The sequence below is a fragment of the Lampetra fluviatilis genome, chromosome 15 (assembly GCF_964198595.1).
Source record: "Lampetra fluviatilis chromosome 15, kcLamFluv1.1, whole genome shotgun sequence".
NCBI classification, from domain to species: Eukaryota; Metazoa; Chordata; class Hyperoartia; order Petromyzontiformes; family Petromyzontidae; genus Lampetra; species Lampetra fluviatilis.
Window position 1 is genome coordinate 1,344,846 of NC_136289.1, and position 135,563 is coordinate 1,480,408.

At 45.2% G+C, this 135,563-nt stretch overlaps 2 protein-coding genes, 3 long non-coding RNA genes and 2 other non-coding genes across 9 annotated transcripts; 5 read left to right on the top strand and 2 right to left on the bottom strand.

Annotated features, from left to right (window-relative positions):
* Positions 1–50,070: 50,070 nt before the first annotated feature.
* On the top strand, positions 50,071–54,314 carry LOC144936097 (uncharacterized). Its single transcript, XR_013637380.1, has 5 exons — positions 50,071–50,145; positions 50,575–50,646; positions 51,250–51,354; positions 52,503–52,571; positions 54,174–54,314. It is a non-coding gene; the product is annotated as an uncharacterized LOC144936097 (long non-coding RNA).
* A 4,741-nt stretch (positions 54,315–59,055) lies between these two features.
* Positions 59,056–68,361, top strand: LOC144936096 (uncharacterized). The gene is made up of 5 exons (XR_013637379.1): positions 59,056–59,178; positions 61,816–61,941; positions 62,945–63,079; positions 64,829–64,951; positions 68,248–68,361. It is a non-coding gene; the product is annotated as an uncharacterized LOC144936096 (long non-coding RNA).
* A 1,133-nt stretch (positions 68,362–69,494) lies between these two features.
* Positions 69,495–72,006, top strand: LOC144936098 (uncharacterized). Its single transcript, XR_013637381.1, has 3 exons — positions 69,495–69,554; positions 71,039–71,184; positions 71,813–72,006. It is a non-coding gene; the product is annotated as an uncharacterized LOC144936098 (long non-coding RNA).
* A 5,443-nt stretch (positions 72,007–77,449) lies between these two features.
* On the bottom strand, positions 77,450–77,521 carry TRNAA-CGC (transfer RNA alanine (anticodon CGC)). The gene has a single exon. It is a non-coding gene; the product is annotated as a tRNA-Ala (tRNA).
* A 499-nt stretch (positions 77,522–78,020) lies between these two features.
* On the bottom strand, positions 78,021–78,092 carry TRNAA-UGC (transfer RNA alanine (anticodon UGC)). The gene has a single exon. It is a non-coding gene; the product is annotated as a tRNA-Ala (tRNA).
* A 20,179-nt stretch (positions 78,093–98,271) lies between these two features.
* Positions 98,272–107,659, top strand: LOC144936095 (leukocyte cell-derived chemotaxin-2-like). 3 transcript variants are annotated; one of them, XM_078862942.1, is made up of 5 exons: positions 98,272–98,409; positions 98,668–98,814; positions 101,280–101,388; positions 102,272–102,417; positions 105,963–107,659. In XM_078862942.1, exons 1-5 carry the CDS (start codon positions 98,373–98,375, stop codon positions 106,133–106,135), a joined length of 612 nt encoding a protein of 203 aa, XP_078719068.1. In that variant the 5' UTR covers positions 98,272–98,372; the 3' UTR covers positions 106,136–107,659. The 3 variants fall into 3 exon arrangements, with proteins under 3 accessions (XP_078719068.1, XP_078719069.1, XP_078719070.1); XM_078862943.1 differs by having other exon boundaries at positions 101,283–101,388; XM_078862944.1 differs by having other exon boundaries at positions 98,677–98,814.
* Positions 107,660–112,183: 4,524 nt separating this feature from the next.
* VMA21 (vacuolar ATPase assembly factor VMA21) lies at positions 112,184–115,915 on the top strand. Its single transcript, XM_078862945.1, has 3 exons — positions 112,184–112,374; positions 113,419–113,528; positions 114,974–115,915. The coding sequence occupies exons 1-3, from the start codon at positions 112,328–112,330 to the stop codon at positions 115,114–115,116; spliced, it is 300 nt and encodes a 99-aa protein (XP_078719071.1). The 5' UTR covers positions 112,184–112,327; the 3' UTR covers positions 115,117–115,915.
* The last annotated feature ends 19,648 nt before the right edge of the window (positions 115,916–135,563 follow it).

The following is a 135,563-nucleotide window of genomic DNA, read 5'->3' on the forward strand; positions in this document are numbered from 1 at the left end:
TGAAAGCCAACACACAAAAAATGTGCCTAAAGAACAAAGTTTTCAATCAGTGCCCATGACCTGCTGTGACATGGCTCAGAAACGTGGACTTAACAAAGGGCGAGGATGTTACGTGTTCACCTCCTGCGGTTAATGCGGGCAACTGTGTTGGTTATTCACCTGCGAAGCTAAGCATTGTTGAGCCTGGATAGTGCTCGAATGGGTGAGCACCATGCATGGTGGAGCTATTGATTGACTGGTAAAGAGCATTGCAGCAAAGTCGGTTGCTATACTGCACTTCTATGCTGCCTGCCTTCACCGACCCGAAATGATCAGTGCGGTGAAGCATGGTCAAGTACGCAGGTGTTGGGGAGGCTGTCATCCAGTCGTCGATTGGCTAAGATGCTGCACGTGTAGATAAGTGATGACGATCTATTTCAGCCGCTCAAACAACGTATCATGACATCAACAGCTGAAAAACGATTAGTGTAATGACAAATGACAACCATGTGGGCTCTGAAGCTTAAATAAACGGTAAGTCATGGCCAACGGTATATCAATGCATCAATTAGCTGCAATCACCTCGACTATCTACAATGGGTCAAGACTTTTAGGTGACTTTTTTATGTTTTGTCAATATATTAATCTCGAACTAAATATTAAGCTAAGCCTGTATTTAATGTTAGCATATTGTGAATGGAATTTTAATGTTTATAATTCAAGACTTTGACAAACCTGCCTCTGATGCACTATATTGTTCGTTGTACATCAATCTAAATGGTTTAAACCGAGATAGAAATGCCAAGAAACGTGCCGCAAAAATCTCTCCCTTGTCTCTGCCAATATTTTAAAGCCCCAAAAATGTAGATGGATCGGTTTCTCATGTATCACATTGATACACATTTAGGATTTCTACCCATGAATGATTATATTCATTGCGTTGGGTATAATTTTTGGACTTGCAGTGTAAGCATCATTGTATCTTGTTTGCTTGCTGTCGTATTTTTGTTAACAATGGCTAATCAAATAACAAACCTGATCAAATGTTAAATGAAAGGTGACTCGCCTTTAGGCGGAATTTAGAATGCTGTGTATTTCGTAATTAAACATTCAAAACCAGACTTGTCTATCCTATTCAATCATTGACAAGAAGGCTGCACGCGACATCAAGAGCTGGACAACGATAAGTGTAATGACACGTTCAAAGATAGTGGGCACTACAGCTTAAATAATAGGTAATCCACGGCATCCGTCTAAAAATGGCCAATAATATTAATGCTGAACCGAAGCAGACGTGTCACCTAATGCATCAATTAGCCGCAATTGGCTCCATTACCCACAATGGGTCAAGTCTTTTGAAATATGTTATTCAGTTGTTTTGTCATGATATTAATGAGAATCAGAATATTTAGCTGTGGGTCTTCCAATATTGATATGGACAATGACGAGACCCAGTCTGTTGTTTTAAATATAATCTGGCCCTAAATACAGCGACTGTAATCACTAACACGAGACGGCTAATCCTGTAATATTTAATGTCAGCTTATTGAAAAATAACATCGAATACGCATCGTGACCTTCAAGCCTAATGCACAATTTGCATAAATGTTGCTATATAATACGAGGCGTAAGAGTCAGGAAAGCAGAGGGCAGTGCTTCTGAAGCCTCTACAACATTTCATCGGTCTTGTTAAGGGAGAAGAACAGGAGGACAATGAATATTCTCATTCTACTTGTCCTTTTGGGACCTGGTAGGTTCTTTTATAAAAAAAATAAATGTGTAATAAAGTAAACTGGCAAATATTAAGATGCCAGAAATGCAGTGTAGTTATGTAGTTTGAATGAGTGTGGAGTATCCTAAGCACTTCCACAAATCTTCTCATTGATAACATGTACATGCGAGGTACATTTAAAATAAAATAAAATTCATTACCCGTTTAAAATATCATTGATATCAGTAAATATATACGACAGTAGAATTTCTCAAACGTCAGTTATTTCGCTGACAGTAATTTGTTTGTCTCAAAATTAGTTTTACTGTACTCTATATTGAAACAAATGCAAAAATAATGCAGTGATTTTAAATATCCACAGGTCGATGTTTCGTTTATGTGATAGACAATCATGTTACCTAACATTTTGAACATTTGAATATAGCATACACGCTTATCGAATATAGATTTATACAGCGCCTTATTCTGAGGACACTTTACAGCAATTATAAAATTATACAAAAGATGATAGTGGTTGAAATAAAGAGTGGGGTGATTACAAGTGGTGGTGTAGTCATGGTGACAGCAGAACACGCGGGAGTGGTCAAGGTGGGGTTGGGGGTAGTGATAGGGGTAGTGATAGGGGTTAGAGTAGTGATAGGGGTAGGGGTAGTGATAGGGGTTGGGGTAGTGATAGGGGTTGGGGTAGTGATAGGGGTTGGGGTAGTGATAGGGGTTGGGGTAGTGATAGGAGTTGGGGTAGTGGTTGAGGTAGTGATAGGGGTTGGGGTAGTGATAGGAGTAGTGAAAGGGGTAGTTAAAGGGGATGGGGTAGTCATAGGGGATGGGGGTAGTGATAGTGGTAGTGATAGGGGTAGTCAAAGGGGGTGGGATAGTGATGGAGTAGGCCTGGATGTAGCTGGATGACATTGGTGGGGAGTAGCAGTAGGAAGAGATGGGTTCTAAGGGAGTAATGTAACCAAGTGATTATAAATATTAATAACGCACGCTTTTACTGCTAAAATTAAGTCAGTTAGTTTCTGCACTACTCACCACAGGGATGTATTCGTACATCATTAAAGTCAATTGGTAAGTGTGAAGGAGACAGACCCTCCGGCCTCTCCTGGGATATATCTCTCATTTTCAAATGTACCTCAAATTTGACACGTTCAGTAAATGATACTGTGCGGTCTACACTGAGGGGAGAATTTGAATAAAATTGGGAAATGTTAAGTCACTTCTATTATAGAATTTGCCAACAACATTATTTGTAACGAGAGGTAAACATGGGTTGATGGCTTGAAGAACGTTTATGCTTTGATATTAGACGTGTTCTTCACTCAAAAAGTGACCACAGTTTTGTTTATTTTGCACCAGGACTATAATATGTTTTATACAATTGAATGCCTATTTGCAGGATGAGAGATGTAAACCCATACTTTTTAATATTACCAATCTTTGAAAATATGAATTGATAATAAGTACAAGACGTCCCAGGATAGACTTTTCTTCTAGGTGTCGCTGTTCATCACTAACACGCGCTATGCATTCCAGGCTTGGCTGTGGCTCAGTACGAGGAAGACGTTCAGTGTGAGAGCGAAGAGGGAGTGTGTCAGTACAATAATGAGACGTGCAATGGCACGTACGAGTTGGGTAAATGCGGTGGACCAATCAACCGGCAGTGCTGTCTCGGTGAGTATCTGCAAGTCTACATTCAATGTGTAAGGGTGGTGTTGTGACACATTGAGGTTAGGGTGAGGATATGGAGACACAGACCCTGAATTGATAAAAGAGGTGGGAATGCAGCCGGGAAGAAGGCGGAAGGGGATTGACTGAGGAGTTGAAGGAGAGAGATTTTGGCAGCAAGGAAGGAAGGAGGAGGAGTTAGAGCAGTGGCTCTTAACCTTTACGCCATCCTGCACCCCTTTGATTCTCAGAAGGGGCATCTCGCACCTTGGGGGTGCGTGCACCCCAGGTTAAAAACCACTGCGTTAAATGGACCTTCTGGAAAGTTCTGGAGAGATCTGCGGGCAGTGGCTATATAAGGGGTATAGGACGCGTGCCCGGGGCTCTAGAAGAGAAGGCTTCCTGTCAGTGCCTATGTGTTGTAGTTTGAGGAACTTCAATAAATTCCTTACCCGAAGATTGCCTCGTGTGGATTCCCTTTCACATCTCTTAAACATAACATTTCCTGAAATGAGTAGCTGGCAGTTTGGTCTGAAGTGCATGGAATAAAAGTTATGCAAGGTATTTTAATGCATTAAATTTAAAACAAAATCTGCTTTGATGTACGAGAGTTGTATTTAATAACGGCAGAATTCAGGGTAGGCTGGAAAGGCAACTCGAGGATAGTTCATTAATTAAACATAAAAATACAGTGTATATATGTTGAACTTCTTTCGCACCGTACGTAACCTACCGTGATAATTGGAGGTGCGGGAAAAGGCAATCAACACAAAAAGTAGTTCTAAAGAAATTCGTTTTCATTTTAGATTTAAAAGTGCATAGCTCTAGTAGCTTCGTAATATCGGAAGGAAGAGCGTTCCAGACGGCCACAGACGCGTACATTTAAAAGCTGCTGCTGCGCCGATGACCAGAGTTTTGCGTGATGATTTATGCTCCTTGAGATTAGCGAGGTACAGTATGTCATCGCCACGGTAGACTGATGCAATGGGATGCCGGTCACCCGCATGCTCTAATCCTCGTGTTTATTTACCCTCAGAAAACGACAATCCGCTCAGATACAGCCTCCAACTACCGCCTTATGGCCATGGTAAGTGACTGGGATTTTTTTTTAAACGACTCAATGGTACTGTATTTATTACATTCGTCTTCTTGATTGTTCACAATAATCTGCATTTTCTTCTTTCCCGACTGGGAGAACTGCTTCCTGTTCGCATTTTTTCCGTGGACAGAGTCGCGTGGCAAATTCTCTTTTTTATATCCGTGGGATAGATGAGATTTTCCAAACATAGCACGAAAATCTACGTTCACTGAATCGATACGGTGTCTATTCATGAAAAAAAAACCTTGCAAGTGTTTGTTCTAATTCTAATATATTGGCATTTAATCCTTCATCTACTGATAACATGTGCACCAATAACATCTATGGCCAGGGAGCTGTGCATATGCAAAGTGTACGCATCACACGTGCAGGTCACACGCCGTTGCCATCGTCACCGTGCGTGCGCTATGCGTGATGCCACCAATGTGCACACACGGACTGCACATGAATCGCACATCCTGCGTAACACAAAATTCCCGTTGCTGTTCAAAACCTCCATATAGATGTCAATTCCACTCCAACACATCGCCAAAGCAACGTGGCGCTTCAGTAGCCACTGGAATCCATTTTCGTTTCGGTTTTTATTTGCAAAAGTAGTCATATTGTTTTCAAGTTACGAGTGGGCCTTCACCGACTCATTTACCCAGCGTTCACTTTGGGGAAATTTGTCATGACACTTATCTGTGAATTTAACCGAAAAAAAGTTTTTCACGAAAAACAATAAACTTGATTTTCATTATTGTTTTCTATCTACGTGACTTTACCGAAAGAAGCAAAGAATATCATCCTATATACCTGTCAACCCCTTATCAGTGCCTACCTTATTACAGACCAATTTAGACCTTATTGGTCACCCCGTGCACTTTAAATATCAACGTTCATCTTACAAAGTCCCATCACAAGGGAGAAACACAAATAGACATTTTTTGTTGCCCGTATTGAGACGCAGTATGCCGTATGGAGATGAAAACTCAATTTCCCTGTACAAGAATGCATCCTATTTGCATGTATTTGCAAATGTTTCATGGATAAGTGGGTAAAATCCACGGATAGCTCGGATAATAGGATCTGCGATGTCCATCCCTCCACATTATAGCAAATGAGAGGAGTTCTGCATGATCTCAATTTAAATCATGACATACCATATACGCAGTAATATCATACGTATTTTTAATTGAAAATGTATGCAAATGTTGACAAGTGTTGAGATTTATTATTTTTACAGGGTCATAGTTTAAGAATCCTTGGTTTGTCAACAGTTATTAAAATAACATTATTCCACTACATTATATTGCATTGCCATACGAATTTCTTATACGTATTTGCCACTGAAAGTCGTCCATCCAATTATGACATTTTACCAAAGGGCAGCAGACATTTAACAGGCTGCTGAGATTTGGTGATGTCGAAACTGGCCCAGTAATTTGGCTTGTTCAAACAAATGGTAATTTGGACACATTGATTCAGAAGGCCAACTGGGTATCGTGTCCCTACTTAGGAGCAATTCCGTTTTTTTTGCTTTGTAAACCCTTCTTAATATACGATAGAAAGTATTAAATCAAATAAAAATGCACACGTCACATTTTCTGTTGAAAACTTAACACTTACTAAGTGGTATGCATGATAGAATTAAGCAACTCCATTCTTTACAATGAAAGCCATAATGTGGGTTAAGAAATGTAAGAAAAAGTGTGGCTTGAGATAAGATGTGTCTGTTGCTGGGAAAATTATTTCAGTGTTGCATCTTTTACACCAAAAATAAATATACCACACGATATAATAATGTTTGCTAGCATGCAGTATTTAATGTTATTCTGTCTTAATATTCTCATTTTACAGTGATTACTCAATGCAAACAGGGTGACTTTTGCCAGTCCCTTGGTGAAAAGTGTCAGGACATTTGGAACCCTAATTTGAAATGCAATGGCAAATACAGACCGAAAATGTGCCCCGAACCAGGACATTGCCAGTGTTGCCTACGTAAGTATCCGCAAGTCTGAATTCGTGCATTAGACACAACTAATGCACGTGGGAAGATACATTGAAACAATCACTCTGTAGTCCACACACTTCGCGGTACATATATAGCACAAATTATAAGTTACGTATGCATTCTCTTCCACTGGGCAAACTAACGGCAGTATAATGCAATTTGATTTGTGTAAACATTCGTTAGAAGTAAATGTTTAAAGTGATCGAAGGATCACATTGTATTGTATTACTTCTGACGGGATTGACTTATTTATTTAAAGTAAAACCCGAACCGGTGGGATGCAAGTTACACTTCAATGTAGCCAAAGCAGAGGGTTAAGCCAATTGTAGGTTAAACCAAGAGAGTCAACGTTCAAAATAAATATGAGCAGGCATTTGATATTAAGTTAATTCTAGTTAACAAATTCAAATAGCCGGAAGAGCACATAAATAGTTGTCACCACTTCAGACAAATAATTAACCAGATTAGCTATCATCATCATCAGCCATGGTAAATTCACTGCTGGACGAAGGCCTCCCCAAGCCACCGCCACCTCTCAGGATGCTCTTGATGTGACAGTCCACCCAGCACCTGCACATGAACTGATTTAATGATGAAGCGACATCCAGAGGAGGGAACACGCCAGGGAAGATTTCCACCAAAGGGATGTAACGATGAAATCAGCTTGTGTTCAGACAGAAGCTACGTGATAGGCATTTTATCCTCGAACTATAATAGACGGCGACGCCTTCAGCAGACCATCTCGGAGTAGATTGAGCGTAGCTGATGATGATGATGACAATGACTTAGGTTTCACACAAGCAAAGAACGCATCTTGGAACGTCTGCCTCGGTTTTATTTGTTACAAAGCCCGGAGCCTAAAGGGCGTTTCCAATAAGCCATTTTTGTACGTTTTAAAAAAACAATTAGTGCAGTGTTCTAACAATAAAGCGTGTTATGAATAAAGCAATGTTTTTGCATAAAAAAATGATATCTCTCCATAATATAGGTTTTGTTAGTTACATCGCATAAAATATAAATGCGTCGTTAAACACGCCACCACCCGACACAGCCAATTAGTAAGGGTTGTCACATAGCCAGAACATGCCAATTCGTCACTAGTACAGCACACCAGTGTGTTGGAGAGCCAAGCCACAACATTTACAATCTCCAGTTTTCGATTGAACTCCTGTTTCAATTTATTTTGAGTTGATTATGCAGTATCGACGACACTGGAGGTAGAATTGTAAACAATTTGGAAAATGGAAGTCGCCTGCATTCTAGAAGTTCACAACACCATTCTATTCAATGAAAGGCATGGATTGAGGACTTATACTTTGATATTACGTGTCCACTGGCAAACATCTAATGTTGTACTTTTCTTGCATCGGTGCTAATCAGATTGTTTACAAAGTAGAGTTATGTTTATTAGTATGGAGGATTGAAAGGCATTCTACTTTAATATGTCTGCTGTTGCTGGGTGCAAACAGGGTGCCAAGCAGATGAAAGGTGTAAAAAGGTTGGTGGATCGTGTCAGTACAATAATTACAAATGCCATGGCATAAACATGCTGAACATGTGCCCTGGAGGAAAAAACTGTCAGTGCTGCGTCCGTGAGTATCCACACGCCTTCAGTCCTAAAACTCTTGAAAACTCATGAACCCTCATTTTTAAAATGTTTAGTTATAGTAACAAAAATCCCGGGCTTGCCGGATTTTGCACTTATCCGGACCACGGCAGACGACCCCAGTAAGATAACCGAGTTCCGACTCGAGCTGATGGCTTACAGTGCAGGCACACGCACAGCAGGTGGCGCACGCCCGGCAGCTGCGTGCAGTAAGCACCGTTCACTCGTCTTAAGCTCTCGTCCAGACCTCTTCAATTCTTCTTTATCTTCGTCTCTCGTGCTGGCTCTTGTTTCCACTGTTGTGTGAAGGCCTGGCAACATGCAAACGCTGTGTATCAAGTTCTTACTCTTTCTGATGTCAAAGTTGACGTAACACTTTCTCGGAAGCGAATCGTGATTTTTCTTTAGTTTGTCCTTTCATTAGAAATGTAGAATTTCCAATACTGGTTTAGGACTGCCATTCTATAGGGAAGCACTACCGAGTGCTCATGTTGAATACGGAGACACTTATGACCTTATTATAACAATGTCAAAAATATATAGCAACTAATGCAGCCAACATGCAAAAAGTGTAGAATGTGTTCTGAATGTGCACATCGATATACATAATTATGTACTTTGTGTTCTATAATTCCGTACAGCAAAATGGAAACCCTTCTGTCACGGCCAAGTGGTGAACGTCGTGAGAGGATGCGAGGGTAAATATGGGTGCGGTCACTACAAGGCACATCGGTAAGAGTCTTCACTCGCTCAAAGGCTACGTGCGGCACACCCATTACTTCTGGCGATTAAAATGGTCCAGCCCCACCTTTTACAAATTTACCATATTATGTGTTCGTTCTGTGCAATTGAAAAGAGTGGTTGTCAATGTCTGTAATTGACAACGTTATTCAGTCTTCCAAGTAAGTCCAAACACTCTTGTTATACAGTAGTTATAACTTTATATGTCATTTGTGATTACGAAACTGTTCGTAATACTTATCAGAGACAGTTTTCAGCTATTATAGCAGTTTATTAGTTTGCTTATACATTTTATAGTAAGTTATCTTCAGACGATACACGTTCTATCTTTGAGAATACAATCAAACCATCCTTGTGCAATGTGTAAGCAGACAGGACATTACGCTAAATTGATCTGATGATAGAATCTGATTTATTTTTCTGTAAGACAATTGCATTTGGTGCTGAGTGGAGCGAGGCACATCGCTTATATTGAATTTCATGGCTCAGAGTAAAGTTCTTCCAGTAATAGAAAACATGATATTACTGTTACATCAATTGTATATACCGTAGTACAATAACGTCTTACACTTCAGAAGTCCATCTCGAATTACCCACGCAAGATGTGCATATTTTGCTTAAAAATGAAATCCTAACGTGCAGTTGAAAAAGCAGCGGGAGTTTTTGAGGCGTTCAATATTTATTTATTTTAGTGTCCTTTCTGGCTTACCCCGAATTTAGGCTTCATGAGGTTTTATTGTATTAATTTTACGGGACATTTTACATTGCAGCACACACTTAGCCAAAGATCATTTACCATCGCATAGGTAAATGTCTCACCTTTATGAATATGAAGCAAACAGGTTTCATTTATAAATCAGTGAACAACAGTTGAGGAAACACCCACTGCCGTTATTTTCAATGGCTTTGTAATTGATAACAATAAATAAATCCACGTGAGTTTGGATCCAATCACTGAACCAAGCGATGGAAGGCCAGATTATAACTCTTGTGGTTATGTGATGAACCTAATTAAGATATGATTTGCTTAGCCGACATTGTTAGCATAGCACTTGACATAAGTCCTTATTGAGGGTTGACTAAGCCCATAAACCATGTAGGGTTAATAAAATAACCACGACCTTGTAGGAAGTCGAGAGTGGTTGTTCCTTGGAGACACTGACCTCCACCCAATTGACATCAGGGATTCAGTGCCTCCACAGAGATGAGCATCGTAACAATATTGAGACATTGGGCATATTTTATTTTATTGAGATGCACACTCATGTTTACATGAACAACTACGATATGAACAACATGTGTACTGTACAGTATATGTATTTTAATGTGAAAATAACCTCTTTTTTATTGAATACAGTCCACATGGCATGCACATGGGAGTGGATATAATTTGCCCAGATGGTTCGAAAGTGAATGCACCATTCAAAGGAGAACTGAAGGGTTGGGCCAGGGCCTACAAGAAAAATAATGCCGTCAATGATGGAGTGATCCTTTCTAACTCTGGTAATGTTACACACTTGTTATAAATAATCCCATTTTGCATAACGCTATTCAATTATTGTATATGTTTATACTACTTGTTCTTGCAGTTCATAGGCTAAGCTTCTTATGATGAATGTGAAGACTAATACACCTCTTTAATGCATTCAGTAAACATAATTAAAATGTGATTCTCCTATACACATATATATGCAGTGCTATGAACAAACACATGAGTTTGAGTGAATAAACAGAGAGAATATAGCACCACAACCTGACAATCATTACGGGCCTAGAAAGATGTTTCTGGGTCTGTGAAGTATAATCCATGCGGGATTTATGGATCAGCAGTGGTGGAAGAATGATTAATATAAAAAACAAGACATTTAATCAATGTGGACCAACCAATAAATGCTTGTCAAGTTGTAACTGAACAAAAACATAGATAAGTAATAGCTTTGCAGCTTGAAACATTAAAAAAAATCTATTGTGTGGAAATGTGTGGCTTTATCCACGATAATACACAGTGCATTATTGTCTGACATTGAGTATTTTACAATGACATTTAAATTCCAATACTAACATGTTCGGTGTTTGTCTCTTTGATTGTGTGTGTGCAGTCTTCTGCATTAAGATTTTCCATGTCCACGCTTACCACTATAAAGGCGCAGTTGACAGTGATCAGGCAATTGGGTATCTGCTGAACGTGCAGAAAGTTTACCCTGGAGTCACCTCCCATATCCACGTCGAGATGTGTGATAAATCCAGAAATCCAACATTTTACTTAAATTAACAACGGCATGAATTGCTGAAGACGGGGTCTTTCTACGTTTCATTCTGGGACTAGTTTAAGGTTTTGCTAATATTAATCACAATAGATTACAAATTTTGTGCAATGAAATATGAGTGATATTACAGGACTTCCTCAGTATCCATAGCTATATCTATTTTCCAGAACCACTAGACCACAACCTCTAAGCTGCGCTCTTAATTTGCACGGAATTATCTCAAGTGAGAGCCCAATATTTGATAGGAGACTCTTAAAGCTACAATGGCTTCAATTCCATTATTTTGATAAGATTCTAGTCATATCTTCATTACTTTACGCAACATTCTGAATCCCAAAAGCTTTTGAAGGATCCTAATTGAGATGTTTTGTAAAATGAGAGCATTTGTTGCGTTTGAGGAAAAACAAAGTCCTGAGAAACTCCCACGAATAACGTGTTTAGAACACTAAAACAGTGTGCAATTAAAGTAAATCGGAACTTCCCTAATTAGAAACCCACTAGCAGTACGCTGCTGTTCCTCAAGGTGAGTGCTACACGCTGATAATCGTGTTATAATTGTATGGTTTTACACTTGGCCAAGTTTACCCCAATTTGCTTTCGTCCTGGTACATAGAAAAGCATTACAATTTAAATGAACGCTTCTGGAGCGCACTGAGTGTGGTTAATTTCACTCCTACCTTTGAATAAATTCAGAAGAGTGTTTTTTTATTGAACTGGTCATCTTGTATAATAACTGTAATCCCGTGCTTTAGGAGGCAAGGATTGGGTGAGTGAATAGATAACTGAAAATTCCAAGGAGACGACATTACAGCCAATGGCTTTGTGAACCATCAAGTGGGAAATTTCTAAATTACCCCCTTCTATGTGTGGATTTTCTCTGAGCACATTTTTCTTCCCACATGCAAAAAACATTCTTTAAATACATATTAACAGACTTTGCTGGGACAAATACATGACAAAGTCACCATCAACAATGCTCAATCCACTGCTGGATGAAGGAAACTGCCACGATCAATAGTATCCATATACATATTTATTTTTAATTTAAAGTGTAGATAGTCACCCACAGTAAAATCTGGTCGAGTGGTAGCATAACATGACATGTTCAGGGTGACGAGTGTAGATCTAAAGCATTCATGTCATGCATCCTGTGTATTAGGCATATTTGATATGATGCAAACATCTGTAATATCATAAAGTATTCATGCATATTAAATGGTACTTTATTCTATGGGAACCTCATTTGCCAGTACAAAATATGATAATTGGTTCTTTACCCTTCTATCTGGCAACAAAACTGACACCTTTTTACAAGGAGTCATGTTTGCATAGACCGCAATACCTGCAGTCATAATAGAAACAAAAGAACATAACTCTGATAATGTGCACTGTCCTTAAAGTTGATTGATCCACACCCGAGACAGCTTTCCTTAGAGCCTAGTCTCATATGGGTTGGACCAGATGACGCCAAAAGGCGCACAACTCAAAGACAATGCACCATCAGAGTATGAGAGCTCGGGGCAAGCATCTACACTATGGGAACCTCATTTGCCAGTACAAAATATGATAATTGGTTCTTTACCCTTCTATCTGGCAACAAAACTGACACCTTTTTACAAGGAGTCATGTTTGCATAGACCGCAATACCTGCAGTCATAATACAAACAAAAGAACATAACTCTGATATTGTGCACTGTCCTTAAAGTTGATTGATCCACACCCGAGACAGCTTTCCTTAGAGCCTAGTCTCATATGGGTTGGACCAGATGACGCCAAAAGGCGCACAACTCAAAGACAATGCACCATCAGAGTATGAGAGCTCGGGGCAAGCATCTACACTATGGGAACCTCATTTGCCAGTACAATGACTCCTTGTAAAAAGGTGTCAGTTTTGTTGCCAGATAGAAGGGTAAAGAACCAATTATCATATTTTGTACCCCGCCCAAACTGGTCATCTTCATTAATGTATTTTCAGTATTCTTTGGGTCTTTCGGTAAAGTCACGTAGATACGTTCAAATTAATAAAAATAAAATAAACAAAAAACTACGACGTTTCGAACACAACACCAGCGATCGTCAGGAGGAAAATGGGGAAAGCTGCTAAGAGCAGACTGCTTTAAAGGTTTAAAATGGGTGTAGACCAGGGGTGGGCAAACTCTTTAACTCGCTGGCCACAATGGGTTCTAAAATTTGACAGAGGGGCGGGGCCAGGAACAGATGGATGGAGTGTTTGTGTGAACTAATATAAATGACACGTAAAAATCATTACGTGAAAGGATTTGGCCTTTAACAGGTAGCAAAGCATTTATTTGCAAGGCAATTTAACAAATTGCACGAATATGAAGGTTAGAGCAGCCATACAGGCTGTGTGTTGGATATTTGGCTCCAACCTCGCTGCAGCAACACATCATCACTTTCAGTTTCAGTGGGAACAGTGTTGTTGATCTCCCATTTTTGCCAGTGCATCCAAGTCTGGAGTTATTTTGGTTGTGGCAATGCTCAGGATAGATCTGAGTTGCTGATCCGTTATCTTTGATCTGTGACGGGCTTTGTTGGCGTTCATGACGCTGAATGTCTGCTCACACACATAAGTCAAGCCAAACAAAGTCAGTATCTTCTGTGCAGTCCTCCGGAGGTTTGGAAACGTGGCTCTGTTAAGTGAAGCATAAAAGCCATTCAGTTTAGGACGGAGTCAGACTGAAGATCTATCAGTTCCAACTGCAGCTCCTGTGGTGCTGTTTCAGGGCCTTGTCACAGGGGACAGGACACCAGCTGAAGTGACTGTTCAATGTTTTCGAAATCAGAGAACCTACGTCAGAATTCTCCGTGCAGGTCCTCAAGTTATTTGCTGTATTTTTTTGCGTTTCGCGGTGCCTCTTCCTGCATGGCAAGTGTGGGGAAATGAGCGAAAGATTTGTTCGCAATTTTTCTAGAGAACAAAGTGAGCTTGGATTTGAAGGCTTTCACATGTTTGTACATGTCGTGAACAAACTGATATTTCCCCTGCAGTTTCACATTCAGTTCATTCATGTGTGAAAATATGTCCACAGCAAACGCAAAGTCACTAAGCCAGTTCTTGTCGCTTAGCTCAGGGAATTCGTCAGATTTCCCCATCAACTCCAAAAATGTGATGATGTCCTCTTTCAGCTCCCACACTCGTTGTGAAACTTTCCCCAAACTTAACCAGCGGACACGAAAGTGGTACAGCAAGTCCTGATGATTCGCATCAGTTTCCTCCAGGAACGTAATAAACTGACGGTGCTGAAGTCCTCTTGCTCGTATAAAGTTCACAAGTTTTACGACTGGATTCACGGCATGATTAAGCTGCAATACAGACTTACACAGGGATTCCTGATGAATGATGCAGTGAAGGAAAATAAGATCCTGGACAGGGTTTTCCTCTTTCACTTTATCCTGGATTCTTTTCAGTAGCCCAACATTTCTTCCAGTTAAATTTGGCGATCCATCCGTTGTGACATTGACAAGTTTACTCCAAGGTAGCTTCATTCTTTCGATGACAGCAGATACCTGGTTATACAAGTCCTCTCCCCGCGTTGTTCCTTTCAGGTACTCCATGGTCAAAAACTCCTCTGTTATCGCAAAACTGTCGTCAATGCCTCGGATAAAAATGAGGAGCTGAGCAGTGTCTTTTACGTCCGTACTTTCATCCAGTGCTAGTGAATATAATTCAAAGGAATCAGACTTTTTGTTTAATTGACTGGCTATATTTTCATCAATCAGTTCCACATGGTGAGTCACAGTCCTGCGTGATAAACTGACTTTTTAAAATTTGCTTTTGATCTCCGGACACAAGATGTCTGCTGTCTGTACCATGCATTCTTTTACAAACTCACCTTCGGAGAAAGGTTGCTAGCCTTTGCTATTTCGAATGCCACCAAAAAACTTGCCTTGGTAGTTGACTCTTGAATCGCAGTTTGTCGGTGAAAAAAATGTTGCTGAGTCTGTAAATTAGCCGCCAACCTCTGAGCCGTAGCCGCCCGTTCTTGCGTTGACTGCTTGCTAGCGTAGTTAGCATGCTTCGTAGCAAAGTGACGGCTGATGTTGTACTCCTTGAAAACTGCGACAGTTTCTCGGCATATCAGGCATACAGCCTTCGATTGGACTTCAGTGAAAAAGTATTTTGTTGTCCACTCCGTGTTAAACACTCGGCATTCATTGTCCACTTTTCGTTTCCTTGATCCGCTCATTTTACAGAAGGGCTCACAGGGCAAAGCGAAAAAGTGAAGGGAGCACCTTATCTAACTCAGCAATGTAAACAAACCCTGAAAATGGCGCTGACGGCCCACAATGCATTGCGAGATCATGTGCCCTTTCGAGCCCTATACAGTAGAGCCTCTGGTCACGAACGCTTTTGACCACGACCAAATCGGGTTCCGACCAAAAAATGCACAATTTTTTTTAATCTGGTCACGAACACAAACTCGGGTGGTGATCAAACACGGCGGCGGCCGATTTCCCCTTCCTCGCCATTTTTTTTTGTAAGCACCAAATTACCTGTTGTTTGTTTACAAACAACACAAAGCGTGACAGTTATGTATATAACTTTTGTTATATAAAATTCCTAGTAAGATATTAATTTTGTGAGTGTAGTCATACCCCTCCCCCCTCATTCAAGCCGTAATTTAGAGAGCGAAAGCGCTGAGTACGTAAATCGCTAACATAAGAACCCGTTAATCTCTTCTCGCATCATTCATACGATGATGCGGTGAAGTAAACATTCATACGATATTACGGTGAATGCTTCCAAAAACAATACTGTACCCAAATATTACTGTTAACTTACTTTCAATAGAAACATGAATTGCTCATACGAATATTATCTTTCTCTCCCAGAATCGACCGACTGATGTAGCAGATGAAACAATCATCTTGTTGAACGATTCTAAACTTTGACGCAGCAATGTTAGTTTTCTCTGTTGTTCAAGGTTTTCTCAGTGTTATTCAATGATTTTACATTTAGTTTACTATTATACTATGAATTCTACGGCATAATTAGCTATTTTTAAATCCTTTATATTAGGTTCACTTGCTTGCTTGCGTGCTTACGACTGTGCAAATCTTTCGGTCGTTTTTTAACCCACTTCCCGTGATCCTATCGAGCTGACATTTTGCACACAGACTCGTTGTGCGTGACAATCTATTTTCGTGAAAAAATTTTTCCATAACTTTACACTTTTTAGGATTTTTTTTTTATATTTAATTACCAATTGCTTAATGGTGGCAGGCAATCATCTGACCCATAGGTGGCAACCATCTCAAGCTAGAGGACGAGAGGACTCTAGCCGCCACGCATATAAAGGATTTATAGTGAAAAACTTTGTTTTTACGGGTTAATTTTTTGTGCATAAAAATCTTTAAAAAACAATTTTTACATACAGTTCGTAGGAGTCTGGAACGGATTCATCGTATTTAAATACAATCCAAAGGGGAAATTAGGTTCGAGTCACGACCAAATCGGGTTGCGACCAAAGTTATGGAACGAATTATGGTCGTGACCAGAGGTTCTACTGTACACCACACTCCCGGTCAAAGTGCGCCATCTATTGGGGAAATGGGGCATTACAGGAGGAAGGTAAAATTTACTTGAATAATAATAATATTTGGAAAAGTTCGGCGGGCCGGATTAAAAAGCCTAACGGGCCGTATACGGCCCGGGGGCCGTACTTTGCCCATATCTGGTGTAGACCCTTGGACTGTTGGATGAAGGAAACTGCCACCATCAATAGTATCCATATAAATCTTTATTTTTAATTCTAGTCGGGATAAAAGACCCTTGGGCTACACCCATTTTAAACATTTTAAACAGTCTGCTCTTAGCAGCTTTCCCCCTCTGTTTTTCTCCTGATGACGATCACTTGTGTTGTGATCGAAACGTTGTCGTTTTTTGTTTATTTTATTTGTATTAATTTGAACCAAAAGACCCAAATAATATTAATTCCTGCAGTCACGAAAGCTTTCAATCTAGATTTATTTTCAGTAGATTACAATAAAAAATAAATGTATTATATGCACCCGCAATTCCAAATGTGAGGGACAAAGCGAACCCCTGTCCCCCTCCAAATATAGAAGTCAAACTCCGCCTATGGGCCAATCCATGTCTAATGAGCCTACCAGACGAAGTATTGAGATGACACACCCTTCTTTATTTTCCGCACGAGTTCACGTCGCACGCATCCACTCCACTCCAAATCTCTCTAGGAAGCGCCCCGATGACCCCACCTCATCTGGTGATGTCAACACTCTCTCCCTGGGCGTTCTCTCTCTCACCCCACCTTGTTTTTTCCTTTTCCACATGATGGATCACGTAAGTATTAGCACTACATCACCCCCCCCCCCCCCCCAAAAAAAAAGTCATCCTTGACTCAACACAACTCGTGCGAATCAAAGGGATTCAGCGTAATTCCGATAGTAGCGGAGTAGGGAGATATGAAGGGGGGGGGATACAAATTTGCATAAACAAGCAATTACAAACTCAACCAGAGTCTTGTCATTTTGTGTGTGTAGGTGTGGGGTGTATGTATACAGGGCAGAATTTAAGATAGTAATAAATGAGTAATCGTAAGAGAAGATAGTACACACAAGGTTCAACTGGACCTTCCAACCGTAACAAGCGAACAACCGACGACAACCTCCGGTGTAAAGGCATGACAATATCCTTTTCCTCAGTGGTTCTGTGGTCTTGCATGCGGTGGTTGTTCATGACCGTGGGAGCATCACTCGAGCCCATGCCCGAGTAACGAGGACATGTAGCCATGGCTCCGTTGGATGTTGCCACACCTCCTTGGTCACGGGCGGTCCTGGGGAAGGTAGGCAACCTTCTTGAGCTTGGTTCGCCGCGGCAAGTGGCTTCCCCGACCTCAGCAGTGATGATGGTGAATGAAGGGATGAAGGTGTAGGTGTTCGCGGTAACCTGGTTTTTGGTGAGTGTATTGGGTGCACTCTTACTCTCTCTTACAATCACACTTTAAATTAACAGAAAAAATGTCCACTTCTGATTGGGACCATGTAGATAACATGACAGTCTCTTCAGCTACTTCAATGTCAACCAAATGTAAAGTTAATTCAACCTCCTGTCAAAAAAGAAGCCAGAGCAACACGTTAAAAAGTTAGATGTTAACAAGATTATCATCAATCAGAGTAACATCCCAATTTCCGACAGCCTAAAATCGGTACTAGCTAAAGGGTTGAATTTAGCTTTAACCCCTAAACATATCCCAGTAGATGATATAATTTCCCAGGTTGATGTAGCCCTCAAAGGCTTGGGACACATCCCGGTAGACATTGCTAGATCTGAAATCGCTGCTATCCTCAAAAACGCTAAGAATCCCATTAGCAACATTAGCAAGAACGAGCATTTCGAACTCTCTAAATAAAAAAAACAGAGATGACATTGTCATCCTCTCAGCCGACAAGGGCAATGCCACTGTCATCATGGATAAAAACGACTTACAACAACAAAATTCAGGACCTTCTTAATGATGGCGGCTATACCAAAATCAACAGAGATCCTACCAACTGCCTAGCTACTAAAACCAACAATATCATCACTAAATCGACTTCTCTAATCGATCAGACCAAGCAGAGCTCCCTAAAACCTTCGGCTGCTAGACCACCCAGATGTTATGGCCTTCCAAAAATTTACAAAGTAGGTACCCCGCTCCGTCCTATCATCTCCACGATTAACTCACCCACCTACAAACTGGCCCGATTTCTGTCTGAGACTCTGCTTCCTTTCACTGGCAAGTCCACATCAGCTGTACTTAACTCAATTAACTTGGTTTCTCTAATCAAGGACATCTCACTGTCTTCGGATGATTTTCTTGTCAGTTTCGATGTAGTCTCTCTGTTCACCAATGTACCTGTAATTGACACCATTGCAATCACTGAATCCAGATGTACCAACTTTGGTAAGGATTGTCTTACCAACACATACTTAACCTGGAATGGTACATTCTACAGACAAAATGAGGGTTAACCCAAGGGGTTCTCTCTTATCGCCAGTGGTAGCAAATGTTTACATGGAAAGTTTTGAGACAGATGCCATTCAGACATCCATCCTACGTCCTTCCTTGTGGAAGAGATACGTAGATGACACGTTTGTCATCTGGCCACATGGCCTGCCAGCACTAAACCAATTTCTCAACCATATCAATTCAATGCACCCGTCTCTCAAATTCACCATGGAAGTGGAAAAGGATGGCAAGCTCCATTCCTGGATGTTTTGATCGAGAAGAAACCTGATGGCTCGTTGGGACCTTCGGTCTACAGGAAGGCCACCCACATGGATGCCTATCTAAAGCCTGACTCCCACCACCATCCAGCCCAGAAGAATTCCATCATCAAAACACTACACAATAGGGCCCGTTGCATCTCCGAAAAGCACCACCTAGCCAGTGAGTTGGAGCACGTACACCAAGCCCTCAGGATGAACGGATACTTTGACCGTACAATCCACAAAGCTGTCTCCCCAACCATGTGGAGACAACCTTCTGAGGATCAAACCAAGACCATCACTTTACCGTACAGAGCAGGGGTTACCAAAAAGATTTCCAAAATCTTAAACAAAACAAGATCCATGTTTGTTTCAATACAGTACACAAAATCCGTGATTTAATCCCATCTGTAATAGATATGATTCCTGGCATGCAATATCCTGGTGTCTACAAACTGAGCTGTGGTTGCGGCAGCAGTTACATTGGGGAAACGAAACGACATGTGTCAGACCGCGTCCGTGAACACAAGGCGGATCTGCAACACGGTAGGACCAATACCTCTGCCGTTGCCGATAATTGTTTTAAAGCTGTGGGCTCACACGAAATAACATTTTCCAAGACGGAGGTACTCTGCAAACCCATTGGCTAAGTTCAGAGATTTGTTCATGAAGCCATCCAGATATATAAACACAGACACAACTTCAACCCAGAGGATAGGTACAAACTGAGCAATCATTAGAAGAACGTTATTAACTAGGTAAAGTCTTAACTGACTGTGATGTTTCCATCCAACCTGCATATGTCAGCTGTTATTTCGTCTCTCTGTGTCTCTCTCTCTATGCCTCTCTCTTAGATCTCTCATGCTCACATGTCCGTTGCATTGCACTCTCATACTCACAGGCCCTTCTGATTACATCCGTTGGGTTGCACTCCCTCGTTGAGGAGGCCGCTCTTCTTCTCCTTCTTTTCTACAGTTACATGCTAATTTCTCACATTAACATCATGCTAATCCCTCACATTAACATAGCCACTTCCATGCCCTCGTCTCGGAGGCCGCTCTCCTAGCTTACTTTTACATGCTAATTTATCACATTAACATAGCCACTTCCATGCCCTCGTCGAGGAGGCCGCTCTCCTATCTTACAGTTACATGCTAATTTCTCAAATTAACCTTAATTTGGAGCTTTCGTGACTGCAGGAATTACTCTTTGGATCTTTCGGTAAAGTCACGTATAAAGATAAAATAATAAATTAAATAATAGCATACGACGTTTCGATTGCAACACAAGCAATCATCATGCTAATTTTTCTCTAACCCCTCCCTCTCTCCGCCCCCACCCCCTCTCTCTATTTAAGGCCTCGTCACAGAGACGTTCTCTCTCTGTGTGCCGATGTGTGTTCTCTCTCTATGTATCTTTGTGATATCTGTCTGCTTATATGTCTGTCTATAGTTTTCTGGTTAGATTTTTGTTGCTATTTATTTTATACCTGATGATGATTGCTTGTGTTGCAATCGAAACGTCGTATGCTATTATTTAATTTATTATTTTATCTTTATACGTGACTTTACCGAAAGAACCAAAGAGTAAAATTTCGATTTAAAGCTTTCGTGATTTCAGGGATTCATCTTCTTGGTTCTTTCGGTAAAGTCACGTAGAAGGGAAGTAATCAAATAATAAAAATAAAACATAATAAAATAATTCTCACGACGTTTCGGCCACAACGCAAGCAGCCGTTCTCAGGTTAAACCAGGTCTGTCGAGGCGACAGCGTCTGAATGAAACAGCACACGTGCTTGGAGCATATATATAAGCTGGGTTGGAAGGGGGGGGGGAAAGGGCGCCTTGACAAAATAATTTGCATATCAAGAGGAATTTAGCATATTTATGGGAAATGCAGGTATGTGATTAGTACTACTTATGTCCGTGCATTATGCAGGATTAGCAGCATCCAAGGGAGGGGATATGGGAAATGCAGGTATGTGATTAGTACTACTTATGCCCGTGCATTATGCAGGATTAGCAGCATCCAAGGGAGGGGATATGGGAAATGCAGGTATGTGATTAGTACTACTTATGTCCGTGCATTATGCAGGATTAGCAGCATCCAAGGGAGGGGATATGGGAAATGCAAGGTATGTGATTAGTGCTACTTTGCCCGTGCATTATGCAGGATTAGCAGCATCACAGGGAGGGGATAGGGGTAGCATTAATAAAGGGAAGAAGTGTTAATAGTATGTAGCTGCAGTAACTAAAACCACCACGTAAACAACTAAAGTATAAACTGCATAGTATCATCATTATACTAAATATACTCTACAATAACCTGAGTTACTAACAGTAAGTAATACATTACAATTCTACGTCGTAAAAAATATAATATGCTTCCATCTAAACTTGCAGTCACGAAAGCTTTAAATCGAAATTAAACCACCTCTACGGGGAGGGATTCCACATAACTTTGAGATCCTTCAACAAAGCTCCGTGATAAGAAGGCTCAGCTAATATAGTCTCTCACCTTTCTAAAGAGATGCCGCGACTCTAAGGTAATACCAAACGCATTTACACTAACATTTGCTGCTGTAACTTCTTCTAATGCTAAACGAATTATTTCTAGAACTAGCTTAGCTCTTATCTCAGAGAAAATCAGACTTACACGCACCGATCTAGATCAGTTAGACAAGACACTCTACAAATCACACTTATCTTTGAGTGCAACAATGTCCACATCGGATTGGGAACATGTAGACAAAATGACTGCCTCTTCAGCTGCCGCTATGTCGACCAAATGTAAGGACAACTTGATTTCAAAATTCAACCGCCTCTCAAACAAGAAACCGGACCCACAAATTGAAAAGCTAGACGTTAACAAAGTCGTAATTAATCGCAGTAACAGTTCTATTTCTGAAGGTCTGAAATCCGTTTTAGCTAAAGGACTAAACTTTGCAGTCACACCTAGACACATACCAGTTAATGATATAATTGCCCGAGTAGATGTAGCTCTCAAGGGCCTAAGTCACATCGCTGCAGACGTAGCAAGATCTGAAATCTCTGCAACCCTCAAAAACGCTAAGATGCCTGCTAGCAACATCAGCAAAGATGAGCGTTTTGAATTAGCTCAAATGAAAAAGAGGGATGACATTAAATTTCGATTTAAAGCTTTCGTGACTGCAGGGATTCATCTTCTTGGTTCTTTCGGTAAAGTCACGTAAAAGGGAAGTAATACAATAATAAAAATAAAACATAATAAAATTATTCTCACGACGTTTCGGCCACAACGCAAACAGCCGTCCTCAGGTGAAAACCAGGTCCATCGAGGCGACAGAGTCTGAATGAAACAGCACACGAGCTTGGAGCATATATATAAGCTGGGCGCCTTGACAAAGGAATTTGCATATCAAGAGGAATTTAGCATATTTATCGGAAATCAAGGCGCCCAGCTTATATATATGCTCCAAGCTCGTGTGCTGTTTCATTCAGACTCTGTCGCCTCGACGGACCTGGTTTTCACCTGAGGACGGCTGCTTGCGTTGTGGCCGAAACGTCGTGAGAATAATTTTATTATGTTTTATTTTTATTATTTTATTACTTCCCTTCTACGTGACTTTACCGAAAGAACCAAGAAGATGAAGGGATGCCATTGTTATCCTCTCAGCCGACAAAGGCAATGCCACTGTCATCATGGACAAAATTGAATACAACAACAAAATTCAAGAACTACTCAACGATCTTCTTAGGTTTTTTCGGTAAAGTCACGTAGGTAAAACATCAAAATGAATGAAAATAAAATAAAATAAAAAATCACGACGTTTCGGAGGCAACACAAGTCTCCGTCATCAGGTGGGACCGTCACAGCCAGATTAGCTGCATCAAGTGAGGCAATGATTCAAGATGTAATCCCTTAAAAGCGAGTTGAGGGGGGGAGGAGAGGGAGGGGGGAGCTCATCAGACTATGGTAGCCAATGAATGGAACGTATCGGGAGGGAGGGGGGGCGAGGCCAAAAGGGTGGGCGACGGCGTGCAAGCGATTGTGCGCAAGCGGCTAATTACTGCACACGCCAACACAATGGAGCGATTATGCGCAAGCGGCCAACTGCCGCACACGCCAACACAATGGGCAGAGAGGGGGAGGGAAGCTCTAATACACATGATAGACAAAAGAACGAAAATGCCCATGTTAATACCAATGCTGGCTGAACAATGAAGAGAGTACTGTTAAAAAATAACTGGGGATGTTAACACTCGGTAAAGTAAAGTAAAATAGTGCCTGTCAGATAAGATGGTCCAAAAAATTGTAATTAAGTCTTTTTTTTGCGTGGTTGATAACATCTTTCCAATGATTACTAAGTTTGTACCCATCATCACGGTTGAAATTATGTCTGTGTTTGTATATTTGTATGGCTTCGTGTACAAACCTTTGATGGTAGCCGGGAGGTTTGCAGAGAACCTTGGTCTCGGAAAAGACAATTTCATGAGAGCCCACCGAGTTGTAGCAATGATCGGCAACGGCAGAAGAATCAGTTCTGCCGTGTTTCAGATCTGACTTGTGCTCGCGGACACGATCAGAAACATGACGTTTCGTTTCTCCAATGTAGCAATCACCACAAATGCAACTCAATTTGTAGACTCCAGGATACTGTAAGTCAGGAACGACATCCTTCACAGATGGAATCAGATCACGGATTTTATGCACTGTACTGAATCGGACTTGGATCTTATGTTTGTTTAGAATTTTGGAGATATTTTTGGTCACGCCAGCTATGTATGGTAACGTGATGGTTTTGGTCGGAGTTTCATGTGGCTGTTTCTGTGTGGTGGGAGAGACAGCTTGGCTGATAGTACGGTCAGAGTATCCGTTCATCCTGAGGGCCCGATGTACATGTCTTAATTCACCAGTCAGGTGGTGTTTGTCAGAAATGCCATGGGCTCTGTGGTATAGCGTTTTGATGAGAGAATTCTTTTGAGATGGGTGGTGGTGGGAATCCGGTTTCAAGTAGGAATCTGTGTGGGTGGCTTTTCTGTAGACAGAATGTCCCAAGGATCCGTCAGGCCTCCTCTCAAACAGAATATCCAAGAATGGTAGTTTACCGTCTTTCTCCACTTCCATGGTGAATCTGATGGATGGGTGTCTGGAATTGATGTGGTCCAAGAAGTGGTTCAATGCTGGGAGGCCATGTGGCCAGATGACGAAAGTGTCATCCACATACCTCTTCCACAGGGAAGGACGTAGGGTGGATGTCTGGATGGCGTCTGATTCAAACTTTTCCATGAACATGTTGGCTATACCTGGTGACAAAGGGGAGCCCATAGGGGTACCCTCATTCTGTTTGTAGAAGGTGCCATTCCAGGTAAAATAGGTGTTGGTGAGGCAATGCCTAACCAGCGCAGGTGCATCAGAATTCAATCCATGTTGGACTAAGTCCTCAATTATTGTTAGGGTGTCCGGTACTGGGACTTTGGTAAACAAAGATACTACATCAAAGCTGACGAGGATGTCATCAGGAGATAGTACCATGTCCTTAACCATAGAGACTAATTGGGTTGAGTTGAGTACTGCCGAAGAGGTCTTGCCTGTGAAAGGGAGCAGAGTATCTGATAGAAAACGGGCTAGTTTGTACGTAGGAGATCCCACCAACAGCCTCGTCACTAAAACCAACAACATCATTTCTGCTTCAACCGCATTAATTGATCAGACCAAACAGTTCTCGTTTAAACCTTCTGCAGCCAGGCCACCAAGATTAAACGGCTTACCAAAGATGCATAAAGAAGATACACCTCTTCGTCCCATTGTCTCTACTATCAACTCCCCCACCTACAAACTGGCTAGTTTTTTGTCTGAAATCCTACGGCCTTTCACTGGAAAAACCACCTCTGCGGTACTAAACTCTACCGACCTGGTATCGACAATCAATGGGATTTCCCTGTCCCCAGACGACCTGCTTGTCAGTTTTGATGTGGTTTCCTTATTCACCAAAGTTCCTGTACCTGACACCATCGCAATCATTGAAGACTTGGTTCATCAAGGACTGAATACTGGGGTACCCCCCCTGGTGAGACACTGCTTAACCAATACATACTTCACCTGGAATGGAACTTTCTACAAGCAAACTGAAGGCACCCCAACGGGCTCCCCCCTATCTCCGGTTGTAGCCAACATTTTCATGGAGAAATTTGAGACTGACGCGATCCAGACTGCCACTCTACGCCCAACCTTATGGAAGAGGTACGTAGATAACACTTTTGTCATCTGGCCACATGGCCGACCTGCTCTAGACCAATTTCTCAACCACATCAATTCCATACACCCAGCCATCAGATTCACCATGGAAGTCGAAAAAGATGGCAAGCTACCCTTTTTGGATGTCCTAATTAAAAGGAGACCTGATGGTTCAATGAGCCACTCTGTCTACAGGAAAGCCACCCATACGGATGCTTACCTAAAACCGGATTCCCACCACCATCCATCCCAGAAGAATTCCCTCATCAAGACTCTATACCAGGGGTCGGCAACCAAAATAACAAGAAGAGCCATTTCTTTCCAATTCGGTACAAAATTCAGTATTTCAAGAGCCGCAATGCATCTGAGTACATACTGTACATACGTACATATTGTCAAGAAGCAGCCCGTAAAGAGCCGCATGCGGCTCCGGAGCCGTAGGTTGCCGACCCCTGCTCTATACCATAGAGCCCAATGCATATCCGACCAGAAACACATTGCCAGTGAACTCAAACACGTACGCCAAGCTCTTAAGGCTAATGGTTACTCTGACTACACAATCCGCAAAGCCATCACTCCAACCATCAAGAAGGATCCCGTTGAGGAGCCTTTCAAGACCATCACCTTACTCTACATTGCTGGGGTCACAAAGAAGATCTCCAAAATCCTGATAAAACACAAGATCCATAAAATCCGTGATCTGGTCCCGTCTGTAAAAGATGTGGTTCCAGACATACAGTACCCTGGCGTCTACAAACTAAGTTGCCTCTGTGGTAGCAGTTACATTGGGGAAACCAAACGACATGTCTCGGACCGCATCCGTGAACATAAAGCAGACCTGAAACACGGTAGGACAAACACCTCAGCCGTGGCAGATCACTGTTACAACTCAGTGGGCTCACATGACATTGACTTCTCCAAGACAGAGGTTCTCTGCAAGCCATCTGGCTACCATGAGAGATTTGTTCATGAGGCGATCCACATATACAAACACAGAGACAATTTTAACCGAGAAGATGGATTCTGGCTTAGCAATCATTGGAAGGACGTAATAAACCATTTCGGATCTTAACTGATTGTGTTCACGTTTACGGTGACTTTCAGACCGCGTTCCACTCACTGGCATTGTATTCTCCGCAGGGAATGGATTCTTTGCTACGCTGCAAGTTTTTTCCCACCACGACTCACCCATTGACACGACGGTTAATGGTACAGTGTATAATAACAAATAGTATAACATTTATATGCTTAATACAATGTACAAAGAAATATATAGTATCGTAATTGTTTAGTAAACATATAGCAGTGTGATATACATTAGGGTGGGTAGAATAATACATAGTGTAATATTACAATGTATAAGGTGGTGTATAGCAATACAGTATATCATTTAATGTTGGGTTTGTCTATGGCAGTATATAGTACGGTGTATACTCGTGTGATGTAAGAGAATAAAGTTTAGATAGAAGCATATATTATAATTTTTTCGACGTAGAATTGTAATGTATTACTTGCTGTTAGTAACTCAGCTTATTGTAGAGTATAGTAAGTATACTGATGGTGCTATGCAGTTTATACTTTAGTTTTTTATGTAGTTTATACTTTAGTTTTCTACGTGGTTGTTTAGTAACTGCAGCTACATACTATTAACATTTCTTTCCTTTGTTAATGCTACTCCCTGCACCCTCCCTTGGTGCTGCTGATCCTGCATAATGCATGGGCATAATATGACTTTGAAACCCCCCCCCGCCCACCTCCTACGCATTTCCCATGAATATGCTAAATTCCTCTTCATATGCACATTCTTTTTGTTAAGGCGCTCTTCCACCTCCAACCCAGCTTATATATAAGTTCCTAGCTTGGTAGTGTCTCATTCTTCACCTGAAGACGGCTGCTTGCGTTGTAGCCGAAACGTCGTGAGAATTATTTTATTTTATTATGTTTTCTTTTTTATTATTTTATTACTTCCCTTCTACGTGACTTTACCGAAAGAACCAAGAAGATGAATCCTTGAGTAATTTGGAGGAGAAGTTACGTCCCTGATCCGTGAGCAGTCTCTCGGGTGCTCCTTTATCCATGACATAACCATTCACGAAAGCATCGGTGATGGACGCGGCCGTCTGGTCAGGCAGAGGCCAGGCAATAGGCCATCGAGAAAAATATTCTACCCCGACCAGAAGGTATTTGTTGCCCCTAGCGGATGGAGGGAACGGCCCAAGGATGTCCAGAGCAACTAATTCGTTTATACGGGATACCTCAATGGAACGCAATGGCGGCACATAATGTTTCCGAGGCGGTTTCCTCTTCGCACAATCATGGCATGACCGGACAAAGTCGTTGACGTCTGCCGTCATGCCGGGCCAAAAGAAATCTTTCTGCATTGTGGCCAAAGTCTTTGGCACGCCGAGGTGCATTAATTTGTCAGCGTGCAGAGCGCGAAGCAGATCATGGCGAAGGGATGTAGGTACGACCAGGCGTGGTCGGTCAGACAATCCATCGGTACACATTAATAGTCCCGCCTGGCCCCGGAACATCCGCCACTTCCATCCCGCCAAATGAGCTCTCGGTTTCCCGATCAATTTCCGCAGCGGAGCCAGAGAGGCATCGGCCTCCTGCTCGCATAGCCAAACCGAGTGCAGCAGCCGCAGGGTATCATCAGTATCCACTGGCACATCCTGGCCATCCTCGTTCGACATCGCTCCCATAACTGGACAGGGCGAGGTAAGCGGCGCCCCGCAGCGGTGCATACCCGTCAGACAAGTACACGGGGAATGGGTGGTAACCTGGAGAGCGCGTCCGCGTTGGCGTGGCGAGCACCCTTGCGATATGTGATATCGAAGGAAAATTCCTGTAACGATTCCAACCACCGTGCCAATTGGCCTGATGGTTGGTCCAATTTCAACGAGTATTGCAAAGCCGCGTGATCAGTGTGAATGAGGAATTTCCTTCCATACAAATGTAATAACAGCCATAGAGGGTTCACGTGGGGATTGGCTTGCCGGTCCTGCTTGTAGCCAATAAGGGTTAAGATAGGGACCATGGCCCAGGCGTGATCACGACATGGCATCAGGAGTGATTGGCCTAGCCATTCGGGGCCCCAGCTAATGGGGAGCTGGATGAGGGGCGTGGTCCCGGGATTGACAGGGAACCATCGAGAATGGTCGAAGCTGTCCATGGACGATTGGCTGGGGGGACCACGTGACGAAGGTATTAAGAGAGAGTGAGGGAGAACGATCGAGAGCAGACTGGAAACTGACAAGAGCAGGGTCACGCGCGGACGAGGCTCTGGGTGCCACGTGCGCGGTGGGGACTTGGTGCGAAGTCTGTCCTCTCTCCGTTGTCTGCCAGCAACGGAGAGTGAGTGAGCAAAGTGTATTGTGGAGTGGAAATAAAAGGACTGATCCCGAAGCCGTCTCAAGAAAGATTATTACACAGGTACGGCCGGTACAGGCGAACAAAATGCACGATCACCAAAAGTTCCCGCATTGTCATGCAATATCGTGTTTCTGCCGGGGACAAAACCCTACTGCCGTATGCAACCACTCGTTCAACTCCGTTTTTACATTGCGATAAAATGGCCCCGATGCCGATATCGCTAGCATCCGTGTCAAGGATGAACGGCTGGGAAAAGTCTGGGTAGTCGAGCGTAGGCACCGTGGCGAGGTGATCTCGGAGCGAGTGAAAAGAGCGTTCCTCCTCCGGACCCCATTTAAACCTTTGATTTTTGCCCGTCAGAATAGGCAGTGGTTTAGCCAGCGTGGCAAAGTTCTTAACAAACCGGCGATAGTAGGATGCAAAGCCTATAAAGGGCCGAACGTCGCCCACCAAAGTGGGTGTAGGCCACTCTCGGACACATCGTGTTTTCTGAGGGTCAGTGGACACGCCGTCCGAACTGACAATATGACCTAAGTAACGGACGGAGTGTTGAAAAAGGTGGCATTTCTTTGGTTTAAACTTTAGGTCAGCCGAGCGCATCCTCTGAAAGACAGTCTCCAGGCGTTGGAGGTGTTCCTCGAACGTGCGGCTAAAAACGATAATATCGTCTAAATATATGAGGCATGTCTCCCACTGTAGTCCCACCAGTACCAGTTCCATCAGGCGTTGGAACGTCGCTGGAGCCGCATTTAAGCCCATGGGTAAACGGTTAAACTCAAAGAGGCCTTGTGGCGTGCGGAATGCCATCTTGGGTTTCGACGCGTCATCGAGGGGGAGCTGCCAAAAGCCCAAGGACAGATCGAGGGTGGAGAAGAATTTTGCCCCTGACAAAGCGTCCAATGAGTCATCCATCCGTGGTAAAGGGTATGCGTCCGCCACGGATATCTTATTCAACCGGCGGAAATCGACGCAAAATCTCGTCCCACCATCCTTTTTCTTAACCAGTACCACCGGCGCACTCCACGGACTGTTGGACGGCGAAATAATATCAACCGCCAACATTTCGTCTACCGCGCCGCGCACGTGTTCCCTTTCTGCAGGGCTCATGCGATGCGGATGCATACAAATCGGAGGTGTCGCACCGGTGTCAATATGATGCGACAAAAGCGACGTGCGGCCGAGATCCAAATCATTTTTACTGAAAACGTCAGCATACTGTAGTAACAACGAATGCAAAGCAGACCTCTGCGCGTTTGATAAAGATGAATTTTCTCCGCACAAGTCTGCGATCCATCGTTCCTGTGAACGATCGCGTGGCGGTCTATCGGTGTGTGTTTTAATATGTGGCTTTCCGTCAAAAGTAGCGAAATCGGTAGTGGCATGAGCCAATACCGATCCAGCCGGGACAACGACCCGGTCTGGCCCCCCATTCAACACCTGTATAAACGGGGCCTGACCCGGCCGTACGATCGTTTGGGCCGCCACCAAGGAAAAAGATTTAGACACCGAATTCGATGGGGATAATAACACACCCATTGTACCATCCTTAACCTGAAGGGGTTTATGGTAACGCAGCGGGATAAGCATTTGTGAGCCCGATGGAACTTCTACTGTGGCAGCGACCATGGCGTTAACAGCGTTACCCGGCGGCGAACGGGCCAGCAGGGAAGGCAGGAACGACATCCTATGACCCCCCGGCATTTCTAAACAATCCTGGTCGACCAGTATCTTAAGTGGCATGCGGCACAAGAAATCGGTGCGTAATAGGCATGGGACGGCCAGTGAGCGCGAGATTAACACCGATCCTTCTGTGGTAATATTACCGATAGCAATTCGCACATCAACTTGACCAAAAATACCAAGGCTACCCCCATTCGCGGCTACACACGCGTCATTAACCCTGCGGATTCGTGACGTGGGAATAGACAAAAGATGAAAAATAACATCTGAAATGATGGTGGCAGACGCACCAGTGTCCACCAAAATCCGGACATCGATGCCGTCGATGGTACCCCGTACCGTCGACGAACCCGACGCCGCAGCCACAACCCTACGAGCCAATGTTTTCCATTGTGTAGTAGAGCGTGCTAATGACACCGAAGAATCACAATTATCATTGGAAGTGCAACTATGTGTGTGAGTGGATGAATGATGTGACACGACCTGCCGGGTGTCCGATTTGCGCCGACTCGCCCGAGGGTGTCGCGGCTCCGTGCCCGGTGGAGGAGATGGAGGCCCACTCGTCGGAAGCGGCGAAGGCAGAGGTCGGCAGCGGCCGTCGCAGGCAAAATGGCCTCGTCGGCCACACTTGAAGCACGTGGCCATCGTCGGCCAGCGGTCAGTCGACCCGGCCCCCGCACGTGGTTTGCTTGCGTAGTCACCACTCCGGTCGTTCAGCCACCGTTTCGGGATCCAGTGTGGAACAGCAGCCACCATCTCGTCGTCGCCAGAGTCGTCGGAGCAGTGGACAACCCGTCGTGGAGACCACCCTAAAGGTGGGCCGTCGATTTCGGGTTTCCTGGTCCATTCCGCCATTTGATCCCAGCGCTTGATGTTAAATTTAGCGTCCAAGCAGCCCGCCACCCATCGCGATGTAAGCGGTTCATGGCCGCATACCGGCAGCGAGATGTTGAGTTCCTGGGACAGCTCCAGCATATGGGAAAGGATGAGAGGATCGAGGTGATCCGCCGTCGCGTCGGGGTAAGCGGCCATGGCCAACTCCACCAGCGCCCCCCGGTAAGCCAAGGTCGACTGCTCCGATCCTCGACGACGTGACATAAATTTCCTCGTGGCCGCCGTCGGCGGGTCGTAAAACATTTCTGCGAAAGCATCACGAAGCGTCTTCTTCTTGGATCGGAAGACCGCCAGAGAAACATCGTCCAGCAGCGTGGGCAGCGCTTCCAGCGCCTCCGCCTCCGTCCATCGCACGGATCTGAAGGCCGACTCAAAGCGCCACGTAAAAGCACTCCAATCGCCCCCGGCGATAAATTCCTTAATCTATGGAAGACGATGTCCACGGTGGCAGGCAGACGCCGCGGGCATCTCCACTTGCGCTTCCCGCGTTCTGCGCGTCTCCGACAAAATGGCGTCCGGCGGCCGCGTGGTAGCAGCCTCGCGCAAGATGGCATCGAAAGGCTCCGTCGCCGCCACCCCGCCCAAGATGGAAGCCTCCCCCGGCGTGGCAGAAGCAATGGCGGACATCGTTTCCCGCCGAAGATCCTGGTCCTCGGCATCGAGCTGAACCACAGGCGGCCGACCCAGGCCCGTAGAGGACGCGACCGCCATCACCAGAATGAGCAGAATCGCGCGGAGTGACTCGATCTGCTCCGCCATCAACCGCCATCCTTCGTTTGCCCTTGAGGTGGTTGCCTCTTCCTCCCTTCGGCGATGAGCGGCGTCGAGGAGAGCGGCCGTCGGAGGTAGAGGAGCCGTAGCTCCTAGCAGATCGTCGTCGTCCGTCTCCGCAACTTCCTCCGATGGAGGGTCGGGTGGGTTCTTCTTCTTGAGGTGCTTGGACATATTGAAGATCGTCCAAACGGTCCCAGAAGAACTTCTGACACCAATGTAATAACACGCTGGAGACGGCTTGTAGAATCGGTCCTTTTATTTCACTTCCTTTGCAGTTCACAAACACTCCCCGTTGCTGGCAGGCAACGGGAAGCGGGCAGACAGTCACCAGAGATCCACCACCACGTGGCACCCGGAGCCCCACTCGCGCGTGGCCTCTCCCTCTCTTAGTTCCGTGTCTGACCCCGTGTCTCTCCTCTCTCCCCTTATTTAATGCCTGGGTCACGTGGTACATTCCAGCCAATCCTCAATAGCCTGTGCCGAATGTTCCAGATCCCCCATCAACTCCCGGGACCACGCCCCCGACTTGTCTTCCCATTGGCTGAGGCCAAGACCAACGAAACCAATCACCTAGCTGACATCCCGTGATCACGCCGGGGCCATGCTCCCAGGCTCTCCCCCCATTGGCTGTAAAGCGGGACCGGCAAAGCCGATCACCACGTGAATCTGACATAGGCTCTTATTACAGGTGTAGTGACATCAGGGATGTCACTGTATGGTGCCGGCCCAGAAGGGCTGTGCTGTTCAATTTTCTTACATCGTGGACAGTGCCGTGTGGGTGGCTGTATGTAATACCAGCCCTAGCGGGGCTTCGTGAGCACTGGGATAGTGTGGGAATCACGCACAGCATGTGATGGGGGCTCCCACGAGAGGGAGCAGGAGAGTGTCAGCCCAGGGACAGGGTTGCCCCGGGCCACGGCACTCTGGTTGACCCCGTAGACACGTGATCCGGAGTGTCCACACAGGGGACCCCAGGTGGGGGGGGGGGGGGCTAGTGGGTGATCACGTGTCCAGGGAGAGCTCTGGAGAAGGATCGAGAGGGAACGAGAATGTTTGAGAAGGCGGGCGGGGCCGAGGGCGGAGCGGCCCTGACCGTAGGGGGATATCAGACGGGTCCCTGAGAGGGACCGGGGTCCCTGCAATCTACAAGCTGGAAGCTCAACACCTACAAGCGGTAAGCAATATGTCTCAAGCTGGAAGCTGTTCGTCTTACGAGGCAACCACGTGGTCAGAGACCTGAGTGAGGGTCCGACCCTTCATAGCAGTAACCCCACTGTATAGTGTAGTTAGCTGGGTGGTCACCACCCTAGGCTGTATTGGGTAAAGGGGCCGTTACCCCTTTGTTTCACGGTATTACAATAAATGTGTTGCCTCTAAAAGGAACAATGTATGTGACTCAGTTGGACTCACTACATAGGTATGGCTGAAATTGCCGCACAAAATGCACAACAGCCAGGAGTTCTCACCTGGTTATGCAGTAGCGTTGTTTGCCCGATGGCAATACCTGGTTGCCATATGCTATTACCACCTCTCTTCCCGACTGCACCTGAGTAAAGATAGCCCCAATCTCCACATTGCTTGCATCTGTATCCAGCGTGAAGGGCAATTAATAATCTTGGCATGCCAATGGTGGTGCCTCCGTGAAGAGCGTCCACAGATTTCTAAAAGCTGTCCTCTTCTGTACCCCATTGGAACTTCTCCCCCTTAGCTGTGAGTGTGTGTAGGGGTTTTGCAATGGCCACAAAATCTTGTACGAACCGACAGTAATAAGAAACAAAGCCTATACATATTCTAACATCTGGTACAGATACGGGGGTTGGCCATTCTCTAACACACTGTGTCTTCTCGTGATTAGTTTCTACCCACGCTGTGCTAACTATGTGCCCCAGGTATCTGACAGAAGGCTGTGCGAGATAGCATTTAAAAGGCTTGAGTTGAAGATGTGCTTCCCTAATACATGAGAAAACCAGCCTCAGCCAGTCTAAGTGTTCTTGGAAGGATCGTCCAAACAAAATTATATCGTCCGAATATATCAGGCAAACGTCCCATTGGAGACCTGTTAGTACTAGTTCCATGAGCTGTTGGAATGTGGCTGGGGCCGTTTGTAATCCCATGGGGAGACAGTTAAAATGAAATAACCACTCCGGTGTCCTAAAGGCAGCCTTGTTTTTCGAATCCTCATCCATTGGTAACTGCCAAAACCCAGATAATAGGTCCAATGTATCAACGTATTTGGCAACCGCTAAGCATCCAATGAATCGACAATCTACGGTAGTGGATAAGCGACTGCGATCTTGACCTTATTCAGTCGACGGAAGTGGATGAAATACCGCAATGAACCATCTAGTTTTTTACCAGGATGATAGGGGCCCCCCATGAGCTCGTGGATGGCAAAATAATATCAGCTTTTAATATCTCGTTGATCACGTTTTGTACGTGAGCTTTCTCGCACGGCCCCATGCCATATTAATTTTGGCGGAAGGGCGGCGGGTTTCCCATCTTTATGTGGTGTGACATTAAATTAGTATGCCATAAATCATACGGTCTCTTACTAAATATATCCTCAAAATCCTGTAACAATGTCCGAAGGGCCTGACCCTGTGGCTCGGACAAATTAGCATCCTGCACTGTCATAGCTTCCAGCCAGGGCATAGCCTCCTCACACGCAGGATCAGTTTCATCTTCCATTATTACTGCCTGCACTTATCCGCCCCATGCTGGCATGGGCCGGACATGCGCCAAAACCGTTCCCCCATGTTTCGTGATAGGTGTATCTGCCGAGTTAAAAACTTAGATAAATAGTTTCTGGTGGCGACACAAGATGGTGTCCGCACCTACCAGGGCGTGTCGGTCCATGATCGCCATCGCTGGTGATACTAATATAGGTGTTTCTAGTCGAGCCGTCAACAGCAGAGTGCGATATCAAAAGATTTATGATGCTGGGGATACCATGAGCATTTCCTTGATGACTGCCTGCACCTGAGCCGACGTCCGGGTGCCATTGTCCGGGCGTAAAAATTATAGCATTTCGATCCACCCCTGGTTCATAACAATTTTGATAGGGAGTTGATTTAGATAGTCTATCCCCAGCAAACAGGGAACCATTAATGTGTTGGAGACAAGTACGGGTCTCGAAATGACCAGTTCTCCCACGCAGATTTTGGTCTCCAACTGTCCTACAATTCCCATGCATCCCCCATTTGCCGTTACGCAGGATAATTGTATGGGTCGCAACCGCTGGGCCCTGTGGGGAAACACATCAAAAACATACAAGGATATAATAGTCGCTGAAGCTCCTGTATCGACCAGCATCCGAACCTCAATTCCCTCACTGAGCCTACCACCACCGACATTCCAGCTGCGGCTACTACCCTCTTTGCCAATTTGCACCATTGTGTACCCGAATCTGGCCATCGTTGTAGTGAAAAGTCGTGTATATACGATGATGGCTGTGATCATCGGAATGTGGTGGGTGTATCGACTGATGGTGTGTATGAGAAGTCTGTGATGGGGACTGTCGAGGTGTTCGGGGTGCCGCGACTCGCCTGCTGGTTGTACGTAGGGGTAGAGAACGGCTGTTGGCGCGAAGGCAGCCCTAATGGAGCAGCATCGATATGTTACCTGTGGGATATGTGGCCCGTATGGCCACATGACAGGTCGCTGGGTTCCGAGTCCGGCTGGATGCCCCAAGTCCCTGGGGCGTCCAGCGACGGTTCCCCTGGGTAGGGCCCTGAAATGTCCCTCTCACAGCCGCCAACATCTCCCCCCCCAGGTGGCCCGACATCCCCCTCTACTTTTGCGTCCTTTTCTTGGTCCAATATTGACCGGACACCCTCCAATTCCTTGACGTTGTGGCCTCATAAACCTCCTCATCAGCTCTTGTGATCTTCGCGATCCACAATGAGGTCTGCTCGTCCTCATGAGTGACCGCCAAGATTATTGTTAAATCCTGTGCCAGCGCTAGCATCAAGGTGGGCCACCATAAAGTCCAGGGCCCTCGCGTCCAAGCCCAGGAAAGCAGCTTGTGCTAAGGCTATGAGAGCACTCCTGGAGGCCAAGGCTGACTCCCTCTCTACCCGCCGACGGTTCTGAAATCGTCTCTTTGTGCTGGATGGTGGGTCAAAAATATCTGAAATCTCTGCCACATCACAATAAGCAGCTTGCAGGGTTTTCTTTTTCTCTGCGGGGATGGAGGAAAATATAAGCAGAGCGTCTTCACTAAGGGTCATGGGGAGAGCCTTCAGTTCCTCAGACTCCGTCCACTCGAGGTATGTATATGCTGCCTCGAATAAATTAACAAATGCTCCCCAAGTCCCCTCCTTTAACTACAAACGTTTCTACGTTGCCTAACCGACATGGTCGATCAACGCCCTTTCCTCGTCGCTGCTCTGAAATTAATTCCTGCGGCCGGGGCGGCGGCTGTTTCACGCGCTTTGGACCGTTGTCCGTAAGCTTCCCTATGTGGCTCCAATGCTCTGCCGCAGAGGCTCGGAGTGGCCATTTCCGCTGAGCCTCGCACGTTTAATGCCAATTCCGCTCCGATGGTGGCTATCGTTGTCGACCCCATCAAAGTTAATTCTACTCCCTCCGGAGGTTGTCCTTCTCTGTCTCTTTGCATTCTGGACTCTATCGGTGGCAATTTCGAAGCCTCTGATGGGCTCGCCAGCCTGGTGAGGGTGGATCTCGCTGGTCGTGGTGCTACGCTCTCATCCGTCAGCAGCGCTGGCTCCTCAATCCCCAGCGCCAATGTCTCCAGCACTCCATCGTGGGCGATGACCATCTCGGCCGTTGCTGTTGCCCATGGAATCCCCACTATGGGGCTTCCAGCTCAAACTATTGCAGGAGTAGCGTTACCGTCTCGGTGAGTTGATCGACTCAGTCTCTCCAGAGCCTACTTCTCTCGCGGGGTCGACGGCTCTCTGACGAGTTGCTCCTCACCTTTCGTCGTCTTCTTATGTTTCGGGAGCCATCCCGACCCTGTCTGTAGACCGTGCTGTCTCCAGATAACGGCCGTGTGGGGCACTAGGAGTGGAAGAGGAACATGTTCTTCCTCTTTATTGGGGTCTTGGTCAGGGTCCTTCAATTACTCTGTCGAGGCATCTTCACGATCCCACCACTGCCACCAGTTGTAATGAGTCCACCAGATGGAAATTGAGATGACACACTCTTCTTTATTTTCAGCGCAAACTCACGCCGCACGCGTCCACTCCACTCTGAATCTCTCCAGGAAGCGCCCCGATCGCCCCGCCTCATCCAGTGGCATCCCCAGTCTCTCCCTGGGCGTTCCCTCTCTCTCGCCATGCCTTCTCTTTCCTGTCCCTCATGACGTCATCTTAACTGTAACCTGGGATGCCGTGAGTATTTCTACCCCCAGATCACGTAGGTATTAGCACTAACATGCTATAACAGACCCCCATAATGGTCCCCACTACATCAGCATTCCCTACCCCCCTGCAAGCTGATGTTAATCACTGCACTGAGTTGACAGGGAGAAACTCTCGAGGTATGAAGAGAAGCGATTGGTGGTTGGAGATGAGGAGAATATGGTCCAAGGTGTGAATAAAGGGAGATTTGTGGCTGGGAGTGAGGAGCCAGGAATTAGGGGAGGAAGCCGTGGGTTTCTTTTTACTTATTTAACAAATGCTTTTACACAAAGCACCAGATACACAAGAAAAATAAAATGATAATTGGTTTTTTATCCTTCTATCTGGCAACAAAAAAAAACAATTATCATATTTTTACTGGCAAATGAGGTTCCCATAGTGAAGAAAAATAAATATATATGTTGATATGATGTGAGTGGATGTCAGCCCACGTAGCTATAGAGCCATGTGACAGCCTCCTCTAGCACGTGTAGGGCAACAAATCTGCCCGGCACGCCCTGACGGACTTCATAGTCAGAGATGATGTGTGCTACAGTCTCCTACACTGCAGGCTGTTACCTAGTACGCCCCATCGGTCACTCCGCAAGCGGTTCAATTGAACCTACTAGCACCTTGGGAAGTCGAAGTCAGGCATCTGGACAGACGGATCACTGATGAGGTCGTTGTTAGGCACATCCACGCATCTCCATTCCTCGCCCCAGGCAGTTTGGGTATATCGCATACTCGGAGTCTTTGGGCTGTGGTAATGCCCACACTGGGTCTCGGGACTTCAGGCGCATTGCTGGAGGCTTGAAGATACCGACATGAGGGGGCAACTCCAGTCCCACATGTTGCACCTTGTCCAGCATCTTGGCCACTGTAGCTTGATGTGAGCTGATTGAGTTCATAGGGGTGTACAGCATTCAGCTACAGATTTCAGGACAAAACCCTATCAGGTCACATCATAGATCAGAGCTCCTGATTTATGACAATGCCATCCGTCAATGCTGGAAATAGCATTACAAAAGATATTGAGCAGGAAATCCACCATGACAGATGAGACCCTCCACGCCATACGGCAACACCCCATGGAGCACCACCTCAGCGAGCCACCAACCAATGGTGAGCTGAGGCGTGCAATCAAGCTGATAAAGTCAAACAAAGCCTGTGGTCAGGATGGCATTCCAGCTGAAGTCTTTCAAGCTGGCAGCCACCAGCTCACTTCAAGGCTCCACAAGTTGATCCTCCATATCTGCGAGGAAGAAGACCTTCCCAATGACCTCAAAAATGTGACTATTGTAACAATCTTCAAGAAGGGGGGCAAGTCTTACTGTGAAAGCTACAGGGGGATCTCCCGCTTCTTTAAAGCAGGAAATATCCTGGTCTGCATCCTGCTCCGTGGTCTGGATACCGTTGCTTAGGAGGTCCTGCCGGAGATACATTGCAGATTCTGACCATCCTCGGGCACTGCAGATATGGTATTCGCTGCCCGACAGATTCAATAACTCTTATTGGCATTTATCGACCTAGCCAAGGCATTTGACTCCATTCTGCGGTTCCTGCACGACAACATGATCGCCACCGTGCTAAGTGGGGGATATGAAACAGATGCCTTTCAGATGCGAATGGGTGTCAAACAGGGCTGCGTGATTGTCCACACATTATTCACCATCTATCTGGTCATGTTCACGCTACTTGTCTGCGATCGCCTTCCATCTGGCATCAGTAACCAAGACCGTCCGGATGGGAAGCTCTCCACCCTCTACCTGCAGTTTGTGGACGACTGCCGTGCGGGGACTGACACCACACAGGACATCCAGATGCATTTACGAGATGTGCCTTAACCGTGAACATCACCAAAACCAAGGTCCTCCACCAACTGCTATCGGACCAACCAAACATCCCCTCGACTATCTATGTCGATGGAGAGGCCCTTGCAGGAACAACCTGGGAAACCACAGCTGTAGTGCTGCGAACTGCCGCCCGCTCACTGATCTACTTAGTAGCATAGTATTGTACTCAGGCCTGGACCGGGAAGTCGTACACAAAACTGCTAGATGCACAATTGAATAATGCAAAAATAATAACTAGAATACTGAAACCGACATTAATCACCTGGCTCCCTGTTATGGCGATCATTCTGTCACCAAAATATCTACAGACATTCCAACTGCAAGAGAGTTGACACGTTTTCTTACCAAGGACAACAACATATCCATCAACCAAGACCTCAACAACGTACCTCGACGATGACTCAAGTCCCGATCCCCCTTCTGGGATCACACTCTCACCATCCTAGAATCTCACTCCGAGCCAGAAGAATGTTGGTGAACAGAGTGGAACAACGCGGATATCCAGAATAAGCACCTTATTCGAAACCCAAACATCGCACCTCCTGGTTTTGGCATTCCTCGAAGACACGGGTGGAACCATCAATCACATCATAATATCAGCAGGCCGATGTGCACATCTCCGTCATGTATGGCAAATTTAACATATGCCACAGTATTACTGTGGCCTTAGAACGCAAACTATCATCATATTTCAATCTAATGGAGTCTGTGCTCCTTCAACGAAGACATAGCAAAACTACACAAACTCTCTCCTGAAGCCTTCTCGTCACTAGCAAACCCCGACATATGATTTTAGCTCCTGAACATATTTCCATACACACGAGTAGAATAGGAGTATTCACAACGACCAATACACAACTAATGGTATTGGTTATTCCCCTCAGAAGCTAAGCAGAGTTGAGCCTGAATGGGTGAGCATCAGACACAAAAACGTTTTCAGGCCTTACGGAGCTTCGTAGTGGCTAGTAAAGAGCATTGTAGCGAAGTCTATTGCTGTACTGTACTTATATTGCAACTGCCTTCAACCCGCAATGATCAGTGTAGTGAAGAATGGTCAAGTAACGCAACCCCACACAGGTGTGGGGAGGCTGTCAACCAGCTGTCGATTGACAAAGAGGTTGTACGTGTAGATAAGTTATTAATGTTCATTTTAGCTGTCGAAACAACGTATCGATTGTCTCCATTAGCTACAAAGTGGCAAAGTATTGTTTATATATACTTTTTTGTTTGGCGCCGTTGTCGAGTCAACATATTCATCTGGCTCTATATATAGCGATTAAAAGCACTGCAGTGATAAGGATAAGCCTGTATTTAATGTCAACATACTATTTTGTGAGAGGAATTTGATTCTGTATAATGCATGACTTGAACATGCATTACACTCCATTATTGGTTGGACATCCATCAGTTTAAACCGACGTGAAAATGCCAGCGAACGTGCCATACAAATCTGCCCCCTCCCCTCCCCCGTTTCTGCTGGAATTAAAAAGGCTTAAAATCGAGATGATTTGGTTTCTGATTTGTCACATTCACACACAATTCCTACCTGTGAATGGTCATTTTCATCATGTTTGGTATAATGTATTCAGTATTTACAACGCAAGCATGTTGCAAATACTGAATACGCAAGTATGTTATTTTGATGTTATACTTCCTTGCTTTACCGTGACCCCTGCAGCCACTGCTGTAGTTTTTTTTTCTACAATCTACTTCTTCTTTCATATATATCAATAGCAGCAGATAAAACATGTAATTGTAGATTTGTTATCCACTCAATTGTCTGTTCAGACGCAAAATGGATATTGTTCATTCCTCCTTTAAAGGAGTGAAGATAACAACAGCAGCAGCGGAGTGTTTGTGATGCGGTCAATGGTTTGGGATTGGTGCCGCACTCGCAGGCCGCCGAATCTTTGATGCGCCATTTGTGCATCAGGTGGCCGCATCGGCCATGCACGGTCCTGATTCGGTTGATGGTCAACCATTGGTGGCGTGCAAGGTTGAAACCTGGAGGTTCGAGGTTAGGGTCCTGTATGAGATGTTTATTTTTTACGTCGGCCGCAGTCCAGTCTGGCTTCCATCTCTCACCTTTTCACCGTGTTAAACAGGAATCAATTCTTGAATCAAACCCAATCTTAAATTAAATGAGATACAGGTGGATCCTCAGTGGTGCATTACTTTAAAACAAATGTATTGAAGGGTGACTCCCCATTTTGGCATAATTTAGAATGCTTTATATTTCGTATCTGAACATTCAGCACAAGACTAATGCGTCCTAATCAACTATTGACAAAAAGGCTGTACATGTACATTCGCTAGAACTAAATCACTATTTCAGCTGTATAAACAACATAATGATATCAAGAGCTGGGAAACTATTATTGGAATGACAAATTAAAATAATGTGGGTACTAAAGCTTAAATAAAAGGTGAGTCATGGCATGTCTAAAAATGGCCAATACTGAACCGAAGCAGAAATGTCACCTCATGCATCAATTAGGCGCGGTTATATACAATAGGTCAAGTTTTTTGGACGATGTGTTTCAGTTGTCTACTCAAGATATTAATCGGGCCCTCAATACAGCGAGTGCAATAACTACAATGAGAAGGATAATCCTTTAATATTTAATGTCAAAGGAATTCAAATATTTTTAATGCAATACAAGCATGACTGGCAATTTGCATGTTGCTATATAATGTTTGGCATAAGAGTCGGGAAATCAGAGGGCAGTGCTTCTGAAACTTCTCCAATATTGCATTGGTCTTGTTGAAGGAGAACAGGAGGACAATGAATATTCTCATTCTACTTGTCCTTTTGGGACCTGGTACGGTCTGTTTAGTTCTCTATATTCAAACAAATGCTAAAATAATAGTGATTGGAAACATCCAATGATCGAAGGATCGTTTTTCTGATAGTCAATCACGTTACTTCACATTTTAAAATAGTAAACATGCGAATTTAAATGTGTTAATAATGCACGCTTTTTCTGCGAACATTAAGTCAATTGGCTTTTACACCGCTCGCAGTGATTTGTTCATAGAAGTTTTAAGTCCACTGCTTTCCAGTTTGTCTAAGTGTGAAGGAGACAAACCCTCCTGCCTCTCCTGGGATCTCTTATTTTTAGATGGATTTCAAATTTGACATATTCAGTAAATGATTGTATGGTCTACACTGAGGGCAGAATTGGAAACAATTTGTAAAACGTAAAGTCACTTGCATTATAGAATTTGGTAATACCATTCTTTTCAATTCGAAGGAAACGTGTTGGGAACTTGAAGACAGTGTGTGGTTTTATATTCTACGTGTTCTTCACTCAAAATGTGATCACAGTTTTTATTTTTGTTTTGCACCAGGACTAAAATACGTTATATACAATAAAATAACGTTTTTCAACATGGGAGATGTGAAACCATATTTGTTTGTATTAATAATATTTGAAAATATGAATTGATAAGAAGCACAAGACATGCTAGGATACACTTTGCTTTTCGGGATTGCTGTTCATCACCAATATGTGTTAATGCTGTGCATTCGCAGGCTTGGCTGTGGCTCAGAACGAGGAAGACGTTCAGTGTGCGAGTGAAGGTGGAGTGTGTCAGTACAATGATGATACGTGCGATGGCACGTACGTCGTGGGCAAGTGCGGTGGACCAGTCAACCGGCAGTGCTGCGTCCGTGAGTATCCACAAGTCAGCATGCATGTTTAGAGCAGAGCCAACACGATGTTTGGGGGGCTGCGTCCTTTATTCGCCTCCAGCCCACACTTTCCCACAGCCCTCTCCCAATCCGTTCCCTGCCAGAATGCCCCAGCCCCTTGATGCCCCCTCCTATATCTCCTCGCCTGCTTCTCCCCCTCTCCCCTGTTCCCGCCCCCCTATCTCCCTCATTTCGGCAGGAACCTTCTCCATGCCCCTTAACTCACTGTCTATCTCCATTCCAACTCGTGACATCCCTTACACATGCATTAGACGCAACACCAATTATTATAATGGATTGCTCGGTAAGGACAGGTGCAGACTTGTGCCTATATTCCAACACTGCATAGAGGAGGTTTGGCGGATCACACAAATGTTGCAAAACTCCCTTTCCGTGGTGCTATATCCAAGCTTGCCTGGATAATGCAGTATAGCAAAGTGCAGAATAATCTCCATTTATCCCTTCTGTATGGGATAAAAAGTTGTTTTTTTATTGGTGTTTTTGTTTCCTCCCACGTGTATAAACACTCATTAATTGGCTGAGAACATCTTAAACTATGTGCCTCAGTGTTTTCCAGATTGTGCGGTGTTGTGAGATGCAGTTTGTTTGAATTACTGTACATGATATAAAAATGGTCCTAAAATTATCACTTTAAAGTTTAACATTTTAGCTGTGCACGTAGCATGGATTAAGAGTTACGTAGAATATTCTCTTACACATTGCATTTCACAAGTCTACTCTGATGTATGAGGTTAATGGTAAACGGCTGCATAATGTTATTTCGTTTCTGTTTAAACATTTAGTCAACGCATCCACTAAATTTGTTCCAACAATGAACCTCTCCTGTTCAGGTTCCCATTTTTTCCATTCTGCAACATTTAAGGTTTATGTCATCGAGTGTAACGTTGGATATTTACTCCATCTGAATAATGATCTAATTGCTGGCATATATGATTTTTTTTGTATATTAATCTGCATAACATTTCCCACAAATTTTACTATTCAGTCTATATTATGTTTTAGGGTTCCACATTTATCGCCAAGGTTATGCTCTGTCAGCTGTACCCCAATACCAATACCCGTCAGTCGCCACCAAGTGGCGGTGACGTCACCAAGGCGCTTGCACCACAACGCTTGCACCAGGCTAGGTGCACTTTAAGGCTACGTGAAGGCCCGCTGGCAGGAGATCACGGGACAGACCGAGGTGCCATGGATTGACTGACAGATGCATCACCTGTGCCCTCTACTGTGCCAACTTGCTGTGTTTTAGTCGCACAGCACTCAATGACGTGCTAGTGGGAACCAAGTAACCTAAAATTAGAGTAAATTAAACACATGTTATGAAATACTACCTAACTCAATTCATAATGACAGCAACCATCTTTAGGCAATTAGACTAAAGCAATCGATCAATTAGTATAATAATGTTACTACAACAATCTCTTCCATCAACCGGTATCACTTAAATCCTCATTTTGCACATTTCCACAATGCTAATTTCACTAAGCCTATTGACCAATTAAGGCTTAAGTCGAATCACCACTGCATAACTGCAGCTTAATTATGAACACATTCCACCTTCATGTAACTCGTGAAAGCCTATGTTCACGAAACCGTAAAATGGAGTCTCTATATTAATCAGACTCACCAGCACGCTGTGCTGATGATATTATAGCACCTACTTAAGAATTCGGATCTGGAAGCTCTTTCAAGCGAGAGCTGAGCTTGTGTTAACTGATAGTGCTGGATGTAATCTCAAGGTAAACGTTGTACACATTTTTCAACATTTTGCTCGCTTTTCTACATTGTGTTTTTTCTGATAAACCAAACCAGCATATTTGGCCACGTGACAACTTGATTAGATTGACTGTCAGGTGGAGGGTAAAAGTTAGAAATGAACATACCTATGCAAGCTAACCCTAAAAAGATACGAATTAAAAAAATTTTCGCAAAGGGCTACCATTTCTGAATGAACAATAATACACCTCATTTATTTATTTCAGCCTCCCATTTGATGGGATGTACCCTATCAAAATCAGTTATTGTGCTTACGAATAGGATACCTTCATTGTTAAGAATACAGTACTCTACAGATAAACCTCTCAACGCCAGACATGAATCCAGACATTTGGTTGGAATTGAGGCATGTTAGAGAGGCTACCTGAATAATTCACACTTCGTGGCCAGACCGCTGGTCGTGTACTCATGAGCTGTGCTCGGCACCACATCATGCTGAACAAGCCTACCTCGTGATCTGATGATGATGATGATGATATGCACTCTTTTATTCATATTTTTATTCTGAGTGAATTATATACATACATTGTGTTTATGTGCACATGTTTAACAAATAAATGTGTTAAATATATTTAGAAATCGAAAATAAAAACTGTAGAGTGCGAGTTAACACCACGCCGTGAGGTAATCGGATGCTGTTGGATGTCTGAGACAACCACGTACTGTCTCTCCCTCTTCACAGTTTCTTTAGAGGTTGATTCTTCAGGCACAACAACACATCCCTTCGACCCTCCAGATCAAGAGACTCCACATGGATTGAAATTTGATAGTAAGTAACTTTGATTCAACTGTACAGTTTTGATATTTAAATTGTAAAATCTTTCATTATAAACATTGAGTCGTTATTTAACGATTAAGTGTTAGGTGATAGTTAGGTGTAAGTATAATAATGCAGTAATGTTAAACTTATTTAATAATTTTTGGGATGCAAGACAACCCGTTCCTAGAAAGCGGTTACCCACAATTAGTCTTCCTTCAAAAATATTTCTGTATTATGCAATTATAACAATCCAATTTCACCATTGTAAATGTATGATCATGTAAATGTTGATAAGTGCTGAGGTTTAAGAATTTTACAGTACCATAGTAAAAAAATCCATGATTTCCATTTGAAAATAAACTAGTATATGCTCAAGTGAAATGAACACATACTCGTTTGGTGTGAAAGGATAAGGGGAAATGATCACTTTGAAGTTTACACATTTAGCAGTGCATTCGTAGAGTATTCTGTTTCACTAATTGATTTTCCCAAATCTGCTCTGATGCATCAGGGCTGTTTAGCATAATTGAAGCTGTGTATATGTAATTGAATATTGGCAGGGTTTGAGTTTCTTGTGGTTGAGCTGTATAAATTACTAGATCATTGCGGCAATGTGGACTTTGTTGTTGTGCTGTATATTCTGTCGCAGAACTCGGTGATTGTATTGCGGGACAGTAGATATTTTATCGTTGTGTGGCCATTGACCAGACCTCATGCACGCGTGTTGAGGAAAAATGTTTTAGATAAAAGGGGAATGGGAGAAAGATTGACTCGAACTCAACGCAAATGAGCGGTGGAAGCTTTTGTTCACGCCAAGAGAGAAATGCTACATGAATGCAAGAACACGAAGCCAAAGCATCACAACTGGTTCCAATTCTTTTATAGTTGATTCTGTTATTGCATCTAGTGCAGGTTATACTATTTCATAATGTGAAGGCAGTGCGTACTTCAAATGTAATATCATATATATATTCCTCTGCTTGATCTGAGTAATGCTTTGATTGCTGAAATTCGTAATTTTTTCCTCAAGAAATATCCGCAAATTTCATCCATTAGTTTTAATATTCTGTCTCTGTAATGTGATATGGTTTCACCTTTCATGTATGAGCTCAGACTAGCAAGGCGGAATATGGCGTATACTGCAAATGCTACCTGGGAACCAATGTAAAACCTCAGGGCAAAACACTGTTCGCATGCTCCACAGCTGTGCCTGGCACCATATGCTGTACCACAGTCAAGCCATATGCATTAGTCTATCACCTAATGTGATGGTAATGCTGCAATGCTCTCTGTTCAGAATATTTATTCCTTCGAGTTCATTAATTACCTTTCATTTATTTTACGTGCATACGGTTTACGAATTAAAATCTTACGCGTATTTAGCAATCTAAAATAAAACAAACAGGAGGATGCAAGTTGACATCACACCCGTGAGGTAGTCCGATGCTGTCGTCGAAGCCGTACTCGTGGGTGTACTCTGCCCGTACTCTCTCTCTCTTCACAGTTACTACAAGAGCAACACCTCCCTTCGACCCTCCAGATCAAGAGACTCCACATGGATTGAAATTTTTAAGTAACTTTGATTCAACTGTACAGTTTTTATATTTAAATAGAAAATCTGGCAGTTATAAACATTGAGTCGTTATTTAGCTATTAAGTGTTGAATGTTAGGTGCTAGTTAGGTGTAAGTGTAATTTAAATGCAGTAATGTTAACTTATTCCATTATTTGTGGGATGCAAGAAAACCCCGTGCCAAGAAAGCTGTTAGTCCACCTTCAAAAATATGTATGTATTATAACAATATAATTTCACCCATGTGTTCATTTATAAACATGTAAATGTTGAAAAGTACTGAGGTTTAAGAATTTTACAGCACCATAGTTCAAAAATGCCTGATTTCCATTGGTATGTAGTGAGTCCAACTGAGTCGCAGACATTATTCTTTAGAGGCAACACGTTTATTTAACATCAACACCTTAACACAAAGGGGTAACTGCCCCTTTACCAGATACAGCCTAGGGTAGTGACCACCCAGCTAACTACACTATACATAGGAGTTACAGCTACAAAGGGTCGGACCCTCACTCGGGTCCTCGACCACGTGTTGATGCCTCGTAGGTCGTAGAGCTTCCAGCTTGTAGACGTAGAGCTTCCAGCTTGTCGAATGCAGCGACCCCGGTCCCGCCCGACTTCTCGAGCATTCTAGTTCTCTCTCGATCCCCCTCGAGAGCTCTCCCTGGATACGTGATCACCCCCTAGCCCCCCCACCTGGGGCCTTCTCTCCAGATCCCGTGTCTACGGGGTCAACCAGAGTGCCATGGCCCGGGGCAACCCTGTCCCTGGGCTGACACTCTCCCTCTCCCCCCTTGTCGGAGCCCGCACTGCACGCTATGCGTGGTGCCCGCGCTATTCTAGCACTCACCAAGCCCCGCTAGGGCTGGTACTACACCCGGATCACGAAAAATGAGTCTTTGAGCGAGTCCGTGATGCCGGGCCCAAGGGGAGATGGGCTCGCTCACCCTGGAGGTCCCGGGGGGAATTTGCAAATGTTCCGCCGAACCCGGCTCCTCACGGAGAGCAGTAGGCCGGGTTGACGGATCCTCCGGGCTCGAAGCCTGTGGAGACGGCATGCGTGGCCGCTCGGGAGTTTTACTATTCTGTCTCTGTAATGTGTTATGGTTTCATCTTTCATGTATGAGCTAAGACTAGCAAGGCGGAATATGGAGTATGCTGCAAATGCCACCTGGGAACCAATATAAATACAGTGATACCTCGGTTCACGAACTTAATTCGTGAACTGACTCTGGTCGTGAACCGAATTGGTCGTGAACCGAGGCACATTTTCCCATAGGGTTCAATGTAAATCCGGTTAATCCGTTCTGACCTTTTTTTTTGGTTTTTGAAGCACAAAAATATGAAACAAATTACAACACACATTAGTACTGTACAGTATAGTAATGTATAAAGAGAGAACACTAACCTTGCTTGAGATGACTTCAGTAAGCACTCAAACGGGTGAACTGTACAATACAGTAAGTACAGTATTGTACAGTACAGTAGTACAGTACAGTACTGTATGTGCTAAAAAGCACACCAAAAAGCAAAAAGTCACTGAAAGTGTCTTCACAGTACTCACAGTACTTCTTTCTGTGTCTCTTCTTCTCTCCACGATCTTCCTACAGGAAGTCATGACCATGTGACAGCCTGGAAATAGCATTAAAATGGCTACGGGTCCTGTTCGTGAACTGAAGCGGAGTTCGTGAACCGGAGCATATTTTTATGAACTTTTCTGTTTGTGAACCGAGTTGTTCGTGAACAGAAGCGTTCGTGAACCGAGGTATCACTGTATATTATTTGGTTCTTTCGGTAAAGTCACGTAGAATTTTTTGTTAAAACAAAACTCAAGACGTTTTGATCGCAACACAAGCAGCCGTCATCAGGCGGAGAGAAAAGGGGAGCAAGCCTCCAACTGCAACTGTTTATAAAGGCTTTAAATGGGCGTAGCCCAAGTGTCAGAAGGAGTGGGGGACAAGAGCTGTGGAGCAGCATGAATGGACGAGCCAAAGCTGTGAGTGGGCGGGGCACAAGAGCCGTGGAGCCAGCGCTGAGCAGCGCAGTCCAAGTGTGTCAGCGGCATGGGCGGGGCAGGCAATGCTAATGTAGGAGCAGACAAAGGGGGAGAGAGAGGGAGCAGGGCTAGGGGGAGAGAGAGGGCAGAGATATGGGGAGAGAGAGGGGTAGTGATAGGGGGAGAGAGGGGGGGAGAGATAGGGGAGGAGAGAGATAGGGGAGAGAGGGAGGGTAGTGATAGGGCAAGAGAGAGGTGGTAGAGATACTTGGGCTGCGTTCTTTTTTATTTTTTTTACGATCAGTGGAAACAAGAAGATGCTCGGTGTATTCGGCACTTTGCTTCGTTCATCATTTCGTAAATGTTTTAATTAAATTTACATTTTTAAACTCTGCTTTATGTAAAGCCCCACCTCTCGCTCACTCTCTCGTTCACTCTCTCGCTCACTCACTCGCTCTCTCGCTCTCTCTCGTTCTGCACGCAGCTTTCTCGCAGGCCAAACACCCTCCGACAGGTAGCTTATATCTCCATGCAGAGCTCTCCATCATCTGCCACCGAGCACACGGTCTCCTCCATCGCCCACTGCTCCTTGAAGGCCGGCACGGCGTGGGTCAGCCGCGTATGGCGAAACTCCAGCCACACCCTGGCTCCGACCAGAGCGCGGAAGATACCCAGGCTGCTGGCCGGACGTTTCCCCTCCAGGGCCACCTTCCTCGCTCTGTAAATGGCGAGCTTGGCGTAGCCGACGAGCACGTTGACCAGCCCCTGTAGATGTTGGGGTCCGTCTCCCTTTTGGTATCCAAAGATCATTTCAAGCCTTTATAAACAGTTGCGCTTGTGTTGCGATAGAAACGTCGTGAGTTTTTATTTTTTTATTTTCTATCTACGTGAATTTACCGAAAGAACCAAAGAACATGAATTCCTGCAGTCACGAAAGTTTTAAGTCAAAATGTAACCAATATAAAACCTCAGGCCAGAACACTGTTCGTATACTCATCAGCTGTGCCTGGCACCATATGCCGTACCACAGTCAATCCACATGCATTAGTCTATTATTATTATGACCTGATCTAACGGTAATGCTGCACTGCTCTCTGTTAAGAATATGTATTCCTCCGAGTGAATGAATTGCCTTTCATGTATTTTATATGCATACGGTTTACGATATAACGTCTTACACGTATTGAGAAATCTAAAATAAAAACAGGAAAGTGTAAGTTAACATCACACCCGTAAAGTAGTCCGATAATGTCACGTCCTCTGCCCGTGCTCTCTCTCTTCACAGTTACTTCAAGAGTAACAAAACATCTCTTAGACCCTTCAGATCAAGACACCACCCCGCCAAAAACATCTAGTTGTAAGTGTCAAGGATATAACTGTACAGTTGTGATTTTTTATTGCAAATATTTAAGAATAAAATGTAGCTATTACTCAGCTCTCGTGTCAAATGTTACGCGCTAATTCAGCGTGAGTGTAATTTAAATGCAGAAATGTTAATGATTTCATTGTTAGTCAGATGGAAGACATCCCCTATGCCTAGAAAGCTATTACCTCCAACTAGTCCGCCTTCGAAAATATTGCTGTATCTGCAATGATATGAATCTATAGCGTAATTCCATCAATAGGTCAGTTGATAAATATGCACGTGTTGAGGTTGAAGAATTTTACAGCAGCATAGTTTACAAAAATGCCTCATTTCCATTTGAAAATGGACTCGAATTATGTACTCAAGTGAAATTCTAGTTTCGTGCGAATGGAAACATTAAAATGATCACTTTGCAGTTCACACATTAATCGGTGCATTTGCTTTCACTATTTGAATTTGACGAATCTGCTCGGACGCACCGAAGTTGTTCAACATAATTGAAGCCGTGCATATACAAATATTTAATCATCGAGCATTTAAGTGTGTTGGATGTCACCCGCGTACTCTGCCCATGCTCTCTGTCTCTCTTTACAGTTTTTATCGAGATTTATCCATTGACGACAAGTCGCCACGTGGACCATGAAGAATCAACAACCAAAGAACCAACAACCAAACATCATCGATGGCCTACTATTAATGGTGAGTGACTCAGATGAAGCTGTGGAGTCACGATGTTTAAAAAGCAAATATGTAATACTTCCTATTATTATATTAAGCGTTAAATAGTACGTGTTAATTAAGTGTAATTTAAATGTAGTGATAGTTTATTTACTTAATTATTTGATGGATGCTAGAAAAGGGTTGGGCCAAACTTGTACGACGTTGAGAAACTGTGTTATATTATGTAAAACATTATGCAAATGCATCTATGTTCAGTTTGCAGTGATGTAATTCACGTTAACTGGTAAATGTGCAAATGTTGACCACTGCTCAAATTTTTTACAATTCCTTTGTTTAAGAATCACTGATCTCCACTCGTAAATGGAATTAGTACGTGCTCAAGTGCACATACCAGTTTCGTGTGAAAGGAAAAATGTAAATAATCACTTTGCATTTCGCACATTTAACACTGCATTTGTACGGTATTCTGTTTCACCCGTTGAATTTCACAAATCTACTCTGATGCATCAGTTCTTTAGCACAATTCAGCATACCACCGTTTAATTTCCATGTAAAAATTAGTTGGAACAAAAACTGTGTTACAACTGGCTGCACTTCTAAGATAGTCTTGTTATTTTATCTACTGCAGGAAGTTTGACTCTTTCATAATGCAAAGATATTCGTTTACTTCATCTGTTTAATGGTTTGATTTCTCAAATGTATTATTTTGTTCTCATAAAAATATGCACAAAATGAATCCACTAACTGTAAGATTCTGTCTCTGTAATGTGTTATGGTTTCATCTGTCATGTATAAGCTCAGACTAGTAATCCGAAATTGGAGGTATGCTGAAAATGTTACCTGGGAAAACATAGAAAATCTCAGGCCAGAACACCGTTCGTGTGTTCATCAACTGTGCCCGGTAGATAATGCAGTCAATCCACATGGAATAATCAATCACGTGATTTGATGGTGGTGATTCTGTGCTGTATTTTTTCATGTACATATATGTTTAACGAGTTAAAAATGTGTTCAATAAATGTAGAAATCGAATTTAAAACAAGGACAGCACAAGGTCAGTGCCACACAGTGCGGTGGTCTGATGTAATCGGTGACCCCGTGCCCTCGGATGTCTCGGTCAACTGTGTACTCTGCTCATGCTGTCTCTCTTCGAACGTTTATTTTAGATGTTCTTACTCCAAGCGCAACAGATGGTCCCACACCGAGCAAACCGCCAATTAAGTACACTAGTGATTGTAAGTAACTTAGTTTAAACTGTAGAGTAAATGTTTAATATTTTGTTCATTGTTATGATTTTATTCGTTGTTAAATGTTCCATGCTAACTAAGTGTAAGTGTAATTTAAATACAGTAATATTAAACTGATTTAATTATTTGTGCGATGCAAGAAATACCCCATGCTGAGAAAAGGTCCGGCTTTGTTATTTTGTTCCTATGTGCTAAGGTGTAAACATTTTACGGCATCATAGTTTAACGATCCCTGCTCTCAATTAGTCAATGGACTAGTATGTGCTCAAGTGAACTGATCACATACTAGTTTGGTGTCAAAGGGTACATTCAAATGATCACTTTGCAGTTCACACATTTAGCAGTGCATTTGGAAGTAGTCTGTTCCACTCATTGAATTTCACAAATCTATCAGAATTGGAAGGCAATCGCCCCATAATGGAAATGCTTAATTTCATGCATATTTTTATTGGTAAATATTTAAAGGTTGAAAAGTCCTGATGGTTATTTTTTTAGATCTACATTCGTGACTGAATGGTTTATGGTTAGAAAAATAAAGGTATCACTGTATTGTTTTGCATTCTGTCGAATTTACCAGATTTTATTCCACCATGTATGATGTGTCAGGCCATTCATTAGCACTCATTATCAGTTGGCTGAGATGTAATGAAATATAAACTTGTCCATTACTTGAATTATTAAAACAATCGTTTACAGGATGCACTAATCCAGAAGATCCTTTGATTGTTGGATCGACTGCATAGTTTAGGCGATTAAACGAGCTTATTACTGGTTAGATCTTTTTTTTATCAGTGGTCCTCCCATACGGAGCTTAAACCCCACCATGGAAATGTGAAATTTCCACCACTGGCTCAGAGCCATCTAAAGAGATGAGTTCTGCACCCATTGTTCATTTAAGCAAGGACAGCATAAGAACCTTGATTGTTAAGTTGTGATGCAAAGTCTGTAAGGTGGTTTTCTTTCCCACCAGTTTTTTCCTGGTGTGAATCAGACCAAAGACACCTGCGTACACTCCATTGTCTCTAGGCGTGTTCAATGGCGTTAGGATTAGGGTCACCATTTGAGGGAGATAACTGGCTTTACGAAAGGGACATTGGGGATTATAGGGGGTGGATTAGAGATGACACCCCAGCTGTTAGTTAAGTAAAACAAATTCGTATCTGCTCTGCGGAGGTGATGTAATTATGGGGATAAAACACGAGACAACTTAGCTGAACACACGAATAATCCGCTTAGAAATCCTCACGTTTGTTTTATTTTTGTTTACCCACCCTATGGATAACATTTAATAGTATAGTGTGTAACTAATAATGCACGATGTGACTGTTAAAATTAAGTCACTTGGCTTGGGGAAAAAAATAAGCCACCTGCTGCATTCTAGAGGTATGCTAAAGCATGACAGGCATAACATGGGTTGTGGACTTGAGGAAACTTTGTTTTTTGATATTAGATGTGTCAGTCACCGGTAAAATCATCTCAGTTCTGCGTCTATTCCACCATTAATATACAGTATATACTTTACACAACAGAATGCTGATTAGTAGTATGGAGGATAATGTGTCATTCTGTTTTCATATTTCCAAAATTCAGTATCTACTCATGGCAAATGCGATCAAGGTGGACATTGTCATGCTATTGGTGAAAAGTGTATGGACAAGAACAACCCTGAGATGTATTGTAAGGGCAAATACTACCCCGGCAAGTGCCCTGGATCAGAAAACTGTCAGTGCTGCATCTGTGAGTATCCCTAAGTCTGAATTCATGCATTAGACACAACACTAAGGGAAATGAGCTGAGAATAGTTTCGTGTTAGAGGATACATTGAAATTATCACTTTGTAGTTCACAAATGTAATAGTACATGTAGTATGGATTAGTGGTACATATAAGATTCTCTTCCAATCCACGAATGTAACAAATCAGCTCCAATGCATCAGAGTGGGATAGCCTAACAACAGCAAAATGAGACTTAAGATGTTGTCTTCTTCGCCTGGTATGCATTGCATGGGTTCGATCCTGACCCTGACGCCTGTATATTTGGAATTTGCATGTATTTTTCTCGGAGTCCTCCACTTTCACTCTACACATTAAAAATTATGCGTTTAGAGTATTTGGCTGCTATAAATTGCCACTTCATTGAGCTATCATTTGTGGCTGCGTCACTTCTGAAAAAGAGCTATGTAGCTCAGTAGGCCTTACCTGGTAATATAAAAATTATTTACTTTAGTTATAACTCAATAAGCAGGTTGAGAAAAACATTAAAGCCTCTCCATTCGCAGATTTTCTTTTGCGAAATTTTATTATTCGCGATTTTATGTGGATACCAGTTTAACTTTCGTCCTTTTACCCCTTCAACTGTGGCAACTTCACATCGTATCGGAGGTTGTTTTCGACTTGCGCGGTACAGTTGTCGATTGTGGCTCATGTGCCGCCATCCACAACGCTGAAGTTTTTACTCTTCTTTATGCGCCATTTGCCTTTTGCGCTATTTTTTACCTTACTTGTGTTTTTTTTTCCATTCGATCATGGGTCTCTAAAGGTCAAGTGAGTGGATTGAGTGTAAAATGCAGAAAAAAGTGATGAGTGTAGCTCAAAAAGTAGAGTTGTTGGCTAGACTTGCTCGTGGTGATCAGACTCAGCATCTTTATTTAGATTGCAGGAGGAATCCGATGAGCTATGAAGTTATTTTTCACAGATGTCCAGTATGGGCTGGTCAGCAAATTACGACAGCAAACAATACAAAAACACGAAAGGAGTGTAAAATAGAGAAAACTAGCAGGAAGTACCCAGCTTTGCCTGGGGGAAAATATATATTTAAAAACTTGTCTTGTCTTAACATATACATCCACAAATACTAAGCTACTGTATTGTGAAAGCTCGGCGTTCCGTTTGTCTGTCCATTTGTTCGTCAACAAAATTATAAGAGCCTTTCAAAAGTCATGAATAAAAAAGTTAAAGAAAGTGGGGGGTAAATAGTTGATCTAAAAGGTTTCCAAAAAATGTCCACACCCCCCCCCCCTCCAAAGACCTTATTTTGTAGGCATATATACCTACACACCCTACATACAAGTCAGTAGTATCTAGTGACTCTATAGTAGTACCTCCTGACTTTAAAGTAGCATCTAGTGACTCTATAGCAGTATCTACTGACTCTATAGAAGTAACTGCACAAATAGGGGTGGGGGAGAAGAGGACATCACACTGTTCAGGATTTACCTAAGCGTGTGGTTGTGCAACAGTAACTGATTTTTTTTATTTTTGGCATTTTTAACACGAAGGAGAACCTCCCTCCTGTCGCCGCTCAGCAAGCTAGTTTGCGTTTTCTACTTTTGCGCAGATGTTTGAGATAATAACCGTTGTAAGTGCCTTGCCATACAAGTGTCACTCCGTACTGTATTGCATCAAACAGATTTTACTTATTTCTTTAAAGTAAAACCCAGACTGTCGCCATGCAACTTAGGGGGTGCAACGTAGCCAAGGAAAAACCAAGGTCGATTGTTTTACCTACAATTGCCAAACACAAAAAAACACGTAAAAATATATATACATCTGCATATAGCTGATGCGAGTCGAACTTTAAGCAACAGATTAAAATGCTTGGATGGGTAAATTGACTCGTGGATGTCAACACTTTAAATAATGAATTAATCAGCATATCAATGAATAATGCATTGAAAAGTAGGGGGAAAGGTGAAACAGCATCTTGAGGAAGATAACTCTTATAAAAAAATACATATGGGGGTGCTATACTGAAGACTAAATTTACAGAACTACATCAAACAATTATAAATTTAAAAGCATTATTAAAGCTCGTATCCTTTTCATTGTGTTTGGTGGAAACCAACCAGTGAAAATGCTCACTCTGTGTTCCACCTGGTTAACGTTAGAGAGTTACAAGGTAGGTGTGGTAACCAACTCCACGAAAGGAGGGCAGACTGGTGGCCTGCAGTTTGGACCGAGGTGACATTGCAGATATTTGTGTGGAGTAGAGGCCGACCAAAACTGAATTTCTGGTTTCGGCCAAAAACGAAACCAGACCGAAAGTAAAAAATTGACTTTCGGCCGAAACCGAAAGTAAACCAAAAGTAAAAAAATTCCTTTCGACCGAAACCGAAAGTAAACCAAAAGTTAACTTTTTGGCTTCGGCCGAAACCGAAAGTATGTCGAAAGAGGCCATTTGCCAACTTTCGGCGCCGAATCCGAAACCAAATTTCGATCGACCTCTAGTGTGGAGGTGCTTTGTTGGAGGTCCTGTAGCTGAATGAATAGGACATTAGATGGTCATCTAAGATTTGTTTTATATCCCATTGGTTATAGTGTGTTTCCAATTAGCTATCCCATTGTTTACTGGTTATTTTTTTGTAATAGTGGACAATAGATGGTATTTTAATCGTTTTAATTATGCTTTTATTACTTTCAAATTAACTGTTCGTCAGTTTTACATTCTATACTGATGGCTGGTTTGGGAACAATTGGGAAAATACAAGTTGCCTGCATTCTAGAACTATGCAACTTAATAATTTTAAATAAAAGGCATGAAATTGGTTGGGAACTATGATAAAGATTTTCTTTTGGTATGACGGCGTTCTTTCCTTGCAAAATTATCTCAGGTTAGCTTTTTGTTTTCACCAGGATTAATAATAACTGTATACAAAATAGAATGCTGTTTAGTAGCATGAACGATAGAATGTCATTCTCTTTAAATATTTGATGTTGGTGGCGGGTTTTAACAGCGTGCAATCAGAATCAAACGTGTTCCGCCATTGGTGGAGAATGTCAGTACGCTGGTGAGGAGTGCAAAGGAATGTACATCAGCAGGAAGTGCCATGGAAAAAAACACTGTCGGTGCTGCGCCCTTGAGTATCTCCAAGTCTGCTTTCATGGCGATAGATATAAAAGTGGAGCCCATAGCCTCAGTGACATGTTGTATGTGTCTTGCTTTCTGGTGGGAATGAGACCAGAAAAGGACAGAAAGGCAGCCTTCCTATTCAAACTGAATACCGTTCAGCCGGTTGGACTGAATGAAAGCCTGACCTTCATTTAACACGTGGTATTATTATCGAGTGCGAGATTAATTATATCCCTCTATGTAATCCAACGTGTGCTTCAATTGGTGAAACCTCAGATTGAAGCACACATTTGTTTACATTACAATTAATTTACCAGTGAAAGTGGACAGCAAAAGCTAAAAAGATAACCGTTTTTAACTTGTCTCCCATAAATTCCTCTACCGCGATCCATATTTGGGTTTGGATTAGTTTATGAAAACATACATTAAACCGAATGAAACTAATGATAAGAATTTGGCATGAAACTACACATATGTGTCATTGTATTCGCTATGAAAACTGACGTTTTTATTATTACACGCTTTTATTTTACTCACTCCGTCTGTTGTATCCTCAAAAAAGAAATAATGTAACTCAATTTTTACCCACTTCCCAATGTGCTATCGACGGCAAACTTGAAATACCTATCATACTGATGACAATACTATTTTCTATCATAAAAATCCAAAACATATTTTTAAACATTTTACACGCTTTTATTTAACTTACTCTGTGTGTTGTCGTATCTTAAAATCTTGTAACTCAATATCAACCGTATTCCCAATGTCGTATCGACTGCAAACTTGGTATAGGTATGTCAAACTGATGACAATAATATATTCTATAATTGAAAATGTAAAATATATATCTTTAAACAATCTTTTTTACGGCTCTAATTGTCGACGCTCAACTCACGTTGGCTGTAAATCACCATGGTCCCTCACGTCACGGCAAGCCACGGGGAGCCACGCCGAGGGGCGGGGGATGTGGAAGGAGGGGCGATGGGCGAAGGGGGCAGGAGGAGGGGCAGCTCGGACAGTACATTTCATTAAAGCGTGTTAAAAAAAAAAAGTATTTTAAAATAATGTATTAGTTCCTTCAACCTGCTTACAAGGTTCAGGAATTTGTAACCTTTAAAAGTGCCTTTGATCCTAACATTTATTGAGAGGGACTGTAATCATAATGAAATAAAAATTTTGCTCAGGAATGCAACATTCAGAGCTTTATGCTAAATGTTGTATTGACCTTAATGCAATATAGTTACTCACAATGCAATGTTTCATTACCATTTTTATTGTACTCTGAATGCAAATTAGTTTAATTAGTAATACACGTTTGGTATTGAAGGTTTTGACTGTTACTCAGTAGCTGCTAATAGGTTACTATACGTATGCAAAATTACAAACTGTTCAGGATTTTATTTAGTCTCATCAGACCCCATATATAAAAGACAGTCTCCAACTTTTATCGACTCTATCTCTCTAGTCTATCTGCTATGCAGAATGATCATTGCCCAAAACGGTGCCTATTGTGTTTGTTTTCCTTTAAGGCAGTGTGAGAAGGCAATAGACCAACATAGAAAGCTGTTTCGTAGCATGTAAGATCGCACGTCATTCTGTTTTAATACTTTTACTGTGCTAACAGCATGCCAACAAAGTATCAACTGTACAGAAAGTAATGGAAGGTGTCAGTACACTGGCGAGGAATGCAGAGGCACATACGTCGAGAAGCAGTGCCCTGGCCCAGGTCACTGTCAGTGCTGCAGACGTGAGTATCAAAAAAAAAATCTGTATTCATTTAGACACCACACTAAATGAAATGAGCAGCTAATAGTTTGGTCTGAAATGATAAGAGTGAATAATCAATTGTATGTCACACATTTATCAATATATGCAATGTAAATTAGAAAACAGGTACAGTATAAGATGTCTTTCACACCAGGGTAATGCCGAGCACCGAGTGTCACACAGACCACCGCCTTGTCCGCTGAAAACTCAAACTCAGCTTCCACTTTAAGCCCAAACCAAAGAAAGGTAGCGCCCCGAGGAAGAAGCTCAAAGTCTGCAGCCTTCAGTCTGCCGCGTTGAAAGCAGTTTTCCAAAAAGCCTACGATCTAGGCTAGAGGAACCGAGCTGCCTAGCAGACTCGCCTCCGGTTCCTGAAGTGCTGTGGGACCGCATAACAACTGTTGTTCTGCAAACATCTGAAGATACCCTCGGATTCTCCACGAAGAAAAACAGAGATTGGTTCGATGAGAACAACTTAGAAGTCCAGGAGCTGCGGTCAAAGAAGAGATCAGCACACCAGGCCCACCTGGCCCAACCATCCTGCCCGCATAAAAAAGCAGCCTTCCGCCTGGAATGCAGCACCCTCTAGCGCAAGCTTCGAGAGATTCAGAACGAGTGGTGGACCATCCTCGCAAGTAAGAACTCGGGTTTACGCTGATACTGGCGACTACAGGGGATTCTACGAAGCTCTAAAAGCGGTATATGGCTCATCATACCAAATCCTGAGCCCCCTGCGGAGTGCAGACGGGAAAGAACTGCTCACTGAAAAGGACTCAATCCTGAACCGCTGGTCTGAGCACTTCTACACGCTATTCGATGCTAGCCGCTCAGTCCAAGAACCAGCGATTGACCGCATCCCACAACAACCAGTGAAAACTAGATGTGGCACCAACATTACAAGAGACTAAGGAAGCCATTAAACAGCTGAAGAGTGGTAAAGCTGCAGGAGTTGATGGCTTACCTCCTGAAGTATGAAAGAACGGAGGCTCAACACTGCACACCAAACTCCATGAATTCTTCATCCGCTGCTGGGAGCAGGGTAAACTCCCTCAAGCCCTCAAAAATGCAGTCATCATCACCCTGTACAAGAACAAAGGGGAGAAATCAGACTGTTCCAATTATCGTGTCCGTCGCTAGCAAAATCATCGCAAGAGTACTGCTGAATAGACTGGTACCCGCAATAGCTGAAGATCACCTCCCAGAGACCCAGTGTGGCTTCAGAGCCAACTGGGGAACCACAGACATGGTGTTTGTCCTGAGGCAGATTCAGGAGAAGTGCCGGGAGCAAAACAAACATTTCAGAAGGCCATTTTGGTACAATGCATCTCTTTGTTCAAGTTTCACTTATTTGCTATTGTGAAAGACATTGCTTCTTCAAGTGTGACATACGGCACTTCCTCCTTTATCTGAATAATGGTTTGAGTCATCGGACGTAATTTTTTCTACGCTATAAAAATACTCAGTAGAATTTTTCCACTAACTTAAAAAAAATTATCCAACCACAATCAAATTCAACCACCACTGACAGCTGTCTCAAGGCAAATTAATCTTGCCACAACTTGACAATTTGCAAAAACTGGTCCAATCCGAGTATTTTCCACAGGCACTGAGAGACCACTTGATATCTTGACTGAACCTGAGCCGGGCCATTGCATCTCTGCGATCCAGTCGTTCAAAGTACTGTATTCTGACCACCACCTTATTATTTCGCTACAATGACCCGGGCCTATCGCAATCAAAACTACCCTGTATTCACACATTCTAAGCAGCATCAATTTTCCAACCGTTGAGCATCTACTCGCCAAATCCCTCTCCATCTTATCCCCTTCACCCAACTCATCAGCTTGAAGCTGATCACCGTTGGACAAACTGGCCCCGCTCAAATCTCGATCTTCATCAAGTAAAATGAAAACTCTCAACGGTTGCGATAAAATCTTGCCCACGTAATCCTTGGCGTATGTCATCCTCGGATAGATTCCCTCGCTTCCCTTCACTCCCTCCACTGACTTGTTTTCACCAGCAAGGTCAGCTACAAGATTTCTTACCTCTACCACCGTACATTTACTTTCAGTAATCCACTGTATATTTCTTCACTCTTGTCACCCTGTACTACAGCGTGTGGTAGAACACTGCAGTGTGAATCACAACCTCCTAAATATGCCAAGGACTAGGACCATCACTGCTAGGTGTTGTTTCTCTGTGGCAGCCGCCTTACTCTGGAAAGCAATCCTGTTGGATATTCGAAGCAGCGTTCAATCTACACATGTTTTTTTTAAGAGACTTAAAGGCTTTCCCTTTTTTGCCTGGCTTTTGAGTAACACCGCTCTTGGCTCTTTGCCTCAGAGTCACGATTAATTATGTCTGTGAAATGTTGTGTGCACAATGTTGCATTATTATTACGGATGCATTGGAAATAATTGGGAAAATGTAAGTCGCCAACTTGAAGAAAGTTAATTGTTTATAGTGTTCTTATCTGGAAAATTGTCTACATTTTGCTCTTTTTTTTACACCAAAACTAAAAAAGGCATGATGCAAAATAGAATGAGTTTAATAGCACGGAGGATTGTATGTCATTGTTTTAATATTTGAGTTGCTGCTTGGGGGGGGGGGTTAACAGGATGCAAACAGTATAGTAAACAGTGCTCCAGCCGTGGTGGAAAGTGTCAGTACGCTGGCGGCACATGCAATGGCGGATATGTCAAGGATAAATGCCTTGAAAGAGACAACTGTCAGTGCTGCCTCCGTGAGTATCCACAAGCCTGCATTCATGCATGGCACACAACACTAAATGAATGAGCAGATAATAGATTGGTCTTAATGGGACAGATTGAAATGAAACAGCTCCCACTAATTCAGAATACTTTCATCTTCCCATTTATCAGAGGTGTGGACTCGAGTCATGTGACTTGGACTCGAGTCAGACTCGAGTCATGAATTTGATGACTTGCGACTCGACTTGGACTTGCATAACAATGACTTTGTCCCACCTATGAGATGTGGACTCGAGTCATGTGACTTGGACTCGAGTCAGACTCGAGTCATGAATTTGATGACTTGCGACTCGACTTGGACTTGCATAACAATGACTTTGTCCCACCTCTGCCATTTATTGTTATGATGTATTTTAAGTACCGTATTGAGTTGTGTTGCTTGATTTCAAGTTTATTTGTTTAACCAGGTGAGAATTCATCTCTTGATTCTGCAGAGAAGCTTTCTTCTGCTGCCTCATATATTTGAAAGCTAAATAAAGGGACCAAGGGCCCTGACCACCCCTACGTTATCACGGAGTTTACGCAAATTATCTTGCTTATATCCCATATGGAATCGGAGATTGGACAAGTTTTGACCTATGCAAGTTATAGAATGGCATAGGCCGTTTGGTACTCAGGCTCCAGGTCTCTACATTTCTTGAGCTCAGCAGTCTCCAGAATGTTATAATTGAAAAGTTTTTATGGAACAGATGTGCCTTGGGTGGTGTAATTGAGAAATATTTGTAGATTCAGAGCAAATGAGATGTTGTAATTTTGCTGTAATTTAGGATGCGTGGATGTAGCAAGTGTGATATTAATAGTATATGAATTCAACCAATTGCTATGCTTTAAGGGTGAACTAATGAGGGATTAAAAGTGACATTATGGGTATATGTTCTGCTTGCCAACATATTGGAGGTTGGGCAATGCTCCTCTCACGCCGAGTGACTGTGGCTGACCGATTTCTCCCCTTTCACGTGATGGGACTGCATGTAGCCTGTAAGCAGGGTGGAAAGTGTCAGGCGCTTGGTGAGATTTGTCAGGAAAAGAACAACCCGAACGTGACATGCAATGGAAAATACTACCCGGACATGTGCTCCCTGGATGCAGAAAACTGTCAGTGCTGCATTGGTGAGTTATAAATAAGTCTGAATTATTACATTAAACACAGCACTAAGTCATATGACCTGAGGATACTCTGGTCTATTCTTAAAATGTACTGATAGTCAATTTAGCATTCTATACTGAGGGCTGAATTGGAAACAATTGGCATAATTTAATGTACATGTATTCTAGACTCATGCAACACCATCATTTTAAATAAAAGAAATAGAATGAGTTGTGGACTGAAAAATGAATGTTAGTCTGATATGGCAGATATTCTTTCCAAGCAAAGTGATATATTTTTTATTTTTTATATCGGGACTAAAATAACTGTATGCAAAATATAACCAAAATGTGGAATTAGTGTGTATTGTATCTGTACTTGCCACATAGCTATGGTTATGTATGCATCTGTGCTTTAAGCAAAAGGGGCATTTTTGTGTGATTCATAATGTGAAGGACAAAACATTTATCTCGAATAAATTTGGCAGCTTGTTTGTCTCTCAAGATGAGGCCCTCCACTAATTTTGATTACATTTGTTTGGGTAGTTATTGCCACAGACTATTTAAAAAAGCGATGATATTGATTCCATTGAAAATCACGACGTTTATATGCGCATGCCTAGTGCCAAAATTGCAAAATATTAATCATCAAAAATTGCCAAGTTTGTAGAGCAGACTTCAAAGATTAAACGTTTTGTTTCAATATTTCTAAGTTCTACCATTTGTTTAACAAATAAACTTTTATATTCTTCCGCACACATGCAGCACATACATACATACAGTATATTTGCACGTGCTGAGTGGGTGCAAGAGCGCGGTTGCGTCTCAATAGCAATGGTGTGGTTAGCACCAATGTGCAGGAGTATCAACAACAACCGCTATTCACCACGAAGTGGCGGTGGACATCACCACGGCACTTTTACCAGGCTAGGTGCACCTTGAGGTCAGGTGAAATGTCGAACGTTCACTGACAGGTCACGGGATAGACCCAGATATCGTGGGTTGACTGAGGTTACTGGCAGGTGCACCACCTGTGCTCCCCACTGTGTCAATTGGATGCGTTATATAGGCTCTAAGTTTTGCCCATTGTGAGCGTCGCTCCTGTGGTTTTCGTTGTTGTTGGGGGGCGACTGCCTCCAACTTCCCAGTAGCATGCTTTACAAGCCTCCTCTATAAAAGCCGATATTGACACCGCTAGTACCAGTCATCAGCAAGTCCAATTAGCTACAGATCATCCTGTACTGCTTCAGCCCATTTCTTCTCTAGCCATGCCATGCCTGTCTAGCCCACTATATCTGGCCAAATGGAAGCTGCTTGAGCATATGGGCTACACACGTACAGTGCAAAGGAGGTTCAGCATACATACATGAGCCAGCCAATGCAGCCTCGCCTGCCAGAAGAGCTCACTGACAGGACTGTGTCCAGATCTTTAAAGGATGTTAGCTCTTCATACCATCATGTCTGGTTAAACCCAGGATGGTTCATAGGCAGGCCAGCCTGAATGTTTAAAAACGGTGCAGACGTTCATTAACCCTTTAAGAATTTTTACATCACCAATTCCACAATGATACAGGATGGAGTTGTAGGAAGCCAATTCTGATGTAATTTGTGTAATGAGAGAGAAGAATGGGTGGGGGGATTGAGTCATAGGTCCCAAACTGGAGACTTGAGAATTTACAGTCTGTGTAATACAAAAAAAGAATCCTCTTTCATAACATAAAGGAAATAATGTAATGCTAATTTAATATTTCTACTTTTGCTGGGTGCTAACAGAATGCAAACAGAATATAACGTGTTCCATATTTGGTGGAGTATGCCAGTACATTGGTGAGAAATGCAGAGGAACGTACATCCCATACCCGTGCTCTGAAAAACGCCACTGTCAGTGCTGCGCCCGTGAGTATCTTCAAGTCTGCATTCATGACGACAGATTTGCCCAACATCTTCTATCAGCTTGCTGTGCAGACATGTCTAAACCAGTGGCTCACCTCTTTAACAGTGGGGACAACAGCGTCAGTGACATGTTGGTAGTGTCTTGATTTATGGTGGGAATGAGACCATAAAAAGCACACAAGTCGGCAGGCCTATGTGAACACTCGTCATTCACTTAAAACATAGCTTTGTTATTGAGTGCTAGACAAACCATATCCCTTTGTAAGTTCATATATGGTGTGCCTACTAATGGAATGCACATTATTTAATGAACACATTTTATTTCTCAGTAAAATTGGACAGCAAGAGATAAAAATACACTCATATAAAACAAATGTATGTTCCTCTACCCTGCTTGCAAAGTTCAGGGATGTAAAATATTTGGAAGTTCCTTTGATCTTCACATATTTACAATTGGCCAAGAATACATGACGATGTGAATTATGCTAATTTTTGTTTGTTGACCTCAATGCAACAGGGCTTCATGTAATGCAGTGTGACAGCAATATTTTATTCTGTAGCTTTTAATACAAATTCGTTTATTTAGAAATAACATTTTGACTGAAGAATTTTGTCCATTGCCCAATAGTTATTAATAGCTAACTATTCATATATAATCTAAAAAAACTGTTCATAAGCAAACATTTTAAATAAAAAATGGTGTAAAGCACATTCTCCAACTCTCATTATCCACTCTATCTCACTGGCTGCTGTATGTGCTATGAAGTGCCATTGACCAAATCGTCACCTATACTTCCTTTTGAGCCACGGTTATTGACGAATGTGAGTTTTGTATGTGTGCATGTGCACTGTTGCCAACGCGGTATCACAAGATAATTTGCTCTGAACTCCATTGTTGCTGTGTGTGTTCTGCTGTATGTATGTTGAACTTTTTTGCACCGTACGTAGCCAACCGTGCGAATCGGAGGTGCGGGGGAAGGACAACATACTAAACACAAAGAGCAGTTATAAATAAATTAGTTTTAAATCTAGATTTAAAAGTGCATAGCTCCAGTGCCTTCCTAATATCGGAAGAACATTCCAGACGGCCACATCTGAAAACGTGCAATGCTGTAACCGTCTTTGTTCGATGGCTAGCCAAAAGCCACTGCGAGGATGACCGGACTTCTTTTGGCTTAAGGTTAGGTATTCAAAGCGCGATGGTAAGTAACCTAACAAAGGGGGAGAGCGGGGGCTAGAAGTTGGAACTGAGGTGACACAACAGATCTGTCTACTGTTTGGAGGACCTGTAACTGAATCACCAGCGAAACGTTGTACTCAAATTGTAAATGTTGTGGGTTTCTTTTCCAAGACACCGGTGCGCTGAAGTAGTAACTAACTGGTTGTGGTCGTGTAGTGGTGGGTTTTACGACCCATTTATATTTACCCGATATAACCCACCCAAAAAAATGTGTTATGTGCTGTTTATCTGTGTTAGATATTGTAATTTCCTAATCCAGGCTATCAATTCCACTTTGTGCTTGCTGCCATGTAACGACAAATTAACCTTAAGGCGGTACTCCGGGGTACCATAGTACCCGGCTCTCGCATAATGTCCGTGATGCAGTGATCTCTAGTCTGTTAATGGTCGGCGATGCGGCAATAGACTCATCTCGACAAGTTGTACACAATTCAATATTCAAAGTTAAATTTTTCCATAACGGATTTTTATGCTAATGTTTGGCGTTTCGAAATCGCGGAGTAGCACTGATTTTGGATTGATTGGTACCCCAGTCGCGGAGTTAAGCACACCCCTGGAAAAAATAGCGTCCCAGAAAAAAAATATTTAATTGCCTCGGCCATTTTGTATAAGTTAGTACCTCGGCGTACCCCCATAAGGATAAAATGGCGCGCACGTGATGGACAGAACAGGAACTGACCTCATAATAGGGAGAGTTGGGGCCAAGGCATGGGATAGAGTTGAATGGCTGTCAACACATACGTTTACTCGTATTCTTGTACAGGGAAATTGAGTTTTCAGGTCTAAACGGCGAAATACGGACAAAAAAGCGTATTTGTTTGTGTTTCTCCCTTGTGATAAGACTTTGTAAGATAAACATTGAGATTTATAAGGGCCCGGAGTGACCAATGAGGTCTGAATCGGTCTGTAAAAAGGTAGGCACTTTATAAGGGGTTGACAGATATGGAGTTGGCACCGCACAAGTTAAGTTAATTAATTAAATCATTGCTGTGTGGAGGTGCTGTAGCCGCGATGCAGCAAATATTAAGTGAATAACGCCTTTGGAGTTATTTTTTAATCCCTCATTGACTACAGCATATTCAATCAATCAATCTTGATTTGTTACACGGAAAGTCCCATTTAGCCAGTTATCCAGCTAGCTTGCAAAGAAGATTCATGGTGCATCAGCACAGAACAACAACATCATAGCGATCCATACAGAGGAAGAGGCAACAAAGAATCAAAACTCGTCAGAGGTGGAGGAAAAAAGAGCGCTTTAAAGACGACAAAATAACATTATTAACAAAATAAAACAGGCGTATTGCACAAAACCAATGACGAGGTAATGCAGGGTTGAAGAGGAGATGTGCACGAGGCGAGGCAAACTCGACTGAGCGAGAAAATCAAACCTCACGGGAATGGTGCCGCAGCAAGCGGGTTGCGTACAGAGCAGCAGCCGAGCTGTGTGCATTCTGAGCCAGGAGTGATTTAAAATTACGGAGGCAGAGGGAAGGGTAGAGCACCAAGTCTAAGTAGAGAGGTAAGGGCATTCCAGTACAGACGTGGGGCAGCAGCGTGAAAGGACGCGTCGCAAAAGCTAATTTGAATAGCTGGTATTTTAGAAGAGGAAAGCACTTCTGAGGTTTCCACTGGTAATTTTCAGAGTTATGAGGTCCTTTTGATATTTGGCGGGTTTGTTTAATAATAAGCCATTAACATTATTTTGCCTTTCAAAAAAATGTATTGAATATTTTTTGTAACGGTAATATCTAATTTCGAAATATATACTTTGTCAATTTTACAGTATATGCTGATGGATAAATTATAAACTCAGGAATGTTTAAGTAGCTTACGCTGTAGTTTTATGCAACGCCATTATTTTCAATGAAAGGTATAACATGGGTTGATAACTTTATGGCTTCATTTTAATATGACGTGTTGTATGGAAAAAAATCTCAGTTTTGCTTGTGTAAACTAGCACAAAAAATACTGAATATACAATAGATTACCATTCAGTAGCATGGAGGATTGAATGCAATTCTGTTTTAAAATGTATGTTGTTGCTGGGGGATTTTGACAGCATGCCAAGAGTATAGTGAAAAGTGTTCCAGTGTTGGTGGAAAGTGTCAGTACACTGGTGACAAATGCGATGGCATAAGTGTCAAAGAATTTTGCAGTGGAGTCAACTGTCAATGCTGCGTCCGTGAGTATCCACAAGCCTGCATTCTTGCATTCCACACAACATGAAGTAAAACGAGCAGAAAATCGATCAGTTTGAAAGGGACATTAAAACGAAATGGATACCACATGAATTAACACTAACCCCTTTTTGCTGCGTGCATATAGCCATGTATTGTTCTGATGTCTTTAAATACTGAGTTGCATTTCTTCTTTTCCCAAAACCTTTTGTAAATTCCATCTTTGGGTTGGCATTGTCGTCCCTTTTCATGTCTTGTTCTTCATTTCGTGTACTCTTTGCTTTTTACCTTGCCTCCACTTTCCATGTACTGTACATTACTACACTAGTTAGTCTAGTATTTAAAGTGCAGATCAATATCCAGATGTCATCATGGTCTCTACACTCAACCAGATCATGCAGCCGAATGCACAGGCACACGAGCTCCAAGATTTTTCCAACAGTGTTTCACCATCTGGATTTGTGTCTTCCCTTGGTCACGGGACCCGTGGAGACCATTCCAATGCCTTCCTTCCCCATATAGCACACACCCACCGCGGCCGTTTTTGTCTTGATCATATCTATAACTCTTAGCTGCCCTGTCCCCTTCCCGACTTCTGCATTGCTTAATCTTGTCTTGCCATGAAAACCCTAGCATCCGCCACAAAGACCCATCCTCATATTGATTATAGGGACACTAGTCATTTTTGGAATAACGTTATATGTATAAAACATATCATTTAAAATTCCTGTGGAGGGCTTCTCATTGCTTCGCACCTCGTCCGCCGCCCCTCCTGATGTCGTCTTCTTTCCCCCGCCCCATGTGTACAGATACTACTGACTCATTGTATGCAGGGTGTGTAGGCATATATGCCTACAAAAGAAAAACATTTTTAGGGGGGGGGGGTCCAAAATTGTTGTAAACCTGTTGGATCTAGTTTTTACCCCCACGTTTTAATTGAGGCCTTCTGAAAGGCTCTTATAATTTAGTTGACGGACAAATGGAACGCTGGGTTTTTATAAAAAAATTGCAACAAACAAGCAAACGTTGATAATGTGTTCTTAATGTGTACTTATATACCTAACCATACACTGTACGTTGTGTTATGATACTGTACAGCAAAATGGGAGCCCTTCTGTCATGGCGACGTGGAGAATGGCGTGAGAGGCTGCGAGGGTAAATTTTGGTGTGGACGTTACAGGTCCCATCGGTAAGAGTTTTCATTCGCTCAGATCGAGACTACGCGAGGCAAAATTTTTACTTCTGGTGACTGGAACTGTCCAGTCCATCTGTTCCAAATTTGCTGGAGAAAATTGGCTGTTTTGTGCAATTGAAAATGATTGTTGCAAATTATTGTTGTAAAATGTTATTCAATATCCCAAGTAATTTCCTGTCCTCTTGTTCTATCTTCAGCAATATTTTGTTTGTTATTATACTGTGTATAACGATTTTAAGAGACAGAGTTTTTCTCAAGTAGTAGTTAATTGTCTCAATAAATATGCAGCAGATTATCTTTAGATGACAGTCTTGAAGAATGCAATTAAACCATTCTTGTGAAATTAGTGCAAGCAGACATGGTGTTATGTAACACTGATTCGATGCTAGAACCTGATTTAATTTTACGTAAGAATGCATTGGTGTTGAGTGGAGGACAATCATTTTGCATTTCATGGCTCTGAGTAAATTTATTCTCGTAGCTGTAGAATGACTATTCCAGTACTCATGTAGACTTAAATTGTAATGACTGTATTACAAGAGTGTCTTACACAATACGTGCATCTCTCATTACCTACACAAGATTGGCATGTTTCTTTACAGCCTAAGTGTGCGAACCGTATTCCAATGGGGGTTTTTGGTGCTTTTATTGATGTATTTGTTTTGGTGTCCTTTCTGGCTTACCCCGAATTCAGGCTTCATGAGGTTTTACTGTATTAATTTTACGGGTCATTTTACACTGAAGCCCACACTTAGCCATAGGTCATTTACTATCGCATAGGTACGTCTCACCTTTATGAAGATGAAGAAAACAGGTTTCATTTTTACATCAGTGAAAAACTGTTGATAAAACACCCACTGCCGTTATTTTCAATGGCTTTGTAATTGATAACAACAAATACACGTCACATTTTAACGGAGGCATGGGAAGGCCAGATTAAAACCATCTTATTTGATGGAACCAATTCGAATATGATTTGCTCAGCTGGCATTCTTAACATAGCACTTAAAGTCATCGGAACGCAGTGAGTGCAAGTTCATGTCGAGGGTTGACTTCGCTCAGCAACCCTGCAGGGTTAATACATTAACCACGTATTGGTAGGAAGTCGAGAGTTCCTTGGAGACACCGACCTAAACCTAACAGACATCAGGGATTCAGGGCCTCCACAGCGATAAGTTTCATAACAATCAGTGGCGGCTCGTGACATTTCCACTAGGTGGGCCTGTTGTTGAAAGAATCATATTCATATTTTTAAACAAAACAATTAATAGAAACGTTTTTTTATGATAATTTTTTTTCATCTCCAGCTGCTTGGTGGGGCGACGCCCCAACGCCCCTAGTGGACAACCCGCGCCTGATAACAATATTGCGACACTTGGCATATTTTATTTGATTGAGATATAGCCATGATAGGAACAATATATGTACCGTATATGTATTTTAATATGTGAAAATTATTTATTTTTCATTGAATACAGTCCACATGGCAAGCACATGGGAGTGGATATAATTTGCCCTGATGGATCCAGAGTGAATGCACCATTCAAAGGAGAACTGAAGGGTTGGGTCAGGGCCTACAAGAAAAACAATGCCATCAATGATGGAGTGATGCTTTCCAACTCTGGTAATGTTACACACTTGTTATAATTAATCCCATTTTGCACGATGCTATTCAATGATTGTACATGTTTATTTTACATGTTCTTGCAGTATATAGCCTAACCTTATGATGAATGTGTAGCCTATTAAACCTTGATGCATTATGTCAACATCATTACAATGTGATTCCACTATACGCATGTCCATGCCATGCCATACACAAAGTGTATGGCATGGCATGGACAAAGAGGATACAGCCTCACGACCTGGCAATCGTTGGGGCCTGAGAAAATTATGTACGGGTGTATGAAGTAAATTGTCTTCCATTTGGGATTTATTGACCAGCAGTGATGGAAGAACGATTAATATCAGAAACAAGACATTGTATCAGTATGTAGACCAACCAGTCAATGCCAAGTTGTAACTGAACAAAAAAATTATATTCAATAACTTTGCAGCTTGAAAAAATACATTTATGTTTTCGTGCTGTGGAACATCTCTTGTGTATAAAGGTGCAGGTTCATCCACGATAATTCCTATTGCCCTATTGTTTGACAATTTGAGATTGAACTGAGCACAATATATTTTAAAATGATATTTAAATTCCAATAGTAACATGTTCGGTGTTTGTCTCTTTTATTGTGTGTATGCAGTGTTCTGCATAAAAATTTTATACATCCATGCTGATCGCTATACCGGCCCAGTTGACATTGGCCAGAAGATTGGGTATCTGCTGAACGTGCAGAGGGTTTACCCTGGAATCACCTCCCATATCCACATCGAGATGTGTGATAAGTCCAAGGATCCAACATTTTTCTTAAAATAACAAAGGCATGAATTGCTGAATACGGGGTTTTTTAAGTATCATTCCAGATCTGATTTTAGGTTTTGATATAGTTGCTATTAATCACGTGCAAATAAATCACAAATGTTGTGCAATGAAACGAGCGATATTACAGAACTTTCTCAGTTTCCATAACTACATCTATTTTCCAGAGCCAGTTGACCACACAACCACTAAATTGCACTCTTAATTTGCACGAAATTATCTCAAGTGAGAGCCCAATATGTGAAAGGAGAATCTGACAGCTATAATTGCTTAAATTTCATTGTGGGAATTTGATAAGAATATACACAAGGTGTATACATATCGTAATTACTTTACACAGCACTCTGAATGCCAAACCTTTTGTGGGATTCTAATTGGGATGTTTCGTAAAATTATTTAGACCATTGGAGGAAATGAAGACCCAAGGAACCCCCATGACTAACCTGTCAAGAACACCAAAACGGCGTGTAATTAAAGAAAATCAGATCCGGTATGATGCATGAACCCGTAATTTCATGAAATGTTCATGCATATAATATAACTGAATTAACGGTATTTTGATTATAATGGGTTGCGGGTGCCAATGTAGCATTTTTACTGCTTGCTTTGCTCATAACTTGTCGATGTGATTGCAAATACTGTAGTCTCTTGTGATCATATTGTGCTGTAGAAAATAAAGGTTGTTTCTGGGATAGGCTCATTTAATTCCCTCGTGAGTGCTTGCCTGCTTGTTGTCCGGGCCAATTCATATGAAACATGCAGCTGATGCTGCTGTCCATCATCGCCACACAGTGGTGGAACATATTACATATAGCATATTATTGTATTCACATATACTACAGTATGTATATGCAGGTAATGGTAATCCTGTATTGTGCAAAGTTTTCCTTGTCCAATAATAGTATCATGATACGTTCTAATTTAATAATGTGAGAACACGTAAAGCCAATGTGTATGCTGTAAATCAGTGGTTCTTAACCTGGGGTGCACGCACACCCTGGGGATGCGAGATGCCCTTTATAAGAACCAAAGGGGTGCAAGCTGCGGTAAAGGTCAAGAACCACTGCTGTAAATAATATCACAAAGTTTACAGTCATAAAACCGGTTCAGTCACATGCTGAACAACACACCCACTCTAGCCAAACATCCCGACACACTTCTTCTCCACCTCGAACCTCCCCTTCCTTGGAAAAGTTACAGAGAGGGTCATCTTCTGCCACCTCTCCAAAAGCGCCTCTCATCCATGGCGTCCATAACCGAGTGCAATCTTCTTTCTGCTGGAGTCATTCCACTAAAATGACCTCTCTTCAGACGAGATGTTAATGGCGCTGCGATGGCGAGATGTTATCGGCTTCACCTGGTATAACAGGAGGACATGGGATCGATCCCGACCCAGACGCCTGTATATTTGGAGTTTGCACGTTGTCCCCGTGGTCACGTGCATTCTTCTCCGGGGTTCCACCACATTTAGAAACACGTGTTTAGATTATTTGGCTGCTGTAAATATCCACGTGATACGCCACTTCGTTCAGCTATCATTTGTGGCCAGGTCGCCTCTGAAAGAGAGCTATGTAGCTCAGTGGCTTTTACCTTGTTAAATAAATTAAAAAAGTAAAAAATAGACCGTGGATACCTGGAGCGCCTCAATGACTCTGCAGTCGTCTCTAACACACTCCTCCCCCTCGTTCTACTCTTTCCTCTTAAATCGCTCCTTCTGGGATTCCATACAAGGACTCGTTCTGAAATTGTTATTTTACATTCTTTGAAACCTAGTGCCTAATTATCATCAACCATGGTTAACTTCACTGCTGAATGAATGCCTCTCCGATCTGTAGCCAACTCACGATCATGCGATGTGATAATCCCCCTTGCATCTGCACGAGATGAAAAGGTCGCTATATAAATCCTAAATAGAAGATAATTTTCTTACCCCGTTTCCTCAGTCGATGGTCACTTTGATGTGTTCCATTCCTTGGCTGCCATTCAACGATTATACTGGACAATCTGCCATCATTCCTTATAGCGACGTGTCCTGCCAATTCCTTTTGTTAACAGTTTTTAACCTGCAAAAATGTTTCAAATCCATACGGTTCCAGTCTCAATGTAATTTCAACCCTATATGCATGATTTCTTGCGACCTTTTCAGCTTTTATTACATTTTGTCATTCATGATATGTTTCAGTAAAACGAAATATGGATGTAAGATTAACGCATAGGCTTTCACGACCAATATCCATAATAGAGTTTTTTAGGCTAGATCGCGTAGATATATAAATGTGTCGTTAAACCCTCCAACACACGACACAGCCAACTAGTAAGGGTTATCACGTAAACAGAACATGCCAATTCGTCACTCGTACAGCACACCGGTCTGTTGGAGAGCAAAGCCACAACATTTACAATCTGAGTACGACGTTTCGGCAGTAATTAAAACTAGCTTCATCAGGCGGCAGCCAGATTTGTGAAGTCTAACTGTTTTGTTCCTTATATAGAGGCGTAGATGTGTTGACCCCGCAGCTGCGCTCTTGCACAATGTGGGGGGGGGGGATTACTGAGGCAACCTACATTATGCATGTGCATTATTTTAATAATCAAAGGGCTCGCATTATGCATTATGCACATGCCTCAGTAATCCTCAGTAATCCCTCCCCCACATTGTTTAAGAGCGCAGCTGCGTGGTCAACACATATACGCCTCTATATAAGTTTTGCACACTCGAAATGAAGGACGTAGGCAGGTGCTCCAAATCGAGGGCAAGCACATTTATTGTGGTTAATAGCAATCTTGTGAAGAACAGCACCGTCACTCTGTAAAATGCAACAGCACGTGTGTCACACAGCATTACTCCCGAGTCGCCATCAACCATGTGACTGGTGTCCAAATCCCGTTAATCATTAACAGATTTCTCTTAAACCCAATTCTACTACTGATAAACCATCTTTGTCTTTGACAATCACATTTGCACCTCACTTCGAATATTCCTTTAATCCTAAACTGTATGTCTATTTATCCCATGCAATTATATCGGTATCTTCCACCCATTATATGTACTGTATGTGTACAGTATACGTACTGTATATCACAATTGTACAGCTTACTACTTTACATGTGTTCTATTCTCAATAGCATTGCAAGTAGTCATACTCTGGGTACATGGGCATGGTTATAGACTAAACAGTATTAGAGTTAAATAATTACAATGACAGTAGGTAATTACAGTGCGTCTTCCTGACAATGCATAGTGCTAAAACACCTCTAACTGCATATATCACAAACGAACAATTCAAAGCCAAGCTTAACGTCTAGAACAAGTCTAGAACAAGTCTAGAACATTTATATAACGATCAAAAACAACCTTTGGGTCCTTTACCTGTGTAATAAAGGACTCTTTCACTGTGTCTGTCTCCGTTGTCCTTTATTTGGGTTCGTACAACTTCGCCCCGCACGGCCCTCGCTCAGAGCCTTCTCCACCTCCCGCTCGGCAGCCCTTCTGCTGCCGTCGCTCACGTAGCCTTTTCTCCTGGCTCCCGATGCAGCTCCACTGCTGGCTTTCCTCTCAGCCTCTCCGCCCATTCTGCAGTCTCTCGGCTGCTCTCTCTGCAGCCCCACCGCTGCTCTCCGTCTCCCCCGTGCCCGGACACCGCTGGCCAACGGTGCCGAGTCCCGTCCTGTGGTGATCACGCCACTTTCCACCCCCTGCCCTGCGTGGCCTCCTCCCATCTTTATTCTTACACTCTCCTCCCGTCTCTTCCGGTTCCCGCCCTTAAGAGCTCTCCCTTCTCCCCACGTGACCCAACTCCTCCCCCCTGTTACGTCATATCCGCGAGGCCGTTTACGCCCGCATTACACCTGTAAAATTCAACAGCATGTGTGTTACAAACAGCATTTCTCCCGAGTCGCCATTAAACACTTTCTTTCGGAGTGGGCAGGTAGTAACTTGGTTGTACATCACATTCGTGCACGACAGAAAGCTCGCGGTCACATGATGCACTTCAACCAATCCCGGAACGTACATGTTTGGGAGGGGCGATGCACGACAGACAAATAATCCCTGGTGGGCAGTGTGAAACTGGTGTTCCTACTAGTATAATTCCACTCGTTGAGTCATCTTTCAGCGATGAGGACTCCAAACTGATTTTCTTCTCACCCACTCCGTTCGACCACCACTCGGCAGGTCACAACACTTTTCTCTTGGCTTCCTCCACGCACTGCTCAAATTTCGAAGTCCATCCTACGGTTCCAATTCTAATTATCTTGATAATTTCCATAAATATTTTGATTTTACACTTGATGATGATTGCTTGTGTTGCAGTCGAAACGTCGTGAAAATTTTATTGTTTTATGTTTGAATTATTTTTTTTCTACGTGACTTTACCAAAAGAACCAAGAATATGAATGCCATAAACATGTTAACTCTTATCGACTACAACTTTGATTGTAGTGCTGTTCATTGCTGACATGTTGGTCTTCTGGATCTGTGCTCAGCAACCATAACGAATGAAAACAAGCCACGCATATTCCTTCGAGTAAAATTGTCCACTGGAAAAATATCACCTCGTGGAGATGCCTGGGATTGACCCCGGGGCCTCACACATGCGAAGCATGCACTCTACCACTGAGCTACATCCCCATTGTGGCTCTACCTGGGCTCAGTTCCACCTCGATACGGGGTGAAACTTCGTCATCAGCTTCTTCCTCTCCCTCGTCACCCCACTCACTCTCCTGTTGGCCCTGGGCCCTGTACACATCGAGTCTGCACAGAGTCCAAGCAAAATGTATTTATTTGAAAGAAATAGAAATAACAAGCATACATGTGGATGGATACTACGATGCTTTCCCAATTTATTTATTATTGGAAATATTTAAATGGAAAATAAAAAAGTGTTTTGGATACTTTTAAGCACTGGTTTTCATCTCCAAAAATTTAAGTAAACCATTTGATCACTGTGTGCATCGCTAGTTATACAAATAGCAAGTTCCTGAAATCAACACAAATTCACCCTCAGGTATCGTTCATATAGGGTTATACTGGTAGAAAGCACCTGGTTCCACCAGCCCACAGGGGATTATTGTGTCCGTCCGTCGTGAATCAAAAAATGGGAGGGTGGGGCTGGGTGGAGAGGGGAGGGTGGGGAGGGGAGGGGCTGGGTGGGGGAGGGTGGGGAAGGGCTGGTCACCCCGTGGTGCCTTTATAAAACTCAACGTTTAACCGACTCACGCTGGCTTGTGCCCAACCTCACAGTTGGCCATATTTGCGAAATACACCACGCCGCCGTTGACCCTGGCCATTGACCGAGAAAACCAACGTTCCTTCCAGCTCCCTCCGCAAGGAATGTGTTTACGAGAGTTCATGTGCACCCCGATTACAGGGACATGGACACAGCCAATTGATTTTGAAAATCAACCTTTGTTGGAAACATAAATTGAAAAAAAACTTCCAACATGGATTCCAGATCCAACATGGAGATGCCGGGGATTGACCCCGGGGCCTCACACATGCGAAGCGTGCACTCGACCACTGAGCTACATCTCCATTCTGGTTCTCCCGGGGCGCAGTTCCACCTTGGTACGGGTGAAACTTCGTCATCAGCTTCTTCCTCTCCCTTGTCACCCACTCACTCTCCTGTTGGCCTTGGGCCCTGGACACATCGAGTCTGCACAGAGTCCAAGCAAAATGTATTTCTTTGAAACAAAATAAATAACAAGAATACATGTGGATGGATACTATAATGCTGTCCTAATTAATTTATTCTTGGAAATATTTAATTCGGAAATAAAAGTGTTCCGGATACTTTTAAGCACTTGCTTTCATCGACAAATGTTTAAGTAAACCATTTGATCACTGTGTGCATCGCTAGTTATACAAATAACAAGTTCCTGAAATCAACACAAATTCATCCGAAGGTATCGTTCATATAGGGTAATATTTACGAGAGTTCATGTGCACCCCTATTACAGGGACATTGACACAGCCAATTGATTTTGGAATTCAAACTTTGCTGGAAAAATGAATTAAATAAAAGCTTTCGACATGGAGATGCCAGGGATTGAACCCAGGGCCTCACACATGCAAAATGTGCGCTCTCCCACTGAGCTACATCTCCACCACGCTGGCAGCCAGGCAGGTAGCCAGCCCCCTTAACTATCGGCCCCTCCCTTTACCCCCCCTCCCTTAGGCCCCTCCCCTGACCCCCCTTACCTTAGGCCCCTCCCCTGAACACCCTCCATATCCTTAGGTCCCTCCCCTGACTCCCCTTCCCTTAGGCCCCTCCCCTGAGCACCCCCCCCCCCATATCCTTAGGCCCCTCCCCTGACCCCCCCTTAGGCCCCTCCCCTGACCCTCCCTCCCTCAGGCCCCTCCGGTGACCCCCCCCCCTCAGGCCCCTCTCCTGACTCCCCCCTTCCTTAGGCCCCTCCCCTGACCCTCCTCCCTTAGGCACCTCCCCTCTCCGTACCCAGCAGTAGTTGTCCACCAATCAATGACCCTCCTCCCTTAGGCACCTCCCCTCTCCGTACCCGGCAGTAGGTTTCCACCAATCAAAGAACTGTTTATGTTATATATTTATTTATGCACGACAGACAGTCAGACAGACAGACAGTCAGACAGACAGACAGACAAAAAATCCCTGGTGGGCAGTGTGGAACATTGTTCCTACCTGTACCATGTGACGTATATCCGTGCGGTAATTCAATAACCCTGCCAGCCACCTACAGGCTCGACTCAGTCATCACATGCTGCTGTACACACATGCATTTATGCACTGCACAGCACATCAGGACTTTCACAGAACCACACTTTACTCCCTTGCTGCACAAGGACATAATTAAAAGAGTAATCCATTCCTAATGTGCCACATAAGGAACAAAACAGTTAGACTTCTCCACAATTATAGTTGTCGCCTGATGAAGCTAGTTGTAATTACTGGCGTAACGTCATACTCAGATTGTAAATGTTGTGGTTTGGCTCTCCAACACACCGGTGTGCTGTACTAGTGTAATGTGAGGTTATATCCGGGTCGTTGACGGATTACAACTCTCGATTTAAAGCTTTCGTGACTTCAGGAATTCATCTTCTTGGTTCTTTCGGTAAAGTCACGTAGAAGAGAAGTAATAAAATAATACAAATAAAACATAATAAAATAATTCTCACGACGTTTCGGCTACAATGCAAGCAGCCGTCTTCAGGTGAAGAATGGAACACTGCCAAGCTTGGAGAGTATATATAAGCTGGGTTGGAGGTGGAAGAAGAGCGCCTTGACAAAGGAATTTGCATATCGAGAGGAATTTAGCATATTTATGGGAAATGCGTAGGAGGTGGGTGGGGGGGTTTCAAAGTCATATTATGCCCATGCATTATGCAGGTTTAGCAGCATCAAATGGAGGGGGTAGGGGGTAGCATTAACAAAGGGAGGGAATGTTAATAGTATGTAGAAGCAACGAAACATGTCAATGGGAGAGCGATGGTAGGAGACCCGCAGCGGAGCAAATAATGCATTCCCTGTGGAGAACACAAGATACACAGTCAATGCCAGTGAGTGGACTGCGGTCTGAAAGTCACCGTAAACGTGAACAACAATCCGTTAAGATCCGAAATGGTTCATTACGTCCTTCCAATGATTGCTGAGCCAGAATCCATCTTCTCGGTTGAAATTGTCTCTGTGTTTGTATATGTGGATCGCCTCATGAACGAATCTCTCATGGTAGCCAGATGGCATGCAGAAAACCTCTGTCTTGGAGAAGTCAATGTCATGTGAGCCCACTGAATTGTAAGAGTGATCTGCCACGGCTGAGGTGTTTGTCCTACCGTGTTTCAGGTCTGCTTTATGTTCACGGATGCGGTCCGAGACATGTCGTTTGGTTTCTCCAATGTAACTGCTACCACAGAGGCAACTTAGTTTGTAGACGCCAGGGTACTGTATGTCTGGAACCACGTCTTTTACAGATGGGACCAGATCACAGATTTTATGTACTGTATTGAATCGGACCTGGATCTTGTGTTTAATCAGGATTTTGGAGATCTTTTTTGTGACCCCAGCAATGTAGGGTAAGGTGATGGTTTTGAAAGGCTCCTCAACAGGATCCTTCTTGATGGTTGGAGTGATGGCTTTGCGGATTGTGTAGTCGGAGTAACAATTAGCCTTAAGAGCTTGGCGCACGTGTTTGAGTTCACTGGCAATGTGTTCCTGGTCAGAGATGCATTGGGTTCTATGGTATAGAGTCTTGATGAGGGAGTTCTTCTGGGATGGATGGTGGTGGGAATCCGGTTTTAGGTAAGCATCCGTATGGGTGGCTTTCCTGTAGACAGAATGGCTCATTGAACCATCAGGTCTCTTTTTAATTAGGACATCCAAAAAGGGCAGCTTGCCATCTTTTTCGACTTCCATGGTGAATCTGATGGCTGGGTGTATGGAATTGATGTGGTCGAGGAATTGGTCTAGAGCAGGCCGGCCATGTGGCCAGATGACAAAAGTGTCATCTACGTACCTCTTCCATTTGGTCGGGCGTAGAGTGGCAGTCCACTCACTAGCATTGACTGTGTATCTTGTGATCTCCACAGGGAATGCAATATTTGCTCCGCTGCGGGTCTCCTTCCACCGCTCTCCCATTGACATGTTTCGTTGCTTCTACATACTATTAACATTCCCTCCCTTTGTTAATGCTACCCCCTACCCCTCCCTTTGATGCTGCTAATCCTGCATAATGCATGGGCATAATATGACTTTGAAACCCCCCTGCCCACCTCCTACGCATTTCCCATTAATTTGCAAAATTCCTCTTGATATGCAAATTCCTTTGTCAAGGTGCTCTTCTTCCACCTCCAACCCAGCTTATATATACTCTCCAAGCTTGGCAGTGTTTCATTCTTCACCTGAAGATGGCTGCTTGCGTTGTAGCTGAAACGTGGTGAGAATTATTTTATTGTTTTATTTTTATTATTTTATTACTTCCCTTCTACGTGACTTTACCGAAAGAACCAAGAAGATGGATTACAACTCGTCACGATGATTGGCTCTGCCGGTCCTGGTCCATAGCCAATGTGGGGAAGCCTAGGGGTGTGGCCCTGACGTAATGGAAAGGTGACAGCTGTTTGTAGAGGATTGGTTCCGCTGGCTTTAGCCACAGCCAATGGGGAGACGAGTCAGGGGCGTGGTCCCGGGAGCCTACGATGGAGTCTGGAATATTCCATAGAGGCTAACCAGAATTGGTGGAAACGTACCACGTGACCCGGGTATTAAATAGGGGTGGAGACGAACAACACGTGGTCAGAACTGGAACGAACAGAGGAGGAGGCCACGTGAGAGCGGGGCTCCAAGTTGCCACGTGGCTGCGCGTCTCTTTCTCTCTATCCCTCTCACACTGCCGGTCAGCAGCGTGAAGGAGAGCTGTAATGAAAAGTGAATAAAAGACCGGATTCCAGAAGTTGCCTCAGCGACCTTTATTACACTAGTGACGAATTTGGCATGTTATGTTTAAGTGACAACCCTTACTAGTTGGCTGTCGTGGCGGGTTTTAACGACATTATTACTTATTATTTTTATATCTACGTGACTTTACCGAAAGACCAAAGAGAATGAATTCCTGTGGTCACGAAAGCTTTAAGTCAAGATTTAATGACACATTTATATATCTACGCGATCTAACCCAAAACCCTATATTATGGATGGATGGATGTAAGAATAGGTGTTACCCTTTCTGGCTATAAAAGAGGTTTTCAAATGTTAAAACACCACAAGTATATGTGGCTAATGTAGACATGATTCCTTGCAAAAGGTTTCAGTTTGGTGTTTTAACATTTTAACACCTGTTTTATTGCCAGAAAAGATCTATTCTCTAATTTTGATACTGGCAAGAGAGGTCCCATGATGAATATGGATGACTGCACTGAAGGGGACTGATAAGTCCTCGTGAAGACAAAACCAGTCTACAGTTTCCTCTCTGATTTCCCTGCTGCCTGTTGGGAAGGCCACATCTTAACTCCTTGAGTTGGTGGTCTAAACCAGCGGCCCCCAACCTTTTTGGCACCAGGGACTGGTTTCGTGGAAGATAATTTTTTCACGGACCGGGGGGGTGGGGGGGGGGGATTAATCATTGGGTCTTTCTCCCTTTTCAAAGAGGCTCTCCAGCGACGTTTGTTTTTTACTCATTTTGGCTAGGGTCCGCTTGTGGGCTTACAAAAACAGTGACTGAGACAAGTGCGCAGTGCGGGAAAGAGGCACGGATGGAAGTGGTAAATAAAATAATGGGGGCGGGTCACGCGCGGACTCACCGCTCACCTCCTGCTGTGCGGCCCGGTTCCTAATAGGCCACGGACCGATACCGGTCCGCGGCCCGAGGGTTGGGGACCTCTGGTCTAAACTATAATGTGACCACGCGTTCAGCTCCTGATCTGTTGGTCTAGACCAGGGGTCGGCAACCAAAATAACAAGAAGAGCCATTTCTTTCCAATTCGGTACAAAATTCAGTATTTCAAGAGCCGCAATGCATCTGAGTACATACTGTACATACGTACATATTGTCAAGAAGCAGCCCGTAAAGAGCCGCATGCGGCTCCGGAGCCGTAGGTTACCGACCCCTGGTCTAGACAATACCGCTATAATTGCACATGTGTAGGGGTGTTACGGAGGGGCTGTATACATAGGATCACACGGGAAACAAACACAGTGGGTGGGGCTTCATGAGTGCACGGGGAGGTGCTCTCAACGACGTCCGCACCGGGCAGCCTGGGGGGCTGGCCCAGAGTTGTGATCCCCCGGGGCCCCACCCCTCAGCGGGGGGTTTTGGTATAAAAGGGGATGAGCCGGAGAGCTGGGGGAACAATGTTAAAGCTAAACCAGTGAAGACCGAAGATCGTCTAGCTAGAGCCCTGGACTCCCCTGGGTCGCCGCCCTTGTCAGGGCCGCGCAGGATCGAGCCAGCGGCGTGGTCCCGAGAACCAGAGCTAGTGCTCTGGGACTCCGGGTACCGTAGCCCGACTTACCAGTGTCGGGCCAGACAGCCTCCCCTAGCCCGTTAGTGGAGGACTAGGAAGTAGGTCAGAGATAGCTAGCAGTGTATTCCCAGCTAGCCGGGTGAGGGGGCCGATACCCCCTCCAGTGTTGTATGTCCACGGTTGTGACAACTGTTGCGAAATAAATACGTGTGCCTCAACCCCGGCGTCCAAGAGTCCTCAACGATATTACATCTGGTGACAGAAGTGAACGACCACGAACATGGACACGCGCCGGACAGCTCGAGCCGGGGTACCGGAGGCGGAGGACACCGCTGAAATTGTGGAGCCCGAGACGGCTGAAGAAGGCATCGAGCAGCCGGGGCCGGACGCATCCTTACCGCAGCATCGGGATGAAGGGGAGCCGTCAACAGAAGGACTGAGGCTGGCTCATGCGAGACTGGCGGAGCTGCTGTACGCTGCTGCCGCCACGCTCGAACACATCACACGGCTGGGGGCTGGTGGACCGCCACGGGGCGAGGACGGCCGACGACCGGTGCGCCTTCCCGCCATTTCAACGGAGCCCAACTTTGAATCTCCCGCCATCGCCGCAGCAGCTGCTGAGGGCGTGGCCGGCCTGAACCTCGGGTCCGACATCGGCCTCACAGGGGCTGCCGCGTCATCACCAGCAGACAGAGCGTCACCACTGGTGCGAACGGCGATGCCATCCGTCGTTCGCGCCGAAGCCCAGCCGAGTAACGGGGACAGCGGAGTGCGAGCTTCCACGGCGGCCGCTGCGCTACACCAACGGCTACCTCCACTCAAAGAGTTTGTGGGCGAGGAGGGTGACTGGGGCGGCTTCCAGCGGCGCTTCCTCACGCACCAGGAAATGGCGCAGTGGTCGGATGCCGAGGCTCTCTGCGCGCTGCCGGCGCTCCTCGACAGCGACGCCCTCGCCGCTCTTACATCGGCGCCGAAGGACAAACGCTCCACGCTACAGATGGCGCTGCAGTTGCTGGCTGCGGTCTACGGACCATCGTCGGAATGCAGGCAGCTCTTTTATGATCGCCAGCGGGGTGCAAAGGAGTCGCCCCTGGTGTACCGTACGAGTCTCCTGGCGCTGGCGAAGACGGCCTTCCCACGAATGGACGACGAAGGCGTGGACGCGATGGTAACGGAAAAGATCCTCCTGCTGGCGGACGACCTGGACATCGCCGTCGTTGCACAGGACGACGCAGAAATGGGTTCCCTCCAGGCAGCGCGGCTCCTCCACGCCAACCTACTGTCGCAGCGACGGAAGGCCAGCAGGGCAGCGGCCGGGTGTACTGTGGCTGCAGCCACCATCCCGGCGGAAGAAGTTTGCGCCATCGACCATCGACTGCAGCAGAGGGCGGGAGTACGGGCGGGCCGGGACGGATCGAGCCGCTCCGACCATCCGTCATCGCCGCCTGCGCTCCCGCGCTGTTACAACTGCGGCATCCGGGGCCATGTCGCCTCGGGGTGCCGCTCTCCTCGGCAGCGCGGGACGACGCCTCGACAGGACGCCGGCCCTCCTCCCAAGCTCCATCAACATAACCCGGCGAGTCGCGGCACCCATCATGTTTGGCCCAAGCACACACCCATCACACACTCGCACACCGCAACGGACGGGGGGCCGACATTGCGCACCGTCGCGCCAACACGCACCGCTATGGGAACTCAGATCGAACCCAGGCAGTGGTCCGTGTTGGCCCATCGCGTTGTGGCTGCATCGTCAGGGTCGTCAGCCGTGGTGGGGCACATTGACGGGGTTGAGGTGCGCATCATGGTCGATACAGGAGCATCGGCGACCATCATTTCGGAAATAATTTACAATATTCTCCCTGTCCAGAGCCGTCCTTTACTGCCGGTTAATGTCCCATTCTATGCTGCTAACGGGGGATCACTTGGCATCATTGGACAGATTCGAGCACAAATTTGTATCGGTGATATCAAATTGTCCGGCCCGATTTTTGTTTCCTCCTCGCTGGCGGTTCCGTGCCTGCTGGGGACGGACTTCTTGGGCAAAATGCCGATTCGTAGTTTAATAGACCAGGGCTGCATTGAGCTCCCGTCGGGACGACGCATGGCGTTTCTGCCGTCCCCCACTGCGGCTCGGACGGCGTTCGCGACGGTACCGGCGTTCGTCGTTAAAACGGTTCGCGTACCGCCGGGGGCACAAATGTTGGTGCCTCTCAAACTTTGTCGGCCCTTCGCTAAAGGCATTGGGGACCAGGGAATTCTGCTGGGGCCATCTAGGGCCGGGGTTAGCGGACCTCATTTAATTCCGGCCCAGACCATCGTCAAAGGGGACGGGGACCCTTTCATCGCGGTCCTCAATGTGGGGTCGCAGACAGTGGTGGTTCCTCAAGGGACCGTGCTTGCTCACGCAACGCTGGTGCCCTGTGAGGAACCTGTCGCGAATCACGTAGGCACTGTCCCTCTGCCGCATCCACATTCGGACACCGATGAAGGGTGGCTCGAGGCGCTTTGTGCGGGATCGACGGACCTGTCGGATTTAGAGCGTCAAAAGCTTAGGACACTGCTGCGTGAATTTTCCGACGTTTTCAGTCAGAACAAATTCGATTTGGGCTGTACCCATCTGCTGCGTCACCATATTGATACAGGTGACAGCGCGCCAATACGCCAAAATCTTTTTCGGTTAAGTCCCGCCGAAAAAGACCATGTCAAATCGGCTGTTGATGACATGTTAGCCGCCGACATCATTTCTCCCTCTACCAGCCCGTGGGGAGCGCCGATCGTCCTGGTTAAGAAACAGGATGGCTCGTTGCGGTTTTGCGTCGATTTTCGCTGCCTCAACAAAATTTCTGTTGCCGACGCATACCCGCTCCCACGGATTGACGAATCGCTGGACGCCTTGGCGGGAGCGCGATTCTTCTCCACATTGGATTTGCTTTCGGGATTCTGGCAGCTTCCTCTGGACGATGATTCTAAGCCTAAAACTGCATTCCGTACACCGCACGGCCTCTTCCAATTCAACCGGTTGCCGATGGGACTTTCCAGCGATTGATGGAATTGGTTTTGGCTGGATTGCAATGGGACTCGTGCTTAATTTATTTGGATGACGTTATCATCTTTAGCAGAACATTTGACGAGCATCTCCAGAGGTTGCGGGCGGTTTTCCTCAAAATGCGGGCTGCTAATTTGAAATTTAAACCCCAAAAATGTCATCTGTTACGCGAATCTGTGCGTTATTTGGGACACATCGTTGGACGCTCAGGTATTGCTACTGATCCCGCCAAAACGCAGTGCGTCAGCTCCTGGCCGACTCCCACCTCTGTGGGAGAGGTCAGGAGTTTCATTGGATTCGCGTCGTATTACCGACGCTTTGTCGCGGATTTTGCGACAATTGCAAAGCCCCTACACGCTTTGACGTCAAAGGGGGTCCGCTTTCATTGGGGACAGGAGGAGGAGGCTGCTTTCCGCTCCCTTCGGGACGCTCTGGTTAAAGCTCCTCCCTTGGTTTACCCCGATTTTTCTAAACCCTTTGTGCTCGACACCGATGCGAGCAACACAGGTATTGGGGGCATGCTTTCCCAGGTGGTTGACGGCGTGGAACGGGTAGTCGCGTACGGTAGTCGGGTGTTGTCTCCAGCGGAGCAAAGATATTGTGTCACCCGTCGGGAACTGTTGGCAATTGTCTATTTCATCCAACAGTACCGCCCATATCTGTACGGTCAGCGTTTCACCGTCCGTACAGATCATGCGGCACTACAGTACGCCCTGCGAGTTCAACAACCATCGGGACAATTGTCTCGATGGTTGGAGGTTCTCCAGGACTTTGATTTTGAAACCACGTACCGTAAGGGCGTTCGCCACACCAATGCGGACGCTCTGTCGCGCATGCCAACCACCCCCGAATGCGCATGCCTCCTGGGGTCGGGTCGTTGCAGGCATCCGGGTGAAATATCTGTTCCGGTCCTGGCGGCCGCCGACGACGCAGCGTCAATGACGAATTCGATCGCTCAACAGGGATCAGATTCCCTGTTGGGGTTGCCTGTCACTGAATGGGGGCGCCTACAGATGGAGGATACCTCCCTCCTCGCGTTGCGTCGTCGCGTCGGGGATGCTGGGTGGGGGAGGGGTGATGCCGACGCATGGGAAATGGTCACGGGTCTGCTGATGCATTGGGACGGGAAATCCCATCGACACCGGCTGGTGGTCCCTTCTGGGTTACGGGGTAAGGTGGTGTGGGCCGCTCATGAGCGCCTCCTCCACCTGGGGACCCAAAAGACCCTCGCCTTGCTCCAGCTTGATTTTTTTTGGCCGGGCATGACAAGGGATGTCGCAGATCTGTTGGGGTCATGCCCTCGGTGTGCGCAACGGAAACCCCCAGCACGGGAGTCTAACCCGCCTTTGCAGTCTATCAGAGTCTCCAGAGTCAATGAACTTGTCGCGCTGGATATTCTGGGCCCATTCCCCGCCACCCCCAGGGGAAATAGATATTTGTTGACCGGGGTGGAGTACTTTACGCGCTGGCCTATGGCCTGGCCCCTGGCCAACCAGTCGGCAGCAGCCATCGTGGAGGCCTTTGTCCAGGGATACGTCCTGGACAAAGGTGCTCCGGAGCGGCTGCTGACCGACCAGGGCAAAAAATGTTTCCGGCAAACTGCTCCAACAAGTCTGTGAGCTCCTGGGCACGAAAAAAATTTGTACCTCTCCCTATCACCCGCAAACTGACGGGATGGTCGAGCGTCTGCACCGAACCATCACGTCCATGTTGTCACAGCAGGTTTCGGACTCACAGACCGATTGGGACCTGCAAATTCAAGGGGTCCTGGCAGCATACAGATTGGCCCCCCATGCGGCAACGGAATTTTCCCCCTTCTTCCTCATGTATGGCCGCGAACCTGACCCACCTGTTCGGGCCCAGCTGCAGATCCCCGCGCCGCAGGGTAAAACTAAATTGGCCGACCATGTTAAATTTAACCTTGCGAAATTAACAGAGGCATGGGATGCTGCCATGCAAAATTCCGACCTACGTCAGAAAGCTAATGAGCGGCTCAGACTGGGTCGCGCGCACGTGCTACTGTGGAAGCCAGGGGACAAGGCATGGCTGCACTGTCCCCAGGTACCACTCGCGACCTCCTCTAAACTGGTGCGGCCGTGGCGGGGCCCTGTCGAGGTGGTTGAGGTTTTGCGGCCTCAGTGCGTACGCATCAAATGGGGGAAGCGCCGGTGGTTTGTGCACCCCTCCAGATTGAAACCTTTCGTTGCGGTGCGAAGTCCCACTCCACACACGCGTGGCCAAACATGTGGGGGGTCGACCGACTCAAAGGGTCCGTCTCCGCTGCTCTCGCCTGACGTGTTGCCGGCTGTCCCGCCCCCAGGTGCACCAGGAATGACGGGCTCACGCCCGACAACCCCTACGGGGGATGCCGAGGGTCTCGCGACATCGAGAGGAGACTCACTCGGAAATGGACAGTTGCCACCCGACGGCCCGCCATCCGGGGTTGCCCCGTGTGACGGGCCTGCTGCAAGGACGCGCGCAAGAATGCGCAGACTCCTGTGATGCACAAAAAGAGAAAAAAAAAAAAAAATTCACATGTTATGTTCACTGTGTGCTGCGTCGGTGGTGTGTTCCTGGCACATTGGATTGTACGTATGTTGTGTTCACTGTGTGTTGTGTGTGTGCTGGGGTTCCCAGCAAATTGTATATACGTTGGTTTTACGGAATTCGTATTTATTCGGGGGGGGGGGTGCGTCGGGTTATTTTCCCTTCTTGCTTTTCTGGTTCTTGTTGTTGTTCTCGTTCGCGTTATGGTTGAAGAAAATTGTGAGGCACACGCGGGGTCGAGGGGTAAATAAACTTTTATTGTCGTTGTTGCAGCCGGGACGGCTGCGAGCTGTACAGGGGGGGGTGATGTAGGGGTGTTACGGAGGGGCTGTATACATAGGATCACACGGGAAACAAACACAGTGGGCGGGGCTTCGTGAGTGCACGGGGAGGTGCTCTCAACGACGTCCGCACCGGGCAGCCTGGGGGGCTGGCCCGGAGTTGTGATCCCCCGGGGCCCCACCCCTCAGTGGGGGGTTTTGGTATAAAAGGGGATGAGCCGGAGAGCTGGGGGAACAATGTTAAAGCTAAACCAGTGAAGACCGAAGATCGTCTAGCTAGAGCCCTGGACTCCCCTGGGTCGCCGCCCTTGTCAGGGCCGCGCAGGACCGAGCCAGCGGCGTGGTCCCGAGAACCAGAGCTAGTGCTCTGGGACTCCGGGTACCGTAGCCCGACTTACCAGTGTCGGGCCAGACAGCCTCCCCTAGCCCGTTAGTGGAGGACTAGGAGGTAGGTCAGAGATAGCTAGCAGTGTATTCCCAGCTAGCCGGGGGAGGGGGCCGATACCCCCTCCAGTGTTGTATGTCCACGGTTGTGACAACTGTTGCGAAATAAATACGTGTGCCTCAACCCCGGCGTCCAAGAGTCCTCAACGATATTACACATGCAAGACACCATATACATTCTCACACACGGCGCTCTAAAAGTAGACTCATACAACAACACCAGTTCGGAACAAAAAAATAACTTCAACATAATTTCAAATACACAATTTGTTTTACTACAGAAAATAAAGAACAGCCTTTCTGAAGAGACACCAAGAGCACTGGTAATCAGGGGGGAGAGTGTATCCAGCACAATTCACATGTGCCGGTGTAGCGGAGGAAATGGGTTTTGTAAACGGTCCTAATCTACAGGATGGTCCAGATGTATCGTGACCCCCAATTAATTGACCCCTAATTTGTTTTCCTTTGCATATTCATTTCTGTTTTACATAACCCTTAAAAAAAATCCAACGCCAGCGTTATTGACATGCCACACAGACGCGCCCTTTACACTTTCGCGGTGTGTCGCAAATGTTTTTAGCCATGAAAGATGCGGACCAAGAGAGTGCTGGTGCAATCAGCCGGCGCCACAGCAGCCCTCGATGTCGCGGGTATTGCAGTGCATGGTCGTGTTTACATCACAGTGATGTAATGTGCTGATGCGGTCTTGGCGACCGGGGTTAGCGGTAGGGAGACTTTTAAACAGTGTTGGATTTTAGGTCCTAAAAAAAACGTTTTCTTACGTCCCACAGTCGATTGGCAGGTCACGTGTGGTTGGGGTAAAGTAATCCCATCACTTTCAATACGTCTGGTCACCGTGGAAGAGTAGGCCAATTACCCTCCAGAGGGGCTCCCTTAAAATGTGGACCCCATCAAGACAGTACAGTCTACATCTGTCACAGTGACGCTTCTTTTATTGGTCGTAAAAAACCCTTTAACTCCTGAGATTCCCGAAATTCCATTACTTTTAACCACAGATGTTTGAGGTTAATGTCGCTGCGCGCGATGGATTTCAGGATCCAGGGAAACTGCCCCACGCACGTCAACGTGAATGTTTTGGAGTTTCGCAACAAATGCCCTTGCTTCCTTAATCTGCATCCGTGTCGTCACCGTCACGTGCTGAATCAAGGGCGCTGGCCCAGTGCCTCAAGGAAGTACTGCTCTTCGTGCCAGAATGATGAGTCAACACCACTGCCGTGAGCTTACCAATGAGCGCGGGAGACTGTGTCACCGCGGTTTATAGTTCAGTGCAAGGGCATAGCCATGGAGTCAACATTGGGGGGGGACCAAATCTTCCAGGGGGTCTGAGGGTCCCCCTGCCCAGAAAAAAAAAAAATCTCAATTTAATAAATAATTTCTTGCCTAAAATATTAAAATATTCACTAACACATATGATGGACTATCTATTTATTTTTTACAATGCCTCATCGTGTATTGTATTACATTGCTCTGTTTTTCTTTTTTATCTTTTCTTGTTTCATTGCATGTAATGGCAGATATTAGGGATTGATAAAGTACAACTGTAATAACAGCCATAGAGGGTTCACGTGGGGATTGGCTTGCCGGTCCTGCTTGTAGCCAATAAGGGTTGAGATAGGGACCATGGCCCAGGCGTGATCACGACATGTCATCAGGAGTGATTGGCCTAGCCATTCGGGGCCCCAGCTAATGGGGAGCCGGATGAGGGGCGTGGTCCCGGGATTGACAGGGAACCATCGAGAATGGTCGAAGCTGTCCATGAACGATTGGCTGGGGGGACCACGTGACGAAGGTATTAAGAGAGAGTGAGGGAGAACGATCGAGAGCAGACTGGAAACTGACAAGAGCAGGGTCACGCGCGGACGGGGGCTCTGCCAGCAACGGAGAGTGAGTGAGTAAAGTGTATTGTGGAGTAGAAACAAAAGGACTGATTCCGAAGCCGTCTCAAGAAGGATTATTACACAACCATATCCACAATAATATAAACAGAAATCTATTGTATAGCAATATATTGGGGGGGACATTTTGAGCATATTTGAATATTGGGGGGGGGGATGTGTGGGGATGTGTCCAATCCCAATATATATTATAATTTCTGCCTTGATTTCTGTGACTTCGCAAAGAGCAAAATTACGTACAGTCAGTCTTCGACTTACGAACACTCGCACTTATGAACCAGTTTCCATGAAATAATTGTTTTTTGACCATTAACTTAACACGCAAACTTTTACTTGTGTAATAAACGACATCCACCACTTGTTGTGACTTGCGTCTTTCTTTATTAGTTACGACTGCTCGGTTTCACACCCTCTTCCCAGATGGTCTCTCTCTCTTCCACACCGCGGCACACACTCGCTGCTTCTCCACCCGCGTGTGGCTTCTCTCGCCCTCGCGTTCCCCACACCCCGCTCCGTGGCGGTATCGGAGAACACTCACTCGCTGTCCTCAAGGCTGTCACGTGGTCGGTGGCTGACGAGGCGGAGGAGACGCAGTCCGGACCCAGGCTTCCACACCCAACCCCGAGTCCCCCTCTCGCCTCCCCTTATATCTCTCCGAAGCCCCGCCTCTAACCATGCCCCCCTCAGAACCTTCCCGATGGTTCCCGCGTACCCCCGCGAGCTCTGCCCGTGAACTTCGGCCCAGACAGAACCCATAGCCCTGATTGGCTATCGCCGTCGGTGTGCTCTCTCATTATATTACCACCCCCCCCCCCCCCCCGGGAGAAAAAAACCAAGCCGTCCCGGCTAGGAAAAGGTAAGACCAGGCAATGGAGAGCAATTCCGAAGATACTGACGAGCACAACAACACAACAAGCATAACGAAAACGAAGAACATGACAAGCACAACAACCCAACAAGCATAACGAACATGAAGAATGCCGCATGACCGAGCAACACCAGAATTTAACGAAATCGGACGGACTTAGAACGGGTCCGCGACGCCGGACCATCCCTATCATTGCCGTGCGGCCCCGCCGGCTCTGACGTCGGGAGAGGTGGAGGCACCGACGGTGCAGCGGCGGGCATGTCCTCCATGGGGCCGGCTCGCGTGGAGCTGTCAGCAACAGAAGTCCTCAGGACCTAGGCGGCTGTGGGCAGCAAAACAGAGACCTTCGAGAGATCAACCGGCAAATGGTTAAGCGAGTCGGACACATTGGACCCCGGCATGCCAATCTTTGGAGATGACGAACCGACGCGCGGGATGTATGGACGAACCAATGACGGGATCCACCAATCCACAGGCACTTGCCAAGGCCTGTGCAATTTCGGAGAGGTGCCCACCGGCACCTGAGGGCAATGGAGCTAGGCCCGATCACTCATAGACCACGACATCACGCGGCCAGACCGTCGCACGCAACACTCGTTGCGCTCCTGAGTTTTGGCTGTACCAATTCGCGCCGCTTCCCGTGCTTCAGCAACGCGACATATGGAATCATGAACGTGTCCGGGAAGGGTCTGCTTGGGCTCCTTCACGGCCGTCCCTAATTGTGCGTCAATGGGCGGGACATTCTCCCGGCCGTACATGAGAAAAAAAGAGTAGCCGGTGGAAGCGTGTGGGGCCATCCGATAGGCGGAGAGGACGCCGGGTATGTGCAAGTCCCAATCGGCCTGTTTTTCACTGACAATGTGGCAAAGCATGGCGGTCAAGGTACGATTTAGGCGCTCGACCATCCCATCCGTCTGCGAATGGTACGGCGACGTCCGGATCTTTTTAGTGCCCAATGCGTCGCAGACATTGCGCAGCAATTTTGATGAAAGATTTCGACCTTGATCTGTGAGCAATTGTTCTGGGGCACCCTTGTCCATAATGTAACCATTTAAAAACGCCTCGGTGATGGAGGTCGCTGATTGGTCTGGCAACAGCCACGCCATCGGCCAGCGTGAAAAATATTCGACCCCCACCAAGAGGAATTTATTGCCCCGGGGGGATGTTAGGAACGGGCCCAAGATGTCAAGGGCTACAAGCTCATTAATACGGGTAACAGAAATAGACCGTAAGGATGGGACATAGTTTTGCCGCAGTGGTTTCCGTCGAGCACAGTCGGGGCATCCGTGGATAACCTCAGCAATTTGGGCCGTCATGCCAGGCCAAAAGTAATCTCTTTGCAACGTGAGCATGGTTTTCTGCACGCCCAAGTGTAATAGCTTCTCGGCATGCAGCACTCGAACCAATTCATGTTGGAGCGCAATGGGAACAACCACACGCCACCGGCCAATCAGGTCTTCCCTCGACATCAAAAGTCCGTCTTGCATCTCCACTCGATCGTCGTCATCCGCCACAGAGGAGTCTAACGAGCGATCAGCACGGCGCTACAAGGAAACTAAAGAGTCGTCCAATAATTGCTCGCGCACCCACACCAAGCGCGGAAGAAGCAAGACGCCGTCAGCTGGCCCTGTCACCGTGGACATGACAGGACGGGGGGGCGGAGGGACGCGCGTGCACCGGCCGGTACCCGACGAACACGCACACAGGGCACTATGAGACAACCAAGAGAGTGTGTCCGCATTACTGTGCCAGGAGTCTTTACGGTAAATAACATCGAAGGAGAACTCCTGCAAGGTCTCCAGCCAGCGAGACAGCTGGCCACATGGTTGCTCAATTTTAAAGACAGTTCCCTTCTCCTCACACAATAGCGGCTCTCACCCGGTGAAAGGACACGGCTGCCATACGCAACCATTCTTTCTTCACCATCCTTGGATTGGGACAAGACGGCGCCGATTCCCATATCGCTGGCATCGGTGTCCAATATAAACGGCAATTATAAATCTGGGTAATCGAGCGTCGGCGCAGCCGCTAAGCGATCATGAAGGGCCACAAACTCAGCCTCCTCAGCCGGTCCCCAGCTGAACCTCTGATTTTTAGCAGTGAGTATGTGCAGAGGTTTAGTGATCCTAGCAAACTGTGGAACGAACCGACGGTAATATGACGCGAACCCCACAAAACTGCGAACGTCCCCGACACAAGTGGGGGTAGGCCAGTCCCCGACAGCGCATCGAGGGAGTCATCCATCTGTGGCAGAGGGTACGCATCGGCCACGGACACCTTATTATGTTTTCGGAAATCAACGGAGAATCAGAGGTTGCCATCCTTATTTTTGATAAGAACGACCAGCGCCCCCCACGGGCTGTTAGATGGAGAAATGTCAGCGGCTAGCATCTCATCCACCGCGCTCTGCACCCGTCCGTTTTCTGTAGGGCTCAACCGGTGTGAGTTTTGGCGGATAGGGCTGTTATCCCCAGTATCAATGTGGTGGGACAAAAGCAACGTGCGTCCCAAATCGAAATAATTTTTACTAAAAACGTCGGCGAACTCGGTGAGCAGCGCCCGCAATTCCCCGCGTTGAGTAGTAGACAATGACAGGTTCTCGCCGCATAGTTATGTTATCCAACGATCGTCCGATAACGTGGCCGGCCGAATCGCGCCCACCAAGCGACCGGACACGTCATCCTGGCGGATCGTTAAATCGGTAGTGGCATGGGCCAGTACCGTGCCTGCAGGGACCACCACCCCCTCCGGACCCCTGTTGAGCATTTGCAAAAATGGGTCCTGCCCAGACCGGACAATCGTTTAAGCGCCGACAAGAGAGAGACCCTTAGTAGTGGTTTTGAAGGGGGCCAAGAGCATACCCTCATTCGCATCTGCGCCGCAGAACCCCTTTCGATACCGCAACGGAACAAGCATCTGTGATCCCGGAGGAATTTCGACGGTGACATCCGCCAGTGCCTGAACGGCAGCCCATGTCGGCGAGCGACAGAGTGGGGATGGCAAAAAAAAACAATTTACGTCCCGCGGGTAACTCGAGATACCCTTGATCGACAAGAATTTTAACAGGCATTTTCCTGAGAACATCCGTGCCCAACAAGCAGGGTACTGCCAAAGATCTCTAAATCAAAATGGGGCCTGACGCAGCAACGACGCTGGCGTCAGAAGCTGGCTGGACCCACGGAACCGGAATAGATAGGAGCTGGAAAATTACATGGGAAATAATAGTGGCGGATGCGCCCGTGTCTACCAAAATGCGAACATCTACCCCCTGTATGGACCCGGGCACCGTCGAAGATCCCGCCACCGCAGCCACAACACGTCGCGTCAGCTTCCTCCATTGCGTTATCGAAAAAGGTGAATCCCCAGCCACCGAATGCGAATCGCGAAGAGGTGAACATCCACGCGCGTCAAGAGATGCATGAAGGGACGATTTAGGCCAGGTGTCCGATGTGTACCGACTTGCCTGCCTGGTGTTGCGATCTGCCGATGGGGGAGCTGGATCCAGAGCCGGAGCAGCAGGAGGCGTCAAAGGACGAGGCCGACTCCGGCAGCCCCGGGCGTAGTGGCCCAGGCGGCCACACTTGAAACATGCGATCGCAGCTCGCCGAGCAGTCCCCTCTTCGCCATTGCGTTGGTTGTAGGACCCCTGACGGCGAGAGACAGCCCCCCGCCGCGGGTCCCAACGAGGAACGGTGGCTATCAGGTCCCCGCCACCCACGTCGTCCAGGACGTGGATGACCTTCAATGGTGACCAACCTTTAGGCTCACCGTCACGAGTCGGGTCTCCCGTCCACGCAGCCATCTGGGCCCAATGTTGTAAGTTATCCTGCGCGTTGAGGCACTTGGCGGCCCAGCGGGACGTCAGCGACTCATGGCCGCATACAGATAGTGAAACCCACATGTCCTTCGCCAGTTACAGCATCTTTCCCAAGATGAGAGGATCGAGCGTTTCAGGCTTGGCATTGGGATAAGCAGCCACCGCCAGTGCCAGTAAGGTGCCGCTTACGCTGCATGAATTTCTTCTGGGTATCAGACGGCGGCTCGTAGACCTCGGCCATCTCGGCATACGCATCCTTCAAGGTTTTCCTCTTGCCTGGAGAAATCGAATGGAAATCCGCCAGCGCCTGGTCGTCGAGTACGGTAGGTTGCGCATCCAAGACCTCTGTTTCCATCCAGTGAACCGAACGGAACGCCGATTCAAAGCGCCATGTGAAAGCGCTCCAGTCGCCACCCACAGCGACAAATTCCTAGATTTGAGAAAGACGGTGGCTGCGCCCCACACCCCCGCATCCAGTAGCAGCAGCCACGCATGGCGGCCCGCCATGCGGCTTCGGAAAAATGGCGGACTCTGGAGAAATGGCGGGCTCCGGAGAAATGGCGGGCTCCGGCTGCGCCGCTGCAGCCGCGCCCAAAATGGCGGCCTCCCGCCGCGTGGCGTCCACCGCATGCGTAATAGCGGCGGTGGATTCCTGAGAGGGATTTCCAAAGATCCCCTGAAGAGGCCCCTGCTCGCCGCTCCTCGGCGACACATCCCGTGGCCGCTCCGTGGCCGCGGATGACGCGACCTGCGTCACAGGCTGGAGAAGAATGGTGCGGAGCGAGTCCAGCTGCTCCGCCACCTGCTTCCAGCCGTCGGGCGCCCGCGAAGACGAGAAAGGCCCCTCCGCGCCGTCCATTTCTGGCGCGGCGACCGCCCCAACCGTGGTTGCAGTAACCGGGTCCACGGTACCCGGGGTCGGCAGGTCCTGGGTGGCCGAGTCGTCATCGTCCGAAGACGCCACAAATAGGTTATTCTTTTTGAGGTGTTTAGACATCTTCACGCTCTGTAGCGTTGGCAACTTCAAAAAGAAGCACTTCTGACTCCAGTTGTAATAAAGGACTTCCACCACTTGTTGTGACTTGCGTCTTTCTTTATTAGTTGCGACTGCTCGGCTTCACACGCTCTTCCCAGATGGTCTCTCTCTCTCTCTTCCACACCGCGGCATGCGCTCGCTGCTTCTCCACCCGCACATGGCTTCTCTCGCCCTCGCGTTCCCCACATCCCGCTCCGTGGCGGTGTCAGAGAACACTCGCTCGCTGTCCTCGAGGCTGCCACGTAGTCGGTGGCTGACGAGGCGGAGGAAACGCAGTCCGGACCCAGGCTTCCACACCCAACCCCGAGTCCCCCTCTCGCCTCTCCTTATATCTCTCCCGGTGGAGCGAAGCCCCGCCTCTAACCACGCCCCCCTCAGAACCTTCCCGATGGTTCCCGCATACCCCCGCGAGCTCCGCCCGTGAACTTCAGCCCAGATGGAACCCATAGCCCTGATTGGCTATCGCCAATGAGGCAACGCCTATGCAGCCTTCCGTCACACAGCGGTGTGCTCTCTCATTACACTTGCAAATTGAACCACATCACTATTTTGTTCAGCTGAGCGATCCTCCGCGAGATGTAAATGAGTCAGCCTCGTGCTGGGATTGAGTGCTTGTGTGTGTAGGCATTTAAATACAGTAGATGACTGTGTTCCGACTTACGAACAGACACGGGAACTAATTGTGTACGTAAGTCAAGGACTGTTCGTATTCATGTATGTTAAACTTATTTCGCGCCGTATGTAGCCACTATCTCTCTGGATGTGGTATGAAGGACCATTGCCCAAATCGTTACGTATATTTCCTTTTTGAGACAGGGTTATTGACGAATGTTTTTTTGTAATGTGTGTGCATGTGCACTGCTGCCAACGCGGTATCACCAAGTAATTTGCTTTAATTTACATTCTTGCTCAGTGTCTTCTGTTGTATATCATGTAAACATTATTTAGTACCATACCTAGCCAAACGTGCTAATCGGATGTGGGATGGGAGGACAACAAACTAAACACAAAAAGCAGCTCTTAAAAAAAAAGTTTTCAATCTAGCTGATTTAAAAGTGCATAGCTCCAGTGGCTTCCTAATATTGGAAGAGCGTTCCAGACGGCCGCAGAAGCGCATCTTGAAGACGCCGATGCGGTGACCCGTCTCTGTTCCATGGCTATCCAACATCTCGCTTCTGTGGGAATAACCGAAGTTGATGATTGATACTCCTTGTCGAGTATTCTACCCGTGGCGCCACGCCAACAACAGCAGCTGCTGCAAAAGGAGGAAGTGTGACCGGAGGTGATGTGGTGTGCCGCACAGCGTTAATCCATTTATTTACGTAACAGCATCGGACAAAATCTGGGGCGTTACAAAAACACGCGGAAAAACTTGTTCCGTGTGTGAGTTGTATAAAGTGGGGCACACGACTCAAGGCGAAGTCGGTGAGAGTGCAGCCCCTCACACGACGGCCATTACGTCTTGTTGGTCACAGCAACAGCTCAACTCAGGCGTGACAATGAGTCTCCTCGTCCTCATTGTACTTTTGGGTCCTGGTAGGTTCTGATGTACTTTGTTGTTGTAAATAATGTCAGTGCGTTCGAGGCATGATTATATAAATACCACAGTGCAGGTCCACTGTGCCGTGCTAGTGTGTACTTTATGCAATATTATTCAAACCTCGTCTCAAAAAGGTGAAATATTTCCAGTCTTTGACAACAACAAATTATTATATGAGCAAAAATTAGTGACAGGGCACACTTGATTTCAGGCATCGCCGTTCGTTCCTGATGATTGTTTTTTTAACCAATAAGCATTTTCAGGTCTGGCTGCTGCCGCCTACGCCAAGGATGCGCAGTGCGAGGGCGATGGTGGTGTGTGCCAGTACACCAACGTGGCTTGCGATGGGAAGAACGTCAAGGGCAGGTGCGGCGGACCCGCCAACCGACAGTGCTGCATGCGTGAGTCCGCATTTCACACGCCGCGGCAACACCGCTTACATGACGCGGGCCGCGAATGGTGTCGTCTGAAAGGGGTCAATGTGAATTGACCCCGTACGTGCGTGTAGCGTGGGTTCAAGGTTGCGAGCGAAATTAAACGAATTTCACCAATGTGTGCTCCTGATGTGTAAGAGTTGGACGGCATATGAGGGCTGCGCCACTTTTTTTGTTTAGCATTACTAACTTCCAGCAGTGTTTCTTTCCACTGCTGTGTGAAGGCTTCCTCCGCCCTTGCTGCCGCTAAACATCACGGTCCTGGGATGCTACAGCCTTGCATCTGTAGATATACCGTACTGATCCCACGACTCTTATCTCCGCTTACATTCCATCGTGATGGCCATGCAAATTGGCCACCATCCCTTCGAGCAATGGTGTCCTGCCCAAGCCGACTTGTTTTTTTCTGAAGGAAATGTCTCCGATTTGCATTGTTTCTAGACACTTGCACTTATTAAATCTTAAGTGTAATGTTTAGAATGCATTTCCGTGCTCTTGTTAGATGTCATGTTTTGAATCCACGCCATGGCTGTTAGTATGCAGGTATTGATTAGGGAATATTGAAAAAAAAAATTCAGTCTTATAAAAGTGTAGAGGAGTACCGCGAGGACCGAACGAGGGGCGAGTGCGTCAAGGGGGACGTAAAAGGAGGAGCCCGAAGAAGGGGGATAAAAACGGGGGATCGGAAGAGGAGAGGGAGGAGAGAGTTGGAGGGAGCGGTGATAGCGAGCGCCCGCGACGGGGGGAAGTGTGGAGAGAGAGAGAAAGAATAAACGGCGGGCAGCCCTGAACATAATCTGGTCTACGTGTGATCCTTGATACCCTGCACGACAAAAGTACCATTGTTTTATAGAGTGCCTGGCCTGCACCATCGGAATGCAGAATTTCCAGAACTGGCTTATGGACTACTATTACTGATGAACACTTCCCAATGCTCATTTTGAGTATGGATGCACTCTGGCTTATTTTGTAACTACCATGACTACCCGGCTTCGCCCGGGACTTGGATTCACCACGCCCGGCCGCCTTTGTCTCCCCAGTGGTGATGTTCACACACCACACCAGTTACTCGTTTGAGGCTGAGTCGACCTAGGGGAGGCCCAGGACCGGTTCAAATAATCGTCACCGGTGTTGGCCGCGAGCGGGAATTCGAACTCGGGTCGGTGGGTTCGTAGCGCAGCGCGCAAACCACTACACTACCGCTCCCCCCAAACACAAATGCACGCGCGTCCATAGGTACACAAACACGCGCTTGCTGCAGACACACACAACTTTCAGGGTGCGTACGGCAGTAAACGACTCAAATAATAAAGCAATGCTGCGCGAAGAACGCTTAAGACCTGCAACACATTTGTATTTCACTTTATCCGCGATCAGCAGGCACACTCCGTTACGCTTCCGCACACGGGTCACATGACAGATGTGACGTCACATTTCACTTGCCGTGCAAAATATATGCATAATTGCGCCCCCCCCCCCCCCCCATAAAAATACAAAAGTCTATTTTTATAATTTTTCATGGTGTACAGTCTGGAAAGTACCCACATGGCAAATTTCAAGTTTGTTGCATGTCGGGAAGTACGCCAAACATTTTGAACAGACACATTCATAAATTTTCCTTTTATATTTTGTAATAACATTGCAAAATATAGCAAATTCTTGTGGCAAATAAGAAAAAAGTGAAGATTGTGTATTCTTGAGTATGAAAAATAAGAATAGGTTTGACCATTTTTGGCAATATAACAGGTGTTAAGATGTTCAAACACCAAATAGATACATTGTGCAAGTAATCAAGTCTGCATTAACCAAGCATGCAAACAAACATGCTCTGATAAATTACGACGTTTCGGGCGCAATACAAGCGTTGCTTGTGTTGCACCCGAAACGAAATGTCGTGATTTATTTCATTTTATACCTACGTGACTTTACTGAAAAAAACAAAGAGTATGGATTCCTGCAGCCACGAAAGCTTCAAATCAAGAACGCTCTGATAATATATGCATTATCTTTGAAACTGACTGGCCTACACCAGAGACAGCATTCTTTATGGACTTGAATCACCAGTGCCAGACCAGAGAACGCCGAAAGGCGAAAGAGTGCAAAGCCAATGCAAATATCAGAGCATTTATAGCTCGGGTTGAGCAGGTACACTGGAAATCTATGGGACTTTTCTGCCAGTATTAAAGTATGAAAATTTTATCAGAGCATGTTTGTTTGCATGTTTTGCCACAAGTAAGTGTGGTTAATACAGACTTGATTCCTTGAAAAAGGTTTCTATTTGGTGTTTGAACATCTTAACGCCTGCTCTTTTATTGCCAGAAAGGGTAAAACCTATTTTTTTCATACTTTGATACTGGCAAAAAGGTCGCATAGAGAATATGTTTTTAATGTGCAGTTCTGTAACGAAACGTGTTCTTTGTGTTCAAATTTAGCAGCAGCAGCCACTGGCAATGTAAAGTGGAGTCCGATTTGTGATGGACAAACGGCCAACAAGCTGAGAGGCTGCGACAAATATGGTTGTGGTAGCTATGGGGCACGTCGGTAAGACTCCTCATTCACTCGTCACACACACTGGGGCTATACGAGGCCAATTAATTTAGTCATTGTAGGTCAATTAAATTGTTCAGTCCACAATTCCTTTATTTTTGTTCACAACAGGGGTGTTCGTTGAGTGTAATCGAATTAATGTTTTAACCATTAACTATCCCTAGTGCCCTCTAGTTATAGTTCATACATTTAAGGTGATGGCTAGTTTGTGATTACTGCAAAATGTACTTGCGACATTTTAGGGATACATTACTCATTAATGCATGTATTTTTATATCATTATGCATTTTTTTTATGATCGCCGTTTTTGCACATTTGGCTCAATTCTCATTTGCAATTAACACGTGTTTCCACGTGACAATATCGCCCCGCGGGGAGCTAAAAGATTCCAATGTGGCCAATGCTTTAAAAAAGTTACCACCCCTCTGGTTTCCACACGTGACATAACCAGAAAGTTGCATGTGCAATTCCATGCCGACAGAGCCATGAACCCTGCATGGTAAATAAATGACTACCATTATGCTGGAAGTGGACATTGGGTGTCCTATGTGAGGGGGGAGGGGCTGACTCCAACCAGATTTTCATCAATAGTTCAGAGCCATCAGCAATCAGAATCTGTATTTATCCTGAAGGAATCTGATTAACTATGAAGCGCTTTTTCACAGATGCTCAGTAGGGGCGGGTCGACAAGTTACAACAACAAACAATGCAATGACGAGCATGATAACAATACTGTACTCACTTGTGCATTACGGCTCTATTATTTATATACATAATCTACTTTGCATTGATAATTAATCAAGGGCACATAGGAACTATACCCCTTATATGCTCTATATTTTAACATGCAGAATTTGACCTCTTTTCTTTACTACAGATCTGGCCACAAACACATGGGAGTGGATGTGGAGTGCCCGGATGGCTCTGTCGTGAATGCACCATTCTCAGGGAAAGTGAAACGCCAGGCCAAGCCCTACAAGAAGGACAATGTCATCAATGATGGAGTGGAGTTTTCCAACGACGGTAATTCTACATTCTTAATCAATCCTTCATCTCGCAGTGCACCAGGGTAAACACGTTACGTGTTGATGTTGCTGCGTCAGCAGTGGTGCACAATTAAGAAAAAGAAATCCTCAACACCTTCATCAATTATACTGCCTTAAAAATGCACAGGAATCCCCCGCTATATGTAAGGGATACATTCCTGGAAAATGCTACATCACACTAAATTACTTAAAGCAGACTCTGGTTTCCTGCAGACATGTTAAAATCAGGGGTTACGTACCTCCTCAACATTTCTGGAAATAAAATGCATGACTAAATGTCATGAACAGTACGAACATGCATGTCATAAGTTAACATTAAGTATGATTCATAATGAATCTAAATAATTAGATCAATCTTAACAGAGATGGCTTAAGAGCTTTGCTGATCGAGTCCTCTTTGGGGTGAGCAGTGGTGGAGTTACTCATACGAAGGGGCAGGATTACCTGCTTCTCCATCTGACGATGACGCTGGAGCCACAGGAATGTTGTTATATATATTAGGTCTTGGAAAATAATTAAAAAGAAATTATGTAAATGTATGTAATTAAGCAAATTATGCATTTGTGTTAATTGGGTTCTGCTTTGTTGTCTCGGAGTTTTAGCAGTCGTGAAAATAAAATGAAGGTGTAATTGTATGAAGTTATGCAAGTGTATGTAATTATGCCAATTAGGCTCGGCTTTCTTGTCGAGGGTTGTATTCACAATCGTGATAATACAATGAAAAATATGTAATTTATGAATAATGCTAATGTTCACTATGGGAACCTCATTTGCCAGTAAAAATATGATAATTGGTTCTTTACCCTTCTATCTGGCAACAAAACTGACACCTTTTTACAAGGAGTCATGTTTGCATAGACCGCAATACCTGCAGTCATAATACAAACAAAAGAACATAACTCTGATGATGTGCACTGTCCTTAAAGTTGATTGATCCACACCCGAGACAGCTTTCCTTAGAGTCTAGTCTCATATGGGTTGGACCAGATGACGCCAAAAGGCGCACAACTCAAAGACAATGCACCATCAGAGTATGAGAGCTCGGGGCAAGCATCTACACTATGGGAACCTCATGGTAGGTTTTTACCCTTTTAACTGGTACAAAACTGACACCTTTATTCAAGGCATCATGTTTGCAATGACCACAACACAAGTAGTCAATAAAGCAAACAAAAAGAAGCAACTCTGATAAGGATAATAATATGCACTGTCCTTGAAGTTGATTGGCCCACACCCGAGACGGCTTTCTTTAGAGCCTAGTCCCCATTGGTGTAGGGCCAGATGACACCAGAAGGCGTACAACTCAAAAACAGTGCAATATCAGAGTATTGAGAGTTCGGGGTAAACATTTACACTATGAGATCTCTTTTACCAGTGGCAAAATATAAAAAAAAAATATTAAAAGGGTAAAAACCTACCATTATATTTTGCCACTGGTAAAAGAGATCTCATAGTGTAAATGTTTACCCCGAACTCTCAATACTCTGATATTGCACTGTTTTTGAGTTGTACGCCTTCTGGTGTCATCTGGCCCTACACCAATGGGGACTAGGCTCTAAAGAAAGCCGTCTCGGGTGTGGGCCAATCAACTTCAAGGACAGTGCATATTATTATCCTTATCAGAGTTGCTTCTTTTTGTTTGCTTTATTGACTACTTGTGTTGTGGTCATTGCAAACATGATGCCTTGAATAAAGGTGTCAGTTTTGTACCAGTTAAAAGGGTAAAAACCTACCATTATATTTTGCCACTGGTAAAAGAGATCTCATAGTGTAAATGTTTACCCCGAACTCTCAATACTCTGATATTGCACTGTTTTTGAGTTGTACGCCTTCTGGTGTCATCTGGCCCTACACCAATGGGGACTAGGCTCTAAAGAAAGCCGTCTCGGGTGTGGGCCAATCAACTTCAAGGACAGTGCATATTATTATCCTTATCAGAGTTGCTTCTTTTTGTTTGCTTTATTGACTACTTGTGTTGTGGTCATTGCAAACATGATGCCTTGAATAAAGGTGTCAGTTTTGTACCAGTTAAAAGGGTAAAAACCTACCATTATATTTTGCCACTGGTAAAAGAGATCTCATAGTGTAAATGTTTACCCCGAACTCTCAATACTCTGATATTGCACTGTTTTTGAGTTGTACGCCTTCTGGTGTCATCTGGCCCTACACCAATGGGGACTAGGCTCTAAAGAAAGCCGTCTCGGGTGTGGGCCAATCAACTTCAAGGACAGTGCATATTATTATCCTTATCAGAGTTGCTTCTTTTTGTTTGCTTTATTGACTACTTGTGTTGTGGTCATTGCAAACATGATGCCTTGAATAAAGGTGTCAGTTTTGTACCAGTTAAAAGGGTAAAAACCTACCATTATATTTTGCCACTGGTAAAAGAGATCTCATAGTGTATGGGAACCTCATTTGCCAGTAAAAATATGATAATTGGTTCTTTACCCTTCTATCTGGCAACAAAACTGACACCTTTTTACAAGGAGTCATGTTTGCATAGACCGCAATACCTGCAGTCATAATACAAACAAAAGAACATAACTCTGATAATGTGCACTGTCCTTTTGGCGTCATCTGTAAAAAGGTGTCAGTTTTGTTGCCAGATAGAAGGGTAATGAACCAATTATCATATTTTTACTGGCAAATGAGGTTCCCATAGTGTAGATGCTTGCCCCGAGCTCTCATACTCTGATGGTGCATTGTCTTTGAGTTGTGCGCCTTTTGGCGTCATCTGGTCCAACCCATATGAGACTAGGCTCTAAGGAAAGCTGTCTCGGGTGTGGATCAATCAACTTTTCAAATCTAGAGACAAATATTTAATCTTCAACAGAAGTAAAGAAACATGGCACTCGCCATGCAGTCATCCTGTCAGAATATTGAATTATGCTATCGATGAAAATGAACAGCATCTTTTAAAAGCTGCGTCATCCGATATGATAATCAAAGTTAAAAATTGTTGAAGAAATTTTCGCGGATAATATTTTTAAGCTTACTTTGGTTTTTCTCTCTCAACAATTTCAAATAAAATCTGCTTATCTGCAGTACACAACGCGCTCCCATCAAATTAGGGCACAGACTAAATAATGAATGTATCATTAATGACATCTGTCAAGCGACGATATTAACATGGGGCAGCAGTACAAACTGTATAAAGTTATCACTGAAGGCCTACGAAACAGAAGTTATTGGGGCCTACAAGAACCTTAATCCGGCCCTGAGTTTTGTCCAAATTTCTGTGCCAGGCAGCCAAGCTCATGTTAGCTACGACCGTCAGGCACCGAATATAGACGTGGGGAACAGATATCGTTTCACAACTTGGATATTTTTTTACACTGAAAGGTAATCGGTTATCCAAAGGTGATAATTAGCCAGCTGAAGAAGTACAGAATAACCATTGCGGGCATCAGAAGCTCGCTCGGAAATAACAATCAACGCACCACTTGCATTACAAGCGGACGACAAATCGTACTTGTTTAAAAGTACGTGTAACATTTCCTGGTTTACTCTGTGTTTCTCCAGACTTCTGCATCAAGATTTTCTACATCCATCCTGACCGCTATACCGGCTCAATTTCCAGCGGCCATAAAGTTGGGCGTCTGCTGAAAATGCAGAGCGTTTACCCTGGAATCACCTCCCATGTCCACATCCAGATGTGTGACAGCTCCAAGGATCCAACACCTTACATAATCTAACTGAGGCATAATTTTCACAAGAATTACTTTGCTTTTTTAGCTTTTGCTATATTTGTAAATCATATCCCAAATAAAAAATGGATTGACAAATTACTTTGTGCAATGTAGAAGCACACACACCTCCGATTAGCACTGTTGGCTACATACGGTGCAAAATAAGTTCAACACACATACAATGAAACACGTGTGATATTACAAAGCATTTACTCGGCATCTATAATACATATATTTTACAGATTTAGACCTCACAACCACAAGATTATACACTTCTTTGTGCATATGGCTAAGTATAAACGTTAAAAAAGAATAGAAATAATAAAATAATAAAACATAATAAAACCAAGAAGATGAATTCCTGCAGTCACGAAAGCTTTAAATCGAAAGTTAAAAAAGAAGTTTTGATATTTAGGTTCAGTTTATTGTACCAATTGACGGTGTTTGTAGAGGCAGTCTGTAGCTCCTTCATTCCTCCATTGGACAACCTATGGCAGTGGTATGGTCCATTGTTTGAGGCATACAGCTGCAGTCACATTTGGAGCTTTACTTTATTTTCAATTTGTGCATCTGATGTGATCTCAGTGGGACACTCCAACCACACCTCTGAGTCACTGATTACATGTCACCTGGCCAAGTTTAACCCAATTTTATGCCGTCCTGGGCATGCCTGGTTAAAAGCATAATACAGTAAATATAAACTTATGCTTCTCTAGTGCACTAAATATGTGATTTATATCAGTCTTGATTTGGAGAAAATAAAATAATATATTGTAAAATTGGCTTGGGAACGTGTATAACTACCAATCCAGGGATTTGGATGCAATAGTTGGGGCAGATAATAGTTTGGTTAAACTCCAAAAAACACCTGTCCAGGAGATTGCAGTGCAGCTAATAGCTTGGTAAACTTCCCGATGTGTACATTTTCTCTGGATACTCGCATTCCTTCTTACAAGCAAACCATTCCTTAAATACAATTGGCCATGAATCAAAATGCAGGCATCTTGAGCACCTGAGGTTCTACAAGGACCAATGACACAAACGTCATCAACCATGGTCAATCCACTAACGGATGAGGGCTGCTGCAGTATGAGAATTAGTATTGATTTTCAACTGTTTTGGATTTTTGATTCTCAGCCGGAATGAAAGTTCAGATCGTCAACCACAGTAAAATCTGGTCATCTGGTCGCATAGCATTACATTATATGTTCATGGCCACTTATGTATTTCTAAAGCATTCGTGTCATACATGATATGCGTCGCACATGCACCTTACAAATCCAGGATGCTGCACAGACCTATACGAATCTGTATGCTGTGTTAGCATGCGATCTCATAAAATTAATGGATCCTATATTTGTATTAATGTTACTTCTTGGTTTTCGGATGCCTATACAGTATTTGTACTGCTTCCTGTGGGTTTTAATTGCTGGCGTGCTTGCACAAGACCTTATGAGATGCTCATGTTGTAGTGTAGAGAATAAACATTTCTGGAATGGGCTGGTTTGTTTCACTTGAGTGCTTGCTTTGTATTCCAATTCATCACTGTCACGTTCTGCTGATGCTGTTCATAATTGTTGTGCAGTGATGAGTGTTACAAATAGCATGTTTAATCAGATAATTATTAAAGGCAGATACTGATAACCCAGTACAGTATTTTACTCTGCAATTTCATCATCCAATTACTGAAATTCAAGGACACCAGCATTCAATCCATGTATAGTTTTGGGAATAGCAAGTACTTAAAATGGTCACCTAATTTGCATTGAGTCTCAAATCCCGATGAGGTAAATCAAATAGATGCAACAACAAGTCACGAAAATGTAGAAGTAGACCACATGTATGAAGATATTCACAAACTTCTAAATTAAAGGAAAAAACTGTTAATGGGTGCTTTCAATGCAAAGGTAGGCAAGAGGAAGAGACTGGGAGTGTGGTGCCACGACCGCAGAGCAACTCCGCAAGTGCTGCGATTCCCTCCCGGCCCCTGCACTAATCACACACCCGCACGCAACGCACACACGTAGTGTCCTGGCGGGGGATTGCCCGGCACATCGGGTTTTAATCCGAAGAACCCCTAGAAGAGAAGACCCACGGTTTCCCGGTGCCAGGAGATTGGCTGACCCTCGCAGGACAGGTTACATTGCGGTGCCCCTAAAATTGGCTTAAACTTGTACGGGCGCAGAAAGGAAAAGTTCACTGGGCCAACCGCAATGAGGTACAACATTGGGGGAGGATGGAGGGCGGAATATTAAGCAAGAAAAGCGTAAGCCGGGTGCCCTTCCAGACAATGGGCAACGAGGGACAATGGGTGGCCAACAACACGGAGTACACGGCAACAGGGGGGCGGTAACCACAGGTAAGCACACGATTTGCTACGCAGGGCGGCGTCACCCTGGGCCTTTGAAGTTTAAGAGAATAAAAAGAGAATAAAAAGAGTATCCCGGGACGATTTTGGGCAGTTGTCTTCAACCTCCGGGCCGTCAAGACCCACCCCCTGCCGTCCTGCCTCTTCGAGCCGCTCAAAGCATCCGTGTGATGCCAGCGAGTGCTGCTATGAGGCAGTGATAGGTGAAGTTTTCTCTCGTCGTTCTCTCTCCGACTCTCACAGCGTCCGTGCGACACCGTGAGTACAGCTATGAGGTACGTGGTAGGACGTTTGAGTGACTGGGTTCGTAGGCAGAGTTAGGCTAAGCTCTTCTCGCAAAATATTCCCCCTCCAGGTTGTGTATATTTGCGCCGTTAATAAACTTTAGTACAGAGTATCGGTGCAGTGTGATTTCTGTGAGTGTGGGTAGAACATTGGCCTGGTGTCTGCGATTTGTGTCTGGTGCGACTGCACGGGGATACGGTGTGCGCGAGAGAGCGCGCGCAGGGCTGCAGCATTGGTTGATAATTTGAGTGTGTGTGTGCGAGGCGTGCACGTGTATGATTCCTTACCCGTACGCAAACGGCTACCCGTACCCGGCCGGGTACGGCCGGGTACGGGTAGCCGTTTGCGCGGTGGTAAGCTAGCCAGTGAGCGATGTCCTTCAGAGATTGCGCAGGCGCGGTGGGGGGGATCACTCGATCGGCGGGGGCCCGGCGAGAGGCGGCCGACGAGGGGGAGGAGGGAGGGGAGGGGGAGGGGGCGGACGTCGCGCCCCGCCCGCCCAGCGGGGGCGGGGGTGCGCGCGTCGGCCTCCACAGGAGAATGGTTTGTAAATTTGGCATCGGAGGAATGAAAACGATTACTAATCCGCAGCCCAGCAGGCATGAAGGTAATGACACCCTTTTTGTTCAATTTTGAATCCGTAAACTGGACGTGGAGGAACCCAAATGGTGAATGTAGAAAATAGAAGTTTACACGGCATTTCACTCTGCTGTGTAAATCAGTCCAGAGTTTCATACTCTTAGGTGTTTTCGGTAAAGTCACGTAGGTAAAACATTTTAAATTAATAAAAGTAAAATAAAACAAATTAAAAAATTCACGACGTTTCGGAAGCAACACAAGCCTCCGTCTTCAGGTGGAACCGTCACAGCCACGACAGCTGTATCAAGTAAATGAGAGATCACAAGAAATACTACCCCGTATATATAATGGTTGAGGGGGGAAGGTACAGGAACGGCACACTTTTTTATTAATATGGTAAGGTGAGGCTTAAGACCAAGAGTAGACTGTATAACAAAGGACTGAGCCTTTGTTATGGAGAGGTGCGGTTTGTAACTAACACATGGCAAACATGACAAAAGTGTGAAAAAAGAAAAGCAAGTAAAAAACTAAAACTGGTAAAACAACAAACTGGCTGTCTATCAATGACCTGTAATAGTTGTCTGTCAAATAAGATGGTCCAAATAAGTGTAGTTACATCTTTTTTGCATGGTTAATCACATCTTTCCAATGTTCATAATCAACGATTTTTGGGTTTAGATCGCGTTATTTATAAATGTGTCGTAACCCTCCACCACCCGACACGGCCAATCAGTAAAAAAAGTGTCACGTTGACAAAAGACAAATAGTTCACTGCTTTAGCCCACCGGTGTGTTGAAGCGTGAAACCACAACATTTACAATTTGAGTACGACGTTTCGCTGGTAATTGCTTCCAGCATCATCGGGCAATTCGCCAGAATGGTGAGGCTCTGCTGTGTCTCCCGTTCTTATATAGAGCAGCATCAGGGTGACGTCATCATTAACTCATTAACTCATCAGGTGCAAAGATTTGAGGGCGAATTGCCCGATGATGCTGGAAGCAATTACCAGCGAAACGTCGTACTCAAATTGTAAATGTTGTGGTTTCACGCTTCAACACACCGGTGGGCTAAAGCAGTGAACTATTTGTCTTTTGTCAACGTGACACTTTTTTTACTGATTGGCCGTGTCGGGTGGTGGAGGGTTACGACACATTTATAAATAACGCGATCTAAACCCAAAAATCGTTGATTATGAACAATATTGGTCGCGAAAGCCTACGTGTTAAACTGATCTTTCCAATGATTACTCAGTTTGTAACCCTTATCACGGTTGAAATTATGTCTGTGTTTGTATATTTGTATGGCTTCGTGTACAAACCTTTGATGATAGCCAGTAGGTTTGCAGAGCACCTTGGTCTCGGAAAAGACAATTTCACGAGAGCCCACAGAAGTTGTAGCAATGAGCGGCAACAGCCGAAGAATCAGTTCTGCCGTGTTTCAGATCTTACTTGTGCTCGCGGACACGATCAGAAACATGACGTTTCGTTTCTCCAATGTAGCAATCACCACAAATGCAACTCAATTTGTAGACTCCAGGATACTGTAAGTCAGGAACGACATCCTTCACAGATGGAATCAGATCACGGATTTTATGCACTGTACTGAATCAGACTTGGATCTTATGTTTGTCCGATTCAGTACAGTGCATAAAATCCGTGATCTGATTCCATCTTGATACAGCTGTCGTGGCTGTGACGGTTCCACCTGAAGACGGAAGCTTGTGTTGCCTCCGAAACGTCGTGATTTGTATTTTATTTTACTTTTATTAATTCTAATTTTTTTACCTACGTGACTTTACCGAAAAAACCTTAGAGTATGAATCCTTGCAGTCACGAAAGCTTCAAATCTAGAGTCCAGAGTTTGCTTGTCTCGAAAAAACGCTGCTGAAATTATACACTTCCAGAAAGCCGTGCGGCTGATGGAATGAATTTTTTTCATGTGGAGACGGATAAATGGAATGTTTTTAAATAAATGATTTCAAATATTTGTATTAAAAGAAGTCAATTTATTTCCACATGGTATTGCTTCGAGTGGTTATTGAGTCATACTATTTTACAATTTAGTTGTGATGGTGCTGCTGGTTTGTAAATGAGTCGAGTTAATGTATAACTGTCTGCTCTCTTGAAACTTATATTATATTGTTCTTTCGGTAAAGTCACGTAGCTGGAAAAATAATAACAATACAATAATAAAAATGTAAAATAAAGTTAATACAAAATAAAATATCACGTTTCGATCGCAACACAAGCGGTGTTGCGATAGAAACGTCGTGATATTTGATTATTTTTTATTCACTTTTTTATTTTATTGTTGTTATTTTTCTTTCTATCTACTTTACTTTACCGAAAGAACCATAGAATATGAATTCCTGCAGTCACGAACGTTTTTACGTCTCTTGAAGCTGTTCCTGTATTTCTATCTCCGGTCACGCCACCGCGTGGCCAACCACGGCATCGTCATTGTCTACGTGCATGACGTCATCATGCAAACCGCCGTGCGTGCGGCAAACGTCATCACGCTTCATTTCACGTTGGTGACGTCATCCCTTCGGTTGGCAGTCGACGTTACGAAGTGAGAACTGCGACCCTCAAAGGAATGCGCCAAACAAATCAGTCGAGACGCCGGTGCATGGCAGCCAAGAGAAGTTGATGCGAACGCTGCACGCAAGAGGTCAACAACGTTTCGGCGCAACGGCCCTTGCTGACTATGATTGGCACGTCATCACGCTGTACTTGCTTAGCGTGATTACGTCATGATAAGCTTGGCGTAATTACGTCACAGCTATCGTGACGCCATCACGACAAGCACTATCCTTTAAAGTCGGGACGTCATCACGAAGACACGTGACCGTGTTTGGGGAAGACGATCGAGATTGTACCGCGGTGAATCAGCGCGCGTTTAAAACGTTTACAATTAATAACGTCAACATATTAAAAAAAAACATACGATATACAGCACTCACGAAGATGTCGTCTCCCAGTGTAAAAGGCGTGTTGGTGGACGATAGCGCGAGGTGAGACGCTCTTTGTCGATTTGGTCGGGAACACGAGTGGCGTGGTACGCGGCACGCAATCCAGGCAAGACGGGAAAAGCCTCGGGGACTTAGGCCTCGCGTCAGGTTTGAATGGAAGACGCGACCGAGAACGCAGAGCAGAAACCTTGTAAACGCAATTCGCCTGTGCTCTGTGCTGCCTGAAGTGTAGTATCCTAATGGATGGCTTGGGTTTAATCCAACGTGTCTTAAGTTTCATTGAACGTGTATCATCACGTACAGTTGGTGATGTATGCGATGCGAGGTTTATCGCCGTCTGTGATTGAGGTATTTCTGGGACCATGCAATAATGTTTGTTTATGTTTGTGCTCAAAGCTCAAGCTCACATCCCTGATGATGGTAGGACACTTTTTAATAACAGATTTTTAACTAATGAAAATTGTAGGTACAGTACTTAATTATCAAGCTAAAGTATACAGTGAACACGTTGAATGTATCAGTGTGTGCTGTACATCGTTCTGCGTGAATCAGCCGCTTTTGGGCAGAACTGTTTGCATACCTCTGGGCGTGAGCGCTTGTTTGACCGACAAAGTCTGATGGAGTGGGTTTCGGCGAGCCCTCTCTGGTTCTGAATTTCAGCCTTCTGCTTGTCAGCTGTAAACACTGCCTTGTAAATACAGACCAGAGTTGATGCTAATCTACATTTTGCATTCATTAACATATTTAATGTACGATCTGTTTCTTAAGTCAATGATACCAGGTAGTAAATGACAAATGAATACAATAATTTAACAAGGTGAGTTTATATCTTGAAACAAATTGATTGTGCAATATCATCGTCAATAAAAAAAAATCTAAATATTTAACAAAAGAATAAGACCATATTGCTGTATGGTTTACACAGTTATACAGAGGTTTCCATTGTTGAAAAATATGTATTTGCTTCAATCAATGCAGAGTAAATCTAAATTGTCAGTGCTTCCTCGCGTGTAAGCCAAATTGAAGCTGTGGATGCTGTAATTGATACGGGTTATTGTGGAAGTAATACGTGCATATTGCCAACAGCTCTGACAATTCCCTGCTGCCCGTGCTCAAGACCCTACTCTTCTTCACCATCCTCATGATCACCATGCCTATCGGCCTCTACTTTGCAACCAAGGTCTATGTCTTTGAGGGTAGGTATTTTCCTGTTTTACGTGATCTGCATTTGAATTGCGATCACCACGTATATGATGACATAATATCTTGAAGGGTTCGAACTACTGGTACATGTTATTCCTGATTTTGGAGACATTTTATGGGTTGCCTAATCTGGCATCTGGGGAAGAATATATCCATGATCATCTTATGCTCAGGTGATATCGTTTGAGCTTTCATATCATTCCCTGTTTTATCATTATTACCGTGGAAAACATAAAAACAATTAGACGTGGAGGTGCAAGTCCCGGAAAATAGATAGAATTACGAACTAATAGGATACCTTTTTGGGTGCAATCAAGCCCGCAGTAAGGGCAGATGCATGGATGCATTTTCCACTCGCATTTAAGTCCTCTATCGGCGTGGCAGTGCGGCACGATCGTTGCCGTGGGAAGGACATCCAGGAGAAGCTTGTCCTTGGAGCAAGACCAGAGGTCGCAAACGGGTTTTGATTCCTAACCCGTACCCTACCCGATACCCGGCCGGGTACGGGTAGCCGGGTATCGGGTAGGGTACGGGTATCGGGTACCCGATTGCGACCTCTAAGTAAGACCACCAGCATCGTCATCAACACTTACACTTTTTTGTTATCAATTATGGTCCAGTTGTGCTGTCGCCATCCTCACACGTCTCGCACGAGACGACCCTTTGGAACTTTCAAATTAAATATTGATCTCTGAAAACTGAGATCACAGAACTAATAGGGTGCTTACATTGTATTTTATCCACCCTAGGGAATGCACATCATGCTGTGCTGTAGAGATAATCACATTGCATACCTAAATATTTGTATTAATTAAGTAAATTGTCACATTTTTTATTATGTTTTTTGTGTGAAGTCTTAAATGCATCTAACTGTGCTTAAACTACTTGAATGCTGGTTTGATCACAGGAAGTTGCCATGATTTTAAATTTGGATTTTACTGGTGTCAATCAGTGCCCGCAGTGTTAGCCGTCTGATTCACCCAGCCACCTTATATTATGTGGCGTAAACATCTTCGGATTTGGATACAGATTTGCATTTATTGGGCACTCAAACGCCCTAGCATCTCAAAGTGCCTTCCATCCCATTCATTCAAATGCTCATCTGTAGGGGATGCTTGTGGTGCACAATGTAATGCAACACTGGCCTGCAAAGTGGGCATTAGTAGGGGGTGATGTTGGACCATGACGGTGGCACACTTGGTCTACTCTTATTTTTTAAAACGTCGCGGGATATTTAAAGTTCCCTGTGATGCAGACAGCGTATATTTAATGGTTAATATACCTGCAGTACTTACCAGGGAGATTTGGTGATTTAACTGCAAATCTCTGCAACAAGTAGCAAATGCTTGGCGATGCTGCTATTGTTATGGAGACTTGTTAAGGATTAGAATGTGCGAGTGTCATTGGTGTGACTGATAACATTTCTCTACACTTGCAGGATCACTGGGTATGTCAAACCGCGACAGCTACTTCTATGCAGCAATCGTGGCAGTGGTGGCGGTGCACGTGGTGCTGGCCATGTTCGTTTACGTTGCATGGAACGAGGGTTCTCGGCAGTGGCGTGACGGCAAGCAAGACTGATGACTCAAAGTGGAGGTCCCTATCCAGGTTGGGAGACAAGATCGTGACCTGCAGGTGCAAATGTCGAGACTGCCACAGAAGCAGCAAAGCTGTTCATAGTTCTAACGTTGCTGACAGCCTGTGTAAATTACCACCTAACGTTTTAACGGAGCATTCCGAAATCATAAAATCATGCAACATACTGGGGAAATATCAGGTGGCTGCTTGGTTATAGGTGGTATTTAACATGTTTCTTTCTGAAGAATATATGCCGATTGCAAATAGGAAATACTCAAATTCCAACTGTTGTTTATTTGTTTTGCCGTTATGGTTTCAGTAGGTGGCGCTCTGTTTTCTTGTAAAACAGAAGCCTCCATATTTGTAAATCAAGCATTTTTTGGAACGTTATCGCCTGAATGTTGTGTCCAAGTGTTATATATTGTATGTCGTAATTGGTGACCCCTTTTTCCCAACTTTCCAATTAAACATACTGAAACCATATCTTTAAATGCTTTTTATTATGTATACTGTCTGAAATAACATCGGGCAGATTTTTCTGTGAAGTGTGAGAGATGACAATTTTTCTATAAAACACCACAGCTGGCCGTCAGCCTTAAGTTTCAGATACCAAAAAATAGATCAATGATTGGTTCAAGATGCTTATTATGAATTTTGGGGTGAATGTTTTTCCTTACTTTGTCTGCATTGGAGTGAGTTCCATTCTTTGCAACATGCTCCTCTCAAGAGGTTTGTCAATATTGGAAGGTAAGTTTGTTCCAGATAAATAATGTATTAATTCACACGACTGTTAATGCACTGCAACACAGGAGGACAAGAATGCTTTCATATTTTAGCGACACAATTGGGCTTGACTCTACAGATTCTATGTATGTACATTGAACTTCTTTCGCGTTTTACGTAGCCAACTGCTAACCGCAGGTGCGGGGGAAGGACAACAAACTAAACACAAAGAGCAATTTTAAAGGAATTCCTTTTCAATCTTGATTTAAACGTGCATAGCTTTAGTGGCTTTCCAATATTGGCTGCTTGGTTGTAATATGGATGTCTGGTGTAGATATTTGAAGACAGGATTTTCAAACATTTGAACGTGTACAGCTTGGAAAATATGTAAACGTATCTGTAGTCGTTTACAACTTAGAATGACACGTTTTCTGCCATGCCTTGTAATCAAAAGATTATTATTTCAACACCATATACATCTTCAACAGTTTGTAGCCAAAAAAACCTCAAAACACTATCAGTAGTGTCCTTGCTTGACCAGAATAATATGTCGTATGGCAGTATTAGCAAACATAAAAATACACAATAGGCAGTAACTTATCAGTTGGTGGGCCTATTGGGCAATTCCTATGATGTGTGACGATGTCATATTGATATTTAGCTAATCGAGGGTGGGTTGGTGGAGCATGCAGGTGTAAGAACAGCCATAGAGGGTTCACGTGGGGATTGGCTTGCCGGTCCTGCTTGTAGCCAATAAGGGTTGAGATAGGGACCATGGCCCATGCGTCATCACGACAGGTCATCAGGAGTGATTGGCCTAGCCATTCGGGGCCCCAGCTAATGGGGAGCCGGATGAGGGGCGTGGTCCCGGGATTGACAGGGAACCATCGAGAATGGTCGAAGCTGTCCATGAACGATTGGACGGGGAAACCCGATATCGGCGGGCCGCCTTTGGGGTGGTCTCCGCGACTGGTTGTCCACTGCTCCGACGACTCGGGCGACGACGACGTGCTGGCTGCTGCTGTTCCGCACGGGATTCCGGGACAGCGGCTGCGCGACCAGCGTGGCGACTACACGGGCCGTCCGCGCGCAAGGGCTGGGTCGTCCGACCGCTGGCCGACGTCGGCCGCGTGTTTCAAGTGCGGCAGACGAGGCCATTTCGCCCGCGACGGCCGCTGCCGGCCTCTGCTTTCGCCTCTTCCGCCGAGGGGACCTCCATCTCCTCCACCTGCTGCGGAACTGCAACAACCTCGGGCGAGTCGGCACAAATCGCACACCCGGCAGGTCATGTCACATCACTCATCCACTCGCACTCATTCTTACACTCCTAAGGATAATTTTACTTCTCCTGCTCCATTGACACGCTCTGCTACACAGTGGAAGAAATTGGCTCGCAGGATTGTGGCTGCGGCGTCGGGCTCGTCGACGGTACGAGGTACCATCGATGGCGTTGACGTCCGTATCTTGGTGGACACTGGCGCATCGGCTACCATCATTTCGGATGTAATTTTTCATTTGTTGTCCATTCCTGCGTCGCGGATACGCAAGGTTAATGATGCGTGTGTTGCCGCCAATGGGGGGAGCATGGGTATCTGCGGACAGGTGGATGTGAGCATCGCTATCGGAAATATTACCGCCGCAGGACCTGTGTTAATTTCTCGCTCGCTAGCTGTTCCATGCTTGTTGGGTATGGATTTCCTGCGCCGGATGCCGTTGAGAATACGGGTCCACCAGGACTGTTTGGAAATGCCGGGGGGTCGTAGGATGGCATTCCTGCCTTCCCTGCTGGCCAAGGCGCCTACAGGTAACGCAGTTACTGCTGTAGTTGCGGCTACGGTGGAGGTTCCATCGGGAGCGCAAATGCTTATCCCGCTGCGTTACCGAAAACCACTTCAAATGGGAAGGGGTGCGAAAGGCGTGCTATTATCCCCATCAAATTCCGTATCAAAATCTTTTTCCTTGGCGGCGGCACAAACGATCGTGCACCCAGGTCAGGCACCTATCATACAGGTCTTGAATGGGGGACCTGATCGCGTTGTTGTCCCGGAGGGATCGGTGCTGGCTCACGCCACTACCGATTTCGCCTCTTGTGAAAAACCGCCGCGCGCTCGGATGCCCGCAGATGGGCCTCCGCATGATCGTTCACAAGAACGCTGGATCGCGGATTTATGCGGAGAGAATTCTTCCTTGTCAAATGAACATAGGAACGCCTTGCGTTCGCTGTTGCTGCAGTACGCTGATGTGTTCAGCAGAAATGATTTGGACCTCGGACGCACATCGCTTTTGTCGCACCATATTGAAACCGGTGCGTCGCCGCCTGTCTGTATGCACCCTCACCGCATGAGCCCGGCGGAAAGGGAACATGTGCGTGGGGCGGTAGATGAATTGCTGGCGGCGGATATTATCTCGCCATCCAATAGTCCTTGGGGCACGCCCGTCGTTTTGGTTAAGAAAAAAGATGGTGGTACGAGGTTTTGCGTTGATTTCCGCCGGCTGAACAAAATCTCGGTAGCGGACAGGTGCTAAATTCTTTTCCACCCTCGACCTGTCCTCGGGCTTCTGGCAGCTTCCCCTCGATGACGAGTCAAAACCCAAAACGGCATTCCGCACGCCGCAAGGCCTCTTTCAATTTAATCGGTTGCCGATGGGCCTGAACGCGGCTCCGGCCACGTTTCAGCGGCTCATGGAATTGGTGTTGGTGGGACTGCAGTGGGAAACGTGCCTCATATATCTAGACGATATAATTGTCTTTAGCCGCACGTTCGAGGAACATCTCCAACGCCTTGAGACAGTTTTTCAAAGAATGCGTGCGGCTGACCTTAAGTTTAAACCGAGGAAATGCCACCTCCTGCAACACTCCGTCCGTTACCTGGGTCATATTGTCAGTTCGGACGGTGTATCCACTGACCCTCTGAAAACGAAGTGTGTACGTGAGTGGCCCACACCCACTTCAGTGGGTGATGTTCGGCGGTTTATTGGATTCGCTTCCTATTATCGCCGCTTCGTTAAGAACTTTGCGACGTTGGCAAAACCATTACACGTTCTGACTGGTAAAAATCAAAGGTTTAAATGGGGGGTGGAGGAAGAAAGTTCCTTTATGGCACTTCGGGACCACCTCGCCACAGCGCCTACGTTAGCTTACCCAGATTTTTCACAGCCGTTCATCCTTGATACGGATGCTAGTGATATCGGCATTGGGGCCGTTTTGTCGCAATGTAAGGACGGGGTTGAGAGGGTGGTGGCGTATGGCAGCAGGGTTCTGTCCCCTGCGGAAACGTGATATTGCGTGACAAGGCGGGAACTTTTGGCAATTGTCCATTTTGTTCGATTGTACCGACCGTACCTGTATGGACGGAAATTCCTGGTCCGCACTGATCATGCGGCTTTGCAATATTCCCTCAAATTGGATCAGCCGTCAGGCCAATTGGCCCGGTGGTTGGAATCGTTACAGGAATTTTCCTTCGATATAACATACCGAAAGGGGGCCCGTTACGCGAACGCTGATGCGCTCTCAAGGCTGCCGCCCGTTCCTCCGTGCACTTGCCTGACGGGCATGCACCGCACCGCCCACGTCGCCCTGTCCGGTTATGGGGGCGATAGCGAATGAGGACGACGCAGGGGCGAAAGCGAAAGAGGAGGACCAGCAGGTGTCGGTGGACACCGATGATACCTTACGGCTGCCGCACGCGGTCTGGTTGCGCGAGCAGGAGGCCGATGCCTCGCTGTCTCCGCTACGTAAATTGGTTGGGAAACAGAAATCGCAATTGGCGGGCTGGAAGTGGCAGATGTTCCGGGGTAAGTCGGGATTGCTAATGTGTACCGACGGGGTGTCTGACCGACCACGCTTGGTGGTGCCTACTTCGCTTCGCTACGACCTGCTCTGTGCTCTGCACGCTGATAAGTTTATGCACCTCAGCGTCCAAAAGACTGTGGCCGCGATGCAAAAGGATTTTTTCTGGGCCGGTATGACGGCGGACATCAATGATTTTGTCCGCTCGTGCCATGACTGTGCGAAAAGGAAGCCGCCTCGGAACCACTATGTACCACCGTTGCGTTCCATTGAAGTGTCCCGTATCAACGAATTAGTGGCTCTCGACATTCTGGGGCCGTTTCCCCCGTCGGCTAGGGGCAATAAATGCCTTCTGGTCGGGGTGGAATATTTTTCTCGATGGCCGATGGCCTGGCCTCTGCCCGACCAAACGGCAGCGTCCATCACCGACGCTTTCTTGAACGGGTATGTCATGGACAAGGGGGCACCTGAAAGGCTGCTCACAGATCAAGGCCGGAATTTCTCCTCTAAATTGCTTAGGGAAGTTTGTGACGCGCTAGGTACAAAGAAAGTTCGCACCTCCCCATACCATCCACAAACAGATGGTATGGTGGAACGATTCAACCGTACCCTTTCCGCTATGCTTTGTCACACGGTCAGTGAAAAGCAAACCGATTGGGACTTGCACATACCAGGCGTCTTGGCGGCATACCGCATGGTTCCGCACACGTCCACGGGATACTCACCGTTTTTTTTTATGTATGGCCGTGAAAATGTTCCATCCATCGATGTGCAACTGGGTAAGCCGAGTAAACAACCGTCCCGCTCCCTGCCTGACCACGTGCGTGACTCGCTTGAACGAGTAACGGAAGCGCGAGAGGCTGCCCGGTGTGCGACGGCCCGTGCTCAGGCAAGGAACGAACGGTACGCGCGTCGATCGCATACTCGCATGCCTTGGTCAGTGGGAGACCTGACGTGGCTCCACTGCCCCCAGGTACCGGCGGGCACATCCCCTAAACTGCACAGGCCATGGCGGGGGCCTGTGACGCTCGTAGATGTTCGGAACTGGCAAAGTATCCGCGTTCAATACGGTAAACGTCGGTGGTATGTTCATTCCTCGCGACTTTAACCCTATGTTGACGCGCGTGTCGGTCCTTCATCCCCAATAGCTGACCTGCCGGGTTCTGCTGGGCCGACTGCGCCACTTGACACGCCCGTTGATCCCAGGGGGGACTGTGTTGTGCCTCCTGCAGATGAACAGGTTCTGAGGGCTGAGGAAGCCCCCGCTGCCCCCCCTCCAACGGGGCCCGCCCAGGACGTGACCAAGCACCAACAACCGACTTCTTCTTCGAGCCTGCCACCTCCTGTTCATCCGGAAGCAAAGCGACCTTGCGCTGGGAGCGGAGATGGTCCCGCGTCGCGTACACGGTCGAAATCTCTTCCGTTTCGTTAACGTTTGATCGTTCGCTGATTTCCTGTCGTTACCGCGCTGCCTAATGTATGTTGTGATTTTTTAAAATAATTATTATGGGTGACTGTTTTACATGTTGTTAGGCGCGGGAACGCCGGTTCACCCTCAAATTGTTAAACGCACCTTGGTGCCCTAATAAGATGTTGCGGAATTGGTTTTTCACCCTTTTCCCAGCCGAGACGGCTAAATTTTTTCACCGGGGGGGGGGGGGGGGGTGATGTAATAACAGCCATAGAGGGTTCACGTGGGGATTGGCTTGCCGGTCCTGCTTGTAGCCAATAAGGGTTGAGATAGGGACCATGGCCCATGCGTCATCACGACAGGTCATCAGGAGTGATTGGCCTAGCCATTCGGGGCCCCAGCTAATGGGGAGCCGGATGAGGGGCGTGGTCCCGGGATTGACAGGGAACCATCGAGAATGGTCGAAGCTGTCCATGAACGATTGGCTGGGGGAACCACGTGACGAAGGTATTAAGAGCGAGTGAGAGAGAACGATCGGGGGCAGACTGGAAACTGACAAGAGCAGGGTCTCGCGCGGACGGGGGCTCTGGGTGCCACGTGCGTGGTGGGGACTGAGTGCGTAGTCTGCCCTCTCTCCGTTGTCTGCCAGCAACGGAGAGTGAGTGAGCAAAGTGTATTGTGGAGTGGAAATAAAAGGACTGATTCCGAAGCCGTCTCTCGAAGGATTATTACACAGGGATGGGGACCATGATACACCTACTGCACAGTAAGAAGCCTGGTTTCAGAAGTGTGCAGTATTCTCTGCTCGTATGTGTAGATTTACCTCAGGGCAGTTGATTTTCTCTCGCAAACTCAGTGCAAGAAGGATTTGCTTTTATATCCTAAGGATCATGATGGTTTTTACATTAGAAAGTCCAAGTCTCAATACTTTCAGAGAGGTTCCTGCTACATTGAAATGTGTATTATTTCAATGTGATTTTTTCGGGCCTTGTTTTGATCATTTCAATTTTAATAGGGTTGTTTTGACATCAAGTACTGTATTACAGTCACTTAGAAATCTAAATAATATTCACATAATCTCTATTTATTGGAAAATTACTTGGAAACTTTAAATGCGGCTGTGCAGCTTTACACATAGTACACTTTTTAAAGACTTCGCTAATGGACACTGAAAACGCTTTACTGCCATGTCAACTGGCTGTGTCCGGTTGGTGGTCGCAAGCTGTTTGTGGTAGTTGTACGTATGCACTAAACCGGTGTACAATTTTTGAAGTTATCTATATGTTGTAAAAAAAAATGTTCTCACAAAGGAGGATGTCATGGTTTAGATAGGGGATGCACTCTGCTGGGTAGACTCCTGTTAATGAGTCAACGGTCATAATTTTTGTCTTTTCACGTGTAAGGTCAGAAGAACTTGCACTTTGAAATCCTGTACTCTGGGGTGTGAAAATGGCTTGAGATAAGGTTGGGCAAGGTTGTTACTTTAGTTCATTGCCAAATTGTGCGCAAGCACAGGTTACATGCAACCGAGTTAGAGGTTTTGTGGGGAAGATATGCAAGGTGCGCACATGCCTCTGAGTTCTTGATTGTAAAGTGCCTCCGATTTGTGAGATGTGTGCATTAATAAATTGTGTCTATTATTTATCACAAGGAAAATGTACGTGGAGAATTGGTTTTTTGAATTATTAAATGAATCAAATGCAGCTACAGTGCTGTATGATTTGTAATTGATTTTGTGAATCATAACGTAGGTATCGAAAGCCTCTGTGTTTAATTTAGAGTGATGTACTTTATACAAAGAGTTAACAGTTCTGAAGACTTTTTCCTAACAACATGTTGGATCCTGGTAAATAGTCTAAGCAGATGTATTTTAACATAATAGAGATAATTTGGTGTCTGCTGGTGGACTGTTACATGGTTCATAGAACATCAAATTTGGATGGTTTTAGAAATATGTAATATGATAATCATTCGTGAGAGATGTGTTCACCCTACACTTAGCAATGCATAGCTGTATTATTGAGTGCTTGACAAACCCGATCCATTTTTTTTGTTCAGGTGTCTGTATTTTAGTTTTGTATTTATGTACCTGACCCTTTCTCTGATTTATCCACCTAGGGCAGTTACATTTTAATTTAATTTTGTCTTGACTCTCTGTTTGCTATGAAGAAGGATCATTGTCGGGAACGTCACCTATTGTATATTTTTTTCCTTGTAAGGCCACAGCGTTACGATATTGATGAATGTTCATCATAAAGTAGGTATCCATGCTGAACAGCAGGGGGCAGCGCTGCTTCTATCGTATGGCAAATCGGCAAATCACGCGTCCAAGTTTTAAGTCTGTGAGCCGTGCGATAGCTTCTGGACTGATACTGCTCAGTCGGCTGGAGAGCGGGCGTAGGATGCAGTGGTTCGCAATACGGTGGTTCCATTGTCTGGTTCGGGCGGCCCGCAGTCACACTGTGTTGCCTTTAATGTTCCACTTGAGGAGGTGTGACGCATCGACCAGTTGCTGTTCTGAAGCTAAAGATGAAGCACCGTAGTTTTCTTGGCAGATCAAAGGCGTGCAGGGCACGCAGAGCCTTTGATGTTAATGTAATTTTCAGCAGAAACTGGATTCCTATAAAAATACTTGTTATGGGTCGTGCACAATATGTTAGTTTGAATCATACGATATTTGACTGAAATCAGTTGTGAAGTGACTTGACAATTCAGTACTATACTAGAAATTCCATTTAGACGAAAGCTCTGCGTTTTTTCTAGGCTGTGTACCGTACTTTATACTCAACATGTGTATTATGCACAGAAAAATATGAACAAATAACATCGCAGAATGTACGAGACAATACAATTGAGAGGGGAAAAAAATAATCCAAGTCATTCTGGAATGAATGAATTGCATGCGTTGCGTGCAGTCTTTTCACATCAAGTTTTGTTTTTGAAGGTTTTTCAAAAACAGAACCAGTCCAATGAAAAGGATCGTCACGTCCGGTATAAATGAGTTATAATGTAAAAGGAAAACCCAAGTCCCTACCCCCTTCCCCCCACCTCATACAAATTTTCACTCTTCCCCTTCCCTACACGGGGTTCCCACTTGGTTGGGAGCAGCGGGCCCCTATCTCACCTCTCCTGTGACTGTTCTGGACGCGCCGATTGGAAATTTTTGCGGAAAGAAGAGTATAAAAAAAGACGAAGAGAGAGTGACGAGCAGTACGCATATCGCGGGGTAAGATGATCAAGTCGACTGGCTCAACAGAGAGGGGGGACCACGCTTTCCCGATTCGCAGTCAGCGAGCCCTGCGATAGAACTCCAAGTGGCGTGATGGCCCATTGAAGTTTATTCATGAAGGGGGTGTAAAAATGACGTAGGAACAATGTGTGGTATCGTGAGATCACTTGGTTTCGTCCGTTGATGTTCATGCCCGTGACAGAGCAGGTGGCCGAGTATGAATTAAAGGGCATTTGTAAATCACGGAATAAAAAAAATCCATACATTGTATCTGCATATCACCATTGACAAATCAATTCTCCACTTACAAAAGCAAATAGCCATAATTTGCTTCGCACACTGGTCCACTTCCTCACTTTTAATTGATTATGGCAAAATCAAGGATTTTGGACTGATACACCTTGTAAAAATGTCAGACTAACGGCTATGGGTTGGTTGTGTAACCTTACATTCAATGTTACGTAATTTGTGTTTAAGCTAGTATAAAGCAACTAACAGCACACAAACATGAGGCTGTTCTAATGAGGGGAATGAAAACAGTATCAACAGCAAAAAGTGGTCTTTGCACTCACCACCAAGTTGTTTACACAGCCCACAATTATGACATTTCGCTGATTATGTAAGTTTTTACCAAAGCATGTTGTAGTCTGAGAAGAGCTACAGAACACTCGAACGTCACAGTAGTTGCATGAATTTATTGTAGGTTAATCATCTAATGCTATCTTTGACATTTGCCACATCACCCCCATCTGACCACGTGTCTTGTTGCACCGAGTACTCAACTCATAATCAGGAGATGTAGAAATTAATTCCAAGAGAGGGATTGGCTCTGCCCATTATCCGTCAAGGATGAATAAAACGAATGCAACATTGCTCGTCTTATCCAAAGATTGATCCCACCATGGTAACGTGGAGTTTCCACCACTGGCTTATAACCATCAACAGAAATTTGAGTAATCCAATGCTTATTTAAACAAGTATTTAATAAAAATATAAAATAAATTAAATCACGGCGTTTCGATTGCAACACAAGCAATCATCATCAGGTGTGAAAATCATCAGGTGTGAAAACTACGGCAAGAAAATTTTTCTTGCTGTATAAAATATAAAATAAATTAAATCACGACGTTTCGATTGCAACAACCAATCATCATCAGGTGTGAAAACTACAGCAATTTTTCTTGCTGTAGTTTTCACACCTAATTGTAGTTTTCACACCTGACGATGATTGCTTGTGTTGCAATCGAAACGTCGTGATTTAATTTATTTCATATTTTATTTCTACGTGCCTTTACCGAAAGAACCAAAGAGTATGGATCCCTGCAGTCACGAAAACTTCAAATCTAGAAAGAAGTATTTTATCATGATGACATTTGACCCGTGACGAAGTGCACCTTGTCTGGTGTAGTAACAATCTTGTCACCTTGGCTCTTGACCCCTTTAGAGCTGACAGACGAATGTGTGCCTTGAGACAGTGACAATGCTTGATGGCCAGGTTCTTCACTTAGCCAGGATTTTTGTCAGGACAGTTTCACTTGTATTTTTGTTACTGGTGAATTTATGAGAGTTGTTAACTACCTCGCCTGGTATAAAGGGGGTCGTGGGTTCGATCCCGACTCTGATGCCTGTATATTTGGATGTTCTCCCCGTGGTCATGTGGATTCTCCGGGTCCTCCGGTTTTTCCCTCATTTAGAATCGACATGCGTCTAAGAGTATTTGGCTGCTATAGATTTCCATGTGATAATCCACTTTGTTGCTATCATTTGTGGCCAGGTCGCATCTGAAAAAGAGCTATATAGCTCAGTAAGCCTTACCTGTTCAAATTAAAGTAGTTCGTCGGTTTTTAAAAATAAAAGTTACTTATTTGGGCTTAAAGACAATAGCCTACTTGAATTATATTAAATGTGTTTTATGTCCATGCTATTAATGGACAACGGTAAGTATCAAACTACTGACTGCTCAACTAACCCTGTAGTAAACATTCTGACCACTAGTGTCTTCAGCGACCTTTGGCAGTGTAATGTAAGACAATAAAAATTATATGGTGTACATAAATGGGAATATGAAAAATGTAACTGTAATTTGCATTCGGTTGTCGAACGAATACATTATAAGGTTACACACGCAATACCTTACTGATCTCGTCAAGGAGCATAAACCATCAGGCCAAGTCGGTCCTCTTCGCCAGCAGCTTTTGATTAACCATGGAACAAAGATGGTCACCACATCGTGTGCTTTCAGATGCACTTCTGAGGCCACCTGGAATGCTCTTCCGATATTAGGAAGCCACTGGATCTATGCACTTTCAAATCTAGATTGAAAACTAATTTCTTTAGAACTGCTTTTTATGTTTCGTTTGTTCTTCCCCCACACCTCCGATCAGCATGGTTGGCTACGTATGGTGCGAAAGAAGTTCAACATACGTTGAACTTTCATTTGCCTCGCTGAGGCAAGATTAGCATTATTGATACAGTACTCCTTAAAAAAAATCACCATATATACTCGCGTTTCACAACTTCATAAAACTCATTTCCAGGATCCTCATTTGTCTCATCATTGTCACTGTCGTCTTGTGAATTCGCTGCTGGATAAAGTCTTACCCATCGTCATCCATCACCTTCCTTTGACGCTGCAACCCACCTCGCTCATGCATATGAACCAATCTTATCGCCTCATCTCCACGGCGGTTGATTTCCCATGTGCATTTTTCGCGTTTGGCTGCCATTCCGGCACCAGCCTCGTCCTTCGGGCATTGTCCCTTCTCGCGATGTGTCCTGTTCAAGCCCGCTCACCTTCCTTAACGGTCAGTATGTTTCCGTTTGTTACCGAGTCCACATGGCTCCTCTTCCCGTCTCAATGTACTTCAGATCACACATTTCTCCACGTGTATTTGCACAATGGGCAGGTTTTATTTTTTCTCCAGTTTTCTCTATCAAAGATCCACGTCTCCTTTGCTCCCGCAGATGAAAGTTTGAGCGTCGGGCTCATGCGGTGCGACATCACGACCGAGGCGTTGCCCATCGTCATGCCACCGACCGCACATCGGGTGACTCCGGCCTTCCCGCCCAGCCCCATGGACGGCACGGGGGGAGGGGCGGTGAAGCGACGTGGGAGGGAATGGGGCGGGGTGCTCAGACTGCACCGATGTGAAAGACCCTATTGTATTACATTAGCCTCATGGATTAAGGCCATGGTATCAATTATGTGCAAACTTACATGCACTTTAATGTCGGCTCCACATTTCAATACCATAATTGAATGATTCATGAGCTTATGCTTACCATTCGTTTTGGGAAGACAGTGACCCCAATAGCATAAAATGTAATGAATTCAAATAAATATTTGGATTTTTCCTTCTTTGTTAAATAATACGCCAGGAACATTTGCAAAAGGATGTCCACTGTGGCGATGGAGCAATGTCAGACGCATCGTTGCATCACAAGTGAGATGTGGTGGTGACTTGGGAATTCCCTCATCCAGCTGTAGGTAGTCTGGTTCATGGTGATGAGAATACAAACCTGTTGAGTTGGTGTAATGCCTGAAGAAGAAAAAAATGAACAGTATCCAGAGAAAGGAATGCAAATCAAGTCTGCAAGGAGAGGTCACGAAGCCAATCGCTAGACTGCCATCTCCTGGCCACCTCACTGCCGACTGGATCAATCGGCTCACAGCGCGGAATTAATCTGCGTGATCCGTTAACCCTGCGTTGATCGCTTGTCACGTGTTTCAAGTCGCGTAACTTATCTCACAGACACCACTAAACATACACCTCCCGTCTTTACAGACAAGTTGGTGTAAATTACATACGGTATTCACATCTAAAAACTAGTGGCCATTCACAAGGTTAAACATGAATTTGTACTTTGCACCACATTGATAGATTGTTGTATAGTGCTGTATACCAATTGGCCATATGTGATTAACTGAAACAGTGCTAAATTATATTTTCGCAATGTGTCAACGTAATGAATACACAAAAATATTCCATAACATTTATCAAAAAAATAAATTATCACAAATTATAACCCACGCGTGTTGTAGACACGCATGCACAGACTAAGGAATTAATCCATTATAGGAAAAACCACGTGGAACCACAAAGCCTTCACCCAGTGTCCCTCAGGGTGATAACTCATCGCAGCCCTATAGTGTGCTCACTGCAGCTGTACAGGGCAGTGTCTGTGGAACATCGGACTGATTTGCCACGTAAGCTGTTGAAACTATTTTAAACATGTTTTATTTTTTCTTTTACCAGGTAAGACCCACTGAACTCTATAGCTCTTTTTTCAGAAACGACCTGGCCACAAAGGATTGCTCAACGAAGTGGCTTATCACGTGGACATTTCTAAACGCATGTTTCTAAATGCACGGGGAAAATCCGGAGGAGCCGGATAAAAATCCACGCGACCGTGTGGAGAGACATCCAAACTCCAAATATATAATAGACGTCAGGGTCAGGATCAGGTTCGAATCCACGACCTCCTGCATACCAGGCGAGAGACTTAACAGCTCGTGACTGGCGGCGATATGATGAAATTAAACGAGGCTGAAAAATCGAATTTGCAAATGCAAATGTACATGACGTCATTCTCGTGTGCAGTCATTGAGATCCGTGGTTTACAGATCAGTGACACATTCCTGCTGCGGAGGGAGCTGGTAGGAACGTTGGGTTGCTCGGTCAATGGCCAGGGTCAACGGCGGCGTGGTGTATTCCGCAAAAATGGCCGACTATGAGGGCGGGCACAAGCCGGCGTGAGTAGGTTAAACGTTGAGTTTTATAAGGGCACCACGGGGTGACCAACCCCTCCCCATCCAGCTTCACCCCTCCCACCCCCCACCCAGCCCCACCCAGCCCCTCCCCACCCAGCCCCTCCCCACCCTCCCCTCTCCACCCAGCCTGACCCCTCCATTTTTTGATGCACGACGGACGGACGGACACAATAATCCCCTGTGGGCTGGTGGAACCAGGTGTTTCCTACCAATAAAAGCACTGCACGTTGTGGCTAAGTGTTTGACATGGGTCTAAGCATTCCCCTCTGCCGCACGGCCACCTCACTTCTGAGCAATTAAAAATAATGCAGTGTCAACTGTTAAAACAATAGGACTAGCTTAAATGCGTAATATGTTAATACTCGGTTTTATTTATCCAGGACATTCTCTGTAAGTTACAAGGTGTTTTTTTAAAGTTCTTAATTGAAATGTTTTGGAAACGTTTTCATGGGAATTTTTCACACATGAGACACCAACTCATCATATTCATATACAAATTGGTCTGATCTCTACTTTCTGTACTTTTAATTTTCGCCTTCACCCAGCAAGCTAAACGTCACACGACATAATGAACTCTACACATTCCACAAACCCAGGGTTGTCGAGCTTCACGCGTTGCGTGCGTGACACGCACAGTTGAGCCATCTATCATACAAATAACAGGTCCTCCCACTCATTCCACTCCGTCGCGCACAAACTTCACTACGACGGTGTAAAGTTTTTTCTGGTTGTGCTGTACAGCCCTCAGATATGTTCTGGGGTTGTATCGCGTGTTGTGTCGCATCTCTTCATCTCGATTGACCGACTGCCGTGATACGTTAACTACCCTGCCTAGTATACAGGAGGTCGTGGGTTCGATCCCGATCCCGACATTGACGAATGTATATTTGGAGTTTGAATGTCACTTTCCCCGTGGTTGCGTGTATTTTCTTCAAGTCCTCTGGTTTCCCCCCTCCACATTTAGAAACATGCGTCTAGCGTATTTGGCTGCTATAATTTTCTGCATGATAAGCCACTTTGTTGAGCTATCATTTGTGGCCAGGTCACTTCTGAAAAAGAACTAAAATAAAAAAAATGCAATGAGACCTTGCATTATCCATCCGACTTCTCTCAACTTAACAGCCCTGCCAACCACGTCTCCAACGCGCTCCATCACAGGAGAACCTGTTGTGAACAATATAATACAAAACACCACCCCCACTGATAACAATTGGTTTGGGTACCTGGGGTATGCTGTTTGGTGAATGATTGAGTACATGTAAAACAAATGTACGAGAAATATCTTGATGGACAGAGTTGGGGTTAGAAATGGGATGAGCCTTACCAATAAACTGCAGTTTAATTTGTCAGTGCAGCGTTGTTTCCCACTCCAGCATCTTAACATGGTGACGTACATTCTTTATGTGTGAGATTTTTAATAACGACAGTTTAATTTTGTATTTGCTTTACGTATGATTTTCAGCAACAACCAACCCCACTTGGGGTTTTTGTATGGAGGTCCCATCACTACGAACTTGGCACAACTTGCCTGCCGAGTCGTGACATTGGTGGAAGCACGGGAAGCCTCTTGGGGTAAAGGAGCAAAGTTTGAAGTCCAGTCAGCATCACTTTCTGCTCACCCTGCGTATGCAGTGAAGCATGCGTGCCCGCCCTACCGATTCCAATGGCAGAGTGCCGAGAGTTAAAACGCTTTTACCACGGACCGATTAAAAAACTAATAGCGTTGCATCAACATTTTTTCATACGAAATTATGAAGCCATATTATGTTTTTAGAAACTTAAATGTGCTAAAACTGTTCAACTAAATAAATGCCAATGCATGTCCTTAGAATGAGCTGGAAGTTACCATCTAGTTGCAAAGTCCGACAAAAGAGCTTTGCATTTCGAAATTGACACAAAGCATGTTACGTAAGTTTATTAGAAGCAATGTTCAACCCTTTGTACAAACGTTCCCAGGACATGTCAGTTGTTTTACACAACACACCAGGTACAGTACTAGCAGGGCTTCGAACCCAGCAACCCGGGTTTATATTGCAGCTCACGGTCAACACCATTGTCGATTATTATCTGAACCTGTCCTGGGCCTCCCCTAGATCACCTCAGCCTCAAATGAGTACCTGAGGCGGAGTGTAAACATCGCCACTAGGGAGACAAAGGCGGTCGGGCGTGGCCTGGCCACCCACCCCGTCATGTACCGTTCTGGCCTTTATAGGTGCTCGCTAACAGCACTTGCCCCAACAGTCTGTTAAGGCTATACGAATTATAATCTTTGCCTTTGTGATGGTCACACCAGGCCCTCTTGTGTCAGAACAGCTGTGCACTGAGCACTGGGGAGCAATGTATGATTCATGTAATGTCGTGAATTGATGAATACAGGCGTCTCGCTTAGTGAGCGAGATACTTCCTGCGTAAATTTCTTGTTAAGCAAAAACTCGTTAAACACTCATCGTTTTCCCATTGACTTGCATGTTAAAAGCTGAGTTACGTTTCTTTCCCAAAAATGTCCACCCTTGAACAACTTTAAAACAAATTGCTAAATACGAATGCTAATTTTCAAGTAAATCAAACATCAAATCTAACACTTACCACATATGTTGCCTCCAAATTCCAGTGTGCGCCTAAATTTATCCCACTACACATGAATAACCACTGCTTGCAGGTATGTAGGTGCCTGTCCTCAGCTTCTACGATTCATTTGCGCCTCCCGCCGACCGTTCCCTCCCTTCCCCACCCCACCCATTCCAGTGCCACCACGAGGCTCCCCTCCCTCATATGGAAATCACATGCGGGGCACGCAGCACGGCCTCCATGGAACTGTCGGGGTCGCTGGCCCCCGAGATCCCTCCCTCGATAATGCTAACGGCCGGGCTAACATCATCACTCGCCCCCCCGCTGCTAGGCGAACCGCTGCTGGGTTCCTCGCCCATGGTGTGGGAGCGTTCGCTCGAGGATTCCCCTCCACCGCGGGTCCGCGTAGTAGGCATGGTTAGTTACCGAGTAGTATTATGCCCCCCTTCACGCTACCACGATACCTCCCTTTCCTAATCGTGCACCTGTAACCCACACACGTCTCCACACGCGACACCCTCTCCACACCCGCACACAGCTCCACACGCGACACACCTCTCAACGAGATCACACGAGGCCACGATCAGATATGAATGATTTATTGTTTGCTACCTGGGAATTGATGTTAAATTAGTATGAATCGACGAGGCTGGCCTATTCTACTACCCCTGGACCTATTCCCTATTTATCGGCTATGATCCTAATTCACCTTCTTACTCACTGTTAGGTGCCCACGGCGGTCCGTTGATCCCGTGCTCGCAGCGTACCTCGATGGGTCTCACGGACGTCCGGGTCGCTGGGCTGAAGAGCGTCTTGTCGCCTGGTGCTGGAGTAAGAGACAGATCTTCCCTTTGCGCCCCCTTTTTATCCTTCCTACATCAAAGGGATGCGGCTCCGAGCGTGGTGGTGGCCCCCTCCCAGTTTTTCTTTAACAATGGGCGCGTGCCCGTCAGCGCGCGTGTGGCGGTTCCGGGCGCCCTTGCTATGCTAATCATATGCGCTGCGTGTGTGCCGTTAATTCTAATTAATCCTCTTGGTTCTTTCGGTAAAGTCACGTAGAAGGGAAGTAGTAAAATAATAAAAATAAAACATAATAAAATAAAATAATTCTCACGACGTTTCGGCTACAACGCAAGCAGCCGTCTTCAGGTGAAGAATGATACACTACCAAGCTAGGAGCTTATATATAAGCTGGGCTGGAGGTGGAAGAGCGTCTTAACAAAAATAATGTGCATATGAAGAGGAATTTAGCATATTCATGGGAAATGCGTAGGAGGTGGGCGGGGGAGTTTCAAAGTCATATTATGCCCATGCATTATGCAGGATCAGCAGCACCAAGGGGGGGTGCAGGGAGTAGCATTAACAAAGGAAAGGAATGTTAATGATATGCAGCTGCAGTTACTAAACAACCACGTAGAAAACTAAAGTATAAACTACATAAAAAACTAAAGTATAAACTACATAGCACCATCAGTATACTTACTATACTCTACAATAAGCTGAGTTACTAACAGCAAGTAATACATTACAATTCTACGTCGTAAAAATTATATAATATGCTTCCATCTAAACTTTATTCTCTTACATCACACGAGCATATACCGTACTATATACTGCCATAGATAAACCCAACATTAAATTGTATACTGTATTGCTATAAATCACCCTATACCTTATACATTTTAATATAACACTATGTATTATTCTACCCACCCTAATGTGTATCGAAATGGTTTATTACGTCCTTCCAATGATTGCTAAGCCAGAATCCATCTTCTCGATTAAAATTGTCTCTGTGTTTGTATATGTGGATCGCCTCATGAACGAATCTCTCATGATAGCCGTCGCAGATCACTGTTACAACTCAGTGGGCTCACATGACATTGACTTCTCCAAGACATAGGTTCTCTGCAAGCCATCTGGCTATCATGAGAGATTCGTTCATGAGGCGATCCACATATACAAACACAGAGACAATTTTAACCGAGAAGATGGATTCTGGCTTAGCAATCATTGGAAGGACGTAATAAACCATTTCGATACACATTAGGGTGGGTAGAATAATACATAGTGTTATATTAAAATGTATAAGGTGGTTTATAGCAATACAGTATAAAATTGAATGTTGGGTTTATCTATGGCAGTATATAGTACAGTATATGCTCGTGTGATGTAAGAGAATAAAGTTTAGATGGAAGCATATTATATAATTTTTACGACGTAGAATTGTAATGTATTACTTGCTGTTAGTAACTCAGCTTATTGTAGAGTATAGTAAGTATACTGATGGTGCTATATAGTTTATACTTTAGTTTTTTATGTAGTTTATACTTTAGTTTTCTACGTGGTTGTTTAGTAACTGCAGCTGCATATCATTAACATTCCTTTCCTTTGTTAATGCTACTCCCTGCACCCCCCCTTGGTGCTGCTGATCCTGCATAATGCATGGGCATAATATGACTTTGAAACTCCCCCGCCCACCTCCTACGCATTTCCCATGAATATGCTAAATTCCTCTTCATATGCACATTCTTTTTGTTAAGGCGCTCTTCCACCCCCAACCCAGCTTATATATAAGCTCCTAGCTTGGTAGTGTCTCATTCTTCACCTGAAGACGGCTGCTTGCGTTGTAGCCGAAACGTCGTGAGAAATATTTTATTTTATTATGTTTTATTTTTATTATTTTATTACTTCCCTTCTACGTGACTTTACCGAAAGAACCAAGAAGATGAATCCCTGCAGTCACGAAAGCTTTAAATCGAAATCTAATTAATCCCTTTCTCATGCATGGCGCCTTGGTCATGCACATTATGCAGCGGCGTCCATCACAACGGCCTGCTGGGGAAGTTAAGCGCGGAGCCTCCGCAAGTCTCCACCACCTGCCCCATCAATTGCGCACTATGCGCCCGAGTCGCCTCTCTGATTATTTGCAATTCCAGCCCTATCCTTTAACTTCCCTAACAATGGCACCTACGCACTCGAGCCCGCTTTGGCACGCTAAACTATGCCGCCCCGTCCCTCCTCTGCCTGTCTCGTCGACCCGCGGTGGCCGAATGCCCTTCACCACGACCATACCATCTTAAGGCCGGTCGCAGCGCCGCGGTGCAAAGTAGCGTCGGGGGAGGTCGTCCAATTCCCTGGTCGCCGGAAACCGTGAAAGTTAATCCCGATAAGGGCTTCTCGGATAAAAACCGGTCGGCCAGGTGACCTCCCCTCGGAGCTCTATGGGGGGGGGGAAATGCGTGCGGGTGTGTTCATGTGAGGTGAGGTGAGGGGGACGCGGGGTCGGCTCCGTCGCTTGGTGGTGGCGAGGCTTCGTGGCGGCGGCATCACATAGCCCCCCGAGGTGCTGGTCCCCGTCTCGGGTTGACTGGAGCACCTTGCTTGAGCCGCGCCCACGAGGAAACGTTGCGGGGTCCGGGGGATCCGTCCGGACCTCGTGGCTGGTTTCGGGGCGGGTGGCTCCATCCTCTGCAGCTCATGTGGCGGCCTCCTCCTCCACTCCAGCGGCTCTCCCTGTCCCTCGGTACCTGCGGGCTGGGGTACAAACTCAGAAGCGGAGGGGTTTAGGGGCCGTCGTCCGCGCCGTCTCCTGACTGGATCGGGGCGTCCCGGGGGCCTGGCGGGGCCCATGTAGCGTGCGAGGTCCCCAAACACGGGGGGTGCGGGTACCCCGGGATTCCGGGCCCTTTGGGTGACGGGGTTCTCTCTCGCCGGGCAGCTTTCCATGGTTTTAAGCGGCGGACGTTGACCACCGTCTCCCGACCCCTCTCTCCACCATAGATTAGTACCGTCCAGGGGGAGATCTGCCGCACCACGGTCCAGGGTCCCCGCCAGTAGGTCGTCAGTTTCCCCACCTGACCGGCCCCGACGCGAGGGGTGTGTAGCCATACCTTAGCGCCTGTCAGGAATAAGGGGGGTTCCATGCGGGGTCGGGCGCCCTGTTCATGCGGCCGAT

What these genes read in the sequence shown, in the direction of transcription:
- LOC144936095 (XM_078862942.1), top strand. Translation starts at nt 98,373, where the DNA reads ATGAGTCTCCTCGTCCTCATTGTACTTTTGGGTCCTG. An exon ending in CAACCGACAGTGCTGCATGC is followed by an intron (nt 98,815 to 101,279) that starts GTGAGTCCGCAT and finishes GTTCAAATTTAG; the next exon opens with CAGCAGCAGCCACTGGCAAT. An exon ending in AGTGGAGTTTTCCAACGACG is followed by an intron (nt 102,418 to 105,962) that starts GTAATTCTACAT and finishes GTGTTTCTCCAG; the next exon opens with ACTTCTGCATCAAGATTTTC.
- VMA21 (XM_078862945.1), top strand. Translation starts at nt 112,328, where the DNA reads ATGTCGTCTCCCAGTGTAAAAGGCGTGTTGGTGGACGATAGCGCGAG. An exon ending in TTGGTGGACGATAGCGCGAG is followed by an intron (nt 112,375 to 113,418) that starts GTGAGACGCTCT and finishes TATTGCCAACAG; the next exon opens with CTCTGACAATTCCCTGCTGC. An exon ending in CAAGGTCTATGTCTTTGAGG is followed by an intron (nt 113,529 to 114,973) that starts GTAGGTATTTTC and finishes CTACACTTGCAG; the next exon opens with GATCACTGGGTATGTCAAAC.